Source organism: Mytilus galloprovincialis, chromosome 6 (genome assembly GCF_965363235.1).
Source record: "Mytilus galloprovincialis chromosome 6, xbMytGall1.hap1.1, whole genome shotgun sequence".
NCBI lineage: Eukaryota > Metazoa > Mollusca > Bivalvia > Mytilida > Mytilidae > Mytilus > Mytilus galloprovincialis.
In genome coordinates this window covers 33,569,340-33,695,249 of record NC_134843.1, presented here as the reverse complement: position 1 = coordinate 33,695,249, position 125,910 = coordinate 33,569,340, and the positions used below count along the sequence as shown (strand labels likewise).

At 31.3% G+C, this 125,910-nt stretch overlaps 3 protein-coding genes across 3 annotated transcripts; 1 reads left to right on the top strand and 2 right to left on the bottom strand.

Moving 5' to 3' along the window:
* Nucleotides 1–6,534: 6,534 nt before the first annotated feature.
* On the bottom strand, nucleotides 6,535–29,735 carry LOC143078095 (uncharacterized). The gene is made up of 7 exons (XM_076253069.1): nucleotides 29,609–29,735; nucleotides 11,524–11,631; nucleotides 10,432–10,655; nucleotides 9,361–9,486; nucleotides 7,985–8,164; nucleotides 7,232–7,274; nucleotides 6,535–6,966 (listed from the first exon to the last, which is right to left on the bottom strand). The coding sequence occupies exons 1-7, from the start codon at nucleotides 29,658–29,660 to the stop codon at nucleotides 6,755–6,757; spliced, it is 945 nt and encodes a 314-aa protein (XP_076109184.1). The 5' UTR covers nucleotides 29,661–29,735; the 3' UTR covers nucleotides 6,535–6,754.
* A 13,316-nt stretch (nucleotides 29,736–43,051) lies between these two features.
* Nucleotides 43,052–49,650, bottom strand: LOC143079416 (uncharacterized). The gene is made up of 7 exons (XM_076254748.1): nucleotides 49,530–49,650; nucleotides 47,779–47,886; nucleotides 47,213–47,436; nucleotides 46,604–46,729; nucleotides 45,932–46,111; nucleotides 44,264–44,306; nucleotides 43,052–43,424 (listed from the first exon to the last, which is right to left on the bottom strand). The coding sequence occupies exons 1-7, from the start codon at nucleotides 49,579–49,581 to the stop codon at nucleotides 43,219–43,221; spliced, it is 939 nt and encodes a 312-aa protein (XP_076110863.1). The 5' UTR covers nucleotides 49,582–49,650; the 3' UTR covers nucleotides 43,052–43,218.
* Nucleotides 49,651–65,565: 15,915 nt separating this feature from the next.
* On the top strand, nucleotides 65,566–111,308 carry LOC143079414 (kin of IRRE-like protein 3). Its single transcript, XM_076254746.1, has 17 exons — nucleotides 65,566–65,652; nucleotides 82,158–82,454; nucleotides 84,301–84,579; nucleotides 89,315–89,617; nucleotides 91,911–92,207; nucleotides 96,858–97,193; nucleotides 97,447–97,749; nucleotides 98,624–98,734; nucleotides 100,085–100,103; nucleotides 104,029–104,108; nucleotides 104,309–104,324; nucleotides 104,512–104,585; nucleotides 105,081–105,099; nucleotides 107,074–107,147; nucleotides 107,575–107,593; nucleotides 109,514–109,587; nucleotides 110,826–111,308. The coding sequence occupies exons 1-17, from the start codon at nucleotides 65,607–65,609 to the stop codon at nucleotides 110,861–110,863; spliced, it is 2,385 nt and encodes a 794-aa protein (XP_076110861.1). The 5' UTR covers nucleotides 65,566–65,606; the 3' UTR covers nucleotides 110,864–111,308.
* The last annotated feature ends 14,602 nt before the right edge of the window (nucleotides 111,309–125,910 follow it).

The following is a 125,910-nucleotide window of genomic DNA, read 5'->3' as shown; positions in this document are numbered from 1 at the left end:
GTCAGGAGCCCGTAATTCAGTTGTTGTTGTTTGTTGCTGAAAAACTTAATTTTAAGGGCATGACATATTGTATTAATACCAAAAATGTCTTCTAGATGTCTATTTGGGGTTTTGTTGTTTGCTTGATGTCTGATTAACATACCCCTTAACTTAACTTCCCAAAAAACAAAGTAAAGTGATTTAGTAACTTTTGACAAACACGTACAATAAAACAAATACATTAGTGTTTCAAGGGGTTAACTAGATGACTTCAATTTTATCTCTTTCGTCCATTTAGGGGAAGGCCATAAAAAGTTTTTAAAAAATTGAGATCTTAGAGTAGATGTATAATGCCAGTGGTTCCTTTATTTGCTGTAGATTTTTTTTTGGGGAGACGAGAATCTAGGAGTTTTTGTTTTAGCCTCAACGTGGAATTACATTTTGCCAACCTAATACGAGTTCTTTTCGGTTATTATGAAGAAAATGGATGTAAGAATGGAATTATTAAAATATTTGTGCTGTATTTAGACCCCTCTACCAAAAATTTGTTTTGCATGCACACTTATAAAAATTGCGTTTTTTTTGGTTTTTTTATCAAACCCAATCATATGTTTGAACGTTGTTTTCAATTTAGACTTGTTTATATTTTTTCGTTTGGGCTTGTATTATATATGCCTTCGGGTTTATATAATCCGTCTAACAAGTCTAAATTGAAAAAAACTTTCAAACATATGATTAAGTTAGAAAAAAAAAACGCAATTCTTATACGTGTGCATGTAAAACAAATTTCTTGGTAGAGGGGTCTAAATACAACACAAACAACATTTTCCAAAAGACCAAAATGAGTGAAAAAGTATATTTTAACAAAACGCATTTGACTAGCAGGTCGAACAACGGATGTTCTGAAACACTGCTGATATATATAATATATATATATATAAATTGCCTAACAATGTAATTTTAACACACTATTTAGTATGTAAATATTAGAATGTTTAAAATATTTACAATGCGATAAAAAATAAAAGCAATATTTCGCTAGACAAACTAGCTTCATCAAGCTTGCATTTCGGAGGTAGATAAGAAACTTTGGCAGCTCATTGTACATGAATTTAGCTCCCTTGTAAAGAATTCAAAATTTGGATGAAGTTCAAGATTATTTACAAAATTGGTGGTTGAAGTTTGCAACGTCCATTAGCCAATATTACAGGATAAAAAGGACGATGCTGTGTACTAAATTATTCTTTATCTTTCCTTTATCTTTTCGTCTTTTTCATTAAGACCATCAGGTTCTAAAGTGTGGAGCTGGAAGATCCAATAAATTATTCTTTATCTTTCCTGTATCTTTTCGTCTTTTTCATTAAGACCATCAGGTTCTAAAGTGTGGAGCTGGAAGATCCAAAAGTTTTCTCTTCTCCTACTCTCCGTGGTGTGACCCGTGTCCCACTCGGTGTTGACTTCTATGATTTGGAAAGTAACATTATCAAAAGAAGGTTTCTTTGAGCGAAGATGTCTTGTTAGAGGAGAGTTTTTGTTTGTTTATTACCATGAACGATGAGTATTAAGCCGAATATTTAATTTATCCATAGTTTCTCCCACATACTGAACGCCACAAGTGTTACATGTAAATACATAAATTGAGTTCTCCGTACAACAGTTGGAATTTGAGTATCTATAGATAGTATAACTTTGTTTTGTAAAGGAGCTGATGAAAGAATTGCTTGTATTGGCAGCTTTACAACATAAGCAATTCCTTCTACCACATTGTTTATAGCAACCGGGAGGTGGAGTATGTTGCTTTGTTAATACAGCTGTCACTAATTTTTCACGAATGTTTTTAGGTCTTCTGAAGGCCATGACTGGTGGTGAGAAAAATACTTTTTTTTAAATTGGAATGCTTTCGAACAATGGATGACACATTTTTAAAATCAGGATGGTAAGTGAGTACAAGAGTTGTTCTGTTGACTCCTTTGTTCTTATCCTTGTACTCCAGAAGTTCTTGACGACTTGTTCTGTTTGCTCTTTCGAAAGCTGTATCAATGATGTTGTTATTGTATCCTCGAACAACAAGATGTTCACGTAGTTGTCCAAGACTAGCATTTTGCTTATTTTCGGATGAGCATTTTTTCTTGATTCGCAATGCATGGCTGAATGGCATATCACAGGAAGGCAACTTTTAGGAGAAAGAAATTGATGTTTGTCTGGTTTTTTTCGTATGAAAGTCCGTTATAATGGTTCTGTTCTGGATGTAACTCGTAGTATCAAGGAAGTTTATTTTCTCCATAGACGTTTCGTGTGTAAATTTAATTGAATGGTTGAAAGAGTTAGTGTTCTAGAAATTCATTCAGATGGTCTTGTGAATATGTCCATTTAAAATGAATATCGTCAATAAATGGAAACCATGATAATGGCTGGTATGGAGCACTAGCTGAAAAACGCCTCTCGTTAGTGGATTCAATATCTAATTACAGACATCATGGATAAACTATAGAATTCAATATTTCAAAAGTAACAACCAGGGAACTAAGGAAAACGCACGTGAAGTTCCTCGGTGTAATGGGTAGCAATGTCGGGGTATATTGGTTAGCAACAACCCGGGGCTTTAAATACAATTAAAGCCCATAAAAAAGGTGAATATACAAAATTGTCAACACGAGAAGGTTATTTTACTGAGGGCGCTGCCCGAAGTAAAATCACCTTTTAGGGTTGACAATTCTGGATATCCATCGATTCTCAATGACCAAAATTGTTTTATTATACCGAACTGACAGTCGAAGGGCCTTTTGGACCACTGAAAAAGCACTTAGCTTACTGTGAAGTAACAAACACAAGTTAACGTTCGAAAAAAAATTATGTCTTAGAATTTCTCGTATTTACAACAAAGGTAGAATCTTTTTGTAAAATATTGATGGCCAAGAAAAAGACCGTTTATTAGAGATATCCTTGGCACTAGATGCATGTCCAAAGCCTTGTATCTTCGTCACTCGATGGGATTTACTTACGTTGTGTGTCATTTTCATGGGAGATAACTCATGTACAAATCAAGAAACTGAAATGGTTATTCGCCGGTGAATAATAAATCATCTACTACATATGGACGAACTTCAGCGCGAAACACCGAACAGTTTTGGGGTTATAAATCGTAGAAACCATAAGATTTAGGGATGAATTAAAGTTTATAACGACACATATGGTACAGACGTACAAAGTTTAATATGATTTTAATAACAACAGAATTAATATTTCAATACGTATATTATAGTAACAAGTAAACCTTTTGACGATTGATTTGTTTAACATGAAAGACTAAATAAAATTACTTCATCATAATACTTTATTCATTTCTAATTTTAAGCCTATATGCTATACAAAGTTTCGATTTTTTGTTATTACTTTTAATATACGTAAATATGAAACCAGTATATTTTTCACTTTTGTTTATTTTGGCAGGTAAGTGGAATTAAGATGTTTTAATTTCATTCAATTGAAGTTTTTATTTCAGTAAATGTGTACACAAAATTAAGAAGATGGTTTGTTACTTTAGTATTTCAGCCAGTTGAATGCATGACCAGTCACAGACCTGCCACTTGTGAGACTTCAGATGATTTAGAAAGATGTAGTAATCTATGTGATGGTATTGGCTGTGAATTCGGAGATTGCGACGTATCATGTAGATGTAGATGTAGGGTTCAAAACGGTCATGGACTGTTCACAGCTGCGGGTATGTGGTTATCCAAGAGGCAAATTAAGGCGGGAAAGGGTGCTCGCCGCCTTTTGTATGAAAACATTTGGTTGATTATTCAGCGAATCACTAACGCATGACTAAGCGTGGCCCCACTAATGACAGGAAGTGCCCGCTCCCCACCTCCTTTTAGGAAAACTTCTGAAACTGCCATTGCATGGAAGTTATAGAAAATAATACGAAGTGATTACTGTTGATTGCGAATTCCTTTCATAATTTATTCAAAATCAATATTCATAGAGCATGCTTAGTGTCTTTTTGTTGTTGGGATACACAAATACCGAGCCACGTCCATCATGTGTTCTTATGTTGCACTGTTACACTATTGTCTGCATATTGTGTGTTTTAATGTTGTGTCTATTTTGTTTTATATTCGATAAAACGCGCTTAAGAGCTTATGTTTGTATTGTAAATTGTGAACCGAATCAAAATAAAACTTTCGTATCCAGGTTAGGAGAAGGGTTGGGATCCCCCTGAAATGTTGAGCCCTGCCATCTGTATGTATGTGCCTGTCCCAAGTCATGAGGAGCCTGTAAATCAGTGGTTGTCGTTTGTTTATGTGTTACATATTTGTTTTTCGTTCAATTTTTTTTTAACATAAATTAGGCCGTTAGTTTTCTCGTTTGAATTGTTTCACATTTGTCATTTCGAGGCCTTTTATAGCTAACTATGCGGTATGGGCTTTGCTCATTGTTGTTTTAATTTCTATGTCATTTGGTCTCTTTTGGAGAGTTGTCTCGTTAGCAATCATACCACATCTTCTTTTTTAAATATATATTAATTTAAATGTGCACAACATCCTTTCGAAAGACCTGAGAGACTATAATGGCTCTTGATTCAGCACAAAAGTAAATAAAATAAGAAAAGGTATTAAGCGTACATTGTATTACACCAATCAATCGTAGAAAAAAGTAAAACGAGTTATACGGATTAAGTTGTTCATAAATCATTCAGAGTTTTGAAACACTAAGCACTACACACTCTAGTATCTAAACAACATCGGGGACCATTACCAGCAGAGACTGTAAAACTGGTTAAGAACGAGCATGATCTAAACAACAAAATTAACCAAAAAGATAAAAGACAAATGGAAGATTTGCATCTGTATTTGATAACCAAATCGTAAAACCATTGCTGAAATTATAGTTGCATATTTATTTTTTTTAAATATCTTTATTATTTTTTGAATTTGAATGGGTTAGTTCTAACGCTGTACATGTCGGAATATACGGACTTGATCCCGCTGTAATTGGTTGCACCTGTCCTAAGTCCTGAATGGTTTTACACTAGTAATTTTGGGGGCCCTTTTTAGCTTGTTGTTCGGTGTGAGCCTGGTTCCGTGTCGAAGACCACCTTGACCTTTTTGGGTTTTTTTTGTTTGTTTTTTTACCTATAATTGTTTACTTTTAATTGTGGAGTGGATGGAGAGTTGTCTCATTGGCACTCATACCACATTCGATTGGATATTTCTGTTGAGTATAGTATACATAGGTTAACAAATGACGCTGTGAATAAAAAATAGACTTTTTATTTATGTTTTCAGACACAACCACCCATGTTTTCATCGTGAAGTAGACGAAGCCATATAAAAGAAGAGACAAACATCCACGTCTATTGACGAATTGATTAAATAAACATATGAAGTTGAATTGAGTTATAAATTGCATAATTCTGTTCGCTATAAGATTGTTGCTGAGAAAAACTTAATGGATCAACAACTCTTTTTTAATACTTTGAAATTTTTAAATCTGAAATCGATAAAACAATAACAAAAAAAATGTTTCTGTATTTATTTAGCGAAGTCATTTACAATGTACAGTTCACAAATAATAAAGTGATGTTATATGATTGACAATGAGCTATTACAGACCCAATAATCTTTTTGGACTGTTTTAGTCCTTTTTTTTATTTGGCCAAAGTAGTGTTTTGAATTATTCGACTCATAGTTTTTTTTATTCCCAATTGGTATGATCGTCGTGCTGTCAAAAACAAGCAAAACCATTTACAATAAGATATCATTTAAAAGATCGTGGGTAACTTTAATTTTAAAATTTAAAAGAATAAAACGAACTTTCTTTTAAAACGATGACACTATGATGAAGACATTGATATTTTTTGTTCAGAAAACAAGCACCAAGATGGTGACACAGATATACTGTGTTCACAGAATGAACACAAAGACGAAACTGGTATGATACAGGGCTGATATGCATAAAACTGCTTAAGTTTTGTTTCGAACGGACGGATTTTATTCCCCATTTTTTTGCCCCATTTATTATCCCCCATTTATGTTTTCTGGTGTGTGCGTCCATTCGTCCGTATGTTCCGCTTCAGTTTAAAGTTTTTGGTAGATTTAGTTTTTGATGAAGTGGAAGTCCAATCAACTTGAAACTTAGTAAACATGTTCCCTATGATATGATCTTTCTAATTTTAACGCCAAATTAGATATTTTACCCCAATTTCACGGTCCACTGAACATATTTAGTGCGGATGGGGCATTCGTGAACTTGGGACACATTCTTGTTCTATATGTCATACGATAAATTAGTAATATGAGTAGATATCTTAATATTTTTGGTTTTATGCATTTCAGCTCACATCTTTACACTTTCAAAATTTGAGACCTTAGATAACTGCAAGCTAACATAATTTTGTTCCCAATATATGAAGAGCATACTGGAACCGTAATAGTGGCAAAATTCCAGTACACGCAAGGTTGAAAAAAATAACTATGATTGCAACATAGATTTTTACATTTATCGGTTAATATATTATGTATGTATTACACTAAAACAAAATATAACAGAGTGAGAACTATCCACAGATATTTTATTCAGATTGATATTCCTATAAGCATGATACATGAATGACAGATTATATTATTCAGTTAAATATTCATGTAATTATAATACATAAATTACAGATTCGCCTCTTCAACATATCAAAATTTTATTATCCTAACGTAAATGCTGATGAAAAGTTTCATTGAATCTGAACATTAAATATTTTTCACAATACAGTAAACTATTTGAACTAGTTTAAGCTTTTGGTACAGTTGAGATCAGTTTTTAGTTCCAACAAATTCAATGGAATCAATAGTTTCTGTGTAATGTACTTTAAAGCATCCGTCCTGTTCTGTAGTGTGTTGACCAGGAAACTACTGACTGCTCCCTGAACGAATTCGTGATACTCTGGGAGTTTGGTTGTATTCGTTGTTATCTTGCAATGGTGGACGTCACGACATGCTGTAAATAAAGGGTAGTATATAAGGGTTGGAAACAAGACATGGAAAACATCAGTTATGTCCAATTTGTTGAATAGAAGGTTGTATAAGTCGTATAATTCGTATATAGTTTGCATGTAAGAACTTCTAAGCGGTCAAAGATATATATGTAATTAGTAGTTATTATTTGCAATGAATGATTTTTTTGAAAGTTAAAGCTTTCATTATTATCGGAAAAACCATTATGTTTTTTGTTGTTGACTTAAATGACAAAAGGTGGCACCTACCAGCCCAAGGCTCAGGGTCCAATATATCACAGTGACCAAAGTCCTATAATACAAAAACATTGTACATCATATTTAAAGTAAAAATGGTAATTTCTCAAAAAATATGTGTGTGGCAGTGCTTTCAGTTAAAAAGAAATCAATTTGAAAAAGGTTAAGATATTATATAACGCCGTTAAATTCACCAAGTGGAAAACCTGAGAGAAGTAAAATTTAGGTTCTCAATATAACGTAAGCTTTTATTTTTCTCCTCAATTTTTCAACGCGATGCCTAAAAAGGAAAACTACAAACAGGCAAACAACAGTACACAAAACACAACATAGAAAACTAAACACTTAGCAACGCGAAAAAAGTCCTAAGCTGGTACCATCACCATGGAAGTTATACTAGTACTATCAATAGCAAAAGGTCAAACCTCTTTATGTCACCATTTCTTTGGAATAACCATTATTGCATATTTCTTAAATTTGAAGTCTGCATTCTTATAAACCTTGATTACACATATGATTACCAAAATACATCAAAACTATCTGATTATTAATAATACTAGGGTAATCAATTAGTTAACGTTTGAATTAATATGATTTGCAAATAATCACCAATCGCCTGTTGAAATTTTTTATTTTATAAATTGGCGATATTAATAACACATACATGTATCACATTTACTTACTGCAATATTCATTACTATTTTAGGGCAGCTCCAGAGGTCATAAAATGTATTGTAGTCGTAACCAGGAATAACATTTACTTACTGCAACATTCATTACTATTTTAGGACAGCTCCAGAGGTCATAAAATGTATTGTAGTCATAACCAGGAATTGCACATTTATTTCCCTCCTCTGACAGTTGTGTTCCATACATAAATGCTGGCATCTTAATGTCGATTTTGTCTTTGACGTCCTGACTATAAGGTTCTAGGAATACAGTGGACTGAAACATATAATAGCTTAAATGTATTCTTCTTTAATTGTTTGTCCAAGTAATTGCTTTTGTTTCATATAAAATCAAGGAAACACAATAACTTTTTTAAGACTGATTTTTTTTCATTTGTTTTAAAAGTTTGCATTCCATGTTCATTATAATAAATATATACTGACGGACTTTAAAAAGGCAACAAGAATGTTCTTTTACATGTAATTCCAATTTCAAACATGCAATTTTTGAAAAACAAATGTAAAGCAATAAATTTCATAATTTCATTCATTTCTTCATTGCCTAAAAAAGATGAATTGATTACATCATTTTCAATGTTTAAACCTTACAGTCCACACGGAAACGCTTGTTTTACCCTTCAGTGGGTGTATTACCGTCGAAGGCAATGGCTTTCTGTGACTATTGCCACAATGATTGCCAGAAAGGTTTATCAATTCTATTGGGCATGTTTTAAGTTCTGTTTTGTTCTGGTTAAGGACGGCCATCAACAAATCCAATCTGGTTGTACCGTTGCTGTAAGTACAGCAAGACGGAGTTTCTGACGTGAAATTGTCTGGCAACAGCACGTTAACGTATTCCTGTCTGTAATATTCCTGTGGTTTGATTCATATTTTTATTGCTCTATCTCGTCATTATCAAGAAGCAATAATTTTTACTGATTTTAATGCGGGTATGGATTATAAAGAGATGTTTCACGAAGAAAATAAAAACTTAAAAAAAATATTTTTGGTTTTCAAATTTCGCTCGAAGAAATTCGTGCGACTTCAATAGTTCGGTATTTTCAATAACATCAGGTAAGTCAGATATTGTTTTTTCTAACTAGAAATAAGTATGGTAAGTATGAATAGAAGTTATATAAAGACCAATCATGATTTTTTTTAAATCACCCAGTATGTGTATTGCGTTTTTAAAGTCTATAAGTATAATATTTTGGGTACGTTAAACATCGTTTAACCAGATTTAGAGGTATCCTTTCAGGAAGTTATATCTTTGAATTCGACTTAAACTATTTCATAGATTCTTTATTGACGGAGTAAACCGAAAAAGCCAGAAGAACTTTAGACCTTTGGCAGAAATTTATATATTAAACGATAATAAAACTGCGTGCATTTCTTCCCAATATATTGTAATGACAATGACATAAGCAATACACAATCATAACATGATTCATATCGTATAGACATACATTATACCTTGAATAACTTTGGCTTTTCTTTGATCATCTTCAGAGTAACATCACAACCAGAAGAATGACAAACTAAACCAGTCGTATTCCATGCTATAGTAGCTACTGTTTTGTTAGACATATAATTCTGAAGCTAAACATAAAATATTGGTTTATATATTTGTTCATATTTATGAATAATTATATAGAAACTACATAAAAACTGGGGTGAACACTGACAACAAACACTTCATTCAGCTGCACAATCACCATTAGTTAAGTATACAACGATGCTCTATTCCAAATCACCTTGAGCTGTTGTTCATAGTAACGAAGAAGCCATATAAGTGTTTCCACTTAATCATGAAAGTAAAGGTCAAATGACTCGAGTCGTGTTACACATACTGACGTTGCCCTTATTAATATCTTATAGACTAAAGAAAGTTGACAATTACTCCAAGTAAACATGGTTCAAAGTTGACTTTACATGCCTAAGTAAATCATTGAAACCAAGGGGGAAATGGTAAAGGTCATATGGAAATTTCAAACAATTATTATCATAAGTTGAACCATTTATGCATACTGGTATATGCATTTTCAAGTTATGATTATATCTTCTGGCATATTAAGCTGTGCACAATTAGTAATCTTAATTGTTCTCTCGTTGACGGGTTGGCATCCTGGTTTCACGCATTCCAGGACTTTTTGCGCAGGTGGTATGATATAAATTGGGTTATTCCTACTACAGGCTTTTGTTTCTATCCAAGGGAAGATCGACTATCCATATAAATAGAAGCTTCTATTTATATGGATAGTCGATCTTCCAATGGATAGAAACAAGTGTCTATATATATGGATAGTCGACCTTCCCATGGATAGAAACGATTGTCTATATATATATGTGGATAGTCAACCTTCCCATGGATAGCAACAATTGTCTTTTTATATGGATAGTCGACCTTCCAATGCATGGAAAGAAACACGTGCCTGTGGTTATTCCCTTCCAACCGTTTCGTCATCTGTCGCATGGCTACCTTTAATGTGAAAATTACAAAAAATGTGTGTACATGATCAAAACTGTGGTTTTTTTTTAACTTACCCATGTATATTGGTCAAAAAATTTTGAAATGTCTTGTTGTAAGTTATTCTCTTTCTCAAATTGAACGTTGTCTGCAGGAAACCGATAGTCAATTCCAAAAACAATAAAACCATGCGAAGCAATTCTGTATAGTACAGTTTCGTACAGTTCTACCAAAATGTATCCATTAAGGCCGCCAATGAATACAACTACTGGATATGTACCAGCTTCTTGAGGAAAGTAAGCTGCAATGTGCATTCATGTAAACCAAATGTTAAAAATCTCACAAATACAATAGAACTGTCCTTACATGACAATTCAAAATACGAAAAGCTAAAATATATGCCATCAATTATTATAAGCAAAACATATAAGTGCAGAAAGTTTATTGAACAGTTTTAGTAATCTGGACGATTGGCCGTATTGCTTTTTATGGAACAATGTATATTAATACACTTGAAAAGAACTTGGTACGCCATCAGTTTTTTTTAATTATTAAATTCATGCAATCGTGAGTTTAGTTCGTAATCTCATATCATATTACAGGCTATCGGTACCACAGATACCAAATGATATGTGATATGTGTTCCAGATTGCTTTGGCTACCAATTGTTTTGGCTATCATGTACAGCAAATTTGTGTGTGTTTTAATAGCCGTTCACGTGACATATCAGAAAACTGGAGCAATGAGGGATCTGTTTTTGATCGATTGCTTTCCTAGATGTGTCGCGTATGATTAACTGCGTCTATAGTAAGAGATTTTGACTGAAATATTACTAGAATAAGCTTGAACTATTTGTTGCTTTTGTTTTGAGAGTTTCTTTGTCTATTTTTAGTTGCCTTGGTCACACATATTTTCTCTCTAAATATTGATGTCGCACTCTTTCATCATTTGCTTGAAAACAGTTTTGTTTTTTTATCAGAGTGGTTGTGGAAAAACAACATAACTTGTTTTTCCATCAATGGCTATTTACTTTGATGGATGCTTGCTTTCAGTCCAGATGCAACTTTTTCATGCATAACCATGACGATTAAGTGTCTTGTTAAAAACAATTAACTTTAAATCATCCTCGTGCTTATGTAAATTACTAATAAAAAGGCAGTTAAGATTACCTTTTGTATGTAGCGGACTCTTCTGTGCTGTTTTGGTAATTGTCAGTTCACCGACCTTCAACGGTTGGTCAGTATAAGGGTTTCCTTTATCTACATATATTGCACCACCTGTGATAAAAATAGACTTCACGTCATCGTTTTGCTGACAAGGTGGGTACTGAACCAGTTATTCTTATTACTTACGATCACTAAAGTGCAAGTCTTTTATGGTTACCGTTAAGACTTGGAAGAATGGTACATAATTACAAATATATCATGTACTGTGATTATTTCATTTTCTTGGCTACCAATTTTCGAGGTTTGAGGAAAACGTGCACTTTCATGGATACATGATTTCGTGTTTTTTTTCTCTCCAAAAATCTTCATACATTAATTCTTATAGAACATTTGTAATTGAATTCATGGTATCCAGATAACCCCGAAACCCTCCAAAATTGGATGAACGAATAATAATGAATTCATAGTATGGTATTTATTGTGGCCGCTATTCGTTCTATTTTTTTTATCGTTTACGTATTAAAGCCGATTCTGCGTATATGCATGCCAATGGGATAGAAAATCAGTGACAAACATAACCGGAAGCCAGCTAGAGGTCACACAATATACCACTCCTTTAGCCCCCCACAAAAAAAAAAAAAATTATCTTCAATTTTTGACCCCCCATTTTAAAGAAAAAAACCCCTTTTTACATCCAAAATAAAAATTTTACCAACATTTTTGTGTGATTTTTAACTTCAAAATTAAGAAGAAAAAAAACACACTTTGTATTTATACCCCCCATAAAAAAATAAAAAAATTTTTTTGTAAAGAGCACACCAAAACCTTAATCCTGGGGTTTTTTATAAAACTTATTTTTTCCCCTAAGGGGAGTAGTATAGTACTTGAACGACTCCAGCGCCCCCCCCCCCAAAAAAAAAAAAAATTTGACCCCCAAAAAATTACCCTCATTTCAAGTAAAAGAGCCCTAAATTTTCATAAAAAAAAAAGCAAAAAAACACCCAAAAAACACCAAATTTTCTTACTCCCAAAAAAACCGGGAGAACTGACAGAGAAAGAATTCTGTGGGATTTAAGAGAAAAAATAATTTCCCCAGTGCGCCCCAACCTTGATTTTTAATTAATTTTATTAATATAGTCTAGTAATAAAACGGATCAATACTACTACAACTTAAATTGCTTTTACATTTGCTATTTAATAGGACATGACTTTTAAATAGACTAAATCGATCATTGGAAATATTTACATGGTTGTCAAGAGTATGTTTACATGTTGCCTAGACAATGTAAATTGTTATTTTTAATTAATTCTATCAATAAAGTCTAGTAATAAAACGGATCAATACGACTACAACTTAAATTGCTTTTTACATTTGTGAAGTGCTATAGACAAAATCGATCATTGGAAATATTTACATGGTTGTCAAGAGTATGTTTACATGTTACCTAAACAATGTTGTCATCACATGTAAACATATAGCAGACTGGTGCGGTCTTTCGTTTTAAATTAACAGTGGTGAGAAGACGTGAATTAATGTTTCAAGAAAGTAATTCTACAAAAGAAATACAAATGGAAAGTCAAGAGTGTCAGGTGCAGCCTCAACCACAGAACTGGTCATGGAGTTTAGAAGAAAGTAACATTTTGATAGAAAATATCAGTTACTATCAGAGCATGATTGAGACAATCGAAAGAGCTAAGAGTTTGGGACCGGTTAAACTTCCAAAAGCTCCGAAAAGAAAGGTGCAGGACTTATTTAAAGAAAAACTGGGAAAGAAAAAAAAGCAAACTATCACGACCCCTGAAGAACTTCACACCTTTCTAATGAGCAGAAAGGCGGATTTATCAAAGACAATTTCGAGGCAGAAGTTTAGTTTTAATATAGAAGGCGACCCTGTTAAACAGTTACAAGAAGCATACAAACACTTGGGAAGACATAATGCCCAAGGTATGCTGTTTAACATTCTTTTCGGTGATTTCCTTAATGCTTTGAGAGACTGGTTTATTTCAGCAAAGGTCAATACAACGTGGGACACATGGTTATCAACTCAGATAGATATATCTATACCTCATGCTCGGAAATTAAGACAACTTTCTAATCTACTTAAAGGATTTCAAGGTTTTCTGAACATTAATGTTTCAATCAATGATATTCTTTCAAAACAAGAACTTATCAAACAAATGTTAGCAATGGATCAGTTTGCCACCATTTGGAGACAGGTAGACATTATTCCAGCAGATGATGAACTTACTCCGTCACAAGAAGTTTGATATGTATGTGATATTGTATTCCATATAAGGAGTGATCATACATGATCAGTAGGTGGGACAACTCTTTACTATTGATTTTCTTATTCCATATAAGGAGTGATCATACATGATCAGTAGGTGGGACATTGTAACGGTTATTCATAACCGGGTAACTTTTAGTGGATGTGACAGATCTAACTTTGAACAGTGATATTATGTTTATAGTGTTTGATTTGTATGTATTCATTGCACTTTTGTTTTCAAATTAAAATTTTGAAACTGATTATTGTTTTGGTAATAAATTAACCGTAAGTAAAGGAGGAGCGAAAAACCAAAGGGACGTTATATCTCATAAGTAAAAAGTAAATCGACAAATCAACAAAGCCATGGCTAAAAAAGAAACAGACAAACAGACAAACAACAGAACACAAAATACAACACAGAAAAAAACCTAAAGACTGAGAAACACGAACCCCACCAAAAACCGGGGTGATCTCAGGTGCTCTGGAAGGGTAAGCGGACCCTGCTCCACATGTGGCACCTTTCATTTAGAAAGATCTAAAACTTAGTCATCTGTAATTCTTGTTCATAGAAAGAACCTGTTATTTCTTCGCCTTTTAAATCAATTATTTTATAAGTAAAAGGAATTGTATTTAAAACTTTTTCAATTACAAATATTTCTTTAGTCCAACGAGTAGTATAACCCTTTTCAAATTTACCCTTCTTTTTTGTTATTCTTACTCTAGTACCTGCTTTAAATTTAGGTTTTTTAATGTTCTCTTCTTTTTCTGGATATAACTTTTTATACACTGTTAATTCATTTTTTAATTTACTTGCTTGAACAGGTGTCATTTTAATTGAAGAATGTACAGTATTATTATAATTTTTAACTAATTTATCTAATATATCATAATATTTTAAAGTTTCATTAGCAGTAAAGTATTTATACATATGTTGTTTCATTGTTCCTATCCATCGTTCCACTACACTGGATTTTTCTTCATTCTCAGTTGAATATAACTTTATGTTATTATCTTTTAACAATTCTTTTACTTGTCGATTATAAAATTCGGATCCTTTATCTGACCAAATATATATTGGTTTTCTTTCTTTAAATAATGTTTTAAATGCTTCACTCACTGCTACTCCTGTTTTATTTTTCAATGGAATCAACCAACCATATTTACTAAAAACATCTATAACTGCTAATAAATATTTATAGTGTTTATTTTGTTTTGAATATTGTTGCATATCTATTAAATCAACTGCCCATGTTTGATCTATTGAATGAACATAAACACGTCTTTTAGGAAAAGATTTTACAACTCTATGATGTAGTTCATCTGCTAATTTATTTGTTAGATTTGTTTTAGACATTTTTAAGTAACTAAAATGTTTTCTTAAAAAATGGAGGCAAAAAAGGATAAAATTTTATCCAAGCGAGGAGATTCATATAAACTTGTTTTGACAAAAGAATATAAACATAAAGCAAGTATTTATGTATTTAATTATAAAATTAGTCTAAAGGATGAAAAACAAGAAACATTTACAAATGCTTTTGATCACATGGTAGACTATTCCATAAAAGATTACCCTAATGGAAGAATTAAAATAGTACCTATTCATGAAATCATAATTACTAAACATAAAAGCTGGCCTATAAGAACATATAATACAGTTAAAAAGTTATTCATGGATCAAATGGAAAGATTATTAAATAGTGCTGAAGAATTAAATTTAGAAGAAGTTATTTTTGAAGTTACTATTATACCCAATAAAAGAGGAAAAGGTAAAGCTTTAAAAATATTAGATGTCATAAATAAAAGAAGTATTATCAAAATAAAAAATGATGATACAATATGTTTATCAAGGGCAATTGTAACTTCTTTAGCTTCAAACAAGTTGTTAGAAAATTTTACAAACTCACAATTAAAACACATTAAAGAGGGTAGACCATTACAAAAAAGAGTTGCTGAAGATTTACATGAACAATCAGGAGTAGAAATAAAAGAAGAAGGTAATAATTTAGATGATTTAAAAGCTTTTGAAAATTATCTTAATATTAGGATAATTGTTTTTACATCAAATAGTACAGAATATATTTTATATAATGGTAATGAAGAATATAATGAACAAATATATTTATATTATCATGATGAACACTTTGACACTATAACAAATATAACAGGATTTTTAGCTAAACGTAGGTTTTGTAAAGTATGTTTAATTGGTTATACTGAACAACATACATGCAAAGATAACACAGTAACAACTATCAGAAAACAACATATTTGTGATAAATGTAACAAAACATATACAGGCAAAAATCACAAATGTGGTGAAAAAATATGTTTAATTTGTTATGAAAAATACACGGAAAGTAATGAAGAACACTTATGTTATATGAAACCATCAGCGCCAAAACAAGTAAAAAATAATAAATATATATATTTTGATTTTGAAGCAAATCAAGAAACAGGAATACATATAATGAATTTTTGTATAGCTTACGATTTAGAAAATATTTATTGTTTTAAAAATAACTATGTAAAAGTATTTAAATGTGATTTCAATATTGATAATTTAAACTTGTTAGAATTAGACATAGATGATTGTTTTAGTGATGTAGAAAAAATTCCCTTTAGGGAATATGAAACCCCTATAGGAAATTCTGTAATAGACAACTTTTGTAAATATTTCATAAGAGACAAATTTAAAGACTACACTTTTATTTCACATTATGGAAAAGGTTATGATATGCAACCGATTTTAGGATGGATAATAAAAAATAAAATTGAACATAGTATTATTTCTTCAGGATTAAAATTAACATTTATAGTTATTAAAGGAATAAATTTAAGATTCATAGATTCTATAAATTTTACATTATGTGGATTAGCTGCTTTCCCAAAAACATTTGGATTTGTGGGTAACAAAGGTTATTTTCCACATTATTTTAATACAACAGAGAATCAAAAATATAAGGGAATTTATCCTGATAAAGAATATTTTGGTTATAATACTATGACAATTAAAAATAAAGAATTATTTGATGAATGGTATAATAAAGTTAAAGAAAAAGAATTTAAATTCAATAAAGAAATATTTTATTATTGTCTATTGGATGTTTTAATTCTTGCCAAAGGTTGCACCTTATATAGAAAATTATTTTTAAATATAACCAATAATTGTATCGATCCATTTCAATATATTACAATTGCTCAATGTTGTACAAAAATATTTAAAACATTAATGTTGACAAATGAAACAATTGGAATTCACAAAAAGATGACAATTAAAGAAGTACATTCACAAAAATCAATACAATGGTTAGAGTATATTTCTTTAGAATATAATATAATGATTCAACATGCTAAAAGGGGAGGTGAAAAGAAATTATTCATTAATAATAAATGTTATAAAGTCGATGGTTATTATTATGATAGAGAAAATAAAATGCGTAATGTTTATGAATTTTTTGGATGTTATTGGCATGGATGTACAAAATGTTATAGTCCTGAAGAAATATGTAAAAAAGATAGAAATAAAAAAACTATGAAAGAGTTATATGGCCAAACTAAAGAAAGACTTAAAACTATTGAAGATTATCTAAGACCAAATGTAAAAATTCATACAATATGGGAATGTGAGTTTGATCAACAAAAATATCCTGAAGTTGATCCACATTTAAAACCTATTGATAAAAGAGATGCATTTTATGGAGGAAGAACAGAAACTATTCAATTATACAATAATCTTTCTGATTTAAAGGGTAGATATGTAGATTTTTGTTCTCTGTATCCATCAGTAAATAAATATTGCAAATATCCTATAGGACATCCTATTACATATACAGATATTTCTGTAGATGATTATATAAAAAATCCCCATAGGAATTATTTCGGAATAATGAAATGTAAAATATTACCACCTAAAGGATTGTATCACCCTGTTTTACCTTATAAACAATCAACTAGTGATAATACACATAAATTACTTTTTGGATTATGTAGAACATGTATGAATAAAATATCTTTTAAATGTCCCCATAGGAAACACATAGATGCGTCAAGCGATCCTACTTTAAATAAACATGATAAAATACATGAAATAAAAAGATGTAAAGAATGTAAAAATATTAAAAATGAAAAATGTATACATTCTGATGAGGAAAGAGTTATAGTAGGTACATGGTCTACAATAGAAATAGATAAAGCAATAGAAAAAGGTTATGAATTACAAAAAATATATGAACTAGAACATTTTGAAAAAACATCTACAGATATATTTAAACTTTATGTAGATACGTTTATGAAATATAAACAAGAAGCTTCAGGATGTAAATGTGATCCTAAATATTGTAAAAATGATTGTAAAAACGATAAAGAATGTAAAACAAAAATACAATACATTATAGATAATACTGCTTATGATTTAGATATTGACAAAGTTAAGTACAATTCAGGATTAAGATTTATAGCTAAAATATGTTTAAATAATTTATGGGGACATTTTGGTATGAGAGATAATTTTACACAAAAAGAATATTGTTTTACTTTAGAACATATAACTAAAATAGTATTTAATGAAAAATATAAAGATATAAGTACTATGATATTAGATGAAGATATTGTTTTAACAGAATATAAAAATAAAGAAGAATACTCTAAACCTAATCCAAGTGTAAATGTTTATATAGCTTTGTTTACAACAGCACATGCTAGATTAAAATTATACGAACTATTGGATATTCTACAAGAAAGAGTTTTATACATGGATACAGTTTCTTGTATTTATAATGATGATGGTTCTGAAGCTTGTAAAAAGATAGAAAGTATGATGGGAAATAAATTAGGAGATTTAACAGATGAAATTGTTTCAAAACATAACGCTAATCATATAAAACAATTTATATCTGCTGGTCCAAAAGATTATTCTATGAAACTAGATACAGAAAAACTAGTTAGCTGTTGTAAAGGTTTTAGATTAAATGCTGAAGTTGAAGAAAAGATTACATTAGATAAAAAAATAAAAATAGTTACTGATGAAAATGAAAAATATGAAACTGTAAAATATGACAACATAAAAATAGGAAAAGATAATCAACTTAAAACAGTTAAACAAGTTAAAGCTTATGATTATATGTTTGATAAAAGAATGGTATATTGTGAAAATGAAAATCTAATTAGAAGTTTTCCTTATGGATATTAGAGAAGAAATTAAAAAATATATAATTTAAATTTTTATTTTAAAAAATAAAAGACTAAAAAATGATTGAAGCTTATACTGAGAAAGATGATCCTGACGCTAAAGTTATATTAGGAAGAATAATGTTATCAGATTACCAAATATGTTGTTTAAGAGATGATGGAGAATGTCCTTTGACTCCAAAACAAATGGAAGTAATGGAAAAATTTGATGGTAAAAAGTTATCTAAGTTTCCTCCTGGTTGTGATGCTTTTATTAGACCAGATAAAGTTTATGAATATGTTTTTGAAAAACCATGTCCTGAAATTTCTTTTTAAGAATTTTTTATTTTATTTTATTATTTCTCTATACCCCTAAAAACAGAAAAGGTACAGGAATAGTACATACTTTTTTCTGCAATTTTGCTGTTTTTACCAGGAAAAGTAAAGAAATTAGGGATTCTAATTTTTATCAATTTTTTATTTTAATTTCCAAACAATAAAACCAGTTAATGCCATACCACCAACAACAAATGCAATCTCTCTATTTTTCTGGTCTTCTGATGGAGTATAAAAATCACTTAATGTAGGTTTAGGTGATAATGAAGTAAATTTTTTATTCGTGACACGATAGTATAGTTTCATTGCCTGGTCAACATCATCAAAAGTCTGAACTGCATGATGTTCCTTTTGTAATTGTTCATTTATAAAATCTAATCTTTGTATTCTTTTTTTATTCCATTCTGCTTGTGCTTTTTCTAATTTTTCTATAGCTTTATCATGTCTTATTTTCTCTTCATTTGCATTACTACCCATATGTGAAAATAAATAATTACTCCCTGAAAATGCAAAAGCATTTGTTATTGCCCCACCAAGCATCATTGTTAAAGCACTTGCCATTTTATAAAAACAAAAATTACTTCATAATATCAGCAGGTATTATACCTTGCTTAATCAACATATCTTTTGTTGCCATTGCAAGTAATATATCAATGGATAACATTACAACATCATTCATATTAAAATCCACTTTTGGTGCTGGCCTCCTTAATACCTTTTTACCTATTTCTGCATATCCAACTGTTAACAATGTTTCCACTCCAGCATGATATAACATATTTGCTATTTGTTTTCCGTCTTTTTGAGTTGTCATTTTAATGTACTAAATTTAATTAAATTCAAAAGGATCAATTTCTTTCTTTTGTTTTTCTGGTTTTGTTATTTCTTTAATCATTATTTCTGGTTTCTTACTTTGGTTGTAAAAAAACAATCCCAATCCAACAATACTTATAGAAAAAAGTACAAATTTATAATCAACTAGGGAACTGGAGTGTTTCTTGACCGAAGGAATATGTTCGTTTGATCCATAATCTGTTTCTGTATCAGAATCTTTTGTTATTTGTTTGATTTTTGAATTTTCTTTTTTTAATTTTTCCACTTCTTTTTTTCTCAATTCTGCATTTCTTATTCTTACTTCTGCACCTTTCTTACCAGCAGCTACTCTTTTTGGGTCTTTTGGTTTGGGTTTTTTAAATACTTCTTTTTGTTCAGGATTTTCATTCATCATTTTTTATGTCATTTTTTTCATCTTTTTTTTGGAAATCGAGCGAAGCGAGTGGTTCGATATGTCTTGCTGTTGTTAATATTGCAGTAAAAGGAGCAAGATACATTCCATATCTATAGTACAGTTCACAACATGTATTAGTTAAAGCATTATTGATAAAAGGATCTTCCTCTAAGTCTTGTATCAAAATTGGTGGATTAACAACTTTGAAAAACTTTGATACACCCATGACATATAAATTTATAAAAGAGTTTCCTAATGTCTTGGTCATACTAGCTCCCAATCTTGCTTCATATTTACAGTATAGTTTGTTTATTTGTTCTGTTGTCATTTTATCAATATCTGACAGTTGTAATTCTTTACCCAGATATTGTTTACTACTCCCACCAGCAACAACAGCTGATAATCTTTCGCGTTTTTTTTCTTGAAGGGAACCGTTCACTTCGCTCGCTTCATCATCAATATTTATGTTTTCCACAATTTGCTCGCTTAATAATTCTTCAGCATTCATTTTATACGTTTCAAAAAACGGATATAATTTATTTTTAACTTTAAAAAAATTAAATACAACATATCCAACCAATGATAAGACTGCAGTGTTTGTTGTAATTGTTAGTATTTCCAACAGCATTGCTTTTTTTATTGCTTATTTTTGTTTAAATTACTTAAGAATTACTTATTTTGGTTAAATTACTTAAGCATTACTTAAGAATTACTTAAGCATTACTTAAGCATTACTTAAGCATTACTTAAGCATTACTTGAGAATTGCTAAAAAAATCAATTAAGTAACCAATAATCAGTAGGTTGATCAGTCTTTAATATTAATTTACGATGTTTCTTTTTTTTAAGTTCTTCCTTTATTCTTTGTCTTTCTTCCAAAGTAGGAATAACATCATTTTCTCTTAGACAATTATCAAAACTATCTCTATCTTTTGTGTAGAACATGCATAACCATTTTGTTTGTTCTCTTAAATCTTTTAAAACAGAGTTGTATCTCTGTGAAATGACCCACACTGATTGTTCCGCATGTCTTCCTGAAAATGCAAGCTCGGACAGCATATCTTTTTTCTTTGTTAGTTCTTTTGTTGCACTGCAGTCATCAATGATATATAATGTTGGATGACCAGCATATTTTTTAAAGAACACTCTTAGTAGTTCTTGTAGCTTCTCTTCTTCATAAAGGGAACCGTTTGCTTCTCTCACTTCAACAATAGGATTAACAATTATTAGATTTTTTGTTTTTGGTTTTCTAACATCACCAATCCATTCACGATTTTTGTATGCTTTGTTCCATTGGATGGTTGGACAAAGTATGACTATATATTTGAAAACTTTACTATATTCTTTTTCTAATAAATCAAGAACAAACTCTGTTTTTCCACATCCTGTTTGTCCACATATAATAGCACAATGGGGATATTTTGGTAATTCATAAAGGGAATCGGAGTGTATCTCTTCCATTTTTAAAGGGGAACCGTTCGCTTACTAGTAATTAACTTCTTTAAATCTTCCATCTTCAAAATTAATTTGTGCATCTTGTATAACAAACAGATAAACATTTATTAATTTATTTGCTCCTGCTGTTTTAGTTATTTGGATAGTAATACCTTCAGAAGCATTTTCAATTCTTCTACCTGAACCGTGTAACGAATTGTCATCTGTTGAACGTAAATCTAACCATAATGCATAATTAGTTGTAAGATATTTTTCTAATGTTGTATAGGATAAATTTAAATCCTTTAAAACTTCTTCTGTTGTTTTATTTCTTTTTGAATTTAAAGCAAAGAATTTATTTATTTCATCCCATTGTTGATATGCTTTCATTCCTTGACTGTATAGTTGATTTGGAACACCTTCTATTGTCATTTCTACTTTTGTTATGTTAGGATTATAATAAGTTTCGGTACTTGTTCTTTCAGGATCTTCGAACAACATTAGAATTCCTTTCATACTTCTAGCTGGAACATTTAAATTTATATTCCACAATGTATCAGATTTGTTTTTGGTTATTTTTCTATGTCTTAGTATTCTATCGTACAAAATAACCATCTTACCATTAACTTGTTGTCTTATCTGTCTTGCTAATTCTGTATCAGTAACCATATCAAATTCTAAACAAATGTTTTTGATTGTATAACTTGCAGATGTATCTGTTGATTTAATAACATTGCTATAATTATTAAATGTAAGTTCATATTCAAGTCTATCACCAAGACCTGCTTGATAAAAAGGCATATGAGTTTCTAATAGTTCAAAATCAAGTGGGATACAAAATCTTGCACCATATGCAGTTGCAATTGCTTCATCGCCTGTGTTTGATGCTTTATCATCCGCGCCAACTCTGTGTTTTAACATGTTTGTTTCACCAATACCTTGGTATGCCATATTTAAACGTTCAGATGTAGATTTCCATAAATCAACATAACAATGATAAATATCACTATCATCAATTGACATAATTTCATTTCCACTTATACGAATTGTTGTTTTTTTAACTATTGCTCTTCCTATGTTTTGATATATAGTTGCATTGTCGTCTGTAGATGTGAGTTCTATTTCAAATGCCAATCTGGTTGTTCCAGGAACAATAACATCATTATTGCTTAGATTGGGGAATCTCACTAATAGCTGTTGATTTTGATCAATAGTTGAAGGATTATTTGTTATTGATACACTTTGACGAATACCTTTCACACCACGAGGTTCTCTTATTTTTCTGTAAGGATTTAATTTGTTTCCGTATGCCGACATTTTTAAGGATTAAATTTGTTATAAAAATAATTCAATTACCACTGATACTAGAGTATTGATACATGTATAATTATTAGTCATACTAATAAAACTTATTAAATCTCCAGCCTTAACTTCAAAAGGTGTATGAAAGTTATTAAAACCGTGTGTGACACCATTATCCAAACTCATTTTGTAACTAGTTGACTTATCATTAACAATCATCTTAATGGCTATAATATCTGTGCTTGTTCTTAAACTTACTAAACTAATACCCAATATTTGTCCTGGAAAGTTCATTACATAATAACCACCACCAACACCAAAATTAAACTTTTTATTTCCATGTATTGGACCATCAATTCCAGCATATATACTTATTATTTTTCTGTCTGGTTTATTTTTAATATTACCAACTATATTTTCAACATTTAAAACTCTGATGCTTAGGGCAGCGACACTCCGATGTAAATTTTTATCCTTAGTATCCATTGTTTGAAGCTCACTCTTCATATTTAATATTTCTTTTTCTACGTTTTTTTTTTTAACACCAAGTATGCTCATTTTATTAAATAAATTATATAACTTCTAAAACACAATTAATTGGTAAATGATTAATTATCTTGTTATTATTTTCATCTCTTATTTCTAATTTCAATTCTGTTATAACATCATTTACTAAACACTTATATTCCGGATGCTCAAATCTCGCTGTTATAACTTCACCAAACTCTTTATTCTCGACTGGAATAACAGCCAATAATGTACTTGGCTTACCATCAAGATAATTATGAGAAGTGCTAACTTGTTCCAAATGGATATATAATGATTTATGGATAGCAAAATCCACAAATTTGTTTCCATAATGTAATTCATCAGGTTCGAATTTACGTTTATTATTAAACCCTAACATATTTCCCAAACCCTTACTTATCTTTAACTCAGTAGTAGTGTTTAATGAAGCGATACCATTTGCTTCATTTACGGATAATACAATATTTTCTTTTTGAAATTCATCCACTATTTGTTGAAAACTATAATAACCATTCATAATCCTTTGTTGTTCCTCTCCGGTTTTTGTAATAAACCCATGATAAACATTATACCAACCTATACTGTATCTTATAAATTTCAAACCAATACGTTTATTTCCATTTCTGTTATTTATGTATTGTTCTAAGTTTATTGTATTATCAATATTTGAAATAGTATGAAACATTTTTAATATAAAAAAATGATAACAAAAGAATTTAAATATAATCCTAATGTTTCATATAATCCAGGTATTAAATATTCTGAAAAAGATCATCAATTAAAAACAAATCTTGTAAATCAAACAATATTTGTAAATCAAAAAGAGAACTTTAAAACAGCTTTTCCTGATTTATTTCAAAACTATCAAAACCCATCAATACACACTAACGAACCATGGAATACATGGATTCATTCTTCTTTTGATTGGTGGCAATGTCAATTAAACTTTGCAGTATGGTGTGCAAGTACAGGATGTGGTGTTTCTTATAATGATCATATACAAAATACTTCAAATCTTACAAAGTCTTTTTATATGTTTCATTTATATTATTGTATTGCCAGAATTTTAAAAGAACTTAAATCACCTTTACCAACAGATTCTTCTTTCTGTTATTACAAAAACCCATATGACAAAGCTGCATATCAAAAATTATGTGATGAATTTAATATTTCTCCAAATACAGATTGGAGACAAAAACTAGAATCATCATGTCAAGGATTAGGAAGTTTTGAAGAATTTTATAAACCAAGTGATGAATATAGACAAAATCATAGAAAAGATGGTCCTTTCTTTAATATTCATGATACAATTTATCATGAAAAAGATATAAGTATGGCTTGGACAACATTTATTTTAGATAAATCAGAAGGTTTTACACGAGCAGGTATTGAACGTATTAATGAAAGTATTAAAATTTACGTATGGGCTTTGTTGGGTGCACAATCTCAAACAAAAACAGAAATTTTAAAAGTAGGAACAGGATTTGATGCACAAAAACAATTCTTAGCAAATGTACAAGATGTTATTAATAGTCCTACTGATTTACCCACTCAGATATCAAATTATCAAAATGTTTTAAAATACGCAAGAAGTAAAGTTGATTATGCTTATGGACTTGGTTTATATATGTCTCCCAGTGATATGGTTTTACAAATTGGAAGTATTGTTGGTTATAATAATAAAATTATAATTGCAACAGAAAATCAAACACTCGGTTTAAATGATGATTTAAATAATAAAAATTTTGATCATGTTGATTTTAAACCAAAAGAACCTGTAAAACCACAAGAACCTATAAAACCTGAAAAGCCTAAAGAACCAAAAATAGATCCAATAAAAAAAATTGAACATGAAGATCATGAAGATAATAAACAAGCAATAATATTTGTAAGTATTGTAATAGGATTTACAGCACTTTATTTTTTCAAATAATCTCTAGCAGCAGTAAACAATAAACTAACAACTAAAATAAGCAATGCCCATAAGTTGTTTGCAAACCAATTTACTACGTCTTTTGTTGCAGTTAATAACCAAGATAAAATAGAACCTATAATACCTGGTAATGCAGCTGCAAATTTTCCTGCAAGAAAAGATAATAGTTTTCCAAGATTTTTTAATTGTTTTTTTATCCAGTCTTGTACACCACCTTTTGGTGGAGGAGAAGGAGAAGGAGCAGGAGAAGGAGAAGTAGTTTCACCAGTAAATGTTTCAACAATAACACCAATAATCATTCCAAAAGCAGTTAAAACACTAACTATTGTTATTCCTTGTTCTCTGAATAATGTTCTTATTCTTTCACCTAATGTTTTGTCTTCGTTTAACATTTTATGTATTGTTTGTTTAAATCTAACTAATTGACTACGTAGTTTTTCTCTATTAATATTAATTGTTTCTATTCTTGTACTTCTCTCAGATTCTAACTCTCTTATTCGACTACTTATTCTATCTATTTGAAATTCATCATTGTCTTCTTTAGCTTGTTCTAATTTGGCATTTTCTTTTGCTAAGTCTTTATTTGTTTCATTCAGTTTTGCTAAATTATTTGCAAGCTCATCTTCAAATGTTGTAAATGCTTTTATTACACCATCCATCTCTCTTTTTGTCATTTCTGTTTGTGTTTCATTATCTATTAAAGATGTTCCATGTTCATTAAATGAAGTTTCTATTTCTTTCACATATGTTTCTGCATTACTTGCTGTTTCTAATAATTCTTGTCCTTCTTCTTGTGTAGATATTTCTTGTAATGGAATTTCTATATTATCGAGTTCACGAATTGGTGCTTTTATCGTTCTTTGAAAATCTTGAAACATTGATCTACCTTCTTTTAAATAATCAGATATTTTATAATCATCTACACCTAAAACATCTCTGACAAAATTAACACCGTATTCTTTTTGAAGAGTACTAAATTTATAAAACTTTAATACTCCTTTTTTAAAATACGTTAATGCAATATTATTACCTTTTTCATCTTTTACATATAAGATTTGTCTTTCATTATGATCTTCCCTAACAAAAAAACCTACTTCATTACGTGTTGTTTCACCATTTTTTTTATAAAATTGTTTAATCATTTTTTTTATAGTTTCTTTTTTACGAATTTTAGCATCATTTTCTGATAAAGCTTTTGAATTTTCAAATTCTTTATTTATATAATTTTGAAACTCTTCATCATCATTATCCATTAATGGTGTTTTTTCTTCATTATCATAATCATCATCATAATCATTTATTTTAAACTCATAACCCCCTTCTGCCATTTTATTAAATAAAATAAAATTAAATTAAATAAAAAAAAATTAATTAAATATATCTGTTAATGTCCAATAAAAAGTACCTGTTAATAATATTTTTAATATAAATATTTTTATATAAAAATAGTCAAACTCATTATCAACCATTTTTTGTAGATTTTCTATAATTTTATCTTTTTGTTTTTTTGTAAGTCCATTTATTTTCGCTTGACGCTCTTCTTCTTCATCTGAAGAATCTTCTTGTTCTAAAATATATTGAATTGTTTTTTTAGCGCATTTCGATTTTTCAGTTTCCATTTATTTAATAAAAAAATCACCCTGTGTCTAAAAAATCGATTCATAGTTTGGTGGATTTTCCCTAAGGGGAATAGAAGAAATTATAACTTTATTTATAAAAATTATAGATTTTCCATTTTTTTTTTTATTTCGTTTCTTACTCTATTTTCTGTTTCTTCTATAAGTTTTTTTCTTTCATCTTCTCCTAAAGTAGTTAAACTTTTTCCTTTTAGGAAATTTTCCATTTTTCCTTTTTGGGAATTTTTTTTCATTTCATTAAATTTTTCTTGCTCTTCTAAAATAAGTTTAAATTCTTCTTCACTTATTTTATTGTCAGTTAAAGATCTAGAAATTAAATCTTTAATACTATTTAATTTACATTCTGCTAAAGTTTTTATTTCGTAATGTTTTTTAGCTTTTAAAGTAAGCTTTCTTCTTATTAATTTTATTACACCACCAATACTTCCGCATGCGACTGCTGTTATTTGTAAAGGTAATAAAATAGGAATAGCAACACCTATACCTGCAGAAATAACTGATGCTGAAATTAAAGTTGTATCTATTCCATCTGTAAAGTTTACTCCTCTTTTATATTTTTTATATAAAGAATTTCTTTTGTCTCTTTCATTTTTTAAAGAATTTTCTATTTCTGAAATTTTTTGTAATCTATAGTTTTGTCCATCTTCTATAGGTAATTCTGGATATAAATCAGGAGCTGTAGGTTGTTTCATTTTTTAAAGTAAAAATTGATTTTTTTTTTTTTTCTCTTAAATCCCACAGAATTTTTTCTCTGCCTGTTATCCCGGGTTTTTTTTGGGAGTAAGAAAATTTGGTGTTTTTTGGGGGTGTTTTTTTGCTTTTTTTTTTATGAAAATTTAGGGCTCTTTTACTTGAAATGAGGGTAATTTTTTGGGGGTCAAATTTTTTTTTTTGGAGGGGGACGCTGGAGTCGTTCAAGTACTATACTACTCCCCTTAGGGGAAAAAATGAGTTTTATAAAAAAAACCCAGGATTAAGGTTTTGGTGTGCTCTTTACAAAAAAAATTTTTTATTTTTTTTATCGGGGGGTATAAATACAAAGTGTGTTTTTTTCTTCTTAATTTTGAAGTTAAAAATCACACAAAAATGTTGGTAAAATTTTTATTTTGGATGTAAAAAGGGTTTTTTTTCTTTAAAATGGGGGGTCAAAAATTAAAGATAATTTTTTTTTTTTTTTGTGGGGGGCTAAAGGAGTGGTATATTGTGTGAGGTCAACATGTGTATGATTTGAAAATTAATATAACTTACTATCTAATTTTAACAATGCTGCAATGCAGATAGCCATTTGACATACATATAATAGACAAAGATCTACATTACAAACTTCTCTTCGGAATTTTGCAGCATATTTTTTTAATCATCCAACTTTTAAAGAGTTTTCCAACTTCATTTTTAAAATCTACCAACATTTTTTATATTATATCCAACGTCAACGTTTCTTGGTGTCCTTAAAATTTTCTAGTGCAAACCGCAGCTGAAGCAATATTAAATAAGTAATTGCTTTAAACACGTACAAGATTAAAGCTTAACATAGTAAAATATGTGTACATACAGTATATTTTGTTTATCCCATGCATATATCAAAATGCTTTCAATTTTAAAAATAATATTAATGAAACTGAACGCAAGATTTTGATAGTATTCTCACTTTTAGTTGGATATAGGGTTGTTTTTTCAACAATATGATTTAGAATTAAAAATGGACAAATTAAAAAAGAAATTTTCATATAAGTCATGTCAATACCGATGTACTGACTACTTGGCTGACGATACCCTCCGGGACTTACGCAGCAACGGTATCGACCCCTGAGTTCTCTGTTATGAATGTTTTGTCCGTATGTGTGTGTGTGTGTGTGTGTGTGTGTGTGTGTGTGTGTGTGTGTGTGTGTGTGTGTGTGTGTGTGTGTGTGTGTGTGTGTGTGTGTGTGTGTGTGTGTGTGTGTGTGTGTGTGTGTGTGTGTGTGTGTGTGTGTTAGGTGTTCCTGTTGTCCCTTTCTTTTCCTGTTATAGTTAATGTGGTTCCAACGGTTTTGGTTTTTAACCCGGATAGTTTTCTTTTAATCGATTTATATCTTTTGAACACCGGTAAACTACTAATGGCTTCATTGATGATACCCTCGGGTACTGAAAGTCCTCCAACAACGGTAGCAACCAAGTGCTGTAAAAATCGAAAACAAGAGAACCTTTTGCCCTGCAATAGTTAATTTGTTTTCTGAGTAATGGCTTTTTCTCCTAGACAAAGAGTAAGTACTTACCATACATTCGAAAATGTTGACCAAAAAGGAGACAAAATAAAAGGATCTTCATTGTTGATATATGAAATTAAAACTGACCAGGTGAGAGCGCTTACAGTTTATCATAGTATACACACGTGTATCTACAATGATAAACTTATAGTTATGAAACAATAGATAACGACCGGACGAAATAGGCTACTATATATGTGTAAGCCTGTAGTTCAAACTTTTTAAATTAATTTTCTTCTGCTTATAATCTCATGCATGCTCTGTTTTGTGAAATTTTCTAATAATGGCTAACAATGTGTGAATCGACTTCGCATCCGGTAAAGGTGTTGAAAAGAAAATAACATTTCATTCTTCTCTTAACTCTTTGAGAATAAATCGGTGACGAAACGAAGCATAAGAATATCCTATAAACCGAACAAAACTCTTCTTCAAAACACCATAAATGTATCAATTCATAGTACCAACTGTTGTTTGTCTTTGAATAAAAGAGGGACGAAAGATACCAAAGGGACAGTCAAACTCATAAATCTAAAACAAACTGACAACGACATGGCTAAAAATGAAAAAGACAAACAGAAAAACAATATTACACACGACACAACATAGAAAACTAAAGAATAAACAACACGAACCCCACCAAAAACTAGGGGTGATCTCAGGTGCTCCGGAAGGGTAAGCAGATCCTGCTCCACATATGGCACCCGTCGTGTTGCTTATGTGATTACAAATCCGGTAAATAGTCTAATTCGGTAGGTCATATTCATGAAAGAGAAGGGGATTGTAGTTACGACGTAAGGAACATATCCGATATCATTTGTGAAACGGTTATTCCATAACGGTCAACCAACTCGTGATGGCGTCCTTAAAATTTACGAAGGGATGATTTCAACTTCACCATTTGGAACTCTTGGTTTAATAGCTTCCTTGTGAGCAGCAAACCTCTATCAAGAAAATCATGATAGGAAATGCAAGCACGGGAATATCGTATCAATTGGGAGATATATTCCCCGTATGCAGGTGCTGCTGGAATGTTGCTACTTAGAAATGGAAAGTTCACAATTGGAAAGCTGAAATCATCTCTTTTGTCGTAAAGTTTTGTTTTCAACCGACCCTCATTGTCAATTTCTAGATGTAAGTCAAGATATGAAGCCGACTTAACTGTATCTGTAGTATCCTCTATCTCTAGTTCGATTGGATAGATGCGTTCCACATAGTCACCAAATTTTGAATTGTTTAGTGAAAGAACATCATCTATATAGCGGAAAGTAGAGTTAAAGGATATTGCTAACTTCTTATCTTTCTTCCTAAGAAGTTCCTGCATGAAGTCAGCCTCATAATAATAAAGAAACAAGTCAGCGAGTAGAGGGGCACAGTTTGTTCCCATTGGAATGCCGACAGTCTGTTGAAAAATACGTCCTCCGAACGTAACAAATATGTTGTCAATCAAGAAATCAAGCATCTTGATAATATCAGTTTCAGAGAATTTTTTGTATGAATCAGAGTGATTCTTTACAAAGTAGGATTTATCCCTCCCTAAGACAAGATACTTGTATCTACGTTGGCCATTCTTTTTTATGAAGCAAAGTAATACCAACTCTTTCAATTTGTCTTTTAGTTTGGAATGTGGAATACTTGTGTACAGAGTAGAAAAGTCAAATGTTTTAATACTGTTACAAGATGAAAGAGAGTTAGATTGTATGTACTCTAAAAGATCTTTTGAATTTTTAAGTATCCAAATCTGATTCACGCCACCTCTAGAATAGGCAGTTTCACAATAACTTTGAAGCCCGTCTTTGATTGCTGATAAAATAGATGTTAATAATTTAGAAAGAGGTTTCGTGGAGCACTTGGAAGACCCAGCAATATACAGTTGTTTATAAGGACACTTATGTAGTTTAGGTATCCAATACAGTGATGGAAGATCCAGTTCTTCATCTTTGGTTGAAATTCCAAAGGAACATAGAACAGACCTATGATTATCCGAATTTCCTCTTTGGTAAGTGTCGTGAGGGTATATGTTGAGTTTCCAAGTGAATTGTCAGTACCTAATTCGTTTATCAAGCAGTTGATGTAGTGACTTTTACACACAAAAACGATGTTATTTGGGGCTTTATCTGCGGGGACAACAACATATTTGTCATGGAGGTCGGATAGGTGTTTTGCAACATTTGGGTCTTTAAAGATTGACGTAGCATGGGCATTGATAGACCCATTCAGTTTCTTAATTCTGATATGTATCAACGACATCACTGCCTTAATCCATTCGGAAAGAGTGTCTAAGTCTTCCTTCTCGCGCTTAGCCCATTGCCTGGCATAATCCTCGACTGAATCCATCAAAATTTTAAAGTTGTATTTCCAATTGATGGATTTAGGCTCACGATATTTGGGACCTTTCGATAACACATAAATAAAGTAGGCCGCGAATAACAAAAATCTATTTCAAAATGTGTTAATTCACTTTGTTTAAACAAACATAAGATATTACCTGATTTCTTTCACTTGACTTGTTCGCTTTTTCAAGACCAGTCCATACATAGACAGATGTGTCGGGATAAACTCATCCATGAAGTATCAAGTAATTCGTAGCATACACTCAGTTCATTTATATATCCGTTTGGTGACAATGATAGGTGATTAGAAATTAATTATATGTATGACTGCCATCATCCTTATCACACATATCTTCAAATAGACATTCCTTATTCAAATTTGAACGTACGTTCCATCCGATCAGTTGAAATAACATTGGTAATATGTATGTGCTAAAATGCCCAAGGTACTTGAAATTATGTGAAAATAATTAAGCACTTTCAATTTTCTTACTGAATAAAAAGAATCACAAAACTAATGATGTTAAGTAGTGAATGGCAGTGACCATTTCAAACATCTATTGCCAAATACAAAATATCTCCTCTGCCTCAAAGTCAAAACTAAAACATAAAGTTCCTATTAACACACAAGAAACAGCAAGACAGAATCCAACATGAGTTCTGTAAATAAACAATCTACAAAATGAAAACAACATTTTTAAGATATATATTAATGAACAATATGAAAACAAAACTACATAAATATTTGTATGAAAGAAAATTAAAGTTCTAAATATAAAACATGTGCTTGTTTAGTCACTACCCAATAATCGAAAACTTAACGACGACGGTTTTGTTTAAAGACCTTGAATACCCATGAAATAAACTTCACACTAGTGCAGTTATCATATAAACTGACAGCCAAAACGAATAACAACAATTGTTATACAACCTCCGTTATATAATCATTAGCAAAATTTTAAACAGATTCCACATAACGCATAAAGATACATCGAAGTTTCGCTGTAAAAAGCCACCGTGTTATGATAAGTTTTTGATACGAACTGTGGATATAACTAAGAGCCGAACGAATCGCACAACCATTTGCGTTGTTACCCATGGTTATTGGTAATATATGTTATCATTTGCATGGCATATTTTGAAGTTTAGATTTGCTTTTCATGATTTATAGTGGTATTTCCTAGATATATTGTTATATTTCAACTCCTGACATGAAAGCATCAAGTATTTCATTCAGACATGCTATTAGTTCTATACATTTTCTTAATGAAATATCTATAATGAATATATATTTCATCAGATATTTGTTTGCGATTTACCTTCTTTTCCGCAAGTTTATTCTTTTCTGTTTAGTATTAAATCAATATTTAAGATCCATTGTGTTACATCTTGTGATCTGTTTATTTGGCAATCACTAATGGCAGTCAGCAGGGTTTAAGAACATCCGTTGTTCGACTTGTTAGTCAAATGTGTTATGTTAAAATATAATTTTTTTTCACTTTTATGATCTTTTGGAAAATGTTGTTTGTGCTGCTGTTAGACCTCTCTACCAAGAAATTTGTTTTGCAGGCTCAAGTATCCAACACAATCATAGGTTTGAACGTTGTTTTCAATTTAGACTTGTTTATATTTATTCGTTTGGGCTTGCAATACATTTTCCTTCGGGTTTATATGATCCGTACATCCTTTTTATACCCTTCAAATTCAAGAGTCTATCCTAAATTGAGGTATATATTATGGCCTTCCAAATACCGTTTTAATCCCTAACATCACTGAAGGGACATTAATTGTCGAAATCCGGATATAGTGTACCAATTATACACCTTTTGTATGATTGGTTCTTTTGTTAAGAACATCCGTTGTTCGACATGTTAGTCAAATGCGTTTTGTGAAAATAGACTTTTTTTTAAAACGTTTTTGGTAAAAAAGGTCAAACCGGGTAGGATAGTTATAGATTATCATTGGTCATCTCAACTCGATTGTTTTTGTCACTTTCGCCGTACTGGCTCAAACCAGAAAATCAATCTCGTTGAGATGACCAACGATAAACATAATTATCCATCCCGGTTTTATAGCAGATATTCGGGACATCCAAACTCATAATTCAAAACTACACTGACAAACCTATGGCTAAAAAGAAAAACAAATACCAAAAGATTAACAATACACAAAGTAAACATAGAAACTACAATTTTTACAAACATTGACAAAAAATAACTCCTAACTTATGCAATAATTTATAATATCGATTTTGGTGGGAAAAAACCATAGATACACATAATCAAATTGCTATCATATGACTAAACAGTACACCTTAGTTACAAAATACTATTAAAGTAGTTCTTTACTATTCGTTTGATCATGTCGGTGATTTATGGAATCGGGAGTTGCACAACATCTTTTGAATCTCACGTTTAAACTTAGAAGTGTTGTACCAAGTATTGCATTAATATGAACAAAACTCTTTACAACCTGTTTTAAAGGCATTTTAGATAAAGGCAACAGAAGAATACCATTGTTCAAAAGTCAACAGATTTAACTGCGTCAAATTCACGTAGCGAAAGTTGAAGCTCAGGAACCGTTGCTGTGAAAAAAACATGTGCATTTTACAGTTACAGTTTGACTTTTAGAAAAATAAATATCCTTTTAAAATCCATACAGCTGTTCCAATGTGTTATCCAAAATCGCCAAATTCAACAATAACGCATCAGATTTTTCGCCATCAGACAAAGTCTCCAACAATATTGTTTTATACGCGAAAGACATTACTTGGTATGCCCAAATGAAGAAATCATAATTCACATAAAAACTTTGTTCCCTTAATATTTTTTCGTAATTGATTTATGAGATACAAACATCACTTTTATTGTTGCCTCGATTTAATTATCAGTAGATATGGTAATATATGAAGGAAACATAAAAAAAATGTAGTATTATTGCCAATGAGACAACTATCCACCAAAGTTCAAATGAAGTGGATGTAAGTAATAATGGACAACCGTACAGCATTCAACAATAGGGAAACCCCATACCGTATGGTTGGCTATAAAAAGCACCAACATGAAAAATATGAATTCAATTACGGCCTAGTTTATAATAAAATTATTTATGAAAAACCAATATGACCGGCATGAACCAACGACATCCACTGAACTACAGGATCCTTAGTTAGGACATGCACTTTTGGCGGAGTGAAACAAGTTTGTGGAAGCTCACACCCCCCCTTTACCTGATACATTGGTGTATCCGTACAACATAAGATCAAACTATAAAAATCAATTGAAAAAGGCTTAACTCATGGGATGGATACAAATACAAATACATCCAACAAAACAAGTAGTCATCCCTGTGAGACTAGATCACTAGGCCTAACGTTAAAGCCGCCATCTTGGAGGGAGGAGGGAATTTTCGACATGGGTCAAGTGGCCATTTTTTTTTTAATTAGTAACATAATTAAGTAAATGTTGTGTTCTTAATTAATAATTAATTGTGATAATTAATAATATAACTAAGTATATTAATTAAATTGCTAATTAATGTTTAGTGTTGACCAATGTCCGAGTCTAATATATTATTGATTTATTGTTTACAATAAATATGGGTATGGTCGTTTCAACTGGATTGGTTTAAAGGTTTAATGTTTTGTATCCAGATTAGGTTTGAAGTGTAAATACCTCCAAATATATGTGGGCTTACAAAATAAATAAAATCTATAAGATATATTATATAATTTATTGTATACAAATCACAACAACAAAGAATTTCACAAGACCTGTCATTTCTTAACATACATTCTAAAAGCCGTATGGTATTGTTTTGTAATCATCAACTATGACTCGTTTGTCAAACACAATTTTAAAATCTTCATTTTCTGTTTTTGTTATAATTCGGGCGTTCTTCGGGTCTCTCGAAATCTTGTTTTCATCAACAACTGTAATAACATTTTGATCGCTTAAATTTGTCACCATTTCGCGCAAGGTATTAAAATTAATGCTTAGAGCATTTTTATAGTTGAGTGTTATTCCGCGTACTTTGCATACAGTTTTAATTTCTGTAGGATCTGACTTTTCTAGCTTGAAAGCATAGTTTTTGGGGCCACCGGTAACAAAGTGTGTGATGTTATTATACGGGACTTCATCTGTTAGATCTCCTAGATAGTCACCAAGTGGAGGTTTCCACTCACCCTCGTTTACAGTGAATACAATTGAATCAGTATCGGCGTACATGACTCGGGGTCCTAGCTTTTCTAAACAACTGTACAATTTTAATCTAGCTTTAGCTGTTGTAACAAAGTTAACTCCAGTTACAAGATGTTGATCACTGGTCAAAATATCAAAATAAATTAAAGGGTCTGACACATACTCAACTTGAGGTAAATTTGTCCGTTGTCCGAATTTACCCCAGAAGCTGTTCAACATAAGTTTAGCAAGAGAACGGAGGCCAGGATTCGTTTCTATTTTGGCATAATCCAGTAAGATTCCTTCTTTTCAAAATAATCTTGAATATATTTCTGTCTATGCTCTTCACTAATACACCAGCTAGGCCAACCACTGGCTTCTTGTTTCATTTTCAAAAATGTATTGATGTATTCCGTGAAGATTCCTCCTGATTTTGATCTTGTATCATATTGCTCAACATCATTGAAGTGCCATACTTCATAAATTGTATCCACTGCGTATCCCTTTTGCAATGCCATCTTTAACCCATCTGTTACCCAAGTTCCAATAAATTCTCGTTCTTCAGGATTGTGCTCACAAGTGGTTTGTTGTTTCAAATCTGTACAAGTTATGCACAAGGAAAACATCAGTTTGTTGTTAATCTTAGCGGGTAACACTGGAATGTGAAGTTCACGGGGAGGACATACTTTGCGTTTGATTAATCCTTCATATGTTTGTAAATCATCAAAAGTTTCTGTCACAACTGATGGGTGACCTAATACGGCTTTATCAGTTTTATTGATGTAAGGGTAAAGTGAGGTAACATCATAGTATTTGATATGTTTGCCATCTGAAGATTCGTGCTACAGTTTAAATGCTTCCGTTCTACCACCTGCAAAAGCGTCTCTCGGTTCTAAGGGTGTGGTAATATCAATGGAGTCTATGAACCTTTTGATGCTCTCATTTTCACAGATATTTTTGTCAAACTCACATTCCCATATACATCTGTATGTATATCCTTGCTTTTCAATATGGATTTTCTTCTCCATAGTTTGATGATACAAATCAGCCATTTATGACTTATTTACAGTGTTAATAGTGTGCTGGGCGTAACATTTCGGACATCCATGCCAAAAACAACCATGATATTCCATTACAACTTTTCCATTATCATCGGTTTCAAAATAACCATCTACTCTGTATTGGTCAATCGTTTTCTCCCCAACGTTCCTTGCATGATGGATGTGTACCCCTTTAAACTGTGATACGTATTTAATCCATTTTAAAGCTTTAATAGAATGTTTCTCTTCTGGACGGTATCCTTGTGCTGGTATAATCCCAATAGTTTCAGGGCGCAGAAATTTTGTGCGAAACACCAAATTACAAGCCGTAGCTATAGTAATGCAGCTTGCAAACGGATCAATACCCGAATCTTCGCCAGTTGACATCGTCATTGACATAAATAGTTCCCGTAACTTTAAACAGCATCGCCTCAGAATATCTACATCTGATCGACAGTAATCAAACGTTCTACAGGTAAGTCAAACATGGTTTTCCTATTAGTATGGTGCCATTCAAGAAAGGCTTCTCTGTCCCCTGATTTCATAGCCTCTGGATTATAAAACTTGGCATCTGGTAGATGGTCTAACACAACTGTAGTGTTTTCTTTCCTGCTATAAAGATGCGGGAAGTATCCTTTCTGTAAATCTTTAATTCCAAACTATTTAGGCAATTTTGATGATATAATAATAACAAACACTGTCAATTTAGTATGTTTTATTTGTAATACAATTATAAAAGAAATCAATGAGATTAATAGTCTTTTACATCACTTGCTTTCACCCACGAATTAAACTCGTTTGGTTCATTTAACCATTTGATATAATATTGTTTATATGGTCCTCTTCCTTTTGTCCTCATCACTTTTTCAATTTTCCACAAGGAATTGTCTTTGACGTTTATTCGCTGAAGTTCAGATTGGTAGTAGGATGCAGACATTTCTTCTCCATGGTAATCTTTAATGCGATATAACGGTGTCATGCTTCTCCAAAAACGTCCGGATATCGTGAACACCTCATCCATCCATTTCTCGTCATATTCCCGAGAAAACATAGTTCTCAAATATATAAGTCTAACTCGATCTCCAAGCTTAAACCTGAAGTGGTAGTATTTCTTGAACTTTCCAGAATGTTCTTTTAAAAAATATGTCGATAAGCGAACAGTTTCTGCATTTTCCTTTTTTTACTTCTATGAGTGCCATGTCAATAGTGCTATGAATAGTATGATTGTATCCATTTGCAAAGCTTTGAACCTTGTCTACGCTCGGACACTGATGCTTTGACCTCATTTAACGCATAGAAATGATTAATATCTTCCTTCTTAAAAACTGTCTGGGCAAATTTTAGTATTTTTTCCTAACTGTTTATTGCTACCTAAGCAATGTATTCTTACTATACGAAACAAAGATGAAATACGTTGTGCCGGAGCTTTAATAACGGCAAAAGAAAACACGAAAAGTGGAACAGTATACGGTTAGGAAGAAAAATTCAAGAACAGCTTGCAGTTGATTTGCATAATCTTGCAAAAGTTCCCTTTCATAGATGTGGAATTGAAGAAATCAATCGATTTCAGACAGTTCTGCCTGGATATCAAATTTGTATTGTATCAAAACAACACTTAAATGAAATTGTCTACCATGGACCAGATGCAAAAAAAAGATCTACTTGTACTTCCATGATGGTCATTACGATGTTATTACCAGTATGCCTGCTTTCCTAAACCGGAGTTATTATTGTCACTCATGCCAGAAGGGATATCAGCATAAAAAGACAACCGTTGCAATAACATTTGCACTTCATGTCATAAATACAATAAAGAATATAAATACGTATTGGTAGTCATTAACGTGTTTTCAAAATATGCATGGCTACGTAAATTAAAAGATAAAAAGGCGAGTCCGTGGCAGCTGCATTTCAAGACATATCTAAAACAGGAAGAGTTCCAAATAGAATAAGAACGGATATGGGACAGGAGTTCAAGGCTAAGAGAGTCCAGACAGTTTTTAAGAAGGAAGATATTAATCATTTCTATGCGTTAAATGAGGTCAAAGCATCAGTGTCCGAGCGTGTTATAAAGACAATAAAAAACGAAAATATATCGCTACTTTTCGTAAAACCAGTCTTACAGATACATAGACAAAGCTTTGCAAATTGATACAATCATAGTATTCATAGCACTATTGACATGGCACTTATAGAAGTAAAAAAAGGAAAATGCAGAAACTGTTCGCTTATCGACATAGTTTTCAAAAGAACATTATGGAAAGTTAAAGAAACACTACCAATTCAGGTTTAAACTTGGAGATCGAGTTAGACTTACATATTTGAGAAATATTTTTTTCCCGGGAATATGACGAAAAATGGATGGATGAGGTGTTCACGATATCCGGACGTTTTTGGAGAAGCATGACACCGTTATATCGCATTAAAGATTACCATGGAGAAGAAATTTCTGCATCCTACTACCAATCTGAACTTCAGCGAATAAACGTCAAAGACAATTCCTTGTGGAAAATTGAAAAAGTGATGAGGACAAAAGGAAGAGGACAATATAAACAATATTATATCAAATGGTTAAATGAACCAAACGAGTTTAATTCGTGGGTGAAAGCAAGTGATGTAAAAGACTATTAATCTCATTGATTTCTTTTATAATTGTATTACAAATAAAACATATTAAATTGACAATGTTTGTTATTATTATATCATCAAAATTGCCTAAATAGTTTGGAATTAAAGATTTACAGAAAGGATACTTCCCGCATCTTTATAACAGGAAAGACAACACTACAGTTGTGTTAGACCAGATGCCAAGTTTTATAATCCAGAGGCTATGAAATCAGGGGACAGAGAAGCCTTTCTTGAATGGCACCATACTAATATGAAAACCATGTTTGACTTACCCGTAGAACGTTTGAATTACTGTCGATCAAATGTAAATATTCTGAGGCGATACTGTTTAAAGTTTCGGGAACTATTTATGTCAATGACGATGTCAACTGGCGAAGATTCGGTATTGATCCGTTTGCAAGCTGCACTATAGCTTCGGCGTGTATTTTGGTGTTTCGCACAAAACTGCGCCCTGAAACTATTGGGATTATACCAGCACAAGGATACCGTCCAGAAGAGAAACATTCTATTAAAGCTTTAAAATGGATTAAATACGTATCACAGTTTAAAGGGGTACACATCCAGCATGCAAGCAACGGGGGGGGGAAACGATTGACCAATACAGAATACAGAGTAGATGGTTATTTTGAAACCGATGATGATGGAAAAGTTGTAATGGAATATCATGGTTGTCTTTGGCATGGATGACCGAAATGTTACGCCCAGCACGTTATTAACACTGTAAATAAGTTATCAATGGCTGATTTGTATCATCAAACTATGGAGAAGAAAATCCATATTGAAAATCAAGGATATACATACAGATGTATATGGGAATGTGAGTTTGACAAAAATATCCGTGAAAATGAGAGCATCAAAAGGTTCATAGACTCCATCGATATTACCACACCCTTAGAACCGAGAGATGCTTTTGCAGGTGGTAGAACGGAAGCATTTAAACTGTAGCACGAATCTTCAGATGGCGAACATATCAAATACTATGATGTTACCTCACTTTTCCCTTACATCAATAAAACTGGTAAAGCCGTATTAGGTCACCCATCAGTTGTGACAGAAACTTTTGATGATTTACAAACATATGAAGGATTAATCAAATGCAAAGTATGTCCTCCCGGTGAACTTCACATTCCGGTGTTACCCGCTACGATTAACAACAAACTGATGTTTTCCTTGTGCATAACTTGTACAGAATTGAAACAACAAACCACTTGTGAGCACAATCCTGAAGAACGATCAATTATTGGTAACAGATGGGTTAAAGATGGCATTGCAAAAAGGATACGCAGTGGATACAATTTATGAAGTATGGCACTTCAATGATGTTGAGCAATATGATCCAAGATCAAAATCAGGAGGAATCTTCACGAAATACATCAAGACATTTTTGAAAATGAAACAAGAAGCCAGTGGTTGGCCTAGCTGGTGTATTAGTGAAGAGCATAGACAGAAATATATTCAAGATTATTTTGAAAAGAAGGAATCTTACTGGATTATGCAAAAATAGAAACGAATCCTGGCCTCCGTTCCCTTGCTAAACTTATGTTGAACAGCTTCTGGGGTAAATTCGGACAACGGACAAATTTACCTCAAGTTGAGTATGTGTCAGACCCTTTAATTTATTTTGATATTTTGACCAGTGATCAACATCTTGTAACTGGAGTTAACTTTGTTACAACAGCTAAAGCTAGATTAAAATTGTACAGTTGTTTAGAAAAGCTAGGACCCCGAGTCATGTACGCCGATACTGATTCAATTGTATTCACTGTAAACGAGGGTGAGTGGAAACCTCCACTTGGTGACTATCTAGGAGATCTAACAGATGAAGTCCCGTATAATAACATCACACACTTTGTTACCCCAAGCTGGAAAAGCCAGATCCTGCAGGAATTAAAACTGTATGCAAAGTACGCGGAATAACACTCAACTATAAAAATGCTCTCAGCATTAATTTTAATACCTTGCGCGAAATGGTGACAAATTTAAGCGATCAAAATGTTATTACAGTTGTTGATGAAAACAAGATTTCGAGAGATCCGAAGAACGCCCGAATTATAAAAAAAAAACAGAAAGTAAAGACTATAAAATTGTGTTTGACAAACGAGTCATAGTTGATGATTACAAAACAATACCATACGGCTTTTAGAATGTATGTTTAGAAATGACAGGGTCTTGTGAAATTCTTTGTTGTTGTGATTTGTATACAATAAATTATATAATATATCTTATAAATTTTATTTATTTTGTAAGCCCACATATATTTGGAGGTATTTACACTTCAAACCTTATCTGGATACAAAACATTAAACCTTTAAACCAATGCAGTTGAAACGACCATACCCATATTTATTGTAAAAAATAAATCAATAATATATTAGACTCGGACATTGGTCAACACTAAATATTAATTAGGAATTTAATTAATATACTTAGTTATATTATTAATTATCACAATTAATTGTCAATTAAGAACACAACATTTACTTAATTATGTTACTAATTAAAAAAAATTACCACTTGACCCATGTCGAAAATTCCCTCCTCCCTCCAAGATGGCGGCTTAAACGTTAAGCCTATGGGGGGGGAAGTGATCTAGTCTCACAGGGATGACTACTAAAACACACTGAGACTCATTTTGACAGAACTTTAAACTTATGAAATTACAATCTGTCTGAAATTAAATTATCATTTTATTTATCAAAACTTTACAGTGATGTGTGCAGTGTATTTGGTTTCTTTTATTTTCAATGGTCATGTAAAGTATAAGACTGTTTTTATTATCGAACTCGTTTGAGGTAGGTTTTGGTGAGTGAAAAACTTCATATTTGAAGACGAACTTATTGAAAATGAAAACTCTAACTCAACTGCAAGGACTAATAGTAGTCATGACGCCATGAAACGGGTTTAAAAAAACATAAACTATTTCGTTTCCATGACACTAAACAATTAATTCATACTTAAAATACAAAACGGTATATAACAATTTGATTATTCCTTATACTCTGCCTTTAATCTATCTATATTACATGTCTTATTCATCGATTGTACAAGAAATTGACGAGACATGTTGACCAGCAAACAAGAAATGGGTGATTGTTATCATACGCAAGTTCAAAATTATTACGTTTACCATAATTCTATAGCTGGTTGGATACTTATATAAAAAAAAACACTTATAGACTAACTAAAGATGAATTGAAACGTTAAACTAAAAGTACAGCCTGTCAGATAAACTGATATTTAAGTGACCAAGAAATTAAACAAATAAAACAAATAAAACAAAATTTGTTTTTTACCATCAATATTTCAAATTTCACAAATCGGTTCGCTGTACCGTGCATTTTTGTAAGATATTGCTGGAGTTTTCTTCAAAACTTAAAGAGAAATATCTACAGTATTTAGAATTGGATATTAATTAGCAAGTCATCGTACAGGGAAACTTCTGTTTAATTCTTTGTGCAGTTCAGATCACTTCTCAACTCTAATAAACGTAATGGTATAAGCGGCTTTTGTGTAATGTACTTCATCGCATCTGTTCTGCCTTGCAGGGAACTAACTAGAAAACTGCTAGTGGCACCTTGTACAAACTCCTTGTATTCCATCAGTTTAGTAACATTTGGTGTAATTGTGCAGAAATGTATGTCTTTACATCCTGAAACAAAAGATACAACCTTTCGTCCATCAATATTTTCAATTTCACAGCTGGTTCGCTATACCATATTTGTTTGTGTGTTCTGGTTTAAATTTACATATTATGAAAAAAGAGGTAAGATATGCATCTAGCTAGTCTTTCTCTCTCTAAGAATAACAATCTGCGGATGTACTATATTTTCTCAAGCAAGATAATTTAAAACACTTGTTATTAAAGACTTAATATTCTTGTACATTCCGAAACTTTGCTGTATTAAACTTTAATGTGTCTGCCGTAAGTACTTGTGTTCATTTTTTTCTTTTATTATTTTGTGAGAAATATAAACATAATTAATTTTCCGATAATTTCTGGTATGGTTAAGATTTGTGTTTTACTGTCTGATTGCTGTTAAAGATCATTTGAGAATACCATTGTGTTGCATGTTACCTCATTTAGTAGGAACGTTACCTCATGAACTACTTTCTGTCGTTTTGAGGAATTTTGTGTGATTTACAATTTGTGATCTTTTGCAAAAAAAAAGTTTTTTCCTCTGAGTTTAATTTGCTTGCCGTTTCATGCACTCTTCAAGCACTGCATTGTTTATTTTGTATTCATTTTGTTGTATTTTTTCAAACATATACTTTTTATGATTATGAATGAAACAACACTCAACAGTCAAAAAATAAAAACTGGTTGCTCTGGATAGTCTGATATGACTATTTTGTTTTTATTTGTTTTCTTCTAAAGTTGTTTAAAAAGGTTGTGTTTGAGTCTTCAAGTCTTTTGCATGATGACGTAATAGTATACGTTTTAATGACAATTAGTAATCAGTTTAGTATATTTTGATTGTATATACCCACCAGTCCATGGCACTGTATCTAATATATCACAATGACCGAAATTCTGAAATAAATTTAATAAAATTCTTTGTCATATGATAATAAGCAGGATATAATGTATCGTTATACTTGTTACAGAGCGCGTTGCTATCGTTTCAAGTTGGATAAAAAAGTTGCCCTTGTTTTGTAGCTAATATATTTAATATTTCACAACATGATTATAATAGATAAAAGGTCGATGTATTATTTGTTTTATGTCACAAGTATCATTTTACTTATATAATTAAAGAATAATTATTCAGATCTGTTTCTTCATCAAAGAAAGGGACTGCCAGTTCAAATAAAAATAACACTGTGGTTCAAGATATTTCGGTTTGTAACGTATAAATATAAAAAAAAGAAATGTGGTATGATTGTCCACAAGAGACCAAAATGACACAGACATTAACAACTATAGGTCACCGTACGGCCTTCAACAATGAGCAGAGCCCATACCGCTAAGTCAGCTATAAAAGGCCCCGATAAGACAATGTAAAACAATTCAAACGAGAAAACTAACGGCCTTATTTATATAAAAAAGTGAAAGAAAAACAAAATATGTAACACATAAACAAACGACAACCACTGAATTACAGGCTCCTGACTTGGGACAGGCACATACATAAATAATGTGGTGGGGTTAAACATGTTAGCGGGATCCCAACCCTCCCCTTAACCTGGGACAGTGGTATAACAGTACAACATAAGAACGAACTATAAAAATCAGTTGAAAAAGGCTTAACTCATCAGAAGGACAAAAATACAAATGGACGTGGCCGGGTACTTATACATCCCGACACAAAAAGACACAATGAACAGATCTGAGAGTACTCGCAGTTATTTGACAGCTAATTCAAAGCTACTAACAACTAATAAATAAATCATGCATCTAAGACTAAACTATCAATCCGTACGCATCCAACATCCAATTGATTTAGTGTAAAGACGTCATAAACAGCCAGAGAAAAACATGACCTTGTGCAATGGTTCTTTTTGTTATATTGTATTTTTATTTCAACTAGTATTCCTCTATCCGTAAGTATTTCTTTAAGTTCGTAAATTAGCTTTAAATTAACTAAAGGTTAAATACATATGTACAAAAACACAGCCTCTTTTATTATATGTATATTTAACTGAACATGAAGGCATGACTGTTGAATTCATTAAGATAAAACATTCAAAAGGAACCATTTTGTTATCAATAATTCTTGGCTGCCATCAATATTCAATAGTTGTCCAGAAAAATCAAGCCTTTTTAATTTCAAAATGCCTGTGACAACTTTTGCATCTCATATAATGAACATAATGAATCTTAGTGGCAAACCTTTTCATAAATTTGATGGCTCTCGTTTTCTTCGGTGTCTGCCTGTTATTCTATTATTGTTTGGTCAAATTTCCGCCAAATTGGATATATATACGTTTCCTGTAGTTATCAAAAAGTTTTGATTATTCTAATATCATATATTTATAACTTATACCTTTTTCACCTTTTTTGACATCAACTGTAAGGCATATATGGCAAGATACAATAAGTTCGCTAAGCAATGAGCAGAGGGCCTAGCTGTTATACACTTATTATAACATCTAAATGTCCTGTCTACCACGAGCTAAGAAAAATCTTAACATTGAGTATCTTAATCCTATACTCACTGCTACTTCCATTACATTTTTTGGACATCCCCAGATCTCGTAGAATTTATTATAACTAAATCCTGGTATGACGCACTGGTGCCCCACCGTGGACAGCTCTGTTCCGTACATAAACGCAGGCATGCGTATATCTACTTTATCTTTTACATCAAAACTCACTGGTTCTAGAAATATTGTTGACTACAAAATATGCAAACTGAATATATTTAAACTTTAGATTGAAAGCATAATTGACGGGGTTAAATTTCATTTTTGATCATTTGTACGACGGGTGTCACGTGTGGTTGTAATATATAATTTGTATTTAGCGTCCTAGAAATTTTCGTCACTTTTGTCTCCCGTTAAAATATTTCTTTTCTGTTGGTTGATGTGAGTGGAGGTTATTCAAATATTAAAGTGTTTTTTTTAACCTCTGATAACTGTTAATTGTCATAAACCGTTTACGGTTCTAAAGCTGTAATTTATGGACTGCTGCTAGTAAATAAAGATCCCTTTGGACCAGGTGAGCTTAACACGAATGTATCTGTAATGATATCAAATACTCCGTACATATGAACTTACACAATAGTAAATTATGCTGATAAATGTTGATACTGTTGTTTACTTACTCCATGTGATACATATAACAAACATGCATGTGAATGACCGACAAATAAGAGATATCATACCTACCGTAAACATAGTAGGTTTTTCCCTGATCATTTTCAATGTTGTGTCACATCCGGAGGAATGACACATCAAAGCTGTAGTGTTCCATGCAACTGTTCCTAACGTTTTGTTTGTCATGTAGTGTTGAAGCTAAAAAGCAGATACAAATGTAGAATGTAGAACAATTCATTATGTTTAAAGCACAACTGTAAAGGAAATAATACAGAAAAATGATTGCAGAATTATAAATCATATTAGATAGTATAAAAGACCTCATTAACAATTAACAGTCGATGACTCCGAAATAACAGACGTACATACACATGGTCTGTGTAGTCCAACATGGTATAGGTACGATATGTGTTGAATAAAAATTGGTTATGAAATATTTCAAAGACAAAGAAAGTGAAGTGTCTGCACCAGTTTTTTGTTTTTTTTTTTCTTTGTTCATCGCATTTATTTATATATATCACAGCGAATGACTTTAAATTGGTAAAAAAAAAGGAATGAGCACAGATTCGAATGCAAGTGTCTTCTTCAAAAAAAAATTTTTTGTTGATAAGTATAAGGATATATTTTAACATACATTTTCTGCGTGCAATCGGAGTCATCAGTCCGAATTAAATTACTTACCCATGCATGTTGTTGAAAGTACTTCGATATATCCTGTTTTAAATCACCAGCATTTTTCAAATTTTGCTTTTCCACTGGAAATGCGTAGTCAATTCCAAAAATAAAGAAACCATGGGACGCTATCCTTGACAGTACAGTTTCATAGTACTCAGCTAGGACATAAGTGTCAAAACCACCAATAAACAATACAGCCGGGTAAAATCCGGGTTCTAATGGGAAATAAACTAAAAAGACAATTAATCGCAATATTTTAACCGAAAATTTTTAAATCCGTCTTAACAAACTAACAACTCAGAACAATACACAACCAAACACACAATAGACGAATGCATTTAAGAAACGAAACAATGAAATATTTTACAAATCTCATTAAAAGTAGAATCATAATAATTGTTCACACGGCTTTTTACGGGTATAATTTAATACTTATAAAGCTAACAAGTTTGAGAATTGTCTTTTATATCTTTTCTTTTGAATCTACTGACTTTGTGGTAATGTTTATTATTATTATGGCATACTGTTTCGTTTTGATCGATACTTCTTCCTGATCCAAGCTGTAAAATTACCTTTTGTGTGTAAAGGACTTTTTTGTCCGGTTTTGCTTAGTGTCAGTCCGCCAACTTTTAATGGACGATCTGTATACGGGTTACCATTATCTACGTAGGTATCGTTCCCTGTAAAATACAACATTTAGGCAAATATCAATATTTTTTTTGATAGCTATAAAAAAGATGTGATATGAGCGCCAATGAGACAACTCTATTCAAGTCACAATTTGTAAAAGTAAACCATTGTAGGTCAAAGTACAGTGTACGGTCTGCAACACGGAGCTTTGTCTCACACCGAACAGCAAGTTATAAAGGGCCCCAAAAATGAATAGTGTAAAACCATGCAAACGGGAAAACCAACGGTGTAATCTATATAACACACGAGAAACGAAAAACACTTATGAACCACTTCAGCAAACGACAACCACTGAACATCAGATTCCTGACTTGGGACATGTTCAAACAAATGCAGCGGGTTTAAACGTTTTAAAAGGTACCAACATTCACCCTTATCAGAAACTATAGTGTAACATCGCAACATAGAAAGGTACACTATAAAATATCAATTGAAATAATTAAATTCAATCAAATGGCATATTAATACAAGTGAACATACACTGAACGAATAAATTGTAAGCCTATTCAATAACTGATTTTGTAATTGTAATTCAAAATAAAAGAAACTATGCATATATCAATTGATTCATAGGCATGTTTATTAGAAAAAACACAACTAATAAATAAAAACTGTACAGTTTTGAAAACACCATATCACCATGATCCATATGGTACTAGCCTTTTCTTGTCAAATTTCATATATTTCTGCATTTTGTTTACTATGAAACATATCGATCGTTTAAAGTTGTTTATTTTGCATTGGAGAAGACCCTATCAGCTTACAAAAGCGGGGGGAAGTGGGGGTATGGGGGGGGGTACAACTTGTGGTTTATTCTTTGTTATTTTTCTTGTGTTTACAAAAATATATTTAAAGTAAAGTAAACCCAAAACAAATAGCTTCGTACATACATTTGATGATGAGTTTAAAAAAAGGGGGGCTTCAATACCTGTGTGCAATAGTGTAAAGAAACCCAACTTTGTTATCTTTTTTCTGTAAAGTGGTCTTCTGTGAATCTTACCAAATTTGAAAGCTTTTTTTATAATGAGTTATACTGTATGACCCGATATCTCCTATATCATATGTATACATGTATCTACTAGTATATATATTAGATTAAATCAGGCAGGATCTTTTTCTTTACTTAACTTTTGCAGTACCTAAGCTTTTACTGTGTACTTTCTAGACATTTCAAAAAAAAATTGTGTTTCTGAAAAAAAAAATTAAGACGAATATTTAGAAAGAAGAACATTCCAAACCCCAATTACATAAAATTATATCAATGTAATATCTTTCACACACAAACTGACATACATACATGTACAATGTACTTTGGTTTCTATAGGAATTTCAAAACATGTTTGGATAATTTTTAAGGATATTTATACAAATATTGACCAAACTTTGAAAATTAGTTTTGATAGAATTTCAATAATAAACTCTTTGACGACAAATGCAGGAGAAATTGGCCCAACATCTCTGTTCGACATGTTTAATGCAACATTGCCAGAGTAAAACGATTATTTTGATTCAGGTATCTTAACTCAAAGCAATTTTGATTTCCAACAGAGCAAAACACGATTGCAATGCTCTAAATATGTGTTATCTCCATTTGCTTATGAATAAATGATAAATTTATTATTCAAATACTCACCCGAACATACAGCGCAACGAAAAAGCAGCAAACAAAATACATAGTATTGCATGGTGTCAGATAGTATACTGTTGTTCTAGACGTTGTTTATTTGATAATCAAGGCTAATCGTTATCTTTGGACGGCCAGTCCAGACAAGGTGATAACATAATTAATAAATAAAAGTTATTATCTGAATATTAAATCAGTTTTAATGATAAAATAAAATACCCAAATAAGTATGTTATAATTTCTCCTTCATATAACTTGTAACGAAACTTTTAAGAATAAAATAAATTCAAAACTTAGCCGTTTTTAGTTATTTCGCATCCGTTATGACAGAAATCGTTTTGTTTTTGTCGGCGGTTGTTGTTGTTCTTTTTTTTTTGGGGGGGGGGGGACTTCATTAATTTTGAATTTATAGAATTATTAACCATTTATTCATCTATGGTGAAACTGATGATATATAGAAATCAACATAACATGTATTAATGACACTATCATTGACTTGAATCGGTCTTAGTGAAGGAAGATTGCTTTGTTTGCTGCAAACTACGAGCAAATCGTTGATAGTTTTTGTTTGTCTGGCATCCAACGAACCGAACCCTCTTTTACCAGTTACAATCTAAATATCCCGGGACTCATTCTGGTCGACCCACTTATTTTTTTATTTAATGGGCATTGGCTATTTCTATGACATGTCGCATTCATATCTATTCAACATTCAATATCTAATATAGAATGAAATTCAAAACAGTGTGGCTGTGGCCATTGATTGACACATTAAATTCATCCATTGACTGGGACAATTTACGTGAACGTTTTTCTGTAACGACCACTGTTCACGACGTACCTACGATAGACATTTAAACTGTGGGGTCACCAAAGGTTTCTTAACGCCTTTAATTATAAAATAATTCAAAAAATTAATCAGGAATAACCTTTATGTTTTGATTTATATAATTGATATAAATCAAAACATCGTGTTATTTCTGATTAGTTTTTCGAATTACTTTATTAAGGTGTTGAGAACCTTTGGTGACCCCATAGTTTAGGTGTCTTTAAAAAGTACATAGTGAGCAGTAGTTGTTACATACAAACGTTCACTAAATTGTCCCAGTCAATGGATGAATTTAATGTGTCAATCAATGGCCACAGCCACACTGTTTTGAATTTCATTCTATATATATGCTTTATAAGATATCATATCAAACTATTTGAGATTTTTTTTAATAAGATCAGATGTCAGACTATATGGCTTTAACCCCTCGGGGTATAAATGTGCATTGTGGCACCGTTAAAGTCCACAATTCCTCTAAAGTCCACAACAATTTTCCGCTAAAGTCCAAAACGCCGTTAAAGTCCACAAAATTTCCGCTAAAGTCCACAAAATTACCTCCGCTAAAGTCCACAAAATGACCTCCGCTGAATCTACAAGAAAACACCGTTAAAGTCCACAATAACAAGTTCCGCTATTTTTTTTTATTAAAGTCCACAAAAAAGCACCGTTAAAGTCCAAACAATTTTTTTTATTATCAAAAGATCAATTTTCTGTTTTTTTACACCCGATATTAAATGATAATGTTTACCCTTTTATGTGTAGGGCAACAATATTAAAGATAAAGGGAAACTATAAACAGAAGAAATTATCAACAAAAATAGATTTACAGAGGTCAACAAAGCCTAAATGGTAAGTCTACTGTTATAAAAAGTTTTTGCCCTTGAATACTATTAGATATTTATTAAAATAAGATGTGGTATGATAAATGAGAAAACTATCCATCAGAGTTCAATTCAGTGGATGTAAGAATTGTAATTACTTATTAGAGGACAATATAAATGACCTGTAAGTAATGAGAAAACCCATACCCTATACATGATATAGTAATCTATAAAAGACAACACTAACAAAATTTGAAACAAAGCATCAATTCAAACTTCAAATATATACCAGACTAATTTATAAAAACAAAAAATTATGAAAAACAAAAATGACAGATATGAACCAACATAAACCACTGAACTATGAACAAGCTCCTGATATTGGACAGGCATAATTATGGCTGGGTTGATATAAAAATAAGAAGCAGTCTGATTTCCAATGAGACTTTTCTCCAATAGAGATCAAATGACATTTAAGGGGGCTTAAGGGTATAAAAATTTCAAAAAAATATTACACACACACATATTTTTGTTTTTCATAACTAATTTAATTTATAACGTTATTAGTTGTTATTTTATCATATGGTACAAAAATCATTCAAAACAATCAATTCGTTTTGGCCAAGATGACTTTAAAAATGTATACATCATTGAAAAAGCTCCAAATAATCTCCCTTTGGTGCAAAAATGCCATTTTTTTGGCATTAGAATTGTTATATCTTTTTTAACTCATCATTGCAGTGACCTATATTTTTTATTATAATTTTCAAATAAGCTGTACTTAAACTAAACTATTGTAAAATTTAAGCGATTTCTGTAATTTAGTTCTTTTTTTATTTCGATATTACATCTATTTCTCCTATTAGCATGATTAGTTCAACAGAAAAAAAGTACCTTTACAAAAATGTATGCTTCTTTTGAAAGCAGATTGTGAGCGTAAATGAACGGTGACCCCATTTTTTTTAATTTTTTTTTTTCTATTAAGTATAAGATAAAGTTCATTTATAGAAAAATATAGTGAAATCCTATATTAAGAAAAATTTTTGATTTAGACCTGTGAGCCCCTATAATTTAACAAAAATGGTTCACTGTACAGCCTTTGACAATGAACAAACCCTTTTCCCGACAGTGGTTTAAATAACAGCACAACATTTGAACGAATTGTAAACATTTGTTGCAATGGGCTTTACTCAAAAGACTGCAACAAGGAACCAAACATCAACCGGTAATATGTAAATCATAGACACAAAGCACTGAAATAAGAGTACTAACAATGAATATTCAAATGAAAGTTTATCAAAATGTTCATAAACATGATAAAATAGCCATTTTATTGCTGTATTTCTTTTCATTGATAATTTTTGAGTTTTGTGTATTTGTAGGTCAGACATCTCACTGAGTTTTCAAGGTCATCATTCAACAGATCAAAAATGAACAGAAAACTTAAAGTTGATATTTTTCTCCATAGTGCGACTTTTTTTTATTAATTTGAAATGGAATGCGTTTTTTCCTACAGTTATTAGAAAAAGTAAATTTCAACATAACGACTATAAACAAAAAGGCGTCATATCATCACGATCATAGATGCACTGGAACTTGATCATGTAAATGCAACAATGTAATTATCAATTGAAAGGAGGAAAGATAAAAAAAATTATTAGTATGTTGTTGTCCAAATAAAATTGCTTTGTCTTCTCATTTGAATAGCTCCATCCAATAAAGATGTACGGAGGAAGATCTTTGAAGAACAGATTGAAAAAATGTTTTGTCTAAGATTGCAGGAATATTCTAGTGGATGAAATAATTTATTGTCTTGACTCTTATATAGTGGACTGAATAATTGTATATAGCAAGCAGTGAAAAAAGAAAACTAAAACTTTAACAGAAAAAGTGTTTATATTATTAATTTGCAAATATAAGCATAATATTATGTACACCACAAAGGTATATAATTCAAATTGTTTGCATATTCATGAATTGCAATGAAACTATAACAAAGAAAACCTTACCTCATGAAAAGAGTAAACTATTCAGTCAGAATATGAAATTTTTCAGTTCTATTTTCATAATAAAAAAAACAAAGCAAAGATTTCAAAACAATATTTTTTCTTTTATTTAGACATGTCATCACTTTGTTTCAGTTAAGGACTTTACTCTTTGACCGTAAATATTATTATACATTCCAAAATAAGAATAACCTTTATTGTCATATAAACAAATAAAAAACATGTTTGTGATAAATGAAATAAAAAATTAAATTTATATATAAATATATATAAGAAATATAAAAAACTTGTATACATTTAAAACTTTTTACTACCAAACAGCATTCATTGTAACATACACATAACTGTATATTTATATCTATATATTTATAATTTGAATCCCATAGGATTTTATTTTGTCCCATGGGATATTAAAAATCCCATGGGATAATTATAGTCCCATGGGATTTTTTGTCCCATGGGACAACAAATATCCCATGGGACTACAATTATCCCATGGGACCAAAAAAAATCCCATGGGATTTTACCAAAATCCGATGGGATAATGGTCAATCCCATTGGATTTTGCCCTGTCCCATGGGATATTGAAAATCCCATGTTTTTATAAATAAAATAGCAAAATAAACATAATAGTCACAGTAGAAAACCAATGAAATTATTGAATCCCATGTAATTCCGCACATTTTGGTTATATACATGACTCTGTAGCTCTTATTTGAGGCGGCGGCGGATTTGCAAATGACTGTTTTGCAAAGTGTCCAGTGTTTTTACTGGGACTATTATACTAACTGTTATTCATGTTATTGTAATAGTCCCAGGTTTTTACCACAGACGTATTTTACGTAGCAAGTTTAACAAACGGACAAGAAAAACGGGATTTTTTAGGGCTGCAGCTAGTTGTCATAAAAACAATTAACCTGCTAACCGACTCGCTGTGAGAAAAACGTCACAAACTTTAAATCTGGTTTGGTAAAAAAATCGTTAGTATACTGTGACGTCCCTGTGAGAATTGATCGTATAGACTCCACTTTGTAATAATGGCAACTTTTAACAATGTCATCATATTTTCCCTACAGGAGCCTCAACGATAATTGATTCCTGTCAATCAAGTAAGCAGTTAACCTGATATCTTAATTGCTCACCAATCTAACCTCGTTCAGTCGACACGCTTTTGTACTTCGATATCAGTTATCTATTTTGTAAGCGATGTCAAGTTCCAACGCTCAAGCAGCAGATTTTATAATTAATGCAATACACAAATCATTTAAAAAAACCACCATTGGCATTTTTGTAAGCGATGTCAAGTTAGTTGATTGCATAATTTCTACAATAAATATTACCCTTTTAAAACGGAATTGACCTTTACTTAGTAGATCAATGATTTTACCTTTCATCTACATCTACGTCACTCGAAAAGGGTATTTGTTGGAATTTTTAAACTTGTCGGTGATAAAATAATGAATAACGGGCGATCTGAATCTGATGAAAACTGTTTGTTTTTCACCCAAACTTTAACTGATATTAATTGAATCTATTGAAAACAGAACATTGCTGTTGAAAGCAGTGCCGAAATTTTCTTTATTAAAAAAGAAATAAGACATTGTAATGAAATCACTGAAACTTGGCTTAAACTTTTTTTCACATTCCCTTAATTTTTCAAATAAAAAACTATCATTTCATGTTCAGGGGGAGGGTTGGGATGGAATTTACAACAAAAAAAAGTCGAGAAAAACAGGCAGGACGAAATTTTTTATAAAAAGGTCAGGATAAGAAAATGGCAGGACTGATGACTTATAAGAGCGAATATAAGAACGCATGCAGGATAGAAATTACAACCAAATAAAATAATGGACAACATGTTTCACCCTAGCCTCTCGTATAAATCAAATGGCATCAACATAATGGGAGTCTATATTGGCTCTCAGGCCATATATTTAATATATACTGTGCAGTTTTCAACGGGTAATTTTCAATTAGATCAGATCCGAATTGTAGAAATACGATAATCTGAGGACTATGTTCTTCGTGATAACTAAGAAATAAATGAATGAAGATGAATGGAGTTTGTAATACCCAAGCTGTAACTAAAACGGATCACTTCTTAGAATTTCGAATAAATCAATGGAGTCCTATGGAGTCACGGAGAAACATGTTTCTTAAATGCAATGAAACAGTGTTGAAGGCCTTATCTTGACCTATAATCACGGTGGGTATGGTTGTCCTGCGAGAGAACGTTCTGTGCTGGTGATTCGGTCCTGACGGGTCCTGGTGGGTCCTGATTCTGTGCTGGTGGGTTTGTTTACATAGTATCAGAATGGCAATAAAACAACCGTTTTGTTGCTTTATTTTTCTCTGATACGTCATAAGTACCATAAAAAGCATATTACAACAATATTTTATTGCAAAAGTCGTGCAAGTTCGCTAAACGAAATTGTCCTGACGCTGTGCTGGTGATTTGAAAAACGGTCCTGGATCTGTGCTCTTATGTCCTGGTTCTGTGCCTTTATATTTAAGTCAAAAGTGGCAAATATTCCAGATCATTGATGCTTAACTGTAATTGGCTATATCTAGCTGTTATCTGCTTTCTTGAAATAGACATTATTGTGACTATGTTTCCTGTTATTATGAAAAAAATAACCCATAATTTTTTAATTTATTGTTTTCTGTTTTTTTCATTTAAAATGATTAAAAAAGCTGTTATCGGTTATCAATATTTCAATGAACTGAAATTTAAATAAAAACATGTACAAGACTTTTAAAGCCAAGAGTCTCCTGACTTGGGCCGGGTGCTAAAATGCTTGAGGATTTAACATGTTTCGTACGAATCAGACACAAACAAAGTTGATCAAGGCAAACAATCAGATATAGGTGAGCCTGAACACCTCTTAGATGAGTTTAAATAATAAATTCAGTGTAATCTAAGCATCCTGAATAATGTTTCTCTGACAAATTTGTACGATACTGTAGATACTTTTCTTTTTATTCAACCAAATGAATCTCAGCCTTGTTTCTGTGCGTTTGAATCATGTGTCTTCAGCAGCTTAAATCAGATTTCTTTGTAAGCAATTTAGTGCTGATTAAAAGGATGACTATAGTTTTGCGTTTTTTTTACCTTTTCTATTGGGGTGGGGTGATGGGGTAGGAAGAGGGAGGGAACAGTGACTTGGGGGTAATTTTGAAATTCTAAAAATTGATGTTGATTTTTTCAACATAAAATTTTTGTCTAAACAGTTGTCAGTTATTTTCGAAAGTTTGATAGAACACGTAAAAAATATAGGACTATTCTATGGAAGGCCAGACTAGAATTTGTCGGAGAATAAAGATGAGATAACCTAAATTACACTTACAAAAATAACATTTTTAAAGTTTTGCATTTTATAATTCCAAAAGAAAGTCTGTTGTCAAAGATGAATAAAAATAAAAATATGCCATAATTTCAATTGAAAATGAGTGAAAAATGAGTGAACGGAAAAATACCAGACTCAGAAATACACTTTTAATATTGTTAATATAATATCACGAGGCTTTTTTGTGTGCCAAACACACCTTCGCTGTAGTAATGACTCGTTACTGAGGTATTTCACTTCACGCATTTATTTCATTTTTTGATACAGTGAATTCTTTGTATTATTACATTAACATGTAGCCTTTGTATATATATATATATATATATATATTTGTAAAATATCGAATCTAAAGCCAGATATATCAAACATTTTTTTCCCCATTTAATATGTGTTTTCAGGACTCAAAAATCTAAAAAAAACGCCTTGGAAGTAAAATGCGATAAAATGATTGCCCATTTTTACCCCCCCCCCCCCCCAAAAAAAGAACTTTTGCCGGATAGGGAGAGGGAAGGGTCAGATATGCAAATTAAAATAGATATTTTATCTTTTCGTTTACTTTTTTTTTCACTTGAATTTATACTTGTTTGCACCAACAGAAATCGGTTTCAAATATATAAATGTGCTTTTAATTTCAAAAATTAAAATATCTCGTAGCTTCATACTACCAATTGAGTATAATTATCCAGGTATATAAAATGCAAAAAAAAAAACCACTAAATTATACACCTACATCTAACTTTTAAAACCGATAACAGTTAAAAATCAAAGTACTGATGTACTGAACATCGGATGACCGCATGTTCTTGTGGATGGTTCGACAACCACTTGTCTCATAAACAAATAACATTTCTATACCTAAAAGTGAGGTTTGCTTACAGATATAATTTCTTTTTCTGGGCGTGGATGATAAATTAATGACACGGAGTTCAACCTCGTCGTAATAACTTTTATATTGTAGTGATACAACTCAGTATACTCTGGTTTATTGTTATTTATAGAATAAATAAATGAATATTTCAGTTACATGTATATATAATGTTTATGTATTTGTATATCATTCTTTTCTACTATATAAATAATAGTGCAGTGCAAGTGCATATTGGACACTCTACTGAAATAATGGTCAATTTATTAAAAAGATTGATGACCACAAACATTTGGGTGTTACTTTTTTTCTAATAACTATCAGTACATATAGATAACCTTTGCTGTAGTTCCACTAAACAGATTTTTTTTTTTCTGAGAAAATTGAAATATATTCTTAACAGAAACAATCTTAATAAGATACTAAAACACACCCGTGATATCGCGGGTCCGTGAACGAATTAAAGTATATAACTTTGCGTAAGCCTTATTTTAGTATTGGGATTGTCATCTGATAAAGTCATACCGATTATAAGATGCAGTTTTCTCTGCTTTCAAAATCTTTCTGTTTGAACCCGTCGACCTGGAACTTATCAATTATTGGTAATATACTAGTCAACAAAAGAAACGATACAAGACTTTTTTCAAATTTAAGATTAAGTTTTCCGTTTATACGACCAATATTGAAGGTAGTAATTTTAATCATTATGGAAATATAAATCCGTTTAAAAAAAATATGTTTTTGCTTTCGTGACGTTTTTTGGCGGTTTTTTTTTTGTTTTTTTTGGTATCTTCCAAATGCCTTTATATTTGTCTGATTTATACATAGTTGTGGAATAACTTTTATGAGCACAAGATTCACTGCACACTTTTAAAGTTCTAAATTATCAAACATTAAAAAATGAACTTTATGATCGGTACGATTGAGAAATTTATCTGAGAGAATTTGGTTTATCTACCGGTATTAGTTGAAAATGCGTCTTTGAACTAGCTTTCAGTAGCTGCGAGTATGCGTTGTTCAATAATTTGTGTCTTAATGTTATTAATTCATGTGATAAATTGTTGTGTTGTTACACCACTGTACCAATGAAGGAGGAAAGGAGGAGGGGGTTGGTTGGATGGAGTTGCGAGAGGTGTGTGAAACGCATATTTAACTGAAATAAACCAGTCAAACCTTAATGTCAATATAAGACCCCCTCTTATAAATGTCGCTTTATTTCTTTATTTTAAGCACCTTTTAAAACTGTTTAAGTTAACATATTATGTAGAGCATCATCAATTCAAGGGCATTTTAAAATATCTTAAATAAAACTATTCTAATTAGATATATTTTCATCTGATATTGGACGGAAGATGTTGCCCATTTATGTAATATAATTACTATTTATCATATAAAACAGCCAAATGGATGCACAAAGGTAAAAATAGGAGTCACAGATCAGATTGAATACAATTATCAGCTAAATTTTATTGATTTTGTAACATTTGTTTCAAATATGACAAACTTTTTACCCAAAATCACCAGCACCGTATCGGGACCCACCAGCACAATGACAGGACCCACCAGCACAGTATCAGGACATGAATAAACTGAGAAAATGCAAATTTTACTAAATTGCACTGTTTTTTTCACAAAATAATTTTGTCATTTGGATTTGGGTATAGAAAGCGGACTCCATGAGCATTTTTGTTTTTGTTTTTCAGTTCTAGATTTTCTGAAAATGAGCACTTTTGTGTTACGCTTACTGAAACAGTTTAGAGGATCAACTTTTTAATGGTTTGCCTATGAACCCATAAGAAACAAAATTGAAAAATTTCAACTGTTTCCTTCCATTTTTATGAGAGAAAACGTCAAAAATCATAATTTTCGTCTTTGTTTACATTTTTTCATTGATCACCAGCACCCGTCAGGACCGAATCACCAGCACAGAATGTTCTCTCGCAGGACAACCATACCCACCGTGTATGTGTTATTGAATATTTCATTTGTTATACGATATATACATACGGCATATAGTTTAATCATTGCATACTGGTCAATTTTAAAGTTTGATTCACAAAAAACGGATAATTTCTGTATGTGATAGTTTTATATCTAATTTTTTTTAATCGCTTTATATTAAAAAAATTAATTATGAAATACTTAGTCGTGATAGCTAAATGAGGGGACCATTAAAAGGGACGTTTTTCAACCTCTTTTGGACACTTTATTCACGGGTGTCATTCGGTTTATCGAGAGAAATGATCGTGAAAGAATATCTAACGGCGGTCAAGTATTGAGAGACGATCGTGAAAGTTCTGGTTACGGATCGTGAAAGACATTTAATCGAGAGGACACATGAAAGATCAGTAAATATTCTAATTTAATTAATTACACAGACAAATTTACGACAAAATAAAACTGTCTGTCAAAATGGTTCAACATTATGATCAGTATGTGAGAATATCCAGTTTCAAAAGTACATAGTTATTACAACAACAAAAGGCAGATTGCTTCTCGACATTTCAATGACATAAAAAATGTGAACAAACACGATTTTTTCACAAATTCGACTAGATAAACTACTTTTATCCGAGTAAGGGCATTCTATTTGAATTAATCAAATGGTTCTCATAGTTATTTTGTATAAATATTATCTGAAACTTGGTAAATAAAGAACTATTTACACAAAATTGATTTTTCGGATCGTGAAAGATGACGTACCGCATTTTTGAAGATCGTGAAAAGAATCGTGAAAGATCTGATGCTAATAAGACGTTCAATGTATTCTTCAATTATATGATAATTAATATTTGTTATTGGTATTGAGAAAAGCTAGATAGGTCAACATCCTTAATAGGTTTAAGCATTTCAAAGTATTAATATTTTCAGAAAATGAAAAGAAAAAGAAATAACAATTACGGCAATAATAAAAGACAATGGGTGACAAAACGCCGAAAAAACAATCCAGTGTTGTTGTTATGATTGTAAGGTGTACATTTTCGACTTCTGCAAGGTTTCAACTAACATCGAACTCATTTTCATGCATCATTCGGCAATGTTTGTTTTCTGTTGTTTGTCCTTTTAAATATATACCTGAATGCTATAGCGCCGATGCATTTCGTGTATGGTATACATGTCTACCTGCATGTTTCATATATGACAATGGTGATGTCAATTGCATTTGATATATTGAATGACAGTAAGATGTCTATGTCTGGCTGTCGGTCAGGGTTCATATACTTTTGTCCTTATGTTCCGAATTAATTGGCCAAGCATAACTTTTACATTTGTCAGTTTCTAAAGCACTGTAAGGATCGGAACACATTTATTTGGTGTACGGGATATTTGTAGAGATCTGTATGGCATGGTTCATCTGACCTTGACCTCTTTTTATGAACCAATGACAACCTTAAGCGCATTTGACACTTCTAGTAAAACCCTTGATATTATAGACGTTAAACAAATATACTATCATAAGTAAAGCAGACATTAAAGCAATTGCGGTCTGGTATTCTACAGTCTGTAATATATAGTTAAAGCAATCCACATCTGCGTTGTATATAAAGAACTTAAGAAAGTACTGTTGCACAAAATGTTGGTTATCGTTCAATCTCAAATTACACATGAACGATGCCGTTTTTGCTGTAATTTTTTGTTTGATGGATAACATTTTAGTTTCAACGTTGCATATCCTTATTATTGGCTAAATAGTGTCGGTCTGCCTGAATTGCACTAGACCGATTCACAGAGCTGAATCTTTCACACTTATTAAGACACGTTTTTAGTTGTTGTTTATTTTTAACTTTCGAGGTAAAGCGTTGAATAGAAAAATAATAGCTTTAATGTTCAGCCTTATCAAAATAGTTACAGGCTTTAACCAGTTGCAGGTTTATCAAATGGTAGAAGAAATACTGATTTCTGATTACTAGTATTAAGTCTGGTCACGCATTTTCTTTCACGATCAAAATAATACGTTGCCTGATCTTTCACGAGCAAGTTTGATGGAAATTCAACAAATTCAAGGTTTTCATAAACAAATTAACGCTTTTAAGGGAAGAACATACTTTAATTTTACTGTACTATCAGATACACCAAAGATTAAATTTCAAATATATCATGATATTCTGAAATATGACCATTATAGGTACAAAAAGCGTGTCATTTGTAATTAATTTCATAGACACGCATTGCGCCTTTTGCGTTTTTTCAAAAAGTACTTCATATTTTCTTTATCTTCTTTCACAGTTATGTTAGGAAAGTTAAACCATTTTGACAGACATATTTTTTTGTTCGGATTTGTTCCGCATTTTGAAAATTAAGCGATTTTTTTCAAAGATTCTGAACTAGAATGTACATTAAATGTCTTTTACGATCCGTTACCAGAACTTTCACGATCGTCTCTCAATACTTGACCGCCGTTAGATATTCTTTCACGATCGTTTCTCTCGATAAACCGAATGACACCCGTGTTATTTTAGTATAACACCTTATATTTGATCAATAAGATAATGAAGTTGAATTCTATAAAACAAATATCGAGGTACCCTAGGGTGTAACACAAACTCCTTAACTAGAGCGCTTTTGAAAACTAGCTGATGGACTTATATAAAAAAAACAGAATTTAAGTGTTGAGAAATCGATCATAAAACAGTTAAGCAGATGTTAACTTTATACCCCTTTGTTTGCAGTAAAAAATGTAATTCAACTGTTAGATAAAGACTTAAATAATACTTCTATCGCACCCCTTCTAGCGATTTTACCAGGTAATAAAAGAGGTTCACTTATCTTAAAATAAATGTAGAGAATAATCGTATTGAGTACGATAGATTGGCTTGTTACAAAGTTGAAGTATAAAATACACACAATGTAGTTGTGATGGTGTTTACTTCCTTGTTCCGTATTCTACCATGTAAGTACAACGAATAAGATTATATTTACTATTAAAAAATGAAACACAGTTAATATCTGCTTAAATATGAGACTGCAATCACTTTAAAACAGGGTATTGTTAAATTTTACAAATTGAAAAAGGAAGACATATGTTTATCAATGTCATCATAAGTGTAATAAAACATATATTAGGACACGCGTTCTTGGATAATTGTGGGATCTTACCCCAAAACTGTTATCCTTAGTGAACAAAATCTAGCAATGTAGTCAATAGAAAAATAAAAAATAAATGAGATATAAGATAAATATGCATTACAATTAACTAAACAAAATGGAAAATATTGACACATTTTTTATGCGACATTGTATGTCTACCAGTCAATCCTGAGGTAAAAATACTCAATTACCAGGCAAGTACTAAAATATTAACGAAAAAAAGAAATATTGTATTTTGTTTCATTGTTATCGATATAAACATTAGTCAACGTATAGTAATAGAGCTCTCAACTTGTGTAAAACTATTCATCCAAAGAGGAAAAAAGAACAGAGTTTTAATGCCTTTGTATAATATTCTAACAAAGTGGGGAATATTTGCACCTTCTTTTTATGTGGCAACAAAATTTGCTATTTCAAATGTAAGATTCTTCACTGTGCTAAGATCGGTCCTAAGAATTTCTTAGGGCAAAAATAAGAAACAAGTTATAACCGACTTACGACATGTCTCAGCATGCACATCGAAGCTATCTTAGAATCATCTAAGCTATGATGTCCTAATTGCTGCCCTAAGTATTTGTTTAAAAGAAAATAGCAAATTAAATATGAAAAAAAAACATATGGAAATAATGTATCATATTCAACCAATAACTCTAATTTAAAATAAAATAACAACTAGAAATAATTAAAAACCAATTGTTCAGAGAACAATTGAAGGGGTTTCCACCAAAAACAATGTATTTTAATATGAAAGTTGTAAATTTAAGTTTAAAATGTCATTTCAATCGTCAAATGATAGCTTATTGTACGCTGATTCCAAAAATATATGGTTTCTATATAATATTTTTTAAATAAGGGAGATAATTTGTTACTTCCGGTTTGAAAAATGTTTTTCTGATAATATTTGAATATTTACTTGATACTGATTCCAAAAATATCTGGTTCTATTTACTTTTATATCTAGAAAGTTCAAAAAATAGCTGCTTCCGGTTTACACAAGGTCACAGGTTTGATACCTTTTGCTAAAAGTCTCATGGCTTTATAATGTATACATATGAGGTTAAAGCAAAGGTCAAAATCTAGAACGTCAAATTAAGCTATGACCTTGAGATCAATTTCAAGGTCATAAACCAAGGACCTCAAATCAAAAGACCAAAGGTCTTAATTATATTTGGTTAATGAGTTATATTACCATACACGTGTATTTAAAAATCAAGAGGGGAGAAAACTCCCTTTTACGTTCAATATACCCTTGCAATCGAAAGTTACATGTAACGACATGTTGCAACTATCAATTTAGAAAAAATAATGTGTCCATATCTTATACGGTTTCTGGAAAGGAGTGGAAATAAGCCAAATTCATAAATTAGAATATGAGCTTAACCTTTGACCTTGACCTAATTTTCATTTTTTTGGAACAAGGACCTTAAATCAAAAGATCCTAGGTCTCTGTCACTTATGGTTTACAAGATAGAATGTAATTTGTAAAAACTGGACACATATAATTATTGTTATTTTCATAAAGGCCTTGTAAAACATCAGTGATACATGATGTAGAACTAGTAAATATTGAGTGTTTTTTTTTAAATATTTAGTACAAAGGTTGGTTCATGCACGACGTACTGATTCCCCTTTAATGAATTTACGAATTAAAACCAGATGTTTATATGATGTGTTTTCTAGTTTAGTCACTTCTTAGTTTGTATGGTCAAGTATTTGGACTTTTAGAAGCAAGATGTTTAACAAAATGTATACAGGTTATTACGACTGCCTGTTAACACTCGTAAATTAACGATCAAACTTTCGAAAAAAATACTACTTACGATTGCTTAGGAAAGGGTCAAAAACTTACGATTTGACGTACGACCGACGAAAGATCTAAGATAGTCGTACGATGTTTTGTGAAACAATGACAAGCCTCCCAAGGATAACTACTCATTATGTGAAGGCCAATTGAAATAAGCAGAATATTCTAGTATATGAGTCATTCATGTTTTAAATATATCCTTTTGTAATAAAACAACAATAAATATAATACAATCGTTTTAGTTTGGCCAGCTTGTCTGGCAAAACAGCCGTTGGACGTCAGAGTAATCTAGGACTAGAAGTTTGCTTCTGTTCTCTGAACTTCAAAACTCGAATTTCGAGTGAGGTAGCAATTGTGAAACTCAACTTTGTTTTTGTAATTGTGTGAACGTTTCATAGTGTTCAGGGTGTTAAAATCCCCCCTTTTAAAACGGCTGGATACACGCCTTTGTAGCAATACTAAAATCTTATTATTGTGGTCCCTAATTTGAATGTCTCAATTATAGACTCTCGACTCTCAATTGGCAACAATCGTCATTTACCTAACACCATGTAACATGTCTTGTAACTGTAAGGTGGTATTGGTGTCTTTCGCCATCTTGGATTGTAAAATCCAGAGAACCTAAGGTCCAGATTTTCTAATAAGTTAGCAAAATTAGATGCAGGAACGCAGATATTAAATCTGAATTTTCCTTTTAAAGAACCAATTTGTACGAATTTAAATTATAAATATTAATGTTTTTCGTGTGTAGATTATATTTAGTCGTTTTAAAAAAAATAAAAATTGGCATTTTAAGGGGAGGTAACTCTAAAACAGTGCATTTTCTGAAGGAATCTACATGAAATTTTCTTTTTTTGTATTTTAGCCAGAAAAAATGTACGGTGACCCTACCTTTTTTTTTTTGATAGTCTCAAAGCATTGTGTGAAAGCTATCTTTTCCTAATTTATTTCACAATTCTATCATTTTGTTTAGTTTCTAATAAAAAAAATGTTGTTTTTTCCTGTATGATCCATACAAAATGTGTCATTTTGCCACGACCTGTAACTTGAGAAAATGCGCGGTGACCTATCATTGTTATTATATTTTTGAACATATATCAATATATACTACGTTTTGGCAAAGAATGAACAAATTCTATCATTTTTATTTTAGACTCCCATACCACCATAACATATTATTATATAGCTAACATCAACGAATTTTGTGGAATTAAATGAAAATATTAATAAACTTAGAAATTATTTTCGTTGAATATTAAAACTAAAATTTTACACATTTTCTCTTGTTTTCAAAAAGGTTGTTAAGGTCAAACATTAAAGAAAGATATGACGATGAATGTGGTTTTAGTAAGCTGTTTCATGTCGACAATACGTAAGTATAACAAATGTTGTATTGCCAGTCCCTTGTACATCGAATCTTAATTTAGTATAAATGGAACGGGGACCCAATTGTTTGCCCCATTGAAACGCGTTGAAATCATAGTAAATAAATGGGGTCCTGTTCTATTTATAATTTTGATAGCCATCTTGGGACTTTTGGTTTATGATAGGCATTCGTTTTGAAGTGTATAAGTACAATCTCAGTGCATTATGACCGGCATTCCGTTGCAAATATAGTTTTTATGGACAACAGGGTCAGTCTGTCTACTTCCAGGGAAGAATAAAGGCTATAATTTAGGCAATTTACTCTATGTACTGACCAAGATTACATTTAAATGAATTTTTTTTTTACAGATATTCAAACTAGAAAGCCTACCCTTTCAAATAAATCTACATTCAGTTACAGAATTAGTGTAATAATAACACTAGACAATTTCAAACAAAAGTTATATATTTTTTTAAGTACTACATTCGTGGGTACCGGACTGGTTGCCGTGACTGGGATCCTATTCCAAAAATAGATAAAATGATGTGGAGCATTTGTTTTCTATTATACCTTACCATAAAATACCTAATTTCGATTGAATAATACGAGGGAGTTAATTTACTCTGTTCCATAGCTGAGCAGCTGTGGACACTTTTTTCAATGTTACCTTCTTGTGCAGACCAATCGAAATTCAAAGGAAAATTAGTTGAATTTACACCAAGTAATCAAAGAAAATGGCTTTGTTTCAAGTTTTGGCTCCGAACGTTTTCGATCACTCTCAAAGTAAAAAAAAAAACTTATCTCACTTCTGTTGATTTTTAGAATACCAATAATGTTGTTATGTACGTGACGTTATAGCAAAATGCTTTGAAATTGAAATTCTACCATTAAAGACTACAATGATAGGTCAATCAGTAAGAGTAATTACCTTTGGTAATGATTGAATCAATTGAAAACACCAGAATTCAAGTTGGAACAAATATTTAAAAAAAGTTATATTTGCCTTTTTTGCTGCGTAAATCCCTAAATGTACCACTTGGTTATTTCGCTAGACACAATTTATTTAAATAGGAAATTGTCTGGTTAAGATTGTATTGTTTATGGAGTAAGGCAATATTTGGTCATACTAGAAGCATTTTCAGTGTTAAAATTATATATCTAAAAAAAAGAGGCCCTCTTCAGAATAAATTTAGATAGAATTGATACTCTCCTGTATAAAGCATTGTTTACATTCTAGGCAATTCATTCAGCAAATATTTCTATAATGCTCCAATTTGTAGCTTCTATTTTTGATTATACCAGGCATATGCATTGTTTTCATTTTCTTTTGTTTAAAAGGTCTTTCGTTGGAAAGGAGTAGGTTCAGGAAGACCCCTTTTTGGCCCCAAAATATAGCAGTTTTATAAAATTGTTAAAATGTAAACCTTTAGTTATTTATTGGACAGTATAATGCTTCTGCTACATACATATGAGCTGTTTTTGACAATACAATGCACATATATCCGGTACTAGCACCATTAAGTCATGCTAAATTACTGAAATCCTCATAATTCTAGCATTTTAGTTAAATTTTAGACGGTTTTCGTGTAAAACGAAAGTGGCCGCATTCGTGTTCATCCTTAATATTGAAATGTAAGTTGTATTTTATGATAATACATAACATATATAAAGGTTGAGGATGAACACGGATGCGGCCACTTTCATTTTTACCAAAAACCATCTGAAAAGTGACATTTTTCGGCATATTAGGTAGATTTTTCATATTTGAGCTTGAATCGGATTGTTTTTAATGACTAAATCTGTTAAAATCGTTCACATAAACTTATTAATTCAAATATAATAGACACTTAAGTGTTTAAAAAGTGGTCAAAATCTTTCGTCAGATGAACCTGAAATTTGAGGCCAAAATCGGTACTTACCGGACCTACTCCTTTATAATCCCAAGCGACATAAGTCAGCTTTTTCATAGATTAAAATGGGCAACAAAGGCAACTTTACAACTGATTATTTTGCATATTTTATGTTTTAATTGTCAAATATCTGTGGATTTTATGACAAGCTTTAAAGTTTTGAACTTCAGTTTGGCACATACTGTAGCATGGAAAGGAGATTAGTATGAAAAATATTGAATTGTGCTTATTTCGTAAATATTGGTTGAAATGAATACAAACTGAATGGAACTGTCATTTTTATGCGTTTAAATGTATCTGACATTATTATGCTTTTAAATAAAACCTCTGATTATCCTTTTTAAATAGGATAAGATATGTTTGGATACATATTGTTTATAAAACCTTATATGAAAGAAGTAGAAAAAGAGGTAAACCAGCATGTAGGGGTGGGGACATTAGATGATCCATGATCCTTTTAGTAATGATGACATACAAGTATTTATTAAAGCCAAGGTTTTCACAGTAATCCTGTATTGCATTTATTTCATAAGAATTATTTATATCTTTATGTCACAGTATACTGAAGATAGTAAGTGAAATGAAAATCTATCAAACTTCAATTGTATTATACTATTTTGAAGCTTTTGATTAGAACATTTGATTCTTATCACAAAGAATAGAAATTTCTGACTGAAAACAATACAGTGTTGAGAAAAGTGGTGAGTCATCATAATATGTCAAATTGATTGGTACTAAATCAAAACTTTATTCTAGGATTTCAACATTAACTATATTGTATAAAATTCATCAAATTATAGTTCTTTTGTATTTGTTTACACCTTTTGGGCTGATTGGTTCAATGGGAAACTCCAGAATTTAAGTCGCAAAAACAAATGCTTAAAGAAATATTTTCCTTTATGCAATGAAAACTCCAAATACATCACTTATTGGTTTTTTTTTTTGCTAGACATAATCTATCAAAATGGAAAATTGTCTGGTAAAGATTGTAAATATTTGGTTAATCTAAAAGCATTGTCAGCGTTAACATTTTCCATCTAAGAAAAAAGGCCTCATAGAGGCTATATTTAGATAGAATTTATACTCCCCTGTTTAAAGAAATGTTTACATTCTTGGCCATTCATTCAGCAAATATTTTATATGTGCTACATTTTGTAGTTTCTATCTTTAATTTTATCAGGTATATGTAATTTTCAATTTTCTACTGTTAAAAGAACTATTGTTGGAAATGAATACTCCAAAGAGACACGATTTAGCTTTTTTATAGATTAAAACAGTCAATAAAAGTAACTTTTCAGCTGATTATTTTGCACATTAATGTTTTAAGGTATCTGACCCATAATAAAGATTTACGGAAAATTTTCCGGAGTTTACCAAAGTGTCAATTTTTTTAACACCTCAGTATTTTCCGCCTAGTAAGCGAAAGTATAGTTATTATTTTTAGAATGATTATTAAAATATTAGAAAGGCTTAATTAAAGTATATTTTCATTAACTATAGAGTAAACGCTCATTATTTCTATAAATTGTCCAATTTTGACAATCCGGAAATAGAAACAAATATGGACGACTCAGTTGGCTGTCAAGACAGACGAAGGCGTTTTACCAAAACAAGTACGCCGATTTAAGTCTCTTTGTCTTACCGTGATGTAGAAATAATGTGTGCAGTTTGGATGTAACTGGTTGTCAAATATGTGGTGCCGGCATAGGAAGATTAATTGATAGAAGGAATGTAAACACATCACGCACTTGTCCTTTTCATCTGCAAATCATCATCTGGCGATCTGCCCTGGGAGACGATTTGAATGGATCGTTCATGTTTATGTTTTAAAGTTCTGCATTTATATGTTAAGTGTATATCTGGAATGTAATTGAACCGACTTCCGTATGGTTCCTAACATGGAGAACCTAGTAAACCAAAGGCCAAGCTGATGACAAGCTTCAGATGTGTAAATTTGAGCAGGTGCCAGGTAATTTGCATTTACAAATCCAAGCATTTTAAAACTTGAATTGGACAAAAAAGGAGGTCATTGTCTAATTTTATTTTTAAAAGTCTAAAATTACTTGACCTTTTGACCTGTTGACCCCTAAAGGTTGACATCAAACCATGATCTTTTGAATATCATCAAATGGTCTATATTTACAAAGGTTATGAAGATATTGGGACCAATAGAGAGATACACTTTTGAAAATTTAGAAAAAGGAGATGATTGTCGTATTTTAGCTCCATAAATGACCTTGAATTTGACCTTTTGAACTTTACATGTCATAAATATCAGAGTTTATACTTATTTTAAGATTATATAAAATATGGTTAGTTATGTTAAACAATTACTTACATAAATTATACCAAAAAACACCAGAACAGTGATACCAAGTCTCCATTTAGGAACTGTTACTTTGACATTACAATTCAACATTTTTTTGAAATTGATACGGTAAAAGTTTCTGTAAATTTTTTAGGATGGAACACTATGTAAAGTTAATTTAAATGTCAATTTTTAATGCTCTGCTAAAATATTGACTTTTGAACTGGTGAAGATATAAGATTATCAAATTTTAGACTTATAGACTTTTTCTATTATAAGTAACAATAACATTGTTCTAAAAATGGAATAGCAAAAAAACAATTTATTTTCTATGTTTAATTTTACAAGGTTACATGTAAGGTTCCTTTTGAAAGATAGATTAGTAAATTATACTATATAGGTTTCTTAAAATTACATAATATTTAAATCCTTATTTGGCATTTGAGGACAAAAAAGGGGGCAGTGTAACCCAGCTCTGTCGTTAACCTCAAATATTTTGCGGATTTTTATTTCATAGTAAGAACTCTTAGACCCCCTATTTACAATCCTTGATAAAAATGTAAATTATTGTGCTTGTTGTATATTGGCTAATTATGGGTCGAATACCTGAAGTGTATAATATCTTTGTTTTTATCATCTCAAGACAGGATTATGGATTTTTTTGCAAGCTTTGAAATTTTGAACCACAATATAGCATATCCCGAAGAATTGAATGGAGATTAATATGAAAAATCTTGAATTTGTGCTCATCTAGTAAATGTTGAATGAAATGAATACAAACTGAATGGAACTGTCATTTTTATCAGTTGAAATGGAACTGTTTATTATTCTTTTTAAATCAGATAAGATATGGTTGGATATCCTAAAGCATTGAATGGCTCTTAATGTTAATCTTGAATGTGTGCTTATCTTGTAAATGTTGGATGAAATAAAATTGAGAATGGAAATGGGGAATGTGCCAAAGAGACAACAACCCGACCATAGAACAGACAACAGCAGGAGGTCACCAACAGGTTTTCAATGCAACGAGAAATTCCCGCACCCGGAGGCGTCCATCAGCTGGCCCCTAAACAAATATATACTAGTTCAGTGATAATGAACGCCATACTGAACTCCAAATTGTACACAAGAAACTAAAAGTTAAAATAATACAAGACTAACAAAGGCCAGAGGCTCCTGACTTGGGACAGGCGCAAAAAATGTGGCGTGGTTAAACATGTTTGTGAGATCTCAACCCTACCCCTATACCTCTAGCCAATGCAGAAAAGTAAACGCATAACAATACGCACATTAGAATTCAGTTTAAGAGAAGTCCGAGTCTGATGTCAAAAGATGTAACCAAAGAAAATAAACAAAAGGACAATAATACATAAATAACATCAGACTACTAGCAGTTAACTGACATGCCAGCTCTAGACTTCAATTAAACTGACTGAAAAATTATGTCTTCATCATATGAATATCAGACACAATCCTCCCCGTGAGGGGTTTAGTATCATACCATCATACCATATATGAGAAGAACATAACCCGTGTCATGCCAACAACTGGTTTATTAATAATAAATGTGTTTAGTTCCGATGCAAAGATCCTATAAGTGAATCAATATTAACGCCAAAATATGCAATCTTTAATGACCTGACAATAGTATCGTAACTATATCCCTTCTTTATAAGTCTATTTAAAGGTTTTGTTAGCTTCTGAGGTGAATATATATATTGAATGTAACTGTCATTTTTATGCGTTTAAATGACACTGTTTAGTATTATTTTAGATAAGATAAGATGTGATTGGATTCAGAATGTTTATTAAGCCTTATCTGAAAAAAGTAGTCTAAGAGAAAGAGGTAATCCATCATGAAGGGGTAGGGACATAAAAAGATCCATGTTTATTGAAATAATGAGAATATACAAGTATTAATTAAAGCCAAGGTTTTCACAATAACTACTATTGCATTAATGGTGTCATAAGAATTCTTTATATCTTGATGTCACAGTATACTGAAGATATCAAGGGAAATCAAAAGCAATCAAACTTCACTTATATTATACTATATTAAAGCTTTTAATAAGAACATTTATCACCAAAAAAAATGAAATTTCAAACGGAGAACACTAGTGTGTTGCGAAATGTGCTGAGTCATCATACAATGTCAAATTGATTGAAACTGAATAAAAACTTTATTCTAGGATTTCAATATGAACTATATTGTATAAAATTCACCAAACTATAGTTTTTTTTGTATTTGTTTTCACCTTTGGCAATGATAAATTCAATTGGAAACACCAGAATTCAAGTCACAACAACTGTTTTTAAAAGAAATATATGCCTTGTTTGCTTGGTAAACCCCCAAATGTATCACTTGGTTATGTCTGATTATGATTGTAAGGTTTATGGAGTAAGGCATATTAGGTCATACTAGAAGCATTTTCAGTGTTTATATTGTCAATCTTAGAAAAAAATAGGCTCGCTTGAGGCTAAATTCAGAAAGAATCTATACTCTCCTGTGTAAAGAATTGTTCAAATTCTTGGCAATTCATGTAGCAAATATTTCAATAGTGCTTCATTTTGTAGTTTCTATCTTACATTATATCAGGCAAATATAACATTTTTAATATTCTACTGTTTGCAATTATGTTTGTTGGAAATAAAGATAGCAAAAGCACCACCTATGACAGATTCACCACAAATCTTCATATTACTGACAAAACTATCAAACAGCATAGGGAGTGTGCCATTTATCACAGATTCACCACAAATCTTCATATCACTGACAACACTATCAAACAGCATACCAAGTGACCATCTATCGCAGATTCACCACAAATCTTCATATTACTGACCATTCTATCAAATAGCGTAGCAAGTGCCCCACCTATCACAGAATCACCACAAATCTTCATATTACTGACATGCTATCAAATAGCATAGCAAGGGTACCATCTATTACAGATTCACCAAAAAACTTCATATAACTGACAGTACCATCAAATAGCGTAGCAAGTGTACCATCTATTACAGATTCACCAGAAATCTTCATATAACTGACCATTTTATCAAATAGCGTAGCAAGTGCACCAACTATCATAGATTTACCACAAATCTTCATATTACTGACAATTCTATCAAATAGGATGCCAAGTGCACCATTTATTACAGATTCATCACAAATCTTCATATTTCTTACAATACTATCAAATAGCATGCATGTAGCAAGTGCAACATCTATCACAGATTCACCAAAAATCTTCATAATACTTACAATTCTATCACATAGCAACCTAAGTGCACCATATATTACAGATTCACCACACATCTTCATATTACTTAAAGTACTATCAAATAGCATAGCAAGGGTACCATCTATCAGAGATTCACCACAAATCTTCATATTTCTGACAATACTATCAAATAGCATAAAAAGTGCACCATTTATCACAGATACACCACAAATCTTCATATAACTAACAATACTACCGAAAAGCATAGCAAGTGTACCAATTATTACAGATTCACCACAAATCTTCATATACTACTGACATGCTATCAAATAGCATAGCAAGTGTACCATCTATTACAGATTCACCACAACACTTCATATAACTGACAATTCTATCAATTAGCGTCGCAAGTGCACCATCTATTACAGATTCACAACAAATCTTCATATTACTGACAGTACTATTAAATAGCATAGCAAGTGTATCGTTTATCACAGATTCACCACAAATCTTCATATTACTAACAATACTATCAAATAGCATAGCAAGTGTACCATTTATCAAAGATTCACCACAACTCTTCATATCACTGAAAGTAATATCAAATAGCGTACATGTAGCAAGTGCACCAACTATCACAGATTTACCACAAAACTTCATTATTGACCATTTTATCAAATAGCGTAGCAAGTGTACCAACTATCACATATTTACCACAAATCTTCATATAACTGACAATTGTATCAAATAGGATGCCAAGTGCACCATATATTACAGATTCACCACAAATCTTCATATTACTTACAATACTATCAAATAGCATACATATAGCAAGTGCACCAACTATCACAGATTTACCACAAATCTTCATATTACTGACAATTTTATCAAAAAGCATGCCAAGTGCACCATCTATCACAGATTCACCAAAAATCTTCAAAATACTTACAATTCTATCACATAGCAACCCAAGTGCACCATATATTACAGATTCACCACACATCTTCATATTACTTACAATACTATCAAATAGCATAGCAAGTGTACCATCTATCAGAGATTAACCACGAATCTTCATATAACTGACAATACTGTCAAATAGCATACGAAGTGCACCATTAATCACAGATACACCACAAATCTTCATATAACTAACAATACTACCAAAAAGCATAGCAAGTGTACCATTTATTACAGATTCACCACAAATCTTCATATCACTGACAATTCTATCGAATAGCATAGCAAGTGCACTATTTATCACAGATTCACCACAAATCTTCATATACTACTGACATGCTATCAAATAGCATAGCAAGTGTACCATCTATTACAGATTCACCACAAAACTTCATATAACTGATAATACTATCAAATAGCGTCGCAAATGCACCATCTATTACAGATTCACCACAAATCTTCATATAACTGACAGTACTATTAATTAGCATAGCAAGTGTATCGTTTATCACAGATTCACCACAAATCTTCATATTACTAAAAATACTATCAAATAGCATAGCAAGTGTACCATTTATCACAGATTCACCATAATCTTCATATCACTGAAAATACTATCAAATAGCGTACATGTAGCAAGTGCACCAACTATCACAGATTTACCACAAATCTTCATATTACTTACAATACTACCAAATAGCATACATGTACCAAGTGCACCATCTATCACAGATTTACCACAAATCTTCATATTACTGACAATACTATCAAATAGCATGACAAGTGCACCATCTAGGTCAATGTTTGCAATTGTTTCTCCATAGGCGGTAATGTTAACGTTTTATTCTGATGCTCTATCCATATTGTTACCTTGCATATGTATGATTGCTTGTTTCGAACCTGAGACATATTCACATTGTGTGGTTAAATATTTGGGGGACGAAGTGAGATAAAGTTTTCCGTAAATTAGCAAACTCCGAAAATAATTTCGTAATTCGGTTCCTCGAAGTAAAAAAAATCCCTTTTTTAATACAATAAGTTCCTTGAAAATTTCATACTTTGAACACGTTTAATAGCTCCATAGTTTTTACACATTAATCATATGTTCCTCAACTTTCTTAATCAACACAAAAGTCACTTTTTATCATAGAAACGTTCCAAATATTACTACACAGAGACTTTTTGTTTACACACAACTTTTTAGTTCCTCATTTTGAGGCGAATTAGGGATATTGACCCATCTAAGAAAAGAGTGGCCCTCTTGATGCAAAATTTAGATGGAATTTATAGCAGACGAAACGCATGTCTTGGGTTAAATTATCATCATGGTACCTTTGATAACTTTTTATACTCTCCTGTGAAAAGAATTGTTAACATTCTTGGCAATTCATTCAGCAAATATTTCAATGGTGCTTCATTTATAGTTTATATCTTTAGTTATAGTAGGCATATATAATATTTCATTTTATACTGTTTAAAAGGACGTTTGTCGAAAATTAATACTCCCAAGTGACACAATTCACCTTTTTCATATAAATTAAAACAGACTACAAAGGCAACTTTACAGCTGATAATTTTGCATACATAATGTTTAAAGTGTCTAATAATTTTGTTTATATCATGTCTTGACAGAATAAATGATTTTATAACAAGCTCAGACATTTTGAACCACAATATGGCATCTCCTAAAGCATGAAATGGCGGTTAGCATGCAAAATCTTGAATTCGTTCTTATGTTGTAAATGATGGATGAAATAAATACTAATTGAATGGAATTGTCATTTATATCAATTTAAATGGAACTGTTTATTATTCTTTTTAAATCAACTAAGATCTGGTTGGATACAGGTTGTTTGTTAACCTTATCTGAAAGAAGTAGAGAAAGAGGTAAACCAATATGTAGGGGTAGGGACATACAGTGATTCATGTTTCTTTAAGTAATAATGAAAAACAAGTATTTATTATAGCCAAGTTGTTCACAATAACCAAGCAATGCATTTGTGGTGTCATAAGAATTATTTATATCTTTTCTGAATTAATACTTAATTCTAGGATGTCAATATGAACTATATTGTGTAAAATACACCACACTACAGTTCATTTGTTTTTACCTTTGTCAATGATAATTTCAATTGTAAACACCAGAATTCAAGATACTTTTTGTTAGAATACATCTTTTTAGTTTCTCATTTCGAGGCGCATCACCAGTATTTACCCATTTGAGAAAAAAAGGAGGTCCTCTTGAGGTTAAATTTAGATGGAATGTATACTATCCTGTGTAACGAATTGTTCACATTCTTGACAATTCATGCAGTCAATATTTCAATAGTGCTTCATTCTGTAGTTTCTCTCTTTAATTATTGCAGGCATATATACTATTTCATTTTCTACTGTTTAAAAGGACTTTTAATAGTAGGATTACTCCCAGGTGACATTATTCACCTCTTCATAGATTAAAACAGGCAACAAAGTCAAATTTACAGCTGGTGTTTTTGTTGTTGCATATTTATTTTTGTTAAGTGTCAAATATCTTTGTTTTTGATCATTTTAAGACAGAATTTTGAATTTTATAAACAAGCTCTGAAATTTTGAGCCATGTCATGTCATATGCTTAAACCATGGACTGATAATAAGTATGAATATTCTTAAATTTTTGCGTACTTTAGTATCTTGTAAATGTAGGTTGACATGAGTACAAATTGAATGGAACTGTCGTGTTGTATCTGTTTCAATGAAACTGTTCATTATACTTTTTAAATAAGATAAATTATAGATAGTGCATATTTGAAGGTTTGTCTTGTCATCTCATATGGAATTTACTGACCCCTTATACATCATATTAGGTCACTAACACACTATTTAACTAATAATAACAACTTAGTTTAATGAATAGAGGGGTATGCTGTTTTTTTATTTGTAATGACATTTCTATCGCGAAAAAGTGATTATTTTTTCAACAATTTTAATTGATTCGAATGAAATATTCAGATGTTGTCCTTTGAATAGCAATAGATTTTTTTAACAGATAATCAGGATATAATTATATATACTTCCCACCCGACCCTATCGTGATTTACGTGAATGCTTTTCAATAGAATATAATAATATCTTATTACATGTAGCTGATCATTGGATAGAGTAGAAGGTATAGAAAAATTTTAAAAAGAGAAGAACTGACACGAAGACAAATATAAATACTTGTAGGTCACAATATGATTTCCTATTCAGTATGTATCGTCCTGAACATGCATGCCGGAATTTTGCGCCTGTCCCAAGTCAGAAGCCTCTGGCCTTTTTTAGTCTTGTATGATTTTTAATTTTAGTTTCTTGTGTATAATTTGGAGTTTAGTATGACGTCCATTACCACTGTACTAGTATACATACTTTTAAGGAGCCAGCTGAAGGACACCTACGGGTGCGGGAGTTTCTCGCTACATTGAAAACCCATTGGTGGTCTTCGGCTGTTGTCTGCTCTAATGTCGGGTTGTTGTCGCTTTGACACATTCCCCAATTCCTTTCTCAATTTTATGAAATAATCGCCACTTAACGTTTCAGCAAACAACCCAAAATCATTCAACCTATTCAGTGTGACTGAATAAGATTTTCAAAAACTTACACGCGAATATGTTAAATCTGGCTTTACTTTATGAAAGTCTATATTAGAATTTACCTCACATATATGATAATGATTATGTATTGTAGCGATTAATTAACAAAACTTCATTTTATATTTGTTTCTAAAATTAAAATGCGGGCAAAGACAATTTCTTTTACACCAATCATCGATTGAACTTTAAAACAAAATTCCAAAATCAGATACAAAAACCTATCAGACGAATAAAATTTGAAGTAAATTATAGATTGCAATTTTATCAAGGAAAATAATTACATCACACAGGTCATAATTTCATGCATCGGAGCATATTTCATTGACACATTGTATCGTCCGGGTTGATTCTGAAAAGAATGACCTATGGTTCTGAGATAATATATATGTTTATCATATACTTCGACTAAATAACATATAAATTTTACCGTATGATAATAGCATTAAATTGACGTAAATTCCATATTTTTCGAATTGGTGCTTAGCGGGCTGATATGAAAAGTTTATCACATGCTTCGATTGTTATCACATGCCTTTCCGTAACGTTATCACATGGCATTCCGGTAATACTCGGCTAATTCCGGAAAATACACCTCAATGCTACGTTTTCAGTGAAAAACATTATAAAGTAGTGTACAAAACAATTATTTGGATACTGGAAAGTATATTGTTTAAAATAATAAAAAAAACAAAATAAAAAAAAAAAAAACAATTATTTAATAAATGCATTTTTTAAGTTTTTCTGAAACATAATTTAGAAAGTTAACTTCTTTAAAAAGTTGACTTTTCCAAACAATGATCATTATGTATATTGTTGAATTATTTTTTTTGTCGATTCGTCCATTAAAAATGTGTTTTTTTTTCTCTCTCTGTTGAGGCATACGATAGAAAATTTTTCATATTGAATGTATCATATTTTTTTCCCGACGGCCGTGAACTTTTTTACTCTTTAAACTTCGAGAACCACGTAAAAGGATCAATATATGAATCTGTTATTTTTCTCTACTGTTGAAGCATATGATAAAAAGATCATAACATGTCATTTTTCATATCGCATGTATTATCAGCCCTCGGTCAATATCAGCACTCGAGCCATGCGGCTCTTGGGCTGATATTGAACCTAGGGCTGATAATACATGCGATATGAAAAATGTCATGTAATAATCTGATAATATCAGATATGATTGGATACAGATTGTTTATTAAACATTATCCGAAAGAAGTAGAGAAAGAGGTAAACCGGCATGTAAGGGTGGTGACATAAAATGATTCATGTTTCGTTAAGTAATAAGGACATATTAGTATTTATTATAGCCAAGGTTTCCACAATAACACAGTATTGCATTAATGGTGTCATAAGAATTCGTTATATCTTCATGTCACAGTACACTGAAGGTAACAAAGGAATTCAAAATTAATCATACTTAAGTTGTTGTACAAGGCAGGTGAAGGAAGAAGTAAGGAGGACTGCGGATGGATGTAAGGGTACTATATATTTTTTTCATTTATCTATGAATAACTGCAGTATGTATGTTTACAATATAAATTTTATACCTATTGAATTTTTTAGAGAGTTATTCGAAAAGACTTCCGAAATTTTAATAAATTCATGTAAAATGACGTTGGGCATGTATAACATAAACAAGCTCTGCTGGTAGTTGGTCATGATACTATTTAGCTTCTATTTTTTAAACAGAATAATACAGTACTAACACCACACATAACTGTTTTTTCATGTTTTTTATTTTAAAAAGGAAAATTTAGAAAAGGTTAGTATTGTGCCTATGGTTGTATAAATAGAATTGTTTTCCCTAATAGCTTCGCACCGTGATGTCAGTTTGGGCTTCTTTTTTTTATAAAGTAGCACAGACTGCCTAACTTCCAATTTAAGGTAATATGTGTGCATGTTGTTGCTGATCTAGATGGGAAATAAGGCAACAGTAGTATACCGCTGTTCAAAACAAATTAATCCATGGACAAAAAAACAAAATCGGGGTAACAAACTAAAACTGAGGGAAACGCATTAAATATAAAAGGAGAACGACGACACAACATTAAAATGTAACATACACACAGAAACGTACTAAGCATTAGACAAAATCCTATGAGAATAACAAATGTAACATCAAAACCAAATACATGAATTTGGAATAGATAAGTGCCGTGACACGTTTTATAGTAATGTGAAAGGAAAACGTTGTATGTTTATATTTTGATTGATATAAAATTGATTTACTTTAAGAGTGTGCGTTATACACCCATGCTGTACGGCAGGAAGTTTTCAGGATGATGCGAATATGGCTCGACGTATCAAGGGATCATGGCCATCGTTCTCTTTACTATTTTACCTGGTGGAACTTGAGCACAATGGTGCACAGACTTGTCAAGTTAATCAATTACGTCAGCATTCTACTATCATGTCAAATCTCATTATTCGATGTGAACACTGCCCGCTATTTTCCACATACGTTATGTGTTTCTATGCTTGTCTTTAACTTGAATATTTAGTTAAAATGAGTGTTAAAATAATCCTATTGTTTATCGTGTGATTCCTTGTTTTTACAACATACTATTTAACCGATTGTACTTGCTAAATAAAACAAATTAATGCAGCCAGAGAAGTATAATTTAATTCTGTATTAATTATTTAGTACTAAAATTCTAACAAATATTGAGCTATTTATACTGTTATTCATGATGTCTCTTTTCTGCTCAAAGGGTCATAGTTGACCTACTTAGGTATAGTGTATATTATGGGAACACATAAATTTACTCAGAGTTGGAAAGGTCTAAGTTAGTTACCTATTTACTAATTGCAATTTTAAAAACTTGTTTTCCTGATTAAAATTATCTATCTTTATGCAGTTTCTATTAAAAATGTCAATTACAGAATGAGAATCAGTGGCTCATGGTCCCTTACAGAAATAGTCGGATATAAAATGTCGTAAGGGCTCTGTGAAATTGTATTCTTATTTTTCTGGAAGATTAAAGATGAACAACATTTTATTATTAGTTGTTCAGTATACAATAATTATTGACAGATTTTTAGGATTTCTGAAGTGATCAAATCAAAAATCAAAAAAAAAATGGTTAAGAAATTTACTAATTGTCTGTACTAAGGGGATATTATAATTAAATGTCTAAATGTAAGACAAAATATGAATTCTGTAACACATACTTTATAACGACGATTTTTGTAATTGTATTGCTGTAGTCCTATTCGGATTCAGATTTATACCTTTAATTACGTTTATCACAAAGTGATAACTTTAAAGTCATATCTTCGTAAATGATCATATATAAATTTTTAACATTTCACCTCAATTTGGAAACTTTTTAAACAAATGTAGTGGTCTGTTTTGGGGAACATGTATGTGCATGTCTTGCTTGTAAATTCTTTCAAGTTATATATAAATTATATTAACGTCGCTAGACTCTATGTGTGGGGATCAACACTTAAAACCTGAGAGTGGATTTGTGGCAGATTTGTCGTTCCACCATTGCTATTCTTTGTCATTTGTTGAATTGATATGATAGAAATTTCGTATTAATTACGTATTATCATTTCATATTAAATATGAACTTAAATGTCACATGTTTTTTTACAAAATGTTTTTTTTTTGCATTTTATGTAGTGAATATATGATCCTTTTTCGTCAACTTAGTTTTCATATCATGTTGACAATGAAGCTCATACTCTGACATTTGTTAACATAGCATGCGTATGGTATATAGCTGTCTATCTTAAAACCTACTGTTTTTGCTAATTGAAAATTAAGCTGAATAAAATATTTTAAGACAGCCGAAAATGTAATTCTGTATTAATTATTTTTTACTAAGTTTCCAATAAAGAGTGATCCATTTATACTGTAAATGTATGCTGTGTCTAATCAAAGTTGTGCTACTTAATTAAACGATAAATTGTTGAAATTATAAAACATTTTTTTCAAATGGATATATATTTTACTTATGGCCAGTGCATGATTGGATTTCATTTGTTTTTATAAGTCAATGATCTTGCGGGGTCAGTACGAGTTCACGCGTAAGTGCGTTGTGGACACATCTTTTTATCATCAACATGTGATGTGGTAACTCGTAATTCTGAACACACAATTTGTGAAAAGCTCACACCTTCTTATCTCCCTTATTGTTAAATTTAGAGGTAGATATGTGTAAATGTTTATTTGTGGGGAAGATTTGTCTCCCCTCTTTTGCTATCATTTGTCATTGGTTCATTTCATATGATATTTGTTAATGTAATTAGGTATTAATTAAAAGTCTATGTATTATTATTTCATATCAAATATGAACTTTTATGTCAAATGTTTTATTTGCAAAATGTTTTTTTTGCATTTTATGATTTTGAAAAAATGAACTTTTTTGTCAACTTAGTTTTCATATCATAATGCAAATCAAGCTCAAACTCTGGCATGTGCATACATCTTATGTATATAATATCTAGCTGTCTGTCTGAAATGGTAACATAATAATTGTTTCTGTTTTAGATTTTTTAGAAGCTAATCAATTAGCTTTATCTGGATCAACAATACAGTTAATATGTCCATACAAATCAGCCAACATAGTGTGGCATTACGTAAATGAGACTTCTCTGGTGTATTTAACAGAAAAAAATTGGGTAAATAGTCTTTTGACACCAGACTTATACAGAAGATTGTTTATAACTGGTAACCATGGTGTGGGAGAATATCATCTGAATATTAAGGACACCAGGAAAAGTGATGAGGGAATTTACAGGTGCACTACAAAATTAAAGGAGTCGAACATATTTCTAACTTTAATCGGTACGTCCTGTGATAGTAATGAGGTTTACGAAATCTAAGAACTCTTCCATCTGTCATTGTTCCATACATTTAGAAATTGCTTGTTTCAAAAAGTTTTATCAGATAAGCAAAATCATAAACAAGACCTATTTGTATTGTATCTTTTCAAAGGATTTGATGTGAACTATGTATACATCTACATGTTGAATGAAAAAGCACGTACGTATTTTCCTTGGTTTTTAGTTCAACATCAATGATGGGTTATATCAACTTACTATATCTGATATAAGTGACGAGGGGATATATGGTTGTTCTGTTTTATCAAACTATGAGAGAATAACACTCACAGTAATTGGTAAATAATATGAAACTTCTTAGTCCAATTATATACCTTGCTATTTTGTTATTAAATAGGCTATACTAATTTGTTCATAAGCATATTCCACTTTCAATTTACATTGGTCTTTAAAAAAATATGTTATTTTTTTTATATAACCCTAAATCTTTGTTTTTAATAATCAAATCTGGCATGATCAACATATAGCAACAAATGTATTAAACCAGTGATACAGACCATCTACGATATGAGACGAGATGGCATTTCTTATGATTTCCTGATCAGGGTTTAGTACATCAATACACGAGCAGTTTCCCTTCTTTTTAAACTTTTCTGGCGATTGTTTGAATTTTGTTTGATGAATTGATCAACCACTGTTTTATTCAAATGAGTTTTAAGTTTTCATTACATGCATCAGTCCTACAAATCCATGTCAATGTCAAACATGTAGAACATGTACACTAGTGTGATTGTAACAATATGTCTATACTTCCTAAAGGAAAACTATTTCAATAAAGTGTTTTTGAATATAGGTTAAATACTATTTCAATTAGGCGTATACATTTTTGAGAATAAACGATTTAATAATACACTAGCAAAATGAATATGTTTATTATTGTAATTTGTTCAATTATTTCTATAATTTTTGATTGTGCTTCAATCTTTTTTTTATCTAATGACTTATCTTAAAGACTAAGTTATTTTTTGGTGAATCTTTGTAGCGTATCCCATGAAATTTGTTGGAACCCCGCTCTCATCTCCACGTTAGAAACAGCTGTATCTTTTTTATTGTTCTTTTAACCACAGATGACCTTGTTCATGTCAATATTTCTTGTAAGACCGGAACATTGTTAATACCTTTAGTTGTTTACGGAGTGATACAACCTAAGAGTTTAATGATTTATCAAGTGAAGGATAAGTTTCGTCGATCAAATCACTTTAATTTGTTATAATATCAACCAACCAATTTGACAGAATATTATAGAAATGTGCGTGATGAATATCTTCTCCTCTGAAACAACTTGGCCAAATTATACCAAATTATTCTCTGAATTAGTAATTTGACAGATTTTTTGCAATTTTTGTTTACTATCTTGATATCATAATAAATAGAGATAAACTGTCAACAGCAAAATTGTTCAGTAAAGTTATTTCTAAATATAAGTCAGATGATCAAAATTATCAGTCGGCCCATTTAGAAGTAATTACCCTTCATGGAATTTTTTTTTAACAATATGTTTGTAAATCTTGGTAATCTTTTACAAAAATGCTCTCCTCTGAAACTACGAATACAAATTTAATTAAACTTGGCCATGATCATCATTAGAGGGTATAAAGTTGAATGAATGTCTCCTATAACCCGGTATACCAACCATCATGGCTTTTGCGCATTAATTGATGAAATAAATTCAATATATAAAATACGTTTTTAATTATATTGTTGATATCTTAGTTTTATTGCAGACTTATTAAGTAGAAATGAGATCAAAATTCTAGGTTTTTCATGTAATGAATCATGGTAATTTATAGTTGGACCAACATCTGTGTATATAGAAAATGTGACCCTAGACAACAGGATACCTGGAATAGAAGGACAGGATATGTCTATTAAATGTACAGCTGTAGGAGGTCAGCCACCACCTGATATGCAGCTGGTAATATTAGGATCTACCTTTACTGGTAAACAGTCAACACAGCACACATTCAAACCTGTCAGTTCGCATGATGGTTCCACTATAACATGTCAAGCAGGTTATACAGATATTAACTACTTCCAACTCAATACTACAGCATATATTCATCTTAAGCGTAAGTACATCTCATGCCGGTTATTAAGATATATGATAGTTTGCTTACAATTTATTTACAGATGAATCAGCATTACACATTGCGGTAATTCATAATTAAAAAAAAACAATTCCAAAAAAAAAAAAAACGAAAAAATACTACTACGAATTTTTTTTTTAAATCACACTGAAAGACATTTAACATAAATAACCAATTCGCTTATATATGTTTTACTGTTATATTTTAATAATTTTGACATACCATTTCTGTGGTTTTGGATGCTCTGTCCGTTTTATCGTGTTTATTATATGTTTGATCATAAGGTATCATGATAGCGGTATTATGTACTATTTGAATTAGATAAACTACCCCCACCACCATCGTCATTCCACTTCCCCTTTGTATAAAGACTTTACTGGTCTTAATCAATAGGATTTAAAAAAAAAAAAAAAGGAAACATAAATGAATTAATAAAACGAGCAATCTTAGATTGTAAAAACCTTACAGTTACAAATATTTGACTATTAAGAACTAATTTATTACCATCATATGTATATTAAACCCCAAATGTGAATTTATATGTCATTCCATGAAACACTTAAAACAACATTAATTGAAATAAGTTGAAATAGAAAGACAAAAAAATCTAAATTCAAATACAATTATATTATAAAAAAAACAGTAATGTGTTATAAAAAATAATCGCGAGTTTGGAGTACATCATTACTAATCAACAGGATTTAAAAAAAAAATAGAAACAGAAATAAATAAATGAAGCTAGCTTTAACTTAATTTGTAAGAACATCACAGTTTCTACTAAATGTTTAACTATTGAGAACTAATTAATTAACAACATGTAACATCAAATGTAAATTGATTTTTCTTACCATGAAACACGTAAATAAACTTTTATTGAAAAAGGTTTAAATAGAAGGACAAAAAAAATCGAAATTTAAATTCAAATTAACAAAATAAAAACTTAAACAAAAAATAAAATGAAATAAAACAGTAATGTGTTATAAAAAATAATTTAAATGAATGGAAATGCAAAACCAAGTGGTGTTCTCTGATGACGGTTTCCCTTGAATAAACACAATTAAAAAAAACCGAAACATTGTATGCATAGCACATAATCAATGTCAGGCCAAAGATATGATTCGCACCAAACTGGGTGGATATTGTATCAATTTCTATGAAATCAAGTCAGAGATATAATTCGCACCAAACTGGGTGGATATTGGGTAAATTTCTATGAAATTAAGTCAGAGATCTGATTAGCACCAAACTGTGTGGATATTGGGTTAATTTCTATAAAATCAAATCAGAGATATTATTCGCACCACACTGGGTGGATATTTGGGTCAATTTCTATGAAATCAAGTCAGAGATATTATTCGCACCATACTGGGTGGACTAAACTATAAAGCTCTATATCGTTACGATAGAGAATATGGTGTGAAGAGGACTCATGGGATACTGCGTGTATAACAAACCATTCAAAGTGAATAACGATGTGATATAGAAATATGTACTCTTAAATAATAAAAAAGTTGAATTAGTAGTTATGTATGTTAAAGTATTGTTTGTCCTATTTACCAACATTCTGATTCAGCATATCATATGAAAAATCATATAAACCAATCATTCGAAAGTGTAATACAAAGTATTGTGGTAATGAGTGACTTTAACGAACACAATCTTACTTCTTGCAAATCATAATAATTAAAATAAATATTGTATTATATAGAATGAATATGTACATACATGTGTTCGAAAGAAACATTGTTTTGTAAAAAAATCCTCATCACTCTTTGTTACTCTTCTATAATATAATTAAGTGAGTGATAATATATTGGAGACAACAAATAAGTTGTATTGTTCAGTGGATTACTTATTTACTAAATTTAGTCCTGGTATCTATGATGAGTTTATCTACTTATTCTCATACTTCGTGATTGTGATTTTGAAAAACGGATAAGTTCCATGTAAAAGAAAATAAAACTAGACTGTGATACATTACGTGTCACTAACTTGAATATTACGTATCAATTGTGACATTAAACAAATAAGAAGCTGTCAACAGGAGTATACCTAATAAATTGATTGGTGTTCACACGAAAGATCAGTCTTGGAAAACATGTCCAAAGTCAGAAAGTTGAATCCAGAAACATTTGCAAAATTAAAAAACGTAAATAATATAAACACGCCAGAGCTAACTTAAGAAGATAAGACACTACCATGGAAATTCAACTAAACAATTTATTTTGGAATAAAAGTGAATCAATAAATTTAAATGTACAAAAAGTAGATTGTTTTGGCTGGGAATCATTTAATATACAAATGACTATACGTTTACCAACGTTTTGTAGGAAAAGTTTAAATCATAGTCAATTAAGAATGGAATCGAACGCACCTGTCACTTTTATTGGATGGAGTTTTGCTGCTTACAAGGAATCTGGTAAACCAAGGTTTCAAAGTTGTAAAGATGAAGTCATCCAAACGAAGGTCGTACAGATGTCATCACGACACTAGTTGTTTGACCGTTATGAAATTACTGGGTCAATGATGAGTCCCGTCCTCCTTCCATTAGAATAGCATTAACTCTACACTAGATGTGTACATATCGGGTCATATTAGGTGTAGTAACTGTTTACACTATCGGAGCACCAGAATTAATTCCCGTTTTTTTAGGTTCTTGTTTTTCAAAGCTTTGCTATCTAGTGTTATGTGGTAATTGTTTGTGTTTTTGGACTGGTTTCGTTTGATAACATAATTATTTTTTTTCACCAATGAATTTAAACAAAGTCACTTTAATATCTGCTGATACTGCTTATGTCTCCATTGTCCTGTTGTAGGTCCCGTACATGCATTATTCTTGATATCTTTACATGGATATAGGAAGATGTGGTGTGAGTGGCAATGAGACAACTCTTCATCCAAATGACAATTTAAAAAAGTAAACCATTATAGGTCAATGTACGGCCTTCAACACGGAGCCTTGGCTCACACCGAACAACAAGCTATAAAGGGCCCCAAAATTACTAGTGTAAAACCATTCAAACCGGAAAACCAACGGTCTAATCTATATAAAAAAAACGAAAAACACGTATAAATTACATAAACAAACGACAACTAATGTACATCAGATTCCTGACTTAGGACAGGTGCAAACATTTGCATCGGGATTAAACGTTTTAATGGTACCAAACCTTCTCCCTTTTTCTGAAACAATAGCATAACATCACAACATAGAAAAACACACGATGGTATAATATGACTTTTGATTACTATAAGTTTGGATTTAATTCATTTGTTCAGGACTAAAATAATAAACTCCGATATCAATCATGCATATGACTTGTTCATAAGAATCCTGAAAAAAGTTTACTAGGAAAATAATCAAAAAAACATTGAAACCCTTTAAACCTCCAATATATGAATGATATGCATATACAAGAGATGGAAAAAAACATAAAAAAATTGGGTCAACTTTCAAAAAGGACTGCTGCTAGGGTAATGTTAACTTTATTACTGATAAAGCTTATCCACGTTAAATATCATGATAAATGTAAGAGGAGTAGGTTGTATAAGGTCCTTCAATGGCCTTGTTCATATTTACAATTTCAAATTAGGATGTATTGACACAATTAATCATAGCGTATAAAGATATCATTTCGTTAAAAAGTTGCTGAATTTTGTACTGTTCAGGGGATCAAAAATGAGTAAATTTCCATTGACTTTGTTGAAAGGAAACATGAAGTGCATGAGTCGACATTTTTGTTTTTGTTAACTAAATATGTTTAATATCTGACTTTTCGACAACTCTGCTTTCTGTTTCCAACACCTATTTTTGTTTGAAATCCGAATCTTTTGTCGAACTTCGCAATTTCAAATTATATTATATTGTGTTTCCCATTTTTCAATCTTGTTGATGGAGACAAGTTTTTCATGCTCTTGAGTAAATTTATGTATGTTGCATGGTAGTCATTTCTGCACTTTTGAAAGATAAAATATAAATCAATCTAACGATCCGCTGATTTATATATTCACACTAATCTAAATATTTTTAATTTACAATTTATTCATCTAAACTCTTTTTACAAAACAACTAATTCAAAATAATGAATTCGAATTTCAAATAGAAGTCTTCATAACCTGATTAATTATAGGCAGGGCAACTATTCCTTTCCCATTACTAACCTTTATTTGCTTAAGGTTGATTGTTTTTTAAGTTCGCTTTATACGTTGACTCGTTATGATGATTAACGTTTGTCAGGAATATTAATCAATTAACATTTATGTACAAGAGTATTTCAGGTTAGCGATTATACTTGTACATTCGGTCTTTATATATTCAAAAAAAAAAACCGTGAAAGAAATTTAAATGTTTGTCTTTATTTTATTTCTCATAATTTTTATAAAAGTTGGTTTACTTAATTTCAAATGTACTTAAAGGTTGATGTCATAATTTGAAATAAGATAACAATCTCATTATATGAAAAAAACTGTTCAGTAACGGAATAAATCACTAATTCATAGAATTTTCGCTTTGCAATATGTAACATTCTGCAACTACAAGCCTTTAAACCAGATTATTATTCAGTTGAAGTAAAATGACAGCCATTTCTTTATTTGAAAACTGTCGCATATATAACTCATTGAGATAGACTAAGGTATAATAACATTATTGAGCATAACAAGCTACAGAAAAGATAAAATAAATGGTGTAATGTCTTTAGTTACTTCTCTTTTACAGTTACACCAATAATAACTCCTTTTAATCCTTACATCTTGAATACAGAAGAAACAAAATATTTTGATGTATCATGTAAATCCACTGGAAGTCGTCCTGCTGCCTCCATGTACTGGTTACTTGGACAACAAAATATTACATCAAACTCTACATCCCAATCTAACGAAGAATCATCAACAAATAAATATATTGTGACATCTTATTTGAGATACAGAGCGGACAGAAGATATAATGGACAGAAGCTAAAATGTAGAGCTAGTAATGTCGCTGGTGTCATGGAAACATCTCTAACATTAGATGTAAAATGTAAGTGCAACTACATGAACACTGCAAATGAAATACGGTAACTGAAATATCAACTGTTCTTTATTAAACAATGATTGAAAAGGCATTATACAAGTGTTCAGTTCATACAAATCCATGGGTATGATAATTGTTTGTCCATACAGGTATACTCCAGAAATACCAGTAAATACAGGAGATTTACTGGTCTTATATAGGATTTTCACTTCCTGTTTTGGTTCAAGAAGGCATTAGCAAATAGATGTATGTATTACGCTCAATATTATATGTTTACAAGTTAAATGTAAGGGTTGTTGTTAAATATTATATGTTGTACAAGTTTTTCTGTGATTATATAAAGGCAACAGTAGTAAACCGCTGTTCAAAACTCGTAAATCTATGGACAAAAAACAAAATTGGGGTAACAAACTCAAACTGAGGGAAACACATTAAATATAAGAGGAGAACAACGACACAACATTAAAATGTAACACACACAGAAATGGACTAAGCATTAGACAAAATCCGATGAGAATAACAAATATAGCATCAAAACCAAATACACGAATTTGAGATAGAAAAGTACCGTGACACGTCTTATAGTAATGTGAATTCACACTCAAATATAGGAGAAAACAAACAACACGACAGAAGCACAACGTTAAAATGTTACACACACAGAAACGAACTATGATTTAACAATGGCTATTTTCCTGACTTGGTACAGGACATTTTTAAAGATAAAAATGGTGGGTTGAACCTGGTTTTGTGGCATGCCAAACCTCACACGTTAATGACAATGTTAAATACAACATTGAAATGACAATATAATATTACAGGACTACAATACAAATAAATAGGAGAACGTAATAGACAAAATAACACATGATTTATAGATAACAAAATGCATCAGGTTTAAAATTCAACACGCCAAAAACGCGCCTCGTCCACACAAGACTCACCAGTGACGCCCAGATATAAAAGATCGAAAGTGGAAAAGAGTACAAAGTTGTACAGAACTGAAGATCCAAAGTTGAAAAAGGTTGTGTCAAATATGGCTATGTTTTTATGCTAGGGATAAGAACATCCTTATTATTTAGAACAATTTATGTTATTGCAAACAGTAAATTTCATCAAATGAATATAAAAGATATACATAATGAAACTGAAGTATTAACTAATTACAGAAAACAACACCTGAATACATAATACAAGGACCAACACAGAAAAATAGACACACCCGACTTAGTCCAGGCCTCAACGCAAATTTTTTTTTAAAATGACGTCACATACGAAGTGGTGAAAAGGCTAAAAAAAATACGTCACATTTGAATTTTTGAAACAGTACAAAAATATCGTCACATTTAAAAAACTATATCTCAAAAGTAAGATAGAATTAGGATTGATTTAAGATTATAATAGAACTAAATACTGATATTACATTTAAACACAATGCACTTTGCAATACTTATTAATAGCTATTTACTATGATATATATATGTCGATATAATTTTCTTTACCATAACACATGAATATAATAGAAAAGACGTCAACATATTTGGCAAAATCCGACGAGAACCACAAATACAACATCAAACAAAACACATGAACTTGGGATAGACAAGTACCGTAACACGTCTTACAGTAATGCGAATTCACACTCAGCAAAACAGTCACAATCGGGAATAAGTCACGTTCGGTAATTAAAAGATTAGACGACGTAATGACAAACCACAATCTACCATGTGGTAAAAATATCCTTAGCTAGTTTGGTCAAAGACACATCGTATGGATCAACTTATTCGTGGTGGTGTCCATAAAATTTACGGAATGTCAATTTTAATCTGTCCTCCTCATAACTTTGTTGAATATATAACATTATGCCCGGCTTAGTATATATCTAGGATTTTGATTGGTTAACGCACGTCGTTACAAAACCCATAGCCCCTGGGTGTTGCTAACCCATATCCTCGGACGTTGCTAACCATTATCCCTGGGAACTTCACGCAAGTTTTCCTTAGTTCCATGGTTGCTCCTTGTGAAATATTGAATATTGATTTCTTCTTTTATTTGAACCTTTGTGTTTAAAAACAAACCATGATGTCTTGAAAATTACATACACAAATGATAAAGAAAAGTTTTATTTCTTGAAATAGCAAATACAAGTGAAAATCAATTATTATATTAGGATAAGTAAAAGTAATTGCCACTTTTTTCACGGGGAATATGAAATTATACAACTAGTTAAGTATAGTAGTAGTTAATATCCAGTGGATAAGGTTTAGATGTTGCTGAACTCTCTTTTTATTTCTAATAGATGCACCTGGTGTAACAGTTGGGAATAAAACCTTTTCACAGACTCAGTCAACCAGACAGATACATAGTACTTTATATAGTAATCCTCCTGTAAACACTTGTACCTGGCACCATAGATCTAAGTATGGCGAAATTATCAGAGATTTCAGTAACAATAACCAGACATTGACTTTACCTACAGTATCTGAACATCAAAGGTATCAGGACACTGGTGAATATATCTATACAGCTGAGAATGGTATAGTAGGAATGAATGGGCAACTTAAACAGACAGGATCTGGATATGTTATTAGTAATGGTAAGGTAAATTAACGCCAGAATACTACGACAACTTGTTCGTTTCTTTCTTTCCCCCTTTTGATCGTACTTGGCTTTAACATCTTATCATGATTATGTAGATACAATCCAAATGTTAATCAGTATCTCTTCATTCCAAAATGTTGTTATTCAGATATCATATATTTATCTTTATAATGGCATCAGCAATAAATGATTACTTGGAAATTTTGTCTTATGAAAAAACGCTCATATAAGTAGATAGTAGTCAGAAATTTATGATTTGTGTAGCCTACTATACGGTTATTGGTCATAGCTGAGTTCCACACTCCTTTTTCTTTTTCTTTTTGGTCTTTGGTGAGTTGTTGTCTAATTCCTGTTTATTTTGATGCATTTGTTTCCCCAAAGTTGCTGCTGTCGAATATGTTTATATGATAATCGACCAACTATCAAAGTTTTGAATATTTTATTTTTAATATTAGAAATTCTTACCCATATTCACTACAGTAGAGTTAGTGTATGACTTTCCAATAAGTTGATGCATCTTCATTATTAATGAGCTTTTTTTTTGTAAAAACAGTCTATAAATGTTCGTTCCTTTGAAATATCTTGAAAAATAAATGATCAAACTATATGAAATTTTTCTGAACACAAATCTTGGATTTGTCTGGTATTAAACAAGTAAAACTACAAAATAACTGAACTCCAAGAAAATTCAAAACGGAAAGTCCTTAATTACATGGTAAATCAAAAGATAAAGCACATCAAACGAATGGATACCAACAATTTTTAACATCTGTCATTTTCCTGACTTGGTACAGGCATTTTCTAATGTAGAAAATGGTGGACTGAACCTGGTTTTATAGCTAGTTAAACCTCTCACTTGTATGACAGTCGCATCAAATTCCAATTCAATATTCTGACAACGATACGTGAACAAAACGAACAGAAATATTAGGTAAAAATGTCAAAAATAGAGGTACATCAGTTAACATTGTGTTATAATCTTAATCATCAAAACAAAATATGTGTCGCAAAGAAGCACAAAATGGCATATATACCTAGCATACATGTAGTAGCAAAAACCAAGGACAAAAATACACAAATTTACGCGATAATACAATAACAATATGACGGGATGTATACGTATAGAGCCACGTCATATATTTATCCAAAAAAGGCATATAGACACAGCTTATATCAACACCAAAAAGCATAATAGACATAGCACATTAGCAAAAATGAAAGACAAGAGATACGAATATATTATTAACATTAACATAATGACAGGATGTACAAGTAAAACAACACGAACAAGTATCTTAATCACATAAAAACAAACCCATATTTAACAAATAAGCACATTTATTACTTTCTTGTTTTTTTATCTTATTTATGTTAAATCCACCCATAAACAATTGAAATATTTTAAGTACAGGGACCGAATGACTAGACTAACATTGACTCTGAAGTAGAATCGCGCGCCTGACGTCAGCATGTAAACGTAACACAGGTTGATAGTTTATAGTTCTTTTGGGTATACCTTATGCAGAATGTAATTTAGAAGTTCAGCTTTCCTTCTTGTCGCTTGTCTATATGTCGGATATATCTGTTTTAAACGTACCCTTTAGTCACTGTGAATAATTGTAGGCAACATTCTTTACATATATGAAGGTGAATATCTAATGATTTTAGTATCCACATTTTAGATAGTAATTGTTTTGTAATTATCTAAGTATCTGTATTTTGTTTTGTTTTGAAAATTAAGGGAAATCATCAATGGTTTTTAACTGTTTCTTAAAAACATCGAAAGTCAGATATAGTCATAAGGTCTTTATATTTGAGATCCATGGATCCTAGCTAACAAAACAAAGTAAAAGTTAAGGTCATCTTCTAAACTTTGTCCTTTTCTTATTCTTGTATCTCCTCTTAAACTTTAAAAGGTAGAAATAAAAGAAAAAGTGCAAAACTTATGTTTTAAAGTGATGAAGATATGATTTTGATCTGAAATAGTTCGATGACTTATTATAGGATTTATTGCCCATGGCATGTTTAAATTTAAGGTTCAATGGTTATAACTTGGTACACGATAAAGCCATGCATGGTCTTTTGCAAAATCCCTACTTTCTGGTTGTCTCCGCTGTGGCAAAATTGAATAAAAATGAATCAAAGCATAAATATTGTGTTTGTTTAGAAATATAGAAATAGAAGCGGTAAATTTGATAAGACACAGAATTTGTACTGATACATCCCGTCATCGTGTTATTGCGCTATGGTTATTTTGTTTGTCTTGTTTTTAATTTGTGCTAGTACGCTTCATCTATATGCCAGTTTGTGTTTCTTTGTTACATGTGTGTTTGTTTTTATAGTGATTAAGATTATAACACAATGACGACTGCTATATTTGACATTTAAACCTTTTATTGTGTTCGTTTTGTTCATACCTTGTTGACCATTGAATATAATTCGATGCAACTGTCATACAAAGGATAGCTTTAGCTAGCGTTGCAACTAATTCTAATTCACCGTTTTCTAAATAAGAAAGTGCCTGTACCAAGTCAGGAATATTACAGTTGTTAACCATTTGTTTGATGTGTTTGATCTTTTGATTTTGTTATTTGATTATGGATTTCCTTTTTAATTTTCCACAGTATTTTTGTGATTTTACTTTTTCCTATATTAACATGGAAAAGTCTTACAGATGAATTGCATACTACTATCAAAATTGGCATAATCTAAATTAAGATCAAGATACGAAAATTTTTGGTATCTACATTTTAAAAACCGTTCCACTTCCGGTCTTAAATAATTGCTGTTTTTATCGTGATTCTAAAAAGAGGCAATTTCTTAATACTTTTGTGGTCATAAAGGAGAAAACTGATATAGCTCTATTTTAAAAAGTTTGACTTTTTCCTTTTTGCTACAATTCTAATAGTAATCACTCTGTTTTCTATTTAAAATAACTTTCACACTATACACCTTATCGATATTTGTCCGCCAATACTGGAAATCCCAGAGATACCCGAAAAGTTTTGACGTCTTAATACAAAATATCTGACGCCACAACGGTAAAGTGATTGTTGTATGACGTCAACAGTTCAAGCGGGACAAATTTTTGGGTCAGCCGGAATAGCGATAAGATGTATTAGTTTGTTTTCTTATATTTAAATAGTTTTTTTATCACACCATAAATTAACATCTTTGGTTGATACTTTTTCAACTATGCTACTTTTAAATTTGTGAAAGCCTTTCTTTAGTTTTCCTGATAATGGTTAATCTTGTAGGGAAATAGAAACCTTGCCTGTATAACGAATAACCATAGTTCTTATATCTAGTGCAACTGAACTTGCATCTTGAATGACAAAAAATAATCTGTTATGCTGGTGAGTTTATTTTTTTTTATGCGTCTAGTCTTTCATTTGACTTTCAAACTCTCCAATTATCGATTGCATTTAATTTTTAACCATACTTTTAAAACCTTTCGTCGTATGTTTATTTACTTTCTGTTACCTTAATTGAAGTTTTTCTTTTTCATTCTCATCGTTTTGTTCATATAACAATGAACAATAATAAGTATACTTAGATTGTTGTATCAATGACCCTTAAAAAAATTGACAATTATTTTACTTTTTAAGTTGTATTCGGAGCGTACCCGTTTACAAGCGTTAAATCATTATAATCGACTTCCATATTGATTAAAATAGTTCTCCCTTCTCGATCAACATATTCTTCAATGATATTAAATGTATGTGTTTAATATAAATTGAAACCAACTTGATCGTATGCTTCAAAAACTCTGAAATATTTCGCCGATGAATTGGTCATCTGTAGAATTATTCGAAAAATATATTTCATGTCTATAAACGATAGGAAACTGACAAACAATCAATACTATTTCAAGATTGACACTTGTAACCTTCAATGCATTTTTATTTGGTTTAAAAAATATTTATTAAATTAATAATGAAAAATTACAAGATAAAATATTGCAATGTTACATAAAGTTCAAATATGGGATTCGGCAACAAGTTTGGAAAAACTTGTGTAAATCCGTCGCCATTCTTATTTCCGTATACATACACATATATTCCGTTTACTTTTCTACATTGGCTAGAGGTATAGGGGGAGGGTTGAGATCTCATAAACATGTTTTACCCCGCTAAAAATTTTGCGCCTGTCCCAAGTCAGGAACCTCTGGCATTTGTTAGTCTTGTGCGATTTTTAATATTAGTTTCTTATGTATAATTCGGAGTTTAGTATGACGTCCATTATCACTGAACTAGTATACATATTTTTAAGGGGCCAGCTAAAGGATGCGTCCGGGTGCGGGAGTTTCTAGCTACATTGAAGATCCATAGGTGGCCTTCGGCTGTTGTCCTCTCTATGGTCGGGTTGTTGTCGCTTTGACACATTTCCCATTTCCTTTTTCAATTTTACTACATATATTTAATCATTTTGTGTTTATGTTTCATAAAAATAATAAATTGTTTCTATCTGCTTCTATCGTTAGAATCAGGTACAATATATTTACATGCACCCGAATAACAATTAATTTCCACTAGGTGTAATACATTTTGAAAAATACTTTATATTACGAATATATGTAGAATACAAAACAAATATTTGATCGATTTAAATATAACGTTTAATGAAATAACTTTTAATCTTTTAGCTCCGCCGGTGATAACAGCTGACAATAAAGACAGTTCTACACAGTACGGACAGTTTGGTAAAAGTACTAAAGTATATGTCACTGTGTACAGTATTCCAAAGTATTCTAGTATTAGTTGGTATATAGGTAATATACAGTTAGTATCTAACAAATATGTCATTAATGAAGAACCTGTAATAGTGAAAGATGTGTTTCATGGTGTAGAAGTACAGCTGGATGGTTACAGAGTTACAATGACTATAAGTGATCTACAGGAGGCTGACTTCACTAATTATACATTACGTCTTTATTATGGTAGTCAGTATGTACAGCATGAAGTGACTCTGGAATCTGCCAGTAAGTAAAGATTATTAAACTCCTGGTGTATATCATGAGTGTATCTAAGGTAAGTTTATTTACAAATATGTATTAAGTTAAACAACTTTCAAGTGACGTAATATCTTTTCAAAAATGTTTATTTCCTACATGTATGCCTCCCCTTTTTTTAAATTATTTTACTATTTGTAAACCGTATTTCACTTCTATATGATATGTTAAGGATGCAGTTAATATTTAAGTGAAAAAAACATTTGTTTAATAATTATTTCAGGTGCACCAGAAACACCATCAAATTTTACAATAATCGGTTCAGGTGAAACTAGTATTACAGTTCAGTGGATTCCTGGATACGATGGCGGACAAATACAGACGTACTACGTTCAATATTGTATTACCGGAACTAGTATATGGTTCCAACAGGAAATCAAAACCAGTAACCAACTTGACTTATATAAAGTTTACACCTTGACAGGTTTACAAGATGAGACATCATATGAATTAAGAATGTACGCAAAAAACAAAATAAATCAGAGCCAACATACAAATGTTGAGGCAATACGAACTCAAAGTTCAGGTATTAGTAGTAGTTGAAATATAACTGTTTAAGGTGGTATGGGTGTCATTCGCCATCTTTGATTGTGAAAAAAGGAGAATCTTAAGTCAAGATTTTCAATTAAAATAGCAGAATTGGATGCAGACATGCAGATAACTTATGTGAATTTGCACTTAAAAGAACAAATGTATGAGATTATAACTTATCAGTATTAACATTTTTACAGTGTTGATTATTTCTGCTTGATTTTTAATATTTTTAAATAGACATTTGAAGGGGAGGTTACTCTGAAATAGTGCATTTTCTAAAGAAATCTATATGGATTTTAGACAAAAAAAAGATTGAAAAAGGCACGATGACCCTATCTTTTCTTTTGGTATTCTCAATGCATTTTCTGAAAGCTATCTTCTAATATTTTGTTTTATAATTCTATCATTTAGTTTAGATGCTAATCACATAATGATGATTTTCCCTGTATAATCCATACAAAATGTGTCATTTTGTCATAACCTGTAGCTTTAAGAAATGCGCTGTGATATATGGTCATGTATCATTTTTATTATATTTTCGAAAAATATAAATATATACTAGGTTTTGGCAAAGTATAAACAAATTCTATCATTTTTAATTTAGACTTCCATATATACCACTTTAATTTCTATGATTTTCATGAATACCATTTTTTTGTTTTTTTTCTTTCAATTTTCCAATTCTCAAAAGATTTTTTTTAATTTGGACTGTGCATGAAACAAATATAGGAATAACTTACGGTTTTTATTAATGTGATTATACAACATGACCTTCCAGTTGTTTCACCATTATAAGTTTATAATGTTTTTTAAATTTCAATTCAATGTGAATATAAATTATGTTTAAAAATTAGGTGTTTTTACAGAAGGTCAAACTTCATCAAATGCAATAATTGGCACTGTAGCAGGTGTGCTGGTAGTATTGCTGATTGTATGTGCCGTCATCGTTAGTATTCTGATCTTCAAAAAGAGAAAAGGTAATTTTGTAACTTTAGCTGAATAGATTAAAACGAATCGACACAACTGTGCTACCCTGATCAAATTTTCTAATAATGTTTGTTCAATTGGCTTTCAAAACATTTTGTTTCAATCATGTTTGATAATTTATTCCATTATTACGTGTCTGTAATGGTGCGGTAATATTATGATATTCAGATAGCATCTATGAATAACATTATTCGTTCATTTTGATCACCGAAGATTAACATGGATAATAATAAATATGTTCACTGTAAGACATGGAAGTCGAAGAGTGGGTTAGAAATAATCTTAAAAAAAGAAGGCGTTCACTTTAATCAAAGGTTCATACATGAACATGACAACAAAAAATCAACAAGACATGTTTATAAATAAACTAGATACAGACGCATATTACCAACATCGAACATTTGTACTAAACTATGTAGTATGCATCGCAAAGTGATCTTAGGAATGACGTAGCCGTTAGCATTACGGCTTTGCATGTCATATTTTGTAAATATCAACTTCTGCAAAGTACCACATGATTTATAGAACGACGAATGTCATACACATGTTCTTGAATTAATGTATTTTAACTGCATCTGCATATATCTCAATGAAAATAAGGATTCAGTAATCTGACTGATATCGTAAACTGTACAATCCATTACATCAATTCCGCTTACACATAGAAGATATATATTTCACATCTGAAACGATATTGCATGATTTGCATTTCCTATTATGATTTTTTTGAAAGACGGTTTATGCAACAACATGCAAGGAAGCCATCGAATTGAGGGTTCAAAGGGTAAAGTTGAAGTCACCTCTTTGATAGATTTAAGGACTAAACCATGATTTCATCATTGTGTTGGCCATTATACATCTGTTTCATAGATTCTCACAGATATGTTCCTTTTAGCAAAAACCATAATGATGTCCTACTTTTTGTTTGTAACATAAACGTGGGTTTTTTTCTGGGTTAGTTGTGTTGTTCAATTTTCATTATAAGTATGCATTTTTGTCATTGTCGTTTTCTTTTTGTTGCTGTCGTCTTTACTGTTTTTGGTCATTGTGCTTTCTGTTGCTTTTAATTTGAGACTTTTGATTTGTGATTGTCTTTTACCATCTTCTCTCTCTCTTCCGATTAATCTACTGCTTCTCCGTTCATAGTCATTCACGAAGATGGTAAATAAATCGTTGCTCATACATACATCCTACATGATGAAATGAAAATAAAATGAAATCGAAAAGTTTCTTGAAAAAAAATACAGACATTTGTTCAAACCTTCTTTCACGAATTCAAAATATGTCTTTATCATTGTCATCATTATTTGATTTATAATAAGGTATTTATTAATTGACAGGCAAGAAAGAAACCAAAAAGTAAGTACAAAATTATTTTACAGTCATAGTATAACAAACAAATAGTTAAAAACTTAGGTTTCGATTTTAGTCTATCTATACAAAGCGACGAATACTACAAAATCAGGAGATGACTAATGAGTTAATAAATTAAAACAGAGACGCGGTAATAGAGAGGCAAAATTACAAAAGAAATTTTAAAATGTTAAGTCCAGAACAAAACCACAAGGCAAAGAACTAAGAACGACGAAAAGACAAAGAGTAAACAAAACACAACATAGAAAAATAAAACAATGAGCAACACGACACCTCCTATAAAAACTGAATGACCTTAATTGATGTGAGCGGATTAAAACCCTGCTGCACATGTAGTACCCGTAGTTTAACCAGAAACAAATCGAGAAACCACAATGTCAAATCAGTTGTATATACACATACATATATACTAATTGCTTATGTGTCTGTCTCCAGAATTATTAATGTATTCTGTCTGACATGTCTTAGTTAATGATAGGGACATGTTCACACTAACGGTACTGAACACTTGTAATTGCATCCCTAAAATACACCTCAATTGTAAAGCTGTGACACTGGTTCTGGTTCCAAATAACTAGATCGGTTTATTAATTACTTTTATGCATGATCGTCTGTGACAATGCATGTTTTTATGTGCTGTCCTTTATTGTCCTATATTGTTTTATGTGTTCGTTTTTTATTAGTGGTGATTCCCTACTTCGATGTGGACATAAACATAAATTATATAGTCATTCTATAAACTTACTGTTTGCAAAAGTACGAATTATTCTAAATACTAACTTTTTGTAATTTTGGGTCATCAGTGCTCTACAACTTTGTACTTGTTTGACTTTCTTTACTTTTTTGATCTGAGCGTCACTGGTGAGTCTTATGTAACGCACGTATGGTGTATTCAATTATAAGCCTGGTTCCTTTAATAACTATTAGCATGTCGAAATGTCATATTGTAATGTCTATTTGTGTTTTTCTCTGTCCGTAATGTTCTTGCATTTATTTGTACTGTAGTCCTGGCATGTAATGTTATCATTTTAGTGTTATATTTAACACTGCCATAAAGGCGGGAAGCTTAGCTAGCCGCAAAACCATGTCCAACCAACCATTTTTTTTAAATGTCCTGTACCAAGTAAGGGAAATGGCTGTTGGTATCTTATAGTTCGTTTCTGTGTGTGTTGCATACTCGTTATGGTTTTTTGTTGTTTTTGGTTTTTTCGTAGTAATTCTCTTATAGTTGATGATGTGTTTACCTCAGTTTTAGTTCGTAACCCTTATGACTTTCGAACAGCGGTATACTATTGTTGGCTTTATTGGTATTGTTTTACCATTTTAGAATATTTTGAAAAATCATATCTGCATTTGAAATTAAACTTTTTAAAAGGATGATAGTTCCACATCAAATTAAGATATTGTATATTTTAACTATATATATATATATTCCTTTTTTGGTAATGTTCGTTAGGCTGCTGACTCTTGTACCCAAATTTTTGTCATGTTTATTTAATTTTTTGCAACCGGCAATAAACGTGAAAAGTTTATCTAGTTATATAACCAGGTTTAATCTACCATTTTCTAAATCAGAATATGAATCACCCTCAGATGTGTTCCATTCGTTTGATTCGCTTTTGATTTTGACATAGTTGAGGAACATACCTTGAAGTGCCGTATATTTATTTTTGTACATTTTTTCTTTTTTAAGATTTGAAAATAATTGTCATTAAAAGTCACTCTTTTAAATTTTACTAGTTTTGTCATGCATACGATAGGGTAGTTTGTGTGTTTATGAATGAATATGCACTCATAAGTTTAAAAATAAATTTCGGCAAACGATTGTTTTCTAAATTCACTATTAATAAGTTTGAAAAAAAAAGTTGTTTTCAACATCATTCATTTTTTCTTTTTATTATAACTTGCAAATATTACATACATTCTTATTAGAGCTTTCTTACAAATTGACGAAAGGTACGAACGAACGTAAAGGGAGCACGTATTTCATTTTTACAAAAACACTTATAATATAATCTAACAGAGAAAAAAAGTGTCAAATACACTTACGTCCGATACGTTATTTACGTAAACCACGAGTACACACATTTCCGCGGGAATTTTTTAAGCACGAGTTTCACGATTAACAACTCAATGACATTATTGAAGATCGTTAGTCTAAATTTAACGACAAGATTCACATTTATTTTTATTTGTTACAGTACACTTTCAACAAATATCGAGATTTGCTATAAAATGATGATACAATTATTTTAAAAAGTAATGTTGAAAAAATCTAAAAAAAAAAAAAAAGACTTTGTATATCAAGAAATGAATCTACAGTTTTACACCATATATATTGTGGATTTTATAATGACGATTTAACAGTACACATGTTTGGAAGATAGACACGAAGTTGTCACTTATCGTCCAGTGGCTAATATTTCATGAATGTTCAGGACTTAGGCAAAACGCAGTTATAAGCTAAAATAACCGTTCCATTGCTCCGGTGTATCATATATCACATTAAGGCGATGGTTCAAAAGTTATGAAATGATCACCAGTATATGGAATAGTATAAAGATCATCCTATTTTTTTCATTTTATTATTTTGAGCGTTGCAAATTATGAATCAAGGACGTATTTGTATTTCGGTTAGGGAAGAAGACATTTGTATTTGCTTTGATATTTTCTTGGGTTAAACAGTGCAACATTGTAATATTAAAAGTGGGGGAGGGGTCGGTTTTTAGTTTTCTAGGGGACATTTTTTTCGTCTGACAACTCTATATTTAGAATACTTTGTAGTGTTACCTCCTCCGACCTGGTGGTATCAATAATCATATTCTAACCTATCGTACGTCCCGAAATCCTAAATATATCTCAAGAAAAATCCAATTTAATAAGTGTCGTAGCATGCACGATTATTGTCCGAAGTTCCACGACTATTGTATAAATGTGTCAAAATAAAGGATCCCTAAAACGAGTCTTACGTATGATTCGTCAAGCATACGTACCTTTCGTCAATTTGTAAGAAAGCTCTATTATGCCGAACGATACTACATGTACATATGTATCAATACAAAATAATTGATCGTCCTGTGTGAATAGTCCAAGGGTCAGTTGCCCCATGCAGAATGCAGAATTTGTCGTAATACTTGGATGAAAAAGTAAAATCACAAAAATACTGAACTTAGAGGAAGATCAATTGGGAAAGTCCATAATCACATGGCAAAATCAAATAACAAAACGCATCAAAAACGAATGGACAAAAACTGTCATATTCCTGACTTGGTACAGGCATTTTCAAATGTAGAAAATGGTGGATTAAACCTGGTTCTATAGCGCTAACCCTCTCACTTTAATGACAGTCTCATCAATTTCCGATATTTTTACATTGATGCGTTAAATAAACAGACACAATAAATATAATAGTCAAAATATGGGTACATCAGTCATCATCGTTTAACAATTTTAAAAGGAACAATTTAACAGAACACAAAAACATCTACTATCTACGAACACATTTATTGAGTGTCTGACGTCAGAAAATTTTATACGTCACATAAATTTGTCGTTCAATGTGCGTACAAACAATTTAAAAATTTTCATGGGAATGTTAGCATATGGATGGATATTGCTTTTGAATTAACACAAGAAGCGATCTGTTTAAGAAACATTAATAGAACGTCAGAGTAAAAATGGTTAATTCTAATTTTAATAAAATTATTGATAACTAAGAAATATCATTTAAGTAAAAAATCGAAGCCATTTTGTACTTCAAATAAGTATGATAAGTTTTATTTATACTTTTAAGACTAAGATTACCTATTAAACACGTGAACACTGAAACTATTTTAAAAGAAAATATTTAACGTTTCAAAATCTACAAAAACATGATTCTTGTGACCTAAATTAACTGTTTATTTTAAAGAAATGCTGGATTTTATGAAAACAGTGGCTTTGGAAACGTGCAAATTGGAGATAAATACGAAGAGGTTGTTAGTAAATCGGGTACGTCAGATATATCCTTTTTATAAATTCCTCTTAAACCTCGTGTTCTGAAATAAAAATATTATTTTTCGTCAAAAAATTACACTTGATGATGTCAAAAATATTAAATGCCTTTTTCAACAAGAATAACTCATTCACAAGATGTCGTTGAATATACCAATATATTGTTCATTTTTAAATAGAGAATGTTTACATTTCAGGTACACAAGAGAAACAGTAAGTATAAGTAGCTTATGCATTTGTTTTGTATTTATCATCATTATTCAAAACGTCTTTTTCACTTATTTGCATTTCTACTGAAGATACATAATTATCAAGATTTACCCATTTTCGCATAGTGGTTTCACTTTAATTACAATATGTATTAGAGAGAAATATCATAATTATCATTAACATATTACAGAACTAGTAAAAACTACGAAGCACTTCGAACAAAGGAGACTGTTGACGTTTATGATGATTTGGAGAATAGTAAAGGTATGTGTACAATAACGTTATCGTTTAAAATTACATGTACATATTGCACATGTATCTGATCTACAAATCATAGTAGATTTATATTTGATACTAGTAAAACAAAGTTATACCTAGATTATTAGTTAGTATATCATAAGCGCGTTACCTCCATCGGCGATTTGTCAGTGGTACTAGAATAAAATAACTAGAAAAATTAAATCTAACACAGGTTGGCGAGATATTAAAAAAAAATCCAAAAAGTTCTGCAAATACGCCTAACAGAATACATTCCTTGTGGTAAATGAAAAAAAAACATAGTAATTTGAATGATTCAATATGTTTATACACAGTTATTCCATAAAGTGAGTAACAGTATATTTTATATATAAAACAAATAAAATTACAACATCATAATAGGAAAAAATATCGTTGTACATCATCAATGAGTTGTATCAATTGCATGAGATAGGATCCGTTCACAAAAAACAACACAATTATTTTTTTTATATCTTGTAGGCCTTCAACCGACAAATTCGTAAGTTTTTATATTGATACTACTCTAAAACAATAAAATCATCAAATAGTGTTTATTTTTTGCACTCCAGATACATACATATACGAGTGTCGTTTATAAATTGTAAGACTCAGAGGCACTCGATTTAAAAGATCAATACAGGTTAACAAATCAATAAATGCGATCTTCTAGTACAATCCTGGGTTCCCAATTTTGTAAAGATAGTATAACAAATTACTTACACATTAACTTGTATTTTGTATACACAGTAACAATAAATTTGTATATATCTTGTTAATGCATATTTAATAATATTTTATTGAAACTGGTCAATGATTTTTATAGTTTATATCTTGATAAAAAAGTAAGTTTTATTTCAAATTATAAATGAGCCGCAAGGTGTATTTTAATGAAAAAAGTAAGAAAGGGATATCCTTATAGTGATCGGTTAAATATAATTCAGATCGAGCATTTATTGCAAAAAATGATGAGTTAGACGACAAATAATTGATATTTTAAGGTTTTTCTTGACGTATAACTCAGATGGATACATCCCAACATCTTCAGATGGTACACCAAGTCGCGAGACATATATAGATGGCTAAAAATCGTAAATAGTCGTATGTGTTTTGATTAACGGGAAAAATTGAATTGTAATATACTCAAAATAGTCACTCTTTCCTCGTATAATTTATAAACATGTTTCTGGTGAACGGCACACCTGATATTTTCCTCATAATTAGCTGGTAATAGATAAGAACTAACAGTTAACGAACTCTGAAGGACTTTACGACCGGTAACAATTTCACATGGTATTTCCTGCCCGGATTTGTTTTCTTTCAGTCAATTTATGACTTTTGAACAGCGATATACTGTTGTTGCACTTATACATCACGAAAAGAAAAGAAAAGAAAATTATCATAGAATAGGAGAATAAAAAGTTAAACTATGTAATATTAAATAAAGACAACAGTAGTATATCGCTGTTCGAAAGAGTTTAAACATATGTTTAATAACAAGGTAACATGTCCATTTAACATCTCAAGCATTGACAGTGATTTTTACATTATTACTTACATGTTTTGCTATTTATTATAGGTTAATAAATATAAAAATATATAAACTTTGATTACAATATGTATAAAGTTGTCACTCCCCTTTTGCGTGATCATATTTTTAATAACATTAACGGTACCAATTTTCCTGCACCAGATGTGCATTTCGACAATACATGTCTCTTCAGTGATTCTCATGGCCAAAATATTTGAAATCCAAAGGCGGGAGATACATTCCTTAATATATAATAATTTCTAGCATTTTGTAACAGAAAATTTTAATAAAAGAAAAAATATCCGTATTGTCATACCGAAGTACTAGCTACTGGGCTGGTGATACCCTCGGGGACTAACAGTCCACCAGCAGAGGCATCGACCCAATGGTAGTAATAACATTAACGGTACCAATTTTCCTGCGCATTCCGACAATACATGTCTCTTCACTGATGCTTGTGGCCAAAATATTTGAAATCCAAAGCTTATATAAAAGATGAAGAACTATAATCCAAAAGGTCCAAAAAGTATAGCCAAATTCCTGAAACGGAATCAGAGCTTTGCAAGAGGGAGATACATTTCTTAATTTATAATAATTTCTAACATTTTGTGACAGCAAATTTTAAAAGCACAAAAAGTCTGTATTTTCATGCCAGTACCGAAGTACTGGCTACTAGGCTGGTGATACCCTCGGGGACTAACAGTCCACCAGCAGAGGCATCGACCTAGTGGTAGTAATAACATAAACGGTACGAATTTTCCTGCACCAGATAAGTGTATTTTGTTTTCCTTTTTTAAGATACATTGATAATCTGTGATAATCTAATTCTTCTGACTAGTTCTAATGCATTTCTAACAGACATACGTAAATCGTCACCTATTAGTTGTCCGTTTTTATTACACTTTAGATAGAACAAGTTATATAACTTTTCTGTACACATTTCAGAACCAGTAAAACCTATGAATCACTTGGACCAAAATACACTGTTGAGATGTATGATGATTTAGATAATCACAAAGGTGTGTAATATTTATATGTTAAACGATAAATATTTAAAGAAAAAAGGAATATTGGCTTCGAAGTGAATAACTTATAGTTGTTGTTTTCTTCAACGAGCTGTAAAAAACAGTATAAATGTATTACCCAGTGAATAAATTATTCAGAATAATATATATGTATAGAAGGATACCAAAACGATGTAAATTATCTTGATATATCGAAGAACCATGTATGCATAATTATCGCTGTTATTCATTTAACTAATTCTTCAAACATGAACGGAATTTAAGACTCTTTACATTCACCATCAATCTGTCCTATGGTTGTTGTACCTCTATATAGACTGCATTATAAACAAGTTTACCACAAATCCTAAATATATTTGCAACACATATTGCATGTAGAAAAGTTTTAATTATAACAATTTGCTATTTGTAAATCTTGTAGGCCTGCCATCGTCTAAACCGTAAGTATTTATATGGATAATTAATGCGTACATGTAATTGTTTATCCTTAAAATTGTCATTTTCTGTTTAAATAAAGTCGCACAAATAAAACAAGGATATATTTGGGTACAATTTAATCATGTTTCCTTAGATGATTATTTTGTAATTAGCAAACAGTAGCATTAATCTACTGTTGATGTTGAGGTTCTTATTGTTGATCTCCTGTGTAACTGAACATCGACACATGACGGTTTAGAGATTAAAAGTTGCCTTACTATAACAAAAAACAAATTCGACATATAAATACCTTGCCCTAAAAAGTTAGTTTTATCATTAGTGTAAGATAAACTCCTGTAGGTACAGCGTCACCAAAAACTTGATACTCAAGGGTTATACTACAACACAAAATGCGATGCAGATCTAGTAGTTGTGCCGAGTTTGATACCGTACAACTTGCACATGACGATGTTTTTACATATGTTTTAAGGCACAACCACGGTTTAAAGCTCTAATATTAAAAGAATATGAATAGAAACAAACTCTTTTATTGAATAATATTAAAGGAAGTTTTCTGTGTATATAATATTGAGAATTGAAATGGTGAATGTGTCAAAGAGCCAACAACCCTACCAAAGAGCAGAAAACAGACGAAGGCCACGAATGGGTCTTCAACGCAGCGAGAAACTTACGCATCCGGAGGCGTGCTTACGCTGGCCCCTCAACAAAAATGTATACTAGTTCAGTTATAATATACGTCATACTTAACTCCAAAATATACATATGAAACTAAACTGTAATTTAAAATCATACAAGACTTACAAAGGCCAGAGACTCCTGACTTGGGATAGCTTAAACATGCAGTAGGTTTAAACATGGTGTTTGATACTATATTTCCCTATACATCTAGTCAATGTATAAAAAAACAAACATACAACAATACGCACAGTAAAACTCAGTTCAAAAGAAGTCCGAGTACAATGTCAGATTACGGACGCCATCACAAGTTGGTTGACCGTTATGGAATAACCGTTTCACAAATGATAGCGGATATGTTACTTACGTCGTAACTACAGTCCCCTTCCCGTTCATAAATGTGATCTACCGAATTAGACTATTTACCGAATTTGTTAACTCATAAGCAACACGACGGTGCCACATGTGGAGCAGGATCTGCTCACTCTTCCGGAGCATCTGAGACACCCCTAGTTTTTGGTGGGGTTCGTGTTGTTTATTCTTTAGTTTTTTTTATGTTGTGTTATGTGTACTATTGTTTGTCTGTTTGTCCTTTTCATTTTTAGCCATGGCGTTGTCAGTTTATTGTCGATTTATGAGTTTGACTGTCCCTCTGGTATCTTTCGTCCCTCTTTTAGGTAACAAGGATCTAAACAAATTGACAATGATACATAAATTAACAAAGGACTACTAGCAGTTATTGACATGCCAGCTCCAGACCACAATTAAACTGACTGAAAGATTATGTATTCATCATATGAATATCAAGTACAATCCCGCCCGTTAGGGGTCTAGATTTATACCATCATAAAATAAATATGAAGAACATAAACCGTATCATGCCAACATCTGGTTTTAGAAGAAATGTGTTTAGGTCCGATGCAAAGACCCTCTAAATAAATGAATATTAAAGCCAAAATATGCAATCTTTATTGACCTGACAACAGTATCGTAACTATATCCCTTCTCAATTAGTCTGATTGAAGGTTTTGTTTGCTTTTGAGGTGAATGCCGATAAAAATATTAATGTACTTAAACGCACTATAATCTTCTGATATCGATTTCTGTGCTGAAAACCAATGAAATCAGCTATATACACCCATTACAAATCATTCAATACGAACTATTTCTAATCGAACATATAAGCAAAAAGACCTATTACATACTTTGTATTTATAACTTTATTGCAGTTATATTATGTGTTTTAGTTCAGTAGACCATTATGACTCATTGTGTACCAAAGATAAACCAAATGTGTATGAGGAATTGGAAAATCAGAAAGGTAGTCTTAAGAATCATAAACAGATAATGTTGGTTTTTTTAGATGTAAAAAAATTCAAAGCATTTCCTTTTAATTATTAAGATTATACAGTCATGTATCTTGCATTGGTACTAACTGAACTTCTGGTATTTATATTGATAACTTAAAAACATGTGTAATGTTAATACAACGCAAGATCGTACAATGATAGTCTTGTGGTTGAATTATATATAAATGAAATGCAAGCATTTACTGAAATAAGTTATATTTGTGTAATGAAAAGTTTGTAATGGTAAATTAAACTTAAAGAAAGGTATTCTCAATCAAATTTTGAATTATCAAAAGTATCGTAGCATGTTTTATGTACAAATCCAAAGACATTCAAGTACAAATTTGATACAGTTAGTAATAATATCTGTCACATACTCTTCAATTCCAAACGATATTACTTACAATGAAATACAATCGATTCCGTTCTTCAATGAAATACAATCGATTCCGTTCTTCAATGAAATACAATCGATTCCGTTCTTCTTTTTATGATACATGTATGCAGTCAAAACCACCTATATTCAGTTAACATTAAATTTAAATTCAATTCAAGTGCCAACGTTCCTGTTATTTGAGGTACTCTTGTTGCAACTTAAACATGGTCCACATGAGCATATTTTATTACATTTCGCACCTATGCTCATATACACTGATATGCACTCGTCTTGTAGTCTAAATTTAGGAACATCACAGCACTTACCCTATTGATTTCTTATTTCATTTGTTCTCGTCCTAAATTACTGAAAACACATGCTTGTTTTCCATCGTCAATTAATTGGTAGCTGCTGAATTGCTTTAAAATTCTTTATCATATGAGGTCAGATCGATAAAAAGTACTTCAATAACTTTATACAGAATAATAATCAACTAAAATGACTTAATTACATTTAAGAATAAAATTGAGAATGGAAATGGGGATTTTGTCAAAGAGACAACAACCCGAACTAGAGAAAAAGTATTCAAGAATAAACAGTTAAGTATATGAGGCAAACTGTTTGGATGTTCATATCATTATGATTTTAGTACCAATAAAATACTTATTTTGCAATAATTAACACAACATATCAGAAAGTACAAATTGAACATCTGCCCATCAGCAAAACTGTACAGTATAGCAATATTTACTGTAAGACTTTAAAGTCTTCAATAATAATTGAAAACATATTTTAGTTATACTCTTGATCATTGAATTATTTGACATCTTTCAGGACAAACAGAAAAAGTGTATGTCAATGAAGCGTTCTGAACAAAATTTCAATACCAGATTTTGTCACGAAAACTATGTAAATCAATGAGCGTATTGGTTATTGATGTGGCCTGTTAAATTGTGCAATTTTTTTTAACCAATATACTGATCATCAGATACTATATCATGTATATACTAGTCTTGCTTAATATTATGTATAATAATGTTTAGCGTGTTAATCGGAAAGTGAAAACAGAAAATGGAAACCGTGCTATATGAACTATGTACACTTTCATTTAATTACCACTTGATTTTTTGAAAGACGTATATCTAGTCATATTTATTTATTTACTTCATCAAAGTGAGAGGGTTAGCGCTATACAACAAGATTTAATCCACCATTTTCTACATTTGAAAATGCCTGTACCAAGTCAGGAATATGACAGTTCTTGTCCATAGTATTTTGCCATGTCATTATAAACTTTCCGAATTGATTTTCCTCTAAGTTCAGTATTTTTGTGATTTTACTTTTTACATAAATGTAGCTTTTGTAAATATATCAATAAAACATTAAATGTAGCTTTTGTAAATATATCAATAAAACATTAAATTTAGCTTTTGTAAAAGTATCAATAAAACATTAAACTCACCTTTTCTTAGAATATTCAATATATATTCACCATATTTAATGACGAAAGTTTCTTGCAATGAAAAAGAAAACCAAATAATCGCATTGCAGGTGGATAAACTGTCTATACATGTAACAACTTATAAAAGGTAACCAGAAAAAAGTTTATGAACATTACCTTGATGTAACGTCAACAAAGTAGTCTGGTCCAAACAATTCTCTTGAATCAATAAAAAAATAGCCGACGAAATACCATATGAAACACTAAAATTTTATTAGACACACACGTTTGAATCATTCGTGTGGCCGCTTTTTATTATCTGATGTGACTTAAAAGGGCCTAGTAAGCTTTTCTCATGACTTGGCGTCCGTCGTAAATCGACCGTATTCGTTGTCGTCCGTTGTCTTCGTAGTCCGTTGTTGTGTGCTTATATCTCTGAAACTAAAGCATTTGGAGCAAATCTTGCATTGGGTAAAAATGTTTCTCAGGTGAAGATCTACCTGCCCTGCAATTATAGACGCATCAGCTGCAGACAACCCAGTGTTTGATACTGCCCCTGAATCGGTAATTTTAATGAAATGTTGCAGTTTTTGGTTAATATCTTTGATATTACAATAGATAGAGATAAACTGTAAACATCAAAATTGTTTTTCAAAGTAAGATCAACAAATAAGTCAACTTGATCAAAATTGTCAATTTTCGTAATTTTTCGTAAATTGTTGTAATCCTTTACAAACATTTTCTTTTTTGAAACTACTGGGCCATATTAAACCCAACTTGGCCACACTCATCATTTGGGTATCTAGTTTTAAAATTGTGTCTGATAATCCCGCCAGGCTCCTACCAATCAATCTGGCCAACATGGCTAAAATAAAATATAGGCGTAAAATGCAAGTTTTGTCTATTATATTTTGAACCGTTATAAATAGAGAAAATCTGAAAGGAGCAAATATGTTAAAGCCTAGTGGCCTTCGGCTGTTGTCTGCTCTATGGTCGGGTTGTTGTCGCTTTGACACATTCCCCATTTCCTTTCTCAATTTTAAGATTAATGAGCTCTACCAATTGTCCGTACACGTCAAAACTGTTAGACAAATTCTTTTAGAAGTTATAACCTATGGCAAGCCGTTCTCGTCAAAACTATGTTTAAACCATTTTTCGAGAAATTTACACACTGAGAATTACAAAAAAAACACACTGAGATTTAAAAACTTCAAAACACACACTGAGAATTAAAAATTACACACTGAGAATTAAAAATTACACACTGAGAATTAAAAATTACACACTGAGATTTCATAAAGACGCACTGAGATAACAAAAATGAAAAACACACACTGAGAATTGAAAATTACACACTGAGAATTGAAAATTACACACTGAGAATTGAAAATGACACACTGAGATTTCAAAAAGACACACTGAGAATAAATAAACTGAAAAACACACACTGAGAATTGTTAATTACACACTGAGATTTCAAAAATACACACTGAGATTAATATGCAAATTACTAATGAATATTCATGAGATGAATAATTCAACAGATTAATATCTTGATCTCAAAAACTCTTGTCATTATAGTGAAATGCGATTCCTTCAACCAATTAACATTCGTAATAAATTCATGACTTAACATCGCTCATATTCACAAGTTTGTTGCCTATAATTCATATCATTACTACCAGTGTATCGGGACTTAAAACCGTTTTAGCATGGGTCCCTTTTAAAAAGTCTTCCAACTGTGAACCTGATTTCGCAAGTTAATCTTTTATATTTTTGTTACGTTTATATGCTATTATAGACACTTGAGTAAAAACTTCACTGCATTATTTGTTTTTCAGTGCAAATTGTTCCAAGTTTTCTTATAATTTTAATATAAAGTTTTTTACCATTTGGTATAAATATTTTGTAATAAGAATAAGCGGGTATTTTTTTTTGTCCTTTTTTTTATGAATAATTTGGAACCAAATTGAAGGACTAACGAGTTCTGTCCCCTAGTTGCTTTAAGCTTGTAATAGATTCAGATTAAGTATGCTAATTATATATGTGCGCATAAAAAGTGCGCACAAATCTCAGTGTGTCATTTTAAATTCTCAGTGTGTAATTTCAAATTCTCAGTGTGTGTTTTCAATTTATTTATTCTCAGTGTGTCTTTTTGAAATCTCAGTGTGTTATTTTCAATTCTCAGTGTGTAATTTTCAATTCTCAGTGTGTGTTTTTCATTTTTGTTATCTCAGTGCGTCTTTATGAAATCTCAGTGTGTAATTTTTAATTCTCAGTGTGTAATTTTTAATTCTCAGTGTGTGTTTTGAAGTTTTTAAATCTCAGTGTGTTTTTTGGTAATTCTCAGTGTGTAAATTTCTCGAAAAATGGTTTAAACATAGTTTTGACGAGAACGGCTTGCCATAATAACCCATGAATGTTTTCATGTTTGCCTATTACATTTGTATCATGAAAATATATTAAGAGAGAATAATTTTATTCCGTTATGCCTTATTTGATTTAAATTATAATACATGCAGATAAATAAACGCTTTAGATTAAAAATAAACAATATGATGAGCAAGAGAAGATCTATTTAAAAGTCAAATTTTGCAGATATAGTTAGCATGGTTAGTAGACAGTCACTCTTCATAGAAGTAATTGCCTTTAATGGGGATATTTTGTGTTTTGAGCAAAAACTACAGAAGATAGAAAGAAACAGAACAGACTAAAAAATCAGTAATGTAAGATCAACAGTATGGAGATTTTTGTCGTCATAAAGTCTATTCTCGTCACTATATAATGTTTGTTTGATATGCACATAGACCAGGATGAGCGACATAGGCTTTTTAAAGCCTCTAGTTTTTGTAGCAACACCATTTAATCTATTATAGAAACATATTGCAGAAGTAAAATTCGAGTAGTTCTGTGGAATAATGTATGATAAAAAAATCATTAAATTAAAGAGTATTGATTATCAGATAAATTTCAACCCCTAAATACTATACTAATAAATAGATCCATGACATTTCATCAAGTAGAGTCTTTCAATCCTTACCTTTACATAACTTAAGCCATCAAACATAATGATTGTGTGTGTAGGCAGACATACACATATGTTTTAAAAACTTGTCTTCTGTAAGGAGTGGCGTAGCCTAATCTTTAATTTTGTAAGTCAAACCATTTGAGGACTCAGCCCAGAGTTGATTCGGACTTGATGGTTCACTAGGAAATCAACATTGCGAAAGTGTTTTCATTGATAATTGATTGATTGATTGCGTAGCGTTTCATCACATACATGGCATACTTATTGTGTTTAATGGACAGAAAATTTCGACTGCATCCCAAACATGAAGTCATGTAAGACTAGTGTTGAAACATTGCTTTGTAACAGGTAATTGTTCGGCTGATGACACAACTCCTTAAATTTCGTGATAGTGTACTTGTGAGGAGTGAATGAAGACATAGTATTAACCCAGGTCTGGACAAGTTAAATACTTAAAAATTGTTATATGCTGTGTCTCCGCTAATCACGTTGTATTCAGAAGTAAGAGCAATAACTGATCGGATCGAGTCAGGATAATATGTCCCTGATACATTGTATTTGTTGTCACAGCTGTAAATCTTCATAATTGTTTTTCCATTGTTGTAATATAAACTAGACAGTTGGGTTCACTTTTATATATCTCGGAGCATTTCATGATTAACTATACTGTACGAGTTTTGTTTATTATTACAGTATGTATCCGATACCTATAAATAGTATAAATCTTATTTTATATCGTCTCATCTTTTAGCGATAAGTGTGTCATATGGAACTTCTTATTCTTATATTGTAATATATAAAACAAAGTGCTTTTGAAATATATGATTATAAATACGAGAATCAGCATCATAAAAAATCTTCTCATTTTCATGCTGACGTCATATTTGTACAAGACTTATCAATATTTAGATATAGTTGTTGAAGGTAGGTGAAAAAACGCCATAAATAGTAAATGAAATATAACAACTAATATGTTATTATTGTCTAGGAGATAACAAGATATCTGTAAAATTCAAACAACATTAAATTACGAATTTGTTACAAATATTATCGGAAATTAATAATATAACAATTATAGCCTAAGTCAAAAGTCGATAAGGATATATCGACCAAAAGAATTATATCAACCTCGGACTTCGTCTACATTCAATATACTTCTTTCATGTCAATATATGCTGGTAACGACCTTATAGAAAGGCTATAACTGTATAGTATACAATGCATTTATGTTATCAATTAATCGAAAAAGTACGAACTGAACTCCAATCCATAGTTCTTCACCGACAATTATACCACATCTACTTATTTCTATATTACATGCACAACTATTAAAAACAATGATTTTTCTTCAAATCTGTTGATTTTCAACTAATTCATAGTGTTAAAGGGAAAACATGGTTCGTTTATTTTTAATGGGTTTGCTTTCAATTTGAATAATTTCCATTGTGAAATGCTGGTATTAGTGTTGCTTTAACAGTTATCCCATAAGGACGCCGTGTGTCAGTGTAAGATTATTCCGATGGTCAGAGGCCAGAGGGTGATCTTACACTGACACACCAAGTCCGAATGGGATAACTATTTTACATCCCAGCTGTTTTAGATTAGACGAAAAACCATTTACAATTCATAAAATCTAGTTTAGAACGCCACACAACCATTATTATATACTTTATATATTACCGTATGATGTATACCCTTTATGACCCCCTAACACGATGAGTAGATATCAAACAATGTCAACTCGCCCCACTGGCCAATCGGCCCACACTATATAGCCACTTTATGAAAAAATCGCTCCACTCTTGTAACAGATTTGCCCAACTTTAAAAAAGTGTAAAATCAAATTGAACAATCAGTCTGACAACTCATTTATTTAACGAAAAGGGTTTAAACCCCACTGAGTAAAGGTCTGCCAACTCGCCCCAGTTATAAAAATATCTTGCTTTGAAGTTCCTTTAAGTATGTTAAATTTCTGATAGTTCGTATCCAGTCGTCCTGGTGAAGTGGTATGTGTCGTGGCTTGATATGCTAAAGATCTTGAGTTCGAATCCCAGCATATACACTGGATTTTTTCTACGTGAATTTTGATAGATAGTCTTCTCCGTATAATTAATTGTAAGTTTTATACTGGATTTGACGTTCCCGCCAAAATGTCACAGAACAAAGGAAAGCATGCATAACAAAGAAACTTTAACTGGAGTGATCTGGTAGGGTGATCCGGCTCAAATCACCCCTGTTAGAACAAAGGAGCTTACAATTAATTATAAATGAGTTGTCAGACTGATTGTTCAATTTGATTTTACACTTTTTTGCTGGCTAATTGTTCGCTAGCTTGAGTCTGGTACTCAAAGACGATGGAAGACCGAAGACCGATGCGACCAGTTTCGTTCTATAAGAATTGGAGGCATTATGTTACACAATTCTGTTCCATATATTAATCAGCAGGAAGCCTTTGGACACTAATAACAATCTGGAAACATTGAACTCAACTTTAAGGCAACAACAGGTAGGTGTTTTATTTTATTAGAAAACTTAACCTATTTCAATAACATAACTCATTTGTGGATTCTTGTGTAATTCAATTGTTCTATTTATTTAATTTTAAAAATGATAGTCAGATGATTAAAATTAGATATGACTTGTTCGTTTATCAGTTGTTTTACTTTTATTTCAGGACAAATAGAACAAGTGTACATGCGAATGCAGTAATATGATGCAACTATAGCCACATACCGTTGGAAATGAAGCATACACGCATATACACGAGTTACATTTATATTTAGTTACCGCATTGTTATGTGCATAAGTATTCTCTCATCATGTTCATTCTTCATTCAAACAAATACACAAAAAACATCTTACAGGTTCATCCAATACATCAACATGGTCAATTATGATTACTGACAATCGCAAAATTTTAAGGCAAGAGTAAGCACCATTTAAAAATAATCCGTCCTGAGTAAATAAAAGTAAGAGACTAAATAGACACCTTGACCTTAGCAGAATGAGTTTTCAGTTCTTGACATAGCATCAAAATCATTAAAAACTACCAAAATTAAAAGTAACTTTCAAATTTCAATTTTCCTCTTGTGTGAATGAATATGTCTATGTTAACGGGTGTAACATGTGCAGCTGAATCAATTTACCCTTCCGGAGCAGCTGAGATCACCCCAAGTTTTTGGTAGGGTTCGTGTTGCTCAGCCTTTATGTTGTGTTTTGTGTACAATTGTTTGTCTGTTTGTCTTTTGGTCTTTTTGGCTTTTTTTTTCTTTTTTAGTAATGGCGTTGACGGTTTGTTTTCGACTTCTGATTTGAATAAACCTTTGGTATTTTCCGCCTATCTTTCTAGATGTTTTCTTCTATAAATATAGTAAAACAGAATACTGAATTAGTGACACTATTTTCCCTTAATATATAAATGAAACAAAATTCACGGCTACTTGAGAGATATTGAATTTTCAGAGAAGAATTAAGCAAGATATTTAAAAAGTAGTGTGAACAATTTGTTTTTGAAAAACTTGGGACATGACTACGAAAAACTTCGTGAGGGCACTAGCTGTGCAAATAGTATATATCCATGTAGGCTACTAATTGTTCGCCACTTTTTGCACATCAATTCGTATTAATTGATTTAAATTCTAAGAGGTATAATGCTTTTCTTAAAAAAGGCTATGTAAATACCAAACACTGAACATACATCAGTATTGCAAGGATTTACTATACTTATCCTTGAGTATTGTAAATGTTGAGAAGGGCTTTGTATAGTGAGAGATTTTTTCATGTTTTTCTTCATAAAACTAAAGTATATACAAATTTCTATTGTAGTTTCCATATCGGATTTTGTCCATACACCATTGTTAAATAGTTTCTTTTAGGTTTTCTTTCCATTTATACAAGAAAAGATACAACGAAAATCACCAATGCAGAACAACGCAACAAGATACACCACATTTCTAATTTTGTTTCAAGGCAATTAAAAAAAAAAAAAAAGAAAACTGATGCAAAGGATTTCCCCCAAGTTTATTACTTCACATTCGATTTATAGAATCAAGGCCGATGTCAATCTTTTATAGGCCCACATAGATTTGTTTCGTGTTGTTGGGTTGCTATCTTAATGACATTGATCAAAATTTAAAAAAGAAAAGAAAAGTCGAACAGACTATCCTGAATCGCATGAACTACGTACACCACGGCCGACACTCGGCTAACCGAGAGATAGTCGGTTAATCTATATTGAGTATGCGGCTATATTGGCGGTTGGTCTGTTAATCGGGTTGGTTATACGTCTGTTAAGAGTAAAACGCACAATTTTAATATTAAAATTTATTTAATATACAGATTTTAGGTACATTATAAGAATCAAATCAAAAAAAGAAAAGTGTCTGACAAAATGATATATATCATAGAACATTTTCCAACTGTAAAAACATTTCATAGTCTGCGCGGTTTTCAGTAAAACTAAAAGGCGTCGCGCAAGTATGTAGTATTTATGCTTATACGCATAGCAATTTTTGTAATGAAAGGCGAAAAAAACAATTTTAGATATCATTTAAAGGACACAAAATCGTACTTTGGTTCTAAAATATAAATTGAAATTAGTAAATATTTCATAATTGTAATATAACGTCAGTAATACCACGTTTTAGTGAACATTATGGGAATAAAGTCTGTTAATGGGTTGGACAATTGAAATTGTGTCAGTTAAGAGTTATTTAGCCACGACAATAGTTGTGCTACCTTTATATTTTCCCTTTGAAAAAGTTAAGAATGAGATGCTCTTGAGTAAAAAAAAAATGACAATACGCTGCAACAGTATCCTTCTAGTAAGAACATTTTTATTTTGACTTCCTTTGCATTTTATTAAGGAGTGTGTCACTTCGATATATGGATATGGATTGCCTGCTGGAATATGCATGAATCTATTATTAACGTTTTCTTCAGCCTTAATTTTTGTGTCTGTTCAAAGTAGCACGTTCTCAAATCCGTCCGAAAGTGTCTTTCTAATACAACACAGGGTACATATAACGTGTTGTCGTTCTCATATGCACATGATATTTGTCACTGGACGTTAAACTCTAAATCGTCAACATCATCCGATTGTTTTTTTTTCTTCTATTACTGAATCATCTGTTGTTTACAAATCAGTCTAAAGAAGTAAATGGGAAGGAGCGAATGCAGCTACATTTGGTTATCTTAAGTTTTAATTCATTTTATTCCGTTTATTTCCTTTCTACATAAGTGCAGAGGAGAACTGCAGTTGTCCGCATGTAAACTTTTAGCATTTATTACCAATATGAGTACATAGCAATCCGTTACTGTTTCAACACCCAGGGAAGTTTCATGTCTTTATTCTCAAACAGTTATTATGTTTTTCTATCTTTTTTTATTAATGCATCACTTCCTACTGTCCTTATTTATTTATCTATATATTCTGTGTTTCCATCCAGATTCTCGTGTATACAATGAGGGTCTGGATTGGGGGTGTTGTTTATTTCTATATTCTTTAAATTGTCTGTTACTTTTACATTTTATTTTATCTTACTCATTATTATTTCTTTATTCTTTATATATTCTAGCATCCCAATATATTTTACTTACTGATGTTTAGTTACACTCTGATTTATATACTGGTTAATACCAATTTAGATACAAATTAGTGTCATTTATGACAACCTAAACAGAATCCACATGATATATGCGACCATTCTTGGATGAAATCAATATGTATAGATTATAACATGCCCTTTTCTATATTAGCCCTGGTATCATCCCAAGACTCCCATATCGGCCTCGAGGCTTTAGCCGAGGGCCGATATGGGTCGAGGGATGATACCAGGGCAAATATGGAAAAACATGTTATAATCTTTAAGCTATTTATCACATATTTAAGTGTTGCAGAAAAGAGGGAAAAAAAGTTCAATTATAACAATTTAATGAAACATAACAGGTAAATTTTAAAATGTATCCGTATCCGTAACAAATATGTGATAAGATATAAATAACACATAGCTGAGAGGGTGATAGAGCAGATTGGGTCCCGAGAAAACATTGTCAACCGCGGCGTACTTGACAGCGTAACGGGTATTTGAAAAAGCATCAGAAGTGAAGTAAATAGACAATAGTAGTGCATTGACTTGACATATGAACGATACAAGGATTAGGCCCGAAACGGGAAAAAAGCTCTGCTTTCAAGAAAAAAAATATTTTCAATTGTTGTTATTTTGTTCTTGTTATTTATTTTATTTAAATTTTGGGTAAATACCCCTTTCAAAAGGCCTCATATCTGGCTGAGAAATATACATCACAATGAACATGATGAAATGTACATCACCAGTTGAAACCCATCGATGGTGAACGAATGCGTTTAATATCAACAATAAGCATAACACACAATGATTTATAGGTTTTAAAGTAAAAATATTAACAAGTGAAATACGTTTTTCCAACAATTGTAAAAGAAATAAGTTTGAGTCGTTCCACGCTTCGTTGTATAGTAAATTAGAACTTTAAGCATTGTCTATAAAATAACTTGATGTAGATTCAATTCATTGTCGTTTAAACTGCCGATTTTTGATTGGTCTAGCCGAGAGGGTGACTTTCCAAAAAATTGTCACCCGCTCAGCCATGTGATAGAGTAAATTAACACCTTCGTATTAGGCAATCAAAATATGGCATTTTAACATGATGTATAATAATACTTTAATATTACACTTTTTTTATGTCAGTTTTCAATATTCATGGCCTAAATTCATTGTTCATGTCGGTGTTTCCGTATATATTATGTTTCATTGCTCATGTGTTGTTTCCGTATATTTTAGCCACTCGTCTTGAGCCTACCCTTTGATCCGATAACACCCCATACAGCAATAAAATTATACTTTTATTGCCATTCATAACTCTTAACAGACCAATTAACAGACCGGGTTTTATACATCCGACCCATTAACAGACCAGGTTTTAAATAAAGATTGATTTATGTCACCAAAATACAGATTTTTGTGTAGATTTTTCACACAATGATATCAATTTGGCTGACAAACATAATGCCTGTCTTTGTTCGATGTTGAAAATGTCGCATGCAAGTAAATTCAACCAACGTGTCTTTTTGTGTACATTTTGTGTGTGTAAAATGTGTATAAATTTATTGATGAGTAACACGCCTTTTCATTTTATAGATCGTACATCGAAGCTAGAAAAATAATAATTACACCACTGGATTCGGTACATTGAATTGTTTTGTTAGACATGAATAATTTTTATGATAAACATATATTTAAAAAGTTATACAATGAAACATGCAGAATTTCCAATGATTTCCTCGATAACACCTGATTAACAGACTTTAGCCAACCCGATTAACAGACCGACCGCCGATATAGCCACATACTCAATATAGATTAACCGACCAATCTCTCGGTTAGCCGAGTGTCGGCCGTGTACACATGACTTTATCAAATGTCAGATGTTGTCGTCCGTTAAAATATATGTGGTCTAATCTTATCTTATAGACGATAAAATCTTGAAGAACAGGACAAATACAGATATACATATATTCAGAATGAGAAAAACAGCACCCCATTTGAATTCGTTCGATATTATTTGGCTTCTTAACAAGTTACGTGGTATGGTACGTTATGCGCTTAAACAGTTTGGGAACACTACCTTATATGGAAATGCATGAATTAGCATACTTATGTCCTCGCACATGTAATTGTTTTTTTACGTGTGACGCAATTTATGTTTACCTGGATTTTTGACCACTCCACTAAATGAGTAACATTGTACGACTTTGCCCCCCGCAGAGCTATAGAAAAACAGTACATTAACGGGTGTTACACGGACTCTTTTTAGACGATACACGGACTCTTTTTAGTTGTTACACGGACACTTTTTATGAATAGAATCACTCGTGCATGATCAGTGAGTTCATGGGCACTTTAACTTTCAATTAGATTTGAATTTTTGGTTCACCGACTTATTTCCTGTCTTTCTATTGAACAAAATATTTACGTTAGCATCAATATCTTTTTTCAAACATTTCCAGTTAAATACTATTCACATCAGTACACTAAGGGATTAGACATTTAACTTCAATAGTGGGGGATATGGTTTTCTCCTAAAATAGATATTTTGATCCCAAATTTTATGAGAAAAAAATTTATTATGGTCAAGCAGATGACAAATTAATGTTTTGAATGATTCCTGATTTTCCAAATACTTTTAATAGTTCCTAATACGATTGATCGACCAACCCCCCTTTTTTGTTGGCCGATCAATGCATTTGAATGGGGACATATAGTTGGAACCCCCCTTTTTAAGATGACTGGATCAGCCCCTGATGCTAATTTAAACAAAAACATTTGGGTGATGGCGTTGAAAAGTAAATAGTTAATATACTCAAAAAAAAGAACACACCGCCCCCTTCATGAAGCAAAATATTCGGTCAATAAATGTTTTCTTCAATATATGGACATGAATAGTATTTTGGACAATGCTGAAAGTAAAGAAAGGATGATACTGACGTGAACATTTCAATAAAAATAAGACAAGAAATAAGTAAATAAAAATCAAATCTAATATCAAAAGATAAAATCCCTATCAACTCACCAATGCACGATTGATCCTATAAACAAAAAGTGTTCATCTAATACACGTCCAAATAAGCAGCAAATCTAGAAGAAAATCTTTCAACTTATGTCATCAATTTTGGGCGGTAAGCTGCGATTGGATCATATAGTAACACGTGTTTAATCCCGATCAACACTTGCAGATCTAGAGACGAGCATGAGTTTAAAAAAAAATCACAAAGTATATTCCTGAATATATATAATACTAAGACAAAATCCATTTTTTTCATAAATATTTCATTCCCTAATGAACTAGGAAATTCATTCTTTTGATACCTTTATATTGTTATCGAATTTATATCAGTGGCGGATACATGTCTAAATCCAGAACAAAACAGGGGGTTCAACTTTATGTCCCCATTTAAATGCACTGATCGTCAAAAAAAGGGTTGTTCCAACCCCCGGGACCCCCATCACTGCATATTAAATTCATGTATTTGGCAACAAACGCGCGATTTTTACGATTTTTTTTTAAAGGGGGAATGGGGGATTGAATGGTTCATCCTGCATTTTTTCATCAAACATAAAGATTACAGCCTGTGTATTTTTAAATGAATTAGCCCCCCCCCCCCTCCCCCTCCCCGCTTTCCGTTTTATTCATAAAAATCAAACGTTATCTTACTTACCACTAAAATATTCCTTAATATATTACTTTTTTACGAAGTTGCATTTTAAAAAGTCTTAAATGTGTACAACAATTATCTTTTACTTGAAATAGTTCTTTTTTTATCAAATTATAAGATTCCTGATTTTTTTTCTTGAAAAAAAATCACGGTTGAAGGGAAAGGAAAAAAAAAATGTGTTTATACTATAACTTACATTTACTGCTTTATTGCTATCCAAGTTTCTCAAATGTTTAGTCTTGCTTAAAATATTATTACTTGAAACGTCGTACAAGTCAGATAAAAAACAAAAGTAACAAAAGAAACAGGCCGGTTACAACCAGCCGAATAGTTTTTCTGCACTTGTAGTCAGGTCAAGGTCCTCGGCTATCGCCTCGGACCTTGACCTGACTACTCGTGCAGAAAAACTATCCGGCAACGGTTGTTACCGGCCTGTTTCTTTGTTACCTTTGTATTTTATCTAATACATGCATGATGGACTACTATGTGTTTACAATCAACCAGACAAGCGTGTTATTTACTGAAATACGACACATTTTTCATGCAATGCGGGATTAACAATATCGTGTAGTTTTTCATTTTTTGTATCCACATTTATAGTTCGCGAAATAACGTATTCGTTCCATGCTCAGATTAACGAAAAGTTGTTTCTATGCGCAAAAACAAGTGTTTGAATTACCCGATGTACAGCCATTAATATGTTTGATGATGACATGGAGATTTCAGGTATTCGTCCACTATACAGCAGCGAAACAACCGTGAAAAATACAATTATCCATCAGACCATGGAAGTATTATATTGACTATAATACTGCATGATCAGACAAAATACTAGTGTAAAGTTAGCCGTCGATAATACCCGGTGCTTATATTCTTGGGTTCAGCAACTTTTGTATAGCTGATACCTAGAGAAAGTTAAAGAAAAATTAAGATCCTATGGATTTTGTGTTCGTAAAAAGGCGAAGACTTAAAAGTTCTGATGAGATTTCTATACTTTCATTTCACGACATTTATTTTATGATATTGTACCTTCTTTTATGATTAAAAGGCAATTTAAATCGAGGGAAAAAATGTGGTTATTTCTTTGTTTCAAACAAGGAATATTTATCAATCGGGGCCAATTGTAGCCGATTATACGGTATTGGTATTTCTCATTGTTGAAGGCATTACAGATGCCTATCACTACTTACATCCACTTCATTTGAGCTTAAATGGGCAATCATACCACTATGGAAAGCCAACAGGATCAAAATTCTTAATTCGTAACTTGTAACTGTGTAACTTCTAAATTGTTTATTCGTATATTGTTAACACTTCGACATTTCACACATCGACAATTCACGAATCGACATGTTACAAGTTACAAAACATCAATATACAAAAAGACAATTTACCATTAAAGAATTTTGAAATCTACAAGTTACAAATTGACAATTGACAAATTAAGAATGTTGAATTTACAAAGATACAAGTTACAAATTGACAATTTACGAATGAAGCATGATGAAATTGCACAGTTACAAGTAACAAACTGACAATTTACCGATTAAGAATGTCGAAACTACAAAGGTACAATTTACGAATTAAGCATTATGAATTTCACAGTAGCAAGTTACAAATTAATAATTTACGAATAAACAATTTAGAAATTACACAGTTACAAGTTACGAATTGACAAGTTACGAATTAAGAATTTTGACCCCGTTGGCTTTCCATACAAATTGGCCATCATCATCATCATACAAAAATCAAAATTAATGGAACAAAATCATATACAGATACTGTACTTTGTTCATGTATCAAACTGATAAAAAAAAATACTACCGAGAAGAAAGGTCCGTGCTTTGTATTGTACTAACGGGATAAAAATAACGAATAATATGTTTTTAACAACAAAAAAATGGTTTGGACTTTACTAGAACGGCGGTTTTTTTTGTGGACTTTAGCGAAACTTGCTATTGTGGACTTTAACGACGTTTTCTTGTGGACTTTAGCGGAGGTCATTTTGTGGACTTTAGCGGAAAGTTTGTGGACTTTAGCGGCGTTTTGGACTTTAGTGAAAATTTGTTGTGGACTTTATATTAGCGGTGTTGTGGACTTTAGAGGAATTGTGGACTTTATCGGTGCCACAGTGCATTTAATAAAAATAAAAACAAATTCATGAAAATAAGTTAAAGGACATAGCTTTAGAGAGAAAACA

Coding starts and splice junctions, on each gene's coding strand:
- LOC143078095 (XM_076253069.1), bottom strand. CDS start 29,660: ATGAAGATCCTTTTATTTTGTCTCCTTTTTGGTCAACATTTTCGAATG. Junction 8,165..9,360: donor AAAAGCCAAAGTTATTCAAG/GTATAATGTATG, acceptor TATATGTTTCAG/TCCACTGTATTCCTAGAACC. Junction 6,967..7,231: donor GGACCCTGAGCCTTGGGCTG/GTAGGTGCCACC, acceptor CTTTATTTACAG/CATGTCGTGACGTCCACCAT.
- LOC143079416 (XM_076254748.1), bottom strand. CDS start 49,581: ATGCAATACTATGTATTTTGTTTGCTGCTTTTTCGTTGCGCTGTATGT. Junction 47,437..47,778: donor AAGTCCTTTACACACAAAAG/GTAATTTTACAG, acceptor TTGTCTTTTTAG/TTTATTTCCCATTAGAACCC. Junction 43,425..44,263: donor AGATACAGTGCCATGGACTG/GTGGGTATATAC, acceptor CTTTTGTTTCAG/GATGTAAAGACATACATTTC.
- LOC143079414 (XM_076254746.1), top strand. CDS start 65,607: ATGACGATGAATGTGGTTTTAGTAAGCTGTTTCATGTCGACAATAC. Junction 82,455..84,300: donor CATATTTCTAACTTTAATCG/GTACGTCCTGTG, acceptor GGTAATTTATAG/TTGGACCAACATCTGTGTAT. Junction 97,194..97,446: donor AGTGACTCTGGAATCTGCCA/GTAAGTAAAGAT, acceptor TAATTATTTCAG/GTGCACCAGAAACACCATCA.